The sequence below is a fragment of the Schistocerca americana genome, chromosome 7 (assembly GCF_021461395.2).
Source record: "Schistocerca americana isolate TAMUIC-IGC-003095 chromosome 7, iqSchAmer2.1, whole genome shotgun sequence".
In the NCBI taxonomy this organism is placed as follows: Eukaryota; Metazoa; Arthropoda; class Insecta; order Orthoptera; family Acrididae; genus Schistocerca; species Schistocerca americana.
Window position 1 is genome coordinate 271,329,782 of NC_060125.1, and position 144,179 is coordinate 271,473,960.

General features: G+C 42.5%; 1 protein-coding gene across 1 annotated transcript; it reads left to right on the plus strand.

The window, feature by feature from the left end:
- The first annotated feature begins 28,152 nt into the window (after window positions 1–28,152).
- On the plus strand, window positions 28,153–92,275 carry LOC124622481 (myrosinase 1-like). The gene is made up of 11 exons (XM_047148189.1): window positions 28,153–28,292; window positions 28,512–28,642; window positions 35,132–35,266; window positions 52,163–52,285; window positions 52,369–52,549; window positions 59,391–59,485; window positions 59,649–59,796; window positions 72,126–72,241; window positions 87,599–87,733; window positions 87,822–87,928; window positions 92,016–92,275. The coding sequence occupies exons 1-11, from the start codon at window positions 28,157–28,159 to the stop codon at window positions 92,140–92,142; spliced, it is 1,434 nt and encodes a 477-aa protein (XP_047004145.1). The 5' UTR covers window positions 28,153–28,156; the 3' UTR covers window positions 92,143–92,275.
- Window positions 92,276–144,179: the final 51,904 nt, after the last annotated feature.

Here is a 144,179-nt window from a genome sequence, read left to right on the forward strand (position 1 = left end):
AAGATCTAGGGGACTGATGACCTCAGATGTTAAGTCCCATAGTGCTCAGAGCCATTTGAACCATTTATTCACGTCGGGTACAATCCGAGACGATGTTTGTGTACGGCCAAGCACATGGAAAAAGTTTAAAGGCAACACGATTGTATCAAAGCAAGTACCCTCAAAAACACAACCCACGTCACACAAAATTTTAAGCACAATTTGGGATTTTGTGTGATCATGGGTCTTTTCAGAGATTTGGAGGACCGGGTTATACAGGATATTGAGACGAGCTCTGGTATAAGCTGCAGGAAAGTTACCTACTAACATGGTATAAGCCAAAGCATTGTTATGTGTATGCTGCATGACAACTACTATTATCCCTATCATCTGCAATCCCATGGAGGCCACTTTGAGCATCTGTTGTGTCGTGGATGCGATGCATCTCTGTACTATTTTCTGGGACGATTCGTTAGTGTTGCACGCACACTGTCCAAGTCCGGTCACATGTTCATAGGACCTTTCTTTCTACGTTTCCAGTCGGGAATCCGTCCCTACATTTTGTGGGTTTTATTAATATTCACGCTGTATATCAGTTAAGATACCGAATGTCTTATCTAAAATGACCCATATTTATCTGTTTCAGTGCCAGTCTGAGATGAGGCAACGTGGAAGTCTTGATAAGGTGATGCAACTGATCGGCCATCATTATAGCAGCCCACTTGTAAATTTGTACGATCAGTTTGTGTGTGTGTGTATGTGTGAATTTACCAGGGACCAAATTCCTGAGGTCATCGGTCCCTAGACTTATACACTACTTAAACTAACTTACGCTAAGGACAACACACACATCCATGCCCGAGGGAGGACTCGAACCTCCTGCGGGAGGGGCCGCGCAGTCAGTGACATGGTGCCTCTAACTGCGCGGACACTCCGCGCGGCTGTACGATCAGTCATAGAGCCTCCCTTCATTATCTTTTCATGAATTACGAAGTCCGATTACAGTTCGTTGAACGCATTTTTATGCACGCCAGCACTGGTGATTCAAACACTCAATAAACGGTCTGGCATCACCCTATTAATGACTGACCACGAAAACCAGCTGGCTCATGTTTAAACACAGTTCCTTATTAATTTCTTTTCTTTATCAGAATGTCTCGTCTTCCTTATAATATTGCTGGTTCCATGAATTCCATTAGTCGCTTTTTTATTGATTAACTCACACCTGGAGCGGAATATTATTAAAGGTAAATTCTAAACAGATTTGAGGAAAATACTGGGGAAGACCATTAGGGTTCAGAAGGGATAAAGAAAAAAAACATTTTACAGGTGAAGATGATTGGAGAAACAATGGTGGAAATTAATAAGGAGGTTTGTATTTGTTTTATCGACTGGAAGAAGGCTATGACGGAATCATCTGGAGTAAAAGAGATGCAAATAGATTGCAAAGATACAACGTTATAAAGGAGAGGTACACAAAGCACGTTTAGAGTAGGATATGAGGAGACTGAAATTATCGGTGGAAGAGCTGTAAGGCAAGAATGCTCAACATCACTATTTAATATGTAATGAGAAGAACTTATATGTAAAACGGAGACTCTCCAAGAGGACTTGTAATTACAGGAGAAAAGTCAAGGGGCAAGAAGTGTGCAATGAACATAGATATAGGAAATACAAAAGTAATGACAGTAAGCAAGTAGGAAGATCCTGTTAACATATTCCTAGACGGGAAGAATGTAACAACTCTTTCTGCACCTTGGAAGTTTAATGGCATGTAATGGAAATTGTACAGATCAATAACGAGGAGGATATCCATAAGTAAGAGAACGTTTGAAGAGGTGAACCAGTTACTGACATCTACAAGAATACAATCCGAAGAAACATTTCATATTGTATTTAATCGGCGATACCAGGCAGTGACATTCAATTAAAATTGTTCTCACCTGTACGTGAATTAAATAATGTGTGTACGAGTACATGTTGTGACGCAACAGTGCTTAGGGTACCTGTTTGAAATAAGACTGAAGGAGCGAGGTGAAGAGTCTAAACGAGTTTTTGAGTTTAGCAGGGCGCAGCAGACTCGTAGGAACAATTTTAACGCTGCTTCATTAGAAATGTCATGCAGAAAGAAATGTATCACTACTAGGAAGCAGTCACATTAGAGATGTAAGCCAACTGCTGCAGGAAAAGATATAGTATACAAGGTTCCAAGCATAGTGAAACTTAGCGTCAAGCTTAGCCAGGGGTCTTGGGTAGAGATTTTGATGGCAAGTATTAGTTACTTATTGTACGAGCAGCAGGAAACAGCCTGACTAACAACTTAGAACATAGAATTATTAGCAACAGCACAAACTAGTGTAGGGTTTGTCGAAGTTCTGCAGCGCCATGAGCAGCTCTGGGTTAAAACTGCTGTAAGCCGTGTGAACAAAGAGCTGACCAAGTTACTTTTGACTCCAGCAAAGTCTCATTCTCTACCGTCCCTGTTCCTCCAATAGGGATTTGGGGACACACTAATCATGGCCTGCATCTAGAATAACTGAGGAAAGATTAGATGAGCACCTCTAAGAAAGTGTAGAGGGTCACTAGCACACAAAACAAAGCCTATATGATTACTGGAATGAAAATGACACATTTTTTAGTTTGGAGGCACGTTACAGACAGAAAGTATTGAAAGAAATTAGAGCAGTACAATACCGTAATATGTGTAACAAATTCCAGAAAAATAAAATTAATTTTTTCCATCAGAACATTATATAGTTGAAAGACAAAGTAGATATGCTTATTGTATGTCCAGATGTGGAAAATTCTGAAGGGACAGATGTTTGCTCCCTCTCTGAAGACCATACACCCACAGGGGTGGAGAACTTAAACATCAGAGATTGTAGACTTATATCATTTTCAAGTAGTGTTAACATAGAAAAAGGAAGAACTTCCAACATACGTGAAACTTGGACACAGAGTCAAAATTATTGAAACAAATAACTTTTGTATTGATCAGAACAAAGAAGCATTTGCTTATGAGTTGTTTCTGCAGAATCGACGCTTTACAGATCCCCTCTAGGAAACTTTCAACTGTTTATACAAAATTGAGATGCGTTATTGAGCTACCTATCAGGCAAGAGGAAACAGCAGTTTGTGGAGATTTCAATGCAGATTTCTTAAAAGATACGGACTGGAAAAAATAAATTTATCATGTGGCTGTTCCAATCTAATTTCAGTGGTTAGTTTTTCCACTCATGCACAGCAAAACAGTAGGAGACTGATTGACAGTATTTTTATAGACAGCGCTCAGGCTGAAACAATTAAACTACATCGAATTGCTAATGGACTATCTGATCATTGTGTGACACCTTGCAACAGAGAGGCAGATTCTTATATAGCAATAGGATTTATTAATGAGAACAGGATACAATGTTTTAAGAGTAAACTAAAATAGTTACTATGGCATGAAGTATATACAGAGGAAGATGCTAATGTCAAAATGAATTTATACCGTTGTAAATTTGTATTAGTACTTGGAAGTTGCTTTCCGAAAAATTTATCCAAAAGATCCATTAAAAATTAGTAAGCTGTGGATAATTATGGGAATTAAAATGTCATATAAGAGGGAGAGGGATATTTATTTACAGGCCAGAGTAAGGCAAGACATGACATGACTTTCATAATACGAAAAAATGCTGTAGTTTTTTAAGGAAAATCATTAAAATGTCCAGAGCTATACATATCCTGACAGAAATAAATAATGTAACAACATTAAAACTATATGGGACACTGTCAAATGGGAGACAGGACAACCGGTCAGTGTAAAAGATTCCATAACAATGAATCAAAATGACAGTGTTGTGACTGACAATTCACAAATCCCAAATACCTTCAACATGCACTTTCTAAGCGTACCAGCAAGTAAAGGATTAAATCGTTCAGTTAAAGATGCAAAAGAATATGTTAAACATACCATTTTGCAAAACTTTAAGCAACTAGAAATAGCACCAACATCATTCAGTGAAATTTATACAGTTATAAAAATTTTAGAAAACGAAAGCTGCTGTGGGGTTAATCGCGTTTCAGATAGAATTCTGAAAAGTTGTCCAACTTAATAATTAATCTCCTTAGTGATATATGCAGTGCATCACTGACATAAAGTACTTTCCCAGACAGATTAAAACACACAGCTGTTTAGCTTTCTTAGAACCAAAGTGACAAGACAGACTTCAAAAATTATCGCCGAAATTCCTTACTGACATCTTTTTCCAAAATATTTGAAAAAGTGATGTAGTCAAGAGCAACAAAATAAAGTGGAAGCAATTTACTTAACATATCATAGTTTCGTTTCCAGAAAGGTTGCTCAAATGAGATTGCTATTCATACATTCGCTCATCAAACACAAGACTTAGATAATAATATATCACTTGCTGTTTTTTTTCTAATCTGTCCAAGGCTTATGACTGTGTAGATCATTATACTCTTTTAGAAAAACTCAAGTTCTATGGAATTGATGGCTTTTATACATACTGCTGGTTTGAATCACATTTGCCAAACAGAATGAAAAAGGTTGTACTTCATAATTCAGACAACGTCATAAAGCTAGAAAATTTTAGTTACTGAGGAGAAATATTAATACAAAGGCGGTCCCACAAGGTTCAACTTTCAGTCCACTCCTATTCGTTAGATGTGTGAATGAACTTCCACTTGATGTTCAACAAGCGTAACTCATACTAGAGGTATAATAAATCTCATTAGAGAGAAAGAAACAAAAGAGCTAGATAATACTTTCCAAAGAAATATTAAGTCGTCCTCTGAAAATGAACTCTCCCTAAATTTTGAAACAGAAACACACCGTTCAGTCCTGTACATCAAATAGATTCATACCAACAACCGATGGAGCACATGACCTGGAGTCTCTAAGTAGGTAGAATGCTCCGACATACTGATGAAAACATGCGCTGGAAGAAGCTTATTACTGAGCTTCTCAAACAATGAAGCTTAGCTAATTTTGATAATCTTGGAAACAAACATATCAACCTACTGACATATTTTGCATATTTGGCTCAATAATGTCGTACACAATTCTTGGACGGGAGGACTGTATCGTTACAACAGACACTACTGTCAGCTATAACGCACACATTTTTAAATATGGTAGTGCTACTGGGAGTATTCAAATTTTATACTGATTATACATGGGTCATGAAGACTCACACATCTATTGCATACTTTTGAAAACTGTGAAAGCACAGACGCATAACACCATAAATAATTGCGGTGGTTGCTTGTTATAAAAGAGACGATCAAAAAGATTACGTTCGAAGGCCGTACAGTCCATAATCGGCATGCCAATCTGGTAAAATTGCCTTTGGCATTAAGGCATTCACTCCATCGACGTACCCTGATGTAGATACTTGTTTGGAAAAATACCGTGTTCTGCTGCCTCAAGAAGTCCATAACTGCCTGCTTGCGCCTTGCCCCTCCTCGTCCGACAAGAGCTGTCGGCCATTCAAGCCTTTTTAAAGATACCAAGGGAGCGATACTCGCAGGGGCGGAAGGGGGAGGGGCGAGCAAGTCAGGACTATAGGGCGGAGGCTCGAGTCTCTCCCACTTGATATGGCATAACTCTTGGGCCATCGCATTTGCGATATGGAGACTTGCGTTTTCAGACGTATCTGCACGGGACTTGGTGCACCACTCCACAACGGTGGTTTACACCAGATATGCTGCCCCATACACATTCTTGACCTGTCATTCGGCAGCCGAAGAAAAAATAACAGCACGTTGGTGCTGTATGGACACATTTGGTAATTCCGTCGTACTACGTTGCACATACGCTTCAGCAAGGCTCTCAGAAGGAAACTTCTTGACAGCCCCTTATATTAGGCTATTGATGTCTGTATAAAAGGTTTTAACATTTTGTGGCTGGATTTTCTTCAACATATAGCCATTATGAAAAGCTGCAAGAAGCGTCTTGGGAGAAACTATAAAAGACATTCTTACAGCTATAGGTTTATCGAAAACCCTGTTAAACAAATATAATACTAACATTTTTCACAAAAGTAACCCGTTAAGTGTGCTCAGTTCAGTAGCAACCGAATTATCATTAAATACCGTAATGCTCTTGAAATTCTCTCTTGCAGTAAGAGTAGCCCATCCATATCTATATTCCCATCTCTTTACTAGCTTTACATCAGGCACTTTTCGCACACTTTGATTAGTTATTATTAGTGAGTTTGAAGGTTTTTTTTTTCGAAATCCTTCTTTCCATTCATATGTATATCAGTAATTTCGAACGACAAAGCATAATGTTTCTCCGGAATTTCTCTCGACATTAAGGTCTTGCATTGCTGAAATTTCTGTTTGTCCTTCGGTCATAGGTTCTTGGCTCGGCCAAATTTTGTGTATGCAATTTTATAAATCAATTTTTGGAAATAATTCGATTAATCCATCGTCTGACTGACAGTCTTGAGCGGTAGATTCTCCTTATTCTACATCAATATTCTCAGAAGGATTCATGTTTCATTACTTATTTCCTTTTACAGTAACTTCAAAATTAGAACAATAAAATTATAGTTCTTTATTTCACCAATAAGATAAAAATATAATGTCTTATTACTATTTTATCTAACCGCCAACAATAAAAACTCAGTCGTAATAACTAAACACTAACAATCCAGCAGCACCAGTTCATGTTTTTCATGCTGCTTGTACAGCGTGAAAATAGCAATGTACTGTATGAACAAGGGTCACTAATTACAATTACTGCTTTACTACAAAAGGAATGAAGGAAGATTAGAATTTAACACCCCGTCGACAACTTGTGCATAAGACAAAGAGTAGATGCTCGGGATAATCGTAGACGAGGAAGGAAATCGGCTGCACCGTTTAAATGAAACCATCTCAGAATTTACATTAACACTGTGAGTGTCAATAATATGAAAACAAAGATAATTTTAAAAATTTCTACGAAAATATCCTTTATCGTAGTAAGCAACTAATACAAGAATAAATTGGCAAAAAGTAAACCTTTGATTGTATAAAGAGGTGGTTTTATTTCGGCTTATAAGTTCAACATTTTTCACAAAACTGTACCGTTGTTATAACAATAAACAATGTGTGCAAGAAGAAATAGGGTAAAAGAACATAATCAATTTTTTAAGTAGATGGTGCCACTTGGGAACCAGTACAACATGCAGTTTTCAATGACCAAAGTGATAAATTTGAAAGCAAATTGGCCGTATCGCTAGACACAGTCCCGCCTCACAAAACCTCCATAGCCTCATAATGCGTAAACAAACGTTTATTCTTAAAGAGCAAGCAAAAGTAGGAGTAACATTTAACAAATTTGGAATTCATTTCGAAACCACTCGTAAGTGCAGTACCACATATTCAAATATACGCTACAATAACATTATATATACTTAATTTCACTGACAGTGAATTCCTCAATATGGCCACTGTCAAGAAACAGCATGTCACTATGTCCTAGAACTACGTAGCTCCATGTCTGTACCGACTGTTGCTCAGCGAATGCGTTGCTAAATAGTCACTACAAATCAGTACATTCCAGATGTGATGGGTGTCTTTGTCTTGCAGGCGCAAACCACTAGTACTTAAAGGGTTACTCGATTTAGGGAAACCTCAGTAAACCTTAATCTGGATGGTTGGACGGAGATTTCACCGGTGGTCCACGTGAATTCGACACCAGTTTGCTAATATTTTAGTGCCGAAATTTCCTGAAAATATAAAGCTGAATTTAGAACTAATACAAGAGCAACTAGGTAGCAAGCAACATGGCATACGTAAGATTTTGCCAACTTAAGTTCACGCACCGTTGCTGCAAGTTTATTCTTCTCGGCGTACATATTTTTAACTTGGTTAGTTTTCCTTAGGATTACAATTATTTCCGGGGTAATCGTCGTGAACTCATTTCATCCGAGTGATTTTGCTTGAAACAGAAGAAACGACAGCTGTAATTACTATTACTTTCGTTAAATTCTTATAACTATTATTTCAACTTATTTTCTATAACTTATAATACGTCCTTGCACATACAGTAGTCAACTGTAATGGAAATATTTGTGTGAACTTTCTCAGGAACACTAAAAACGAAATATCAATAATTGCGTCGTGAGTTGAAACTGAAATAAGCTTTGAAAAAACTCACCAGTGTGTAGTTTCTTGAATATAATTTGATCGATAATCAATAAACAGCGTCTCTATTATCTTTATTGTAACACAAACACACAAATGTTACACTACACAAACTAGACCATGAAACATAAAATTAATGCAATTCTCAATACAATATGTCGTACACAGGAGTAAGTCGTATGTATATCTGTTCCCTTTTACGGTAGAAGACGACAGTGTCTCTAATTTATTTCACTTTTATTTCATTTTATTCTATAACGGAATGAGGGAAAAATAATACTGACGAACGGCCAAAAATCACGCGCAGAGCATCTTTGGATTATTACGATCGTTATGGCACGGATTATTACCATTTCATTGTTCCAAGATTCAACTGAAGTGATATTACAACAACGCGATTCATCTCCTACTCTTTAATCCACTGATTCAACCACCTGAGATCTTCCAAGTACTTTTAACGTTCGCCATTCGATCATATCCCGACCGAGTTTCAATACGCAAAACAATGAGAAGCAAAACAGGAATTAAAGTTGTAAGCTGCAGACTTTGGTGACTTAAAAGATACAAATATGTACTACATACGAAGCATCCGATTTAACTTGAGAAGTGCCGTCCTGCTACATTAAGACAAATTGGTAACAATAATATAGCGTAGACGATAGACCAAAGTTCAACATAAAATTATTCTATAAAGCAAACTTTTTTAATTTCAAGAATCGCCATTTTTGTTTTCAAAATTTGTTATAACTATGTTAGCACTGGTTACAGGAAACATCGAAATTTCTGTCAAGCACTGGAATCCGAAACTATCGGCGAGAGAGAAACGTCAGCGGCAGGAGCTCAGCCGTTTTGAAATAGCGCGCACGCCGTTTTTTTTTGACATGTACGACATGACACTCGACAGGCGCTCTTTGGAGATAGACACCATCTGTTTGCAGTTATCTGAGTAGTTCTATCGTGACTTTTAATTCATAAGTTTTAAATACGGTGTATTTAAAGTCTTACTTCTGAGCGGGTCTTGAAGAGAAATTCTTACACAATTACATCATAAATAAGCAACGTGGTCCGAAATACAGTATAAATGTGACGCAAACGACCACTGTCGAGCCCAAGACCTTCAGGTTTCATAGAAATAACTGAGTTTTTATTATTTGTGTGTTATGGAGGAATGAAAGTGTGTCAAGTTTACTGCGGGTAGACCCAACACACAATTAATGCCAAAGAACAGCAACGCATACTGTAGCAGATGTACCTGTTTGACCCTCATATTCTCCAATCTTTGTTGACCACTGTCCGACGTAGGCAAAAAATATTTATTTTCTATTTATGTAAGATATTCTGGAATAAGCTCCTGTGATTTGTGGATTAACCTCCTCCCATAACGGTTGTACTGCACTCGCTTTTGGTAGAACTTCTTTGCTTTGCGTTACTGACAACTTCACCAGCAGAAAACTTTTAAAACTATCAAATAACACAGGATCATTATTTATGGTTGCCTTTTCCCTCAGTCACGAACAAGCTCAAGCGTGTCATCTTTCTAAACTGATCCTTAAATATATTTGTAGATGAACTGAAAAAAAAACACACTGAACTGTCCGCATTGGACAGATTATTAAAAATTTATTGTGCTGCACTTAATCTTCCAGGTTACTTTCGAAGAAAAGCTGTTAGCGCTGAAAGGGATGCACTTCATGCAACGAACAAGAAAAACTGTAACATCATGAAGGAAATGTCATCGAGTGTTTCGATATGTATTACTTTTAAGGCATACATAGATCACGTTTGGAGTGATATTTGGCATGTCAGTTTAATAAACGAGCAGAAAATAATTACGAGGGCTGTCCAGAAATTAAGTTACGATCGGTCGCGAAATGGAATCGACTATGAAAATCCGATAAAGCTTTGCAAAGATGTGTTGGGCAGTGTCTCTAGTATGACTCTAGGTAGAATTAAGTCGCTCTTTTCATTCCTGAGCTCTGAGTGAGCGCGTAAAGATGTTATACGAGTGGAAAATAGTGTCTCCCGCCAAGTACGAAGACCTGGTGAGAATTTTCCCCTGAAGCTATGCAACCAACACTACATAACTGTCGTGCGGTTTCTTCTTCAAGACAATTCTCAGCCTCATTCTGCAGGGGCAATGAAGATGTTCCTGCATCGTTTCAACTGGAAATGTTTGGTTACCCACAATACAGCCCGTAATTATCTACCACTGACTTTCATCTCTGCTCAAACGAACCGCTGGCTATGAAGACAACATTTTGGCACAGACAACGAGCTTTAGGCCAGCGTAGAGAATTGGCGGAAGGCACTGGCGGCTGCCTTCTATGATGAGGGTATTGGAAAGTTGGTACAACGCTACGACGAATGTCTGAGTCAGAACGGCGACTACGTAGAGAAGTAGCTGAAAGGTGTAGCTAGCTGTTACAAATGAAACATTTCTGATTTTCACTGTGATTTTCATTTCGCGATCAACAGTAACTTACTTTCTGGACAGCCCTCGTAAAATTTGATTAAGGAGAATTAAAATGAAAAGGAGACAAATGGAATAAAAGTAAGTGAACTCATTATTTCCTTCATATGTGTGGCCATAGTGTCCGTAGTTGCTTTATAATTATTGAGGGTATTTTTGTTCTGTCGTTGCAACTACAGAAATGCGTGATTTTTCTCACAAGATGCGTTTCGCTTTATTGAGGTAAAGCACCACAAGTGTTCTGTAATTAAGTTATTTACATTCTGATTTGCTTTTAGATCGAAAAACAGTTCGTTAAGAGTAGGTTGATTTGTACTTACGGCGATTTTTCGACTGATTTCTCGTTTATATAGAGAAATGCCCTGTGGTAGCACATCGTTGTATTTCTGTGTTAGTCACTCATAATTTTTGGTCTAATTTTGAGATGTTATGCAGCACTACCCATTTCTTATGTTTTTCACAACACACTTTTATCCACACCATTGCATTCTGTTTGTTTTTGTACTTCAAGTATGTGTTGTTATTTGTGTTTTGTAGTGTCGGTAACATAACCTTTCCACTACTTTGTCTTTGAGCTGCAACACTTTTTTTAATTAAATTAGATTATACTCGTAGTATGTGTGTAATTCTATTTAATTATGTTTCTGTGTATTTATGTACTGTGGTCTAGACCAATCAATTTTGAAAACGATGTGAACATTATAAAAATCAGTAAAGACAGACACTTCCTCCCTTTCAAAGAAAATTTTCACATACAAAAAACATTAACGCAAAATAAACAGTTGCGCAATGACCAGACAAATATTGGGAACCAGTATCTATATAGAATAATTGGTGAAATTACATTCTCCCGCTCTCCCCCCCCCCCCCCCCCCCCCCGCCCTCAATCACAGTTTCATTTCACTTGTCGAGCCTCACCTTCTCCGCTAACTCACACTGCTATATACTTATGTCCACTCATCATTGTTTCCCCCTCCCCTAAAACAAAAAGAAAAACATCCCAACATCGCTATTCCTTCTCTACTCTCACACAGTACATAAGTACACAGGATCATAATTAAATACAATTACGCACATACTATAATCTAATTTAAATTAAAAAGAAGTGTTGCACGTGAAAGACAAAATAGTGGAAAGGTAATGTTGGCAACACTGCAAAACACAAACAACAACACATACTTGAAGTGCAAAAACAAACAGAATGCAGTGGTGTTCATAAGAGTGTGTTCTGAAAAACATAGCAAATGCATAGTGCTCCAGGACATCTAAAAATTAGTCCAAAAGTGTCTAACACAGAAAAACAACGATGTGCTAGCAGACGGTATTTCCCGATGTAAGCGATAAATCAGTCGAAAAATCACCGTAAGTACAAATCAACCTACTCTTAACGAACTGTTTTTCGATCTAAAAGCAAATCAAAACGTACATAACTTAATTACAGAACACTTGTGATGCTTTACCTCAATAAAGCGAAACGCGTCTGGTGAGAAAAATCACACATTTTTGTAGTTGCAACGACAGAACAAAAATACCCTCAAGAAACTCATTATTGTTTTAAAAGTATTCGCCTTAACGCTTACTACATTTATCGAACTGACAAGACGGTCAGTGTGCGGCTGCATACGGAATCATGTATAGCCCCATGTGTGCACCTCTTCGAAGCAAATCGGCGGCCACGAATGTCTTACTTTACATCACTAAGTCCCATTGGGAGACATAGGAACTGTATGGAGGATGTGTAAGGACATCCCAGTGAATCTTCTGCAGCGTAGTCGACACAATCTTGGCAATATGTGGGCGCAGTACAGGAGATTGAAAATGGAGAAACCCGACGGCAGACGCTCTTAGGAGACTTCCGCCAATCTTATACATCATTAACAACTTTCTACGTATTTCCTTAGTGCCAACATACTCTTAGGTTAAGTGAACCATCCAAAATTTTGGTAGTTCTTGGAAAGATACAAAGAAAAACTCTTCGTGATTTTTCCACCTTAAGAACGGACTACGTAACCTGGAACTACGAAAAAGCAATGCTAAAAATCAGACAATAGCTTGGAAATAGAAAAATGTTGGTGTCAGTTCATGAAACTATGGGAAGATGTATTACCAACGTCATTGTGAGAACTTTGTAAATATAAGTTTCAGGCTAAAAGTTGTAACAGTTTTACTTTATTATTGTTTGTGTTGTTGTGTATGTAAACTGGTTTCGTATTCTTAAACTTCTGTTTATCTCTGTTTTGTAATGTGAAGCTGTGAAATTTTGTGTCCTGCAGCAGAGAGAAGAGTGCTAAAATGTGTGACGTCACTGTGCTTCTCTTACTGTTCCAACACACAAAACTAACAATAAAAATTCTACATAAAATTACAAACTTAATTATGAAAGAATAAATCTCATGAACTATTCTGTAAATACGTGCTATAAATTTGTGCTCTCAAACTGACTAAATAAAATTCCAAACACTAAATTACACACACATAGGCAACACTGCATTGTAAGAACAAGACTGCCTCACAAAGTAAATAAGATCTGAACAAAACTTCCTGAATTGAACCTGATGATAATTTTGAACTGAAAGGCCTAACTGTAAATGGTCTTGTGTGTGTGGGGGGGGGGGGGGGGGGGGGGGGGGAGGGGGGCGAGGGGGAGGGGGGGGGGGTAATACTGGTATACTGATTGTAACGTTAAACAGACCATAACAAATCTTCATAACCTACTTTGTAGCGACGGAAATTTGGAAGTGCTCGAAGGTGCTCATAATTAAAATGCAGCGCAGCAGCAAACTAGCTAAACACGATTCTGCCACGAAATTATTTAATGGAATGGTAAAGGAGAGGTGAATTTATACCTCATTCTGCAAGCCATCTGAGCAGATAAGTTTGTTTAATCACGTCTTGACAATCAAACTAACAAATCCGAATCAATAAAGAAAGATCATGTCAATAGTATCACTTTCTTAAACTGAAGATAAATTATGCACGAGCAAGCAACTGCGCGGCAGCATTACCTGAATGTCTTCACTCTTTTCAAACCATTCTTTATAAAATCAAGTTTCGAATAAGCAACATCCTCTGCATTTGCCTCTCTCTTATCTGCTAGTTATTTGCGGACCGCTTAGTAGCATGACCAACACCTGACTCTCTCTCTTACTTCTCACTGAATGTTCTATTCGCAATGACAATGCGTCTGAAAACACACTGGACTCGTATACGGGAGGACTACGGTTCAAATCTGCGTGTGGCCGATTCCGATTTAGGTTTTCCGTGATTTCCCTAAATCGCTTAAGGCAAACGCCAGGATATTTCTTTCGAGAGGGCTCGGCCACTTTCCTTCTGTATCTTTCCCTAATCAGGACTTGTGCTCCGTCTCTAATGACCACTTTGTCGATAGGACGTTAACCGTTAAACACTGGTCCCCTCACCCTCCACCTCCTCCCACTAATAACCAATGATCACACTGATTGTACTGAGGAGCTCTGTTACGTAACATGTCGACTACACAAGACTTCTGTCTGAAAAATACCTAATGCGCAAATATGAAGTATGACGTATCGAACAAAAAGAGAGCTCACATGACTTTCACCAAATCCTCAAATCAGGGAGAAACCTTACAAAGTTTCCAATGAAGTGCGAACATTTAAAGATTGAATTTTTCCATGATTAGTAAATTGTTGGACTGATCTGTGGATGTAATATGGACCTAAGGAGTTTTGCATTACAATGAACTACTGTTCCTAACGAATGCTGTGCCTTATACAGGGTGGTCGATTGATCGTGACGGGGCCAAATATCTCACGAAATAGGCGTCAAACGAAAAAACTACAAAGAATGAAACTTATCTAGCTTGAAGGGGGAAACCAGATGGCGCCTTGGTTGGCCCGCTAGATGGCGCTGACATAGGTCAAACGGATATTAACTGCGATTTTTTAAATAGGAACCCTAATTTTTATTACATATTCATGTAGTACGTAAAGAAATATGTTTTAGTTGGACCAGTTCTTTCGCTTTGTGATAGATGGCGCTGTAATACTCACAAACATATGGTACACAATTTTAGATGAACAGTTGGTAACAGGTGGGTTTTATAAATTAAAATATAGAACGTAGGTACGTTTGAACATTTTACTTCGGTTGTTCCAATGTGATACATGTGCCTTTGTGCACTTATCATTTCTGAGAACGTATGCTGTTACACCGTGATTAACAGTAAATACCACATTAATGCAATAAATGCTCTAAATGATGTCCGTCAACCTCAATGCATTTCGCAATACGTGTAACGACGTTCCTCTCAACAGCGAGTAGTTCGCCTTCCGTAATGTTCGCACATGCATTGACAATGCGCTGACGCATGTTGTCAGGCGTTGTCGGTGGATCACGATAGGAAATATCCTTCAACTATCCCCACAGAAAGAAATCCCGGGACGTCAGATCCAGTGAAAGTGCGGGCCATGGTATGGTGCTTCGACGACCAATCCACCTGTCATGAAATATGCTATTCAATACCGCTTCAACAGCACGCAAGCTATGTGCCTGACATCCATCATGTTGGAAGTACATCGCCATTCTGTCATGCAGTGAAACATCTTGTAGTAACATCGGTAGAACATTACGTAGGTAATCAGCATATATTGCACCATTTAGATTGCCATCGGTAAAATGGGGGCCAATTATTCTTCCTCCCATAATGCCGCACCATACATTAGCCCGCCAAGGTCGCTGTGTTCTACTTGACGCAGCCATCGTTGATTTTTCCGTTGCCCAATACTGCATATTATGCCAGTTTACGTTACCGCTGTTGATGAATGACGCTTCGTCGCCAAATAGAACGCGTGCAAAGAATCTGCCATCGCCCGTAATTTCTCTTGTGCCCACTGGCAGAACTGTACACGACGTTCAAAGTCATCGCCATGCAATTCCTGGTGCATAGAAATATGGTACGGGTGCAATCGATGATGATATAGCACTAGTTTGGCATCATCATTTGTTTCAGGTCGTGGTTGACGTTTCACATGTGGCTGAACACTTCCTGTGTCCTTAAATAACGTAACTATCCGGCAAACGGCCTGGACACTTAGACGATGTCATCCAGGATACCGAGCAGCATACATAGCACACGCCGGTTGGGCAGTTTTATCACAATAGCCATACATCAACACGATATCGACCTTTTCCGCAATTGGTAAACGGTCCATTTTAACACGGGTAATGTATCACGAAGCAATTACCGTCCGCACTGGCGGAATGTTACGTGATAATACCACGTACCTATACGTTTGTGACTATTACAGCGCCATCATTCACGAGTTTCGTTCTTTGTAGTTCTTTCGCTTATTTTGTGAGATATTTGGCCAGGTGACTACCAATGGACCACCCTGTATAATATATCATACAATATGGTAGCCAATGGCAGAACACGAACAAGGTGAAGTGCCTACTCCCCATCGCCTCCAGTAGAGTCACATTATTCATGCGGCATGACCCGTCGTCAACAGGTTACTCGCGACAGCGCCATTGGTCTTGTGAAGGAAGGTAATTTGACGACGTTGGAGAATGGGGCGCGGTTGGTGTTCCTTAGCGCGCTGTGTGGCGATGGACGAAACATTCGGGAGATACTTGTGAATCTAGAGACTCTAGTAGGGACCTGGAAACTGGATATGGCGTTTATAAACATCTGTCCAGGATAATGAACTTACCAACACGTCAGGCAAAATAATTTTTTAAGAGCAGTGCAGTTGAAACGTACTGTTGCATTTCTCAGGTCAGTGGATACTGTTCGGCGTCGGTTTCGGGAGGCTGGACTAAACAGGAGACGGGCGGCCATCAAATACAGGCTCCGTGATTATCGTCAGTCACTCTATCGATTAGCATTTTGCGAAGACAATGACAATCATAAGTAGTGGAACGTGATATTTTGTGTCGAATCGGTATTGTTATTAGGGAATGATGGTCGAGAACGAGTATACAAGCCGCAAGGTGGCCGTTTCGACCACAAATCACAAATATATCCGTAGGTCATCACACAGTAGATGTGTGTCTGCGAGAATTTGGGACTCTAGCGTCCCCGTGTACCTGGAGTGCTTCACAGGGTAGATGGTCGACCTTCTGCTGAGCGGCATTCCAATATTACGACTAATTTAGTGGTCCTATCACTGCGACAGCCATACAGCGAATGTGTAATCCTTTTGCAGTAGGGCCAGTCTCCTACACACAAGTCAGAGACGGTGGAAGAGTGGTTTGCAGCACAGAAAGAGATTTCTCGAGTGGCCTTCTTCTGTAACATCTGCAACAGACTTAAACACTTTTGGAAAGATATGAGCTAAGACGAATCGGATCACGTGAGAAAACCGACTTCACTCCCCTCCAAAAATCAGTTATGGCCCCAGGAACGTCATCCTAGCAGCCTGTGAGGAGGTGGCAGAAAATGAGACATTTATTAGCCAACACACAGGCTCCCTTCCTCGCAGATTGCACACAATATTATTGAAGTTGAATTCCTTTGGATAGAATATTAAGTGGTAAAGAAGCCAAATGCTGTGACATTGAACGGGCCGAAAACATCTTAATAAGAACCGTAAACTGTTCGTCTATTGTAAATCTGGAGACTTCCGTAACCGTTGACACTAAAGGTAAAATCTCCTGGGTTGTTAGGTCACGTTATGTCTCTTCTGTAGAATCTCCTGAATAATCAGCCGTGCACACTGCAAGATCTTGACGAACATCCAAGCAGAGGGATCGAAACATAGATCGTATAGGGAAAATTTGACGCTGCATAACAACCCAGAGGACTGTACCTTCTGTTCATCGATTAATTTTGTGATTTCTACTGCTTAAACGGATTAACGGAGTAAGGGAAAGGTAACTGCATTAAGGGGACCCAGAAGGCTGAATATTTTCCTTGCTATAATTACAAGTTTTAGGTATATTTTCCTGAAAACTACTTAAGATATTAGGATAAAATTTTTGCAGCTTCTTAAATAGGCTTTATTCGATATTTAAAATCTTTTGGGAGCAATTGACTGTAATATGAAAAATTAATATTTTCGTATCTGAATACTAATATTTTAACAGAAAGTGTCGCATAGAATATCTCGTAACATTTTTTCTGTGGCATTAAATTAGCAGAAACATTTTAAAACAGTAAAGATACATATTACAGCAGTCTGTGAAAGTTCGAGCCCCGTAGGTATTATAGTTTTAAAGAAAACGTACTTATAATTTAAGAAAATGTAAATTTGGGAAACGATGCTTAAAATCTGTTACCTGTTTAGAACATTCTAGCTGCATAGGATGGATTGTCAGGGACTTCAATCTCTTCTAACAGTTTTCTTTTTACACTTTTTTTCTGCTAAAGTTTGTTCTCATAAGCATTTTCTACCCTTTCAGCATTTCTTATTCTTTCAGAGTCTACCGCAGCCATAGTTTGTATTGTGAAGCATCCTTGTTATAGTCATAGCCTCTTCAGAACTTCATACTTAATAACATTTCCTTTATTGTAAACAGCTACTGCATCATTGACACCAAAATATAGTCTACTAATTTCAACAAAAATCCTTTTGGGAATGCGAATCCAAATTGCATTATTCACACTTTCATTACAGTTTTGTGTTTTTCCAGTGTAGATCTTTTTCCAATATGTACCATTTGATAATTCTATAAATATTGGCTTAATTTCATCCATCGTTGCTGCAGGTGAATTGACTTTACGGTCACAGATTTCTCCTGTTTTTTCATTTTAGTGTACTTGCACCATGATGATGGAGCAGATGAACATCATTGGTGCTCAGGTTTTGCATCCGTCGACATCGTATGAAAAAATAATGGCCAACTTGCCTTTCTCACGTTACTTAAGGATTTTGCATTCTGTCTTACACAAAGCCCATAATATCTCTGCAATCTATGACGTTGTCTGTCAGCCTGTTCCTACCTCCTACAAGTCACTATCAGGAAGTTGCTTTCTTCCTATATTTATTTTAAGCTGCCTCAGTCTTGACCCCACTCTCTTCTGAATGTGACCAATATATTCCAAATTTTTTAATTGAATGACGTCACCATAAGTTTTCAATTCTTCAATTGTATTGAAACTTTTTCAGTCACCATCAACTAGGAAATTGATGTAGCTAGCGTTTTACCGTGACGTAGACTTTGCAAAACTTTTCTTTACCATTTCAACTTCTATACTACCACTGCTCCCACTGTAATTAGCTTGCCAGCTATCAGAATGTTTATTTTTAATTCTGCCAGGGTATCTGCAATATTTTGATAAAATTGCAACATCAGTCACCTTTGCATTGTCTCCACTAGAGGCTGTTAGCACAGTATCGAGTGACTGATGCTCTCTCTCTTGTCAGGAACCATCTAAGTAACAATGAGTTCCCTTTTGTTGATACTGCCATTGACACTACAAGCTTCTTCAACTGCTTCCTGCACAGTTTTTTCTACATTATTTTCCAATACAGGCCCTAATGTTTATTGTAAATACTAAATTTTGTGGGAGGCTTTGGTAAATTCATGTCTGCACATCATCTGTCCTGCGGTTGCACCTTTTCCAATAGAGCGAAGGGCAAAAACTAGTCTCAAATTAAGTTCAAATAACTTTTCCGACTCACTTTGCGTAGAGCGACAACTAAAAAATGGTACTTTCTAATCACACGTATAACATGATTGCTTCATTTCACATACAACGCAAACATGTCGCTTGACTCGAAGCTCAAGACCTTCCTGATAAAAATTCTTACGTCTGAAATACTTTTTAAAAATATCTGACGGTGAACATAAGTCAAATATTTCATTATCATTGTTTCGAACCTGTTTCTTGAAATATTTGATTGCAGCTGTGTTCACTAGTATTCAGTTTCCTCTTGGATGCATTGCACTGGGAGGAAAAAGCCTCACTATCTGCTTCAGACCTGACCTCTACATTTGCAGAAACGTTCTCCCAGCCATAATTCTTCCCCTTGTCTTTCTATGTTTTAAATGTTCTATTACTCACTCGCTAAAAAGTGGATATTCAATCAAGAATTCCCCCATTCTGTCTACCTACTCAACTCACTTCAAAACAACATACTCAGAACCGCGCTCGAAAACCACGCAGTAACAAACTTCCATGTACAACTGTCTTATTTTCTGCCAGAGCTGCCAACCTCTGCACAGAATCCTCACAAAATCCCTGGCCCCTATCGGTGATGAAAACAGAGGGAAGTACAAAAGATGTAAAAGTTTTTCCTTCGACAAGCAATCAATAGCGACCTGTTAAATGGTTTGGGAACGCCCACAAGAAGCAGCGTAGGCCCTTTTTAATTATTTATAGTTAAATACTTAGAATTAAAGTGTCAATCCTTCTACTGTATTGTGTGTGTGTATTGTGTACTGAACCAGGGACCTAGAATCGATGTGGAGGCTTCGTCCCACCGTAGCCCGCAGTGGTTCACAACCCCACAACAGGCCACAGCAGTCCACCCACCCCCACGTCCGAACTCAAGGTTATTATGCGGTTCGGCTCCCAGTCGATCCCCACCCCCGTAAACGTCTTGTACTACACAAGTGTAACCCCAGATTTTTGCGTGGTAGTGTAAGTATGGTGTACGAGTACATGTAGACAGCGTTTGTGAAGCAATCGCCGACATAGTGTAACTGAGGCGTAATAAGAAGAACCAGCCCGCATTCGCCGAAGGAGATGGAAAACCGCCTTAAAAACCACCCACAGGCTGGCCGGCACACCGGACCTCGACACTAATCCGCCGGGAGGATTCGTGCCGGGGACCAGCACGCCTCCCCGCTCGGGAAGCATCGCGTTACACCGCATGGCTTGCCGTGCGGGCTTTTCACTATATAGTGTTCTTTATTTTTATAAGCCAATCTGTAAATCGCGTAAGGAGTTTGGCTCCCGGGTAACATGGTAAATGTGCTGTTAAGTGTACACCAATAGAAAATAAAACTTTACAAGAGAAGAAAGATCTTATGTGGCCCTAGTTATCGGTCGGTGTCGCATGCGGCCTTGAAGTTATCAAGCAATTCCATTGCGTCACTTGATACCAAACTGGTATCACAGCCAACTGGTATCTCAGCCAACTGATATCTCATCACAGGTTACAGTGGTCAAATTTACATGGGAAACCAAATAAGCCTACATGATGCTGGCTCAACTGAATAAAAACGAAAGAGGTATGGTTGCCATTAAACTCGTTTGAGAACATGAGTGGTTGTATTATTTCCAGAATCTAAGGACAGTTGATGACGAATTTGTGAAAACTGCAATTCGTGACGAGTGTGTTAATCTTGTATCAATGGTAGGACTACAGGTTGTATTAAAAACACTTAAAGACAGAAAATTACTAATCAGTGGAATTATCTAAATATGAATCTGAAACTACTCAACTATTCAAATTTTGTAAACTATTCAATTTTGTAAATACTGGTTGGAAATTCGGTAACATAGCAGAGGAATGGCAAACAGCAGTTGTTATCCCATTGTTTAAAATCGAGGATCGCAGAAAATGTAAGAGTTATCGAGGTATTAGTCTCATGAACTCTCGATGCAAGTTATTCGCAAAACTAATAAGAAACAGCCAAAGGTACATTCGAAAACGTTTATTACTGAAAACAGAATGGGTTTCGGATGGGAAGACATTGGTTAGATAGTGATTTTGCAATCTGCCAAATTATTGAAAAACGAAGACAATACAATCAACTCACATAGTCTACTACTACTTACTATGAGAAAGCTTTTGATGAAGTTAAAAGATCTACGTTATGGGAAATTTTAGAAAAGAATGGTACACCGTATCATCTAACAAGCTTAATACAATGTATGTATATACACAACAAAATTAAAGTACAGAAAGAAAGCCCGTTTGCGAGAAACATCTGTCATCTAGTGAGGCAAGGATGTAGTTTATCACTCACATTAATTAATATACATAAGGACGACGACATAAAGACAAGGCAGAATAAAGTACTGCAGCATTATTAACTTAACAATAAAGTTATAAATACACTCATGTTTGCAGATGATCAATTAATTTTAGCGGACTTAGAAGATAAACCACACAGGGCTATTTGGTCCTAGCACAAGGCAGAGAATGTTTATAATAATTATGACATTATCTAAAGGTAAAACTAAAATAACGGAATTCCATGGCAAGTAACATTTAAAATCAAAAATAATAATTGATGATAAGACTTCAAGGCAAATGAATACTTTTAAAATCCTTGCATACGTGGTCTCATATACCACACATATTGTTGAAGAACACAAGCTGCAAGAATTCCAGCAGTTGCTAGGTACTATAAAGCACACGTTCCCCAAAAATGTTACGGAAGAGTAGTAAAATTTTATAATGTTTTGGCAGTATCAGCTCTAACGTATGAGTCAGAGACTTGGCCTCTAACCGCCAGTCAGAGGAAGAGAAATGAGGCTGCAAAGATGAGACTCCTAAGAACTCTAGCTGGTTCAAACTCATTGGTCATTTAGAAGATAGTGAAATATTGATTGAACTGGATTTCAAAGGTATACTTCAGAAAATAGAGGAGCACAGAAAAAAATAAACACAGGAGAACGAATACCTAAAGTAATATACAAGTATACACCTAAAAGTTAAAGGAATGTTGGGTGTCTTAAGACGAGATGGGAAGATCAGCTTCAGTCTACGTGAAACTGGAACAGGCAAGGATGCTTAAACCAAAACTGAATATAATGATGTTTATGTCCAGTCGTACATTCAAACTCTACTGTCTCTGTGGAGAACAGTGAACGCACTTTTTACTGGTCTCTCAGCTCCCAAAGCCAAAATTACTACTAGTCAGATGATAACGGTGCTTCAGTCCAGGTTTCGGAGTCAGTGCCTCAATTTCGCATTCAGCTTACATCTTAATGAACACTGGTAAGCCGGAGTATTATGACCACTGCTCAACACGAAAATCACTACCACCCGGTGAGATTACTGGCGCGTGCTGCACTGTAGAAACTGTGCTATATAAACGGACTACAGAAGAATGGGTAAGTAGTCTAGAATCAGTAGGAGCCGAAAATCGGAAATTACTGGCGAGCCGTGCGGGAATAGCCGAGCGGTCTCAGGCGCTGCATTCATGGACTGTGAGGCTGGTCCTGGTGGAGGTTCTAGTCCTCCCTCGGGCATGGGTGTGTGTGTTTGTCCTTAGGATAATTTAGGTGAAGTAGTGTGTAAGCTTACGGACTGATGACCTTAGCAGTTAAGTCCCATAAGATTTCAAACACATTTGAACATTTTCTACTGGCGAAGCGATTTTGACGAATGGGAAATTGTTATGACCTAGCACCTGGGAACGAACAGCTCGGAAACAGCGAATCTGGTCTGCTGTTCGAATGCTGCTGTCGTGAGCATCTATAGAAAGTTGGTGATAGGCGATGAGGCCACGAGTAGGCGACAAGGTGTGGGACATACACCTTCCATCACAGTATGTGGAGGATGGAGGCTTGGCTGCTCTGTTATGCAGAACAGGCGGCGATACAGTTTACAATGCTAGTGCAAGTACAAGGGTTTCGCAGCACACGGTTCAGCGAATGTTGATGAGCACTCGACTCGGCGGCAGACGACACCTGGGCATTCACATGTCTGTCCAAGAACACCGTCACTTATGATTGCACTGAGCATGGGAAGATTCAGATTGAACCGTGAATCAGTAGAAACGTGTCATCTCGTTGAATTAATAACGTTTCGTGGCACACTATGTCGATGATCAATTCCATTCTTTCTTTCTTTCTATTGCTACTGCCTTTATCCCGCAATGTGAGCAGGGTCGGCAGGGTTAAGTACGGATTTGGCAGGGTTAATTTTAAGGGGTGGCCGGATGCCCTTCCTGCCGCCACCCCAACCCCCCCCCCCCCCCCCCCCCCCCCCGGAACGGAATTAGTGTACCCCAGCTGCCTGCTTCTAGTGGAAATGGTAAAATAGTGTGAATGTGTTTCAAATGTCTGTGAGTTGTGTAACTGAGACGGTACGTAGAGATCAGCCCGGTATTCATCTAGTAGTATGTGGAAAATCGATGATAATTTCCATATGCGCCGTCAAACAGACACACAGATGTTTCAGATACGCACAGCGCCACGGGCGTATGTCAATAGGGGCAATACAATGCTACTGGCGACAGGTGAATGCCTGCGTTAGTAATGGAAGGTATAACAACAGCTGTGGACTACGAGTGCAGTATTGCTAACCACCTACACCCCTTATTGCCAGATATCTTCCCCGACGGAGATAGCAGCTTCCGGCAGGACAACTGTCCGTGTAACGAGGACAGAATATCGCTGCAGTGGCCTGAGTGGAATGACGATGAACTCGCGTTAATGTCTGGCCACCAAATTCGAGTGATGCATCACTTACGTTCTGCTGTCGGGCGCCATGTCCGCGTCCGCAAAACACCAGCCCGTAATTTATGTGAACTGCGTGAGGCGTGTGTAGACACCTCGTGCGACACGCACACATCTCCATAAATTTACCAGGAACGCATCGATTCCATGACAAGAGGAATTGTTGACAGGTGATTATAGTTTTTTTATTTGTCAGTGTACGTTGTTTTGTGGTAGACCATTTTAGGCAATATGCAATTGTGTTTCAAACATTTTTGAATACTTTTAAGGAAACTGCGGTCCAGTTTGAAAGAATTTCGAAGAAACCTATAACCGTAATACTTAAAAATGTTGAGGCATTAATGGTAAATGGAAATGTCGTGTGGCTAGGGCCTCCCGTCGGGTAGACCGTTCGCCTGGTGCAGGTCTTTCGATTTGACGCCACTTCGGCGACCTGCGCGTCGATGGGGATGAAATGATGATGATTAGGACAACGCAACACCCAGTCCCTGAGCGGAGAAAATCTCCGACCCAGCCGGTAATCGAACCCGTGCCCTTAGGAGTGACAGTCTGTCACGCTGACCACTCAGCTACCGGGGCGGACAGGCATTAAGGGTGTAACAATACAAATAGTATGCTGGTGATGGCCTGGATCCGCCGGTAATTATTCACGTAACTGAGGCCAGTATAGCGCACTATAGGCAGTGTACATGAGTAACCAGTGTTGCAAATTCAATAACTAAATTGCAGCACGCAAAGGTAACATGAGCGTCTGCCAGAAAATGCTGAACTGACTCACAATATGTGGAATTAAATCCATTCTTGAAGTAGACATAAGCGGTAACAGAAAGCTACAAGTCTGGTGAAGTAGATAACACATAACTGTGTAAAAGTGATAATATAAAGTTTAAACGTAAGAACGCACCTATAAATCTAAACCTTTCAGTATGACAAAATAATTAAACATAACTGCAAGTTAATTAACAAAACAGTGCCTGTTAATTAAAATCTCGATAGTCGATGACACATTCGGAGTGGGATCTCAGTGGCGCCGCCTGGTGGCTTCTCGGTAAGAAGTTTTAGACTTCCTGTGGCGGAGTCTGCGGCAGAAGGCCCAGTCTCTTCTTTAATGCTGGCCGGCGCACATGGCCACACGTTAAACTGCTCAATCAAGTAGGTATCTGAGTACATCAAATGAAGCATCCGCTTTCTGTGCACATAAACTTCCATTTTTTCCAGAAGATTCAATAATCGTCTTTTTGGTACCCTGGGCAACAGTTTCATATTACCTTCTATGTTTCCTGCCACATGTTTTCTTCTATCCAAATGTGTACCGAATGCTCTCTAGTTTTGTCTGTATATATGCTCTCTAAAAGGAGTCGTTTGACGTTAGGTCACGAATTTCGTAAGTCAAACGGGGTAAATATGTGCGAAATAGTGGAAAAGGTGAACACTGTAAAATTACAAAATAATTCAATTATTTCGTAAGTTTACACTGCTCATCTTTTCCACTATTTCGCACATATTTGCCGCGTTTGACTTACGAAATTCATAACCTAACGTCAAACCTTTTCGAGACAGGAATATGCATTTCATCACATTCAAGAGAAAAAAAATAAAGCATGTGTTAATACGAATTACATCTGAAAATGGACCCACAGGGTCCGAAATGCATCGTGTACTGAATAAATCACGAAAAGTTGTGACTGAAGGCGTTTTTTAATTCATACCTCGAGTTTATTGAGTACAGTCACGTTTTAAGCTGCGAAATATGGATAAAATAAAAGAAATACAGCTATTAATCTGTGTTACATTTCTGCATGAACACGTTGATTACTGGTAGAAAGAATAATTGTGGAGATCCAGATTCGTCATACTTGAAAGATCCTAAATTATTTTAAGATAGGGAATTAAGGTCAGTAATGTTTAGTCATTAAGAATTTAACCAACAGGCCTCCTCCAGGAATAACTTAAGTCAAAAGCAACTGTTCATTTTGATTAACACCTGTGTTAACATATACGTTACCGGGATGCACTAAATTTTGACACACTCACTGTATACCACTGTAGTCTTTATTACTATGAGACACGCATCTGGGAACCCTATGAGGCAGTTTATTTGTAGGTCTTACTCGGGGTTTCATTCACCATCTAGTCCATGTAGCCCCTTACAAAAAACATCCTCCGGAGACACATCACTGATGATAGTGTATTGCTTTTCAAAGCAGCACTTGTAATGTAGATGCAGAACCAAGTACTTCATGAGTATTACTCGTTCAAGACCTCAAAACAGCTTGAAATACCGATTTCCTACTATTGATCCGAAGTACTCAACTTCGGATTCTGTACAGCCTGTATAATATTTACCATAAATGTTAGGAACACACATTATAAGACAAATCGCTAATTCGAACTTCACTTAATTGGCATCTGTCTCTGACTCCAATGTTGTCAAATGACTTGTATCAAAGTACAAATAGAGTAGATTAGAGGAACATTTGACACGACTTTGAATTATGCACGAAATTACTTACGGTAAATTAGGTCCAGTTTGACAATTGACACTTGCTTTTTAGTTGGTTGAAGGATTCTCCACTGAAAAATTTTTGGCTCTGAAAAATTGGTGAAACTGTTTAACTACTTTGGGCGTAGATGGTAGAAATATGTCAAGGTCACATAACTGGAGACTACAAGGTCTACATAACCCAACACACGAATATCTTCCAGTACGCTTTAGAACTGTAATTCAAAATAAAACGTTGAACTTTAAATTCTCATTGCACCAATTAGTGTACAAATTTTTTAATATCTTTCAAAATCACATAAAAATTTCCCTTAATATTTTAATTCTATCTTCCATACAAATTCTTTTTTTCACTTTTTTCTTTTACTTTTAAGTTTTGTTGTGTGCTGTGTAACTTTTCTGTATTTCACTCTGTTTCGTACAGTTTTCTTGCATAAGACGATTTCAGTTTCCTCTTTCTGTGCTGCCTCCATCCCTTCCCTCCATTGTTTCACACTTCACACCCCGAATCCATCTAAGTGAGAACAAAGACTGTTTTCTCCACTCACTGTAGCAATCCCCTCTGGCAGTTGGACAATTTACCATCCACAAGCCGTATAGTGGACTGACACACTCACTTCAAGATGTCTGCTGTCATAAAAAGAATATCCCCCTCTACACGTATCTTGCCCAGTGAGACTTGGGCCACACTTTCGACACGTCTCCTCAGAGAGAAGGCTAGCAGTTCTGGGACAGGTGATAAATGTCCTGTTCGTCGTATTTAGTGTGCCCTGCGACATTCTTAGATGAAATTTCCTGACATGTATCCTTAGATTCCTCGGCCAGTGAATACCTCAAGTTTTTTCTACAATCTTTTGAATCAGTCCGAATGACGCCGCATACAGCCGTAACCCGTACAAGTTCTTCCAACAGGAGTTCTAATATGCTTGAGTGCAGCAGCATCTTTCGGTGACTGCCGTACATAATGAATCGAAACCGGGTGCAATGAAGGACAGAAGATAATACACAAAATGCTGGTACGATGTAAAATGTCTCGAACTGCCTTCGAATTATCTAAATTCGCACGTGAATGGGTGGAGCAAACGAATGAATCCTACAGTTTTGTTACCCTGAGTGCATACATTGAAACACTCAAGATTCCTTAGGAGAAAAAATTTCAGTTACAATATTACTACACAAAAGTGTCCAATTTATAAAAAATAATGGTTCATTATTAAGTTATAATTTGGTTTTCATGAGATTTTATTTATTTTTAGGATCGTCCCAAAACATGTAAATAATTAAGGTTTTTTGTAATATGGAGTTAGTGTTTAGTTAAGCGATAAGTCACTTTATTGTAATGGACGACGATTATCCTTTCCTCCAGGACTAACTTGGCTAAACATCGGACTCATGCGATTACAGAACCGTCAAGGTGTAACACACCTGAGTATCCAAACGCAACTGATAAGAAAGCCTGTACTGATATCACTGCATATCACAGAGATACGAGTTTTTCTCAAAAAATCTCCGATAACTTCAGTGAGAAGCACTTGTATGTTACGTCATGGTCTATTCCTAAAACGATCTTTTAATTAAATGATGAGAACAGAAATCAAACAGATTTAATCTATTTCGTAGTTTGCGACGTCTTACGAAACTGCAGCTTAATCACATTACATATATATATATGTATGGCTCACGGTAGCTCATGATCAGGCACTGAAAATTTCCAGTAATGAGTTTGCTGATCGCCTTTACGGCTGTATTGGCCGTAGCTTCGGCACAGACAGCCACTAATAGATTCCCTGATGACTTTCTATTTGGGGCTGTAACATCCGCATATCAGGTGGAAGGAGCGTGGAATGAAGATGGTAAGTTTAGAAACATTAATTGCACTGCGTCGCAAAGTAACAAAGGACAAAAGAAAACTGTGCATTCGAAGACGTTCCATTATATTTATTTTTTACAATAATGTATGTGCTCAGTAAATTCCATGTTGTCGTTCTTCCGATACATAATCAATAAAAAATTTCTATGACAATAGTTATAGGTTTCTTCATATACTATGATGTTCTTGCATGTCTGTACAGGCAAAGGAGAGAGCATTCAGGACTACTTTTTCCACAATCATCCGGAATATACCACAGGAGACACCGGGGACGTCGCCTGCGATTCTTACCACAAGTACCAGGAGGACGTGCAGATGTTGAAGGCACTCAACGTAAGTACACTTTCCAAAGCGGACACTTCAAATCAGCATATGCCTTATTTTCTCTTCAAGTCATTCGACATAAAATGCTCACATTTTAGTTACCCAATTTTCTTGCCGTACAAAGTGCTCTAAAACTACAGAACCAGTATCTTTCCTCGAAAACAAACCAGTCCGTTAATTTCAAGCATAATTTGCTTTGGGTAAATATATAAGAGCAAATCAAAGGGTGAACCACAGTTAAGCGGAAATTGATTAAATCTAGGACTTGAAAGATCTAATATCGGGGAGACTAAAGTTCTCTCAAGCTATAGAAGAAAGAATATGTCCGTCTTAGCCAGCAATTAGGTTAATCAAATAAAATATAAGGAACATTCCAGCAGTAGTTCAGTTGCAATAGACGATGAAGAACAAAGTATAAGAATTTCGGGAATATAAAAAAGAAAGGAAGGGAGAGTATTGTATAAAGTCCCGTCAAAGAGAAGTTCATTATACATGGGAATAAGACCCGAAACAGATAAGAAGAAGTAGTATAACTTCGGTGTCACTTACAAAGAAATCTCTCTATGATTCGAGTTAACAGATTTAGGAAAACCATGGAAAACACTATTGTGATCTAAAGGCATCTGAACCCCGCTCCTCGAGTATGCCTGTTTAAGCAGTGGTCCACATGTCCTTTCTTACGATACTTGTCACTTATTTTCATAGGTATTCATGTTATGTACAGAAACACGGATATACAGTGTATCTCCATTCCTCTGTGGATCACGTGTGTCTTTGTGGCGAGACAGTCACAATACTGAGAGCTTGTAGAGATTCTTGGTGTGATCGTGTTACTACGAACGACTGTGGAAATGAAGAAAAGAGAGTCGAAGAAATCCAACACAGCCGCTTAGCCTACTTTTATTTCATACAGCAGAAAAAGCCTACGATAGTAGCTTTTCCGTGTGAATGTTATAGGCCACAGGGGCTCTACTGGTAAAAACTCACCAAATTAAAAAGAAAATGCTTCCATAAGAAACAAATTCCAGACAGCCGTTCATATGAGGAAGTCATTCGAACACAGAATTTCTTTAGAGGCGTAGGGATTGAGAGAAATACTCCTTAAAACAGCAAGGTAACTTGTTTTCGCGAAGAGAGAAATTTATTGTGATTGTATTCCATAATACACGAGAAGAGGTAGTTCAGTAGTCAACAAATTTCAGCAGTGTGTCTGAAACGGATCGAAAAATTGACGAATGTAGATTTTTCAGGAATAACGTAAATGCCAAGAGCCAGCGTTGAAGTAACAAGCGCGAAAACAATGACTGCAGACGATTTTCTGTGATTCAGTTTATTCTGATATCAACAAATAAAATATAGATTTAAAGCTACTATCAGAATTTCTGTCCGCTAATGCTTACCTTAAGAGGATGAAAAGACCTAATAGAGTGATAATTAGTATTATGTACCGAAACACCCATTTACGCTGATCAGCCAGAACATTATGACCACCGACCTATCGTCGATATAAACTCGTCCAGGCGATTCCAGCGCCATCTGGCAAGGAATAACAGCTAATCACCCACACGAATGGCACATGTACACTACAGGCCATTAAAATTGCTGCACAAGAAGAAATGCAGATGATAAACGGGTATTCATTGAACAAATATATTATACTAGAACTGATATGTGATTACATTTTCACGCAATTTGGGTGCATAGATCCTGAGAAATCAGTACCCAGAACAACCAGCTCTGTCATAAATAACAGCCTTGATACGCCTGGGCATTGAGTCAAACAGAGCTTGGATGGCGTGTGTAGGTACAGCTGCCCATGCAGCTTCAACACGATAGCACAGTTCATCAAGAGTAGTGACTGGCGTATAGTGACGAGCCAGTTGTTCGGCCACCATTGACCAGACGTATTCAATTGGTGAGAGATCTGGACAATGTGCTGGCCAAGGCAGCAGTCGAACATTTTCTGTATCCAGAAAGGCCCATACAGGACCTGCAACATGCGGTCGTGCATTATCCTGCTGAAATGTAGGGTTTCGCAGGGATCGAATGAAGGGTAGAGCCACGGGTCGTAACACAACTGAAATGTAACGTCCACTGATCAAAGTGCCGTCAGTGCGAACAAGAGGTGACCGAGACGTGCAACCAATGGCATCCCATACCATTACGACGGGTGATACGCCAGTATGGCGATGACCAATACAAGCTTCCAATGTGCGTTCACCGCGATGTCGCCAAACACGGATGCGACCATTATGATGCTGGAAGCAGAACCTGAATTCATCCGAAAATAATGCCATGGTCTCAGAGCTGATAGTCCGTGTTGCTGCAGACGTCGTCGAACTGTTCGTGCAGATGGTTATTGTCTTGCAAACGTCCCCATCTGTTGACTCAGGGATCGAGACGTGGCTGTACGATCCGTTACAGCCATGTGGATAAGATGCCTGTCATCTCGACTGCTAGTGGTACGAGGCCGTTGGGATCCAGCACAGCGTTCCGTATTACCCTCCACAACCCACCGATTTCGTATTCTGCTACCAGTCATTGGATCTCGACCAACGCGAGCAGCAATGTCGTGATACGATATCCGCAATCGCGATAGCCTACAATCCGACCTTTATCAAAGTCGGAAACGTGACGGTACGCATTTCTCCTCCTGACACAACGTTTCACCAGGCAAGGCCGATCAGCTGCTGTTTGTGTGTGAGAAGTCGGTTGGAAACTTTCCTCATCTCAGCACGTTGTAGGTATCACCACCGGCGGCATACCTTGTGTGAGTGCTCTGAAAAGCTAATCATTTGCATATCACAGCATCTTCTTCGTGTCGAATAAATTTCGCCTCTGTAGCACGTCATCTTCGTGGTGTAGCAATTTTAATGGCCAGTAGGTTAGTATTAGTAAGAGTGTTGTCTGTGCGTAGAATGGGAAAGGCGCTTGATCTGTATGAGTTTGATCGACGGCAGATTGTCATGGCCCGGAGGCTCGGCGATAGAATTTTGAAAACGGCACGGCTTGTCGTGTGTTCGAGGTGCGCTGTGGTGAGTGTCTTCCACACGTGGTGAAACCGAAGTGAAACCACATCCATACGTCGTGGGGTTGGGCGGCTACCCCTCATTACAGACGCGGGCCGTCGTAGGCCGGGCAGACTGGAAAAACAGGACAGGCGGCGAAATGTGGCACGACTAACATCAGACTTTAATGCTGGGCAGAGTACAAGTGTGTCTAAAGACACAGGGCACCGAACACTACTAACAGTTGGTCTCCGCAGCTATGCATATGCCGATGTAACACACGACTTCGGTCTCTACGACTGAAATGGGCACTGACCGTCGGCACTGGACGTTGGCGCAGTGGTAGAGCGTTGCATGGTCTTATGAATCCGGACACCTTCTTCATTATGCCGAAGGGACATCGCGAATTCGTCGTCTTCCAGGAGAACAGCTCGTTGGCACCTGTTTTGCGGGACGAAGACAAGCTTGAGGCGGCTCATTATGCTCTTGGGAACGTTCACGTGAGCATCAATGGTTCCAGTGGATCTCGGGAAGGGAACAATGACGGCCATGTAATATTGTACACCGGTTGCATATTTCAACAAGGTAATGGGTCATGTTACAAGGTCAGGATTGTGACGGAGTAGTTCGAGGAACGCAGTGGCGTATTCCAATTGATGTACTGGTCACCCAACTTTCCAGATCTGAGCCCGATCGAACACATCTAGGATGTGTTTGAATGTGGCGACAGAGATCATCATGTCCGAATTTACTGGAATTTCATGACTTCTGTGTGCAGATGTGGTGCCAACTCCCTCCAGCGACCTACCAACACCCCATTGCTTCAGTGCCACGACGCGTAACCGCTGTTATCCGTGATAAAGGTGGACGTACTTGCTATTGGGCAAGTGATCGTAATGGTCTGCCTGATCAGTGTATATTCATCAGGTCTCCAAACTGAAACAACTACTTACACACTGTAACTGTCAAATATGCAAATTAATTCTTCATCTTCTTTTCGACATAATCATCATAATAAGCTGAGAAGCTACACAAAATTTCACGTTCTTATTACCCTGTAGATCCTTTCAAATTAGTCTTGGTCGTCAGTACGATACTTGCAGTTCTTTTGGAGATCACGAGGGAGATGCATTCTACATAATAAAAATTATTCATTTTCTTCTGTAGCTGTGTATGTGTTCTAGCAGTATTAATATTTTTGTGTGTATTTTCAGAGATAACTGTAACCAGTCGCCTTTTGAGATGGTTCAGATTTTAGAAATTGATCTATCACAGAAGGAGACTGGTTGCAGTTGTCTCTGGAAACCTCTACTCATCACATTCATAGTGTTTCACATTAATGATGGATAAAGTTATATTACGTTTGTACCTGCAGTCCTGCCCTTTCCCCGTTTCTTCCGACTATCACACATTCCTCTGTTTCCCCCTGGAATCAAAATCTCACTTTTTTACAGTATGATATGACTAGTCATTACTTTGCCCAGTTTCATAATAGCCTTACTTCTCACTTAACTTTACAAATGTGTGCAAAGTGTTTCATTATCCAACTAGATCACATTATTTTATTTCCAAAGTGCGTTTTTTCCCAGAAAAGTAAACTTTACGCTAAAAAATTCAATGAATTTACCTATTTCGCTTATTTCCACTTACTACGTTTCGCCAAATTATTTCTGGTTCTCCACCTACAATGTTTGGGTTACGTTTGTCGAAACAGCAACAGATACACTGAAAAATACTCTTCTTCTATTGGAACCGGTTGACGAGTTATAGTGCCGGTAGTACTACGTAATTTGTGTGTGCGGAACAGAAGATGTACTTCAGTTGGTCATTGAAAAAATAAAGTACAAAGTTATTCACTTATGGATGAAGTAAATGTGAAGTGCAGGGAAGTCTAAGACGAAGTGGTTCCGTAAGAAATGTGGAGAAATCACTAATGAAATGATTGTCGGAAGGACTGGCTCAGAATGTTGAATAGTCAAAACAACATTCGATGAAATTAAAAGCAAGGCTGGTAACAACAGCCCGATGAGATTTCCGCAGCTAAATGCAGAAGTGAGAGCGGATAGGTGGAAAGAGTACACTGAGGGCCCATTTGAAGGGGACAACTTGTCTGATCACGTGATAGAAGAAGAAACAGGAATTAGTATAGAAGACATAGGGCACCCAGTATCAGAATCAGTATTCAAATGAGATTCGGAAGCCTTAAAATCGAATAACAGAGAAGGAATAGATAACCTAAAATCATTGGGAGAAGTGGCAACAAAACAACTACTTAGGTTGGTGTATAGAATCTATTAATCTGGCGATATACCATCGAACTTTCAGGATAACATCATCTGCACAATTCCGAACATTGCACGAGCCGACAGATGAGAGAATTATTGCACAGTTACTTTAACAGCTCACGAATCCAAGTTGATGACAAGAATAATAAACAGAAAAACGGAAAAGAAAATTGAAGATCTGTTAGCTGACATCCAGCTTCGCTTTAGGAAAGGTAAAGGCACCATGCAGGCGGTTCTGACGTTGCGTTTAATAATGGAAGCCAGACTAAAGAAAGATCAAGACACGTTCATAGGATTTGTCGACCTGACAAAAGCGCTCGACAGTGTAGAACGGGGCAAGGTGTTCGAAGTTTTGAGAAAAATAGGGATAAGCTATATGGAGTGACTAGGAATATACAACATGTACAAGAGCCAAGACAGAATAATAAGAGGGGAAGAACAAGAATAAAGTGCTAGCATTAAAAAGGGTGTAAAACGGGAGGTACTAGAGGGAGCTGTGGAGGGTAGAAACCATAGAGGAAAACAGAGATTGAAATACATCCAGCAAATAATTGAGGACGTAGGTTGGAAATGCTACTCTGGGAGGAAGAGAATGGCGCAAGAGAGGAATTCGTGGCGGGTGGCATCAAACAAGTCAGGACATTGGTGAATAAAAAAATAAAAAAAGGAAAACAGTTCTCAATTTTCAGGAGATTGGTGACTCAAAAAATAAAAAAAGGAAAACAGTTCTTAATTTGTAATGTCCGCTGCCGTATCCAGTCATCTGCTTAAGAAAATGCGAGGTCACCTTGTTGCTCATTACAGAAATTTCCCTCTCGCATACTTCGTACCTGTCATTGTCTATTTCTAAATATCTGTTGATTGTATTTTTAACTTTTCAGAAGTCAAATAAATAATTTCAGGATCGTTTCAGAATATTTTCTTGTATTTTCCAAAGACAATGTGGTTCAGTTTTAAATATTCTCAATTATTTTGATTTGTTAGTCAGAACGTAAAACTATTTATCTAATAATAGCCATCATCCGTGATATATTGTTTGATTTTCTACCAAGTATCTTGTAAGATATTGGCCAATCAGGAGATTGTAGCTTTAAATGTATATATCACTCTCTGACTTCAGCATTACTACATAAATTAAAAACCAAATATCAGGTATCAGTCCCCAATCCTTTTGTTGCAACTAATAATGCGATGTGATTGAACAGGCGGACGTGTATCGATTTTCGATTTCCTGGTCACGTATATTGCCTACCGGGGACCTCGATGTTATCAACCAGGCTGGTATCGATTATTATAACAACCTCATCAATGACCTACTCGCCAACGGAATTCAGCCTCTGGTAAGTAAGAAGTATTCACAGGCTTTTTCCTCTCGTACATTAAACGTCTCTCATGTTTACAACCACCTATAAACAAAGTATGGGTTCCTTGAGAATTACGTCAATATGAAGAAATACACAACACTGCTTTTACGGAGCAATAATTAAATTAATTGTCAGTTCCTGAGATAGAAGAATAGAGGGAATTTTTCCTTACTATTGTATGGGCATTGTTGACTGAAACTCTTATCGAATCGGATTATCTAGTTCACTACCAATCTGAGCATTGCCCATATGCAGTTCATCTGTTTCAAATGAAGACCGACGAAAGATAATTTTCATTGTGATATTTCGGGCAGTCCGAAGCATACATTATGAGCGGAACACCCCACACATGTGAACTGGGTCACGGTAGAAATTACGGGCGATTGTTGCCAAAATTAATTTTAGAAGCTAATATTCCCGTGCGTGTTTGGCAGTACGGTGGGCATAGTGTCCAAGGAGACAAGGAAAGGCATAACAAATGCTTTAGCTATACGATTGTGAGTTACTTTTCCTGTACATCTACATCTACATGATGTGCCTGTCAGAGGGTTCAATGAACCACTTTCAAGCTGTCTCTACAGTTCCACTCTCGAACGGCGCGCGGAAAAAACGAGCACATATGTTTTCTGCGCGAGCACTGATTTCTCTTATTTTATCGTGATGATCATTTCTCCCTATGTAGGTGGGTACCAACATAGTGTTTTCGCAATCGGAGGAGAAAACTGGTGATTGAAATTTCATGAGAAGATCCCGTCGCAACGAAAAACGCCTTTGTTTAAGTGACTGCCACTCCAATTCACGTATCATGTCTATGGCACTATCTTCCCTATTTTGCGAAAATACAACATGAGCTGCCCTTCTCTGTACTCAATGTTCCGTGAAGATGGATAAAATGGAACTGAAGTGAATGCATACGTGGTTGGCTCACAGCGGAGAAAACCATAACTAAGTAGAGGATTGTGTTAGAGTGGTATCAAAAAAGTAATTAATGTGAAGGTGCAGACGTTCGTATGCTACAGCGAAACGTCTCTGGGTAGCAGTACTGTATTCAAGGACATTGCTGCTGACTGGTTTAATCTCAGGACTATTCCATAGGAAAAAAACTACCGTGAAAAATCTATACACATTAGACCCAGAAGGTAATGGAGCGCAGAGTTAGTTAACTAATGAGACGAAGCAAAATTGATGGTACATTGTACTTTAGGTATCGTCGACCTCGAGATGCATACAGATAGAACACGAGATTTAAGTAAGCTAGGATTTCGAAAGAAATCCTCTCTATCCTTTTCAATCGAATAAATCAGTATTGACGATTTAGAGAAACGGAGCAAATTTAAATCTGGATAACCTGAAGGAGAGTTGTATCTCTGTCTTGCATCCTGAATCCGGTATCTTAAGCAGTGTGCCACTTCCCAAGGCAAGAGACAAAGCAGTGTTAACAGTAAGACAAATATTACTATTTGGATAATGGGGGTGAGAGGTCAGTAGCTGTTCTGCAATAGTAGGAAGTATATTTCTGTAATATGAGTCGTAATATCAAACAACATAATTAAGATACACAAAAATATGGTAGTACTAGCTTATCATCTGCTGCTTCGCTCGATTGTATTGTCTGCACAGATTTTTTTCTTTCTTTAATCTTTTTTTTATATTTTTCACTAATTTGCAACACCTAAGCTTTTCACCCTAATTAACACAAGAGGCATGGTCTCCTCTGAATGTATATCTGTCCAAAAATCGTTTCTGATAGCTGGAGTGCAAGGATTTTGTTAATCATACCATTTGCGTTTTTCTGGTGATATTTCCACAGAAACATTCATCCCCTAATATATATTTCGTTACATCTAACAAAGAAGTGAAAAGCCAGTTTTCATACATTTCACTTCAAAAATCTATTGATATTAGGAAATATTTTCTTAAAAATTTTCATCCCCTATTTCACTCCTTAGGGGTTGAATTTCCAAAAACAGTGGAAGATGTGTCTTTCTACAAAATACGAATTTCATTTATTGGCTTTAAAAATGCTTTCATAATGAAATAATTTCTCTACAAGTTTTCATCTTATTTTTCATTTTGAATTTCCAAAGACACTGAAACACGTATTTCTTTATTTCTAAGCGAGAAGTCAAATATCAGTTTTCATAGATATAGCATTAAAAATGCTTTAGTGGTACTTTAATAATGCTTTATTTTCAAAAACTCTTTCACTCCTTACCTTCTCCTATTAGTAGTCGAATCTCCAAAAATTCTCAAATGCAAAGTTTTTTTATTTCTGACTTAGAAGCCAGACATCTCTTTTCGTAGTTCTGACTTCAAAATTGTCTTAATAGCAACATATTTTCAAAAAGCTTTAATCCCCTGTTTCACCCCTTGGGAGTGGAACTCCGAAAAGTCCCTTCTGAAACTATGCCAGCAGTATAAGGTCAACAGCATCTACAAATTTCAAGTTTGGTTTGGACTCAGTAATGACGTGTAAGTGAATCAGTCTTGGCCTATTTCACCCCCTTATCGCCTGAATTTTCTACAGAAGTGCAGCGTGTATTTTATATTGAAATATTTCAATAAAAACTTTTATCCATTATTTCCCTCATCTAGGGGCTGAGTTTCCACTTTCCAGTAAATACTTCTAACCGCGAAGCCTAATTCCAAGTTTTATAGATTTACATTTAAAAATGCTGTCATAATAGAAATAATAGAGATGTACACATACTCTACACCCATCCTCCACGGTGGAAGTGAAACTTAACTTGAAATAGTTATAGGTAGTCTGGTGAAAACTATACACCAACACTTCTCCCATTCTGGCCAATCGTGAATTTTACAAATTTCTTCAACAGTTAAATTCCAACCGAAACCCCTGTTCAAGTACAGAACATGACCTCCATCCAGTCTGTGGAGACCACAGGCTATAATGGAACCAAGAGTTCTTGGTACCTATTACCTGGTCTTCACATTGTTAGAAATCATCCGGAAAGAACAGTGAAAAATGTTAGAAATAGAGCAAATGTTACATATTCAGGATGTGATCTATAAGTCGACCAGCGAATACGTTGACTCTGAAACATGTATACTGTAGCGACTCGGGAAAATTTGACTTTTGACCATGGGTTGCCTACATTCAGGTGAAGGCTAAATGATCTTTGACCTTCATCTTGACTCATCCTTATTATTGACATTATCAAGCAATAAAATCAAGCTATCAAGAAAATAAATAAAATATTATTAAAAATCCAACTACCTCAGTTGTGTCTCATATTTCTCAGCACCATCTGTCAGCAACAGATAAGTAGAAAATATTGAAATGATGTGCAGAAGTGGGAAAAGATATGCAGTAAAAATTACTTAACCTTCATTTGAAATCGAAAATATTCGTTATTTCCGTAAAACCGAAAGGTATTTATTATTTCCTAGAGATATTTAGTTACTTCCGCTGTTATATTAAACTGATGCATAAAAATTAAATTAATTTGGAAACAATGCACAATGTAGCCCTTCATTCCGTCTCCTCTAATGAAAGCCTGTGTTTTAGTCGCCATTGGAAAGAAACAACCAATTACAGTGTAGCACCACATTTACTTCATTCAGAAGTATTCGAACGACCTGAATTATTTATCAAAAATTACGTGTCTCACTTAAAACATTATCAGAACTGCACAAAGAACGGAAAGGTTGACAGCTATGTTTTCATTAATGATTTCAAAAATCAATTGTGGACTGGCTCACCAGTCACAGTGGTGAATTTCATCAGAAGCTGTGTTGTATCATTCGCTATAGAACTTTGGAGTAATTATGTAACATACACTTCATAAATAGTTAAGAATCAAAATTTGATTATGAAATGTAATTAAACAATTAAAAAAATATATATGTTGAACATTAGTTTTATTTTAAATACTATTATGCAAATCCTGAAAAATGAGACATCACTGAACTGCTGATTTATGTGCCAGTTGTATAGTGTCAGCAGAACAAGTCTGAACTGCTAAAAACATTAGAAGTTTGATCTGTGAAACACCCTTGGTGTATAATACAATAGAACTGCAAGTAAGCTATTTTACACATTTATGGTTCTTGTCAAATATCACAATATTCTTTCCCAGTCTGAAAAAATGCATCAACAATCCAAAAAAAGTGCCTCTCAAATTGGTGTCAAAAGCATGGACCCTAAAGTAAGTGGTGGTGGTGGTGGTGGTTAGTGTTTAACGTCCCGTCGACAACGAGGTCATTAGAGACGGAGCGCAAGCTCGGGTTAGGGAAGGATTGGGAAGGAAATCGGCCGTGCCCTTTCAAAGGAACCATCCCGGCATTTGCCTGAAACGATTTAGGGAAATCACGGAAAACCTAAATCAGGATGACCGGAGACGGGATTGAACCGTCGTCCTCCCGAATACGAGTCCAGTGTGCTAAAGTAAGTACCCCAACACTATTTTCATGTTGAATCATATTTGACCTGCTAAACAGGCAGGTGAACTTCTTAATGAAATATGAGGAAGAGTATAAACCATACTCTCTGTTAAAAAGCAGTGCTTGCTTATGCATGTAATTAACGAATTGGTCAGTATGAACTGGTAGGACGCTAGGATCTGGCAGTAAGGTAATGTGATCCAGACTTTTGCGTCAACAAATATCAACCACATAAATAAGATAATTAGTATTAAAACCTTCACTTCGCGTACACGACCGTGAAGCAGCCGAAAGGAGTTACTATTTCACTAAGTTGCTAAAATGCGTAATCATAGAAAACGGAAAATTCGCAATACTGTACACATCTACGAAGTAGACCGAGGACGTTATCAACCACTTTTATGAGCAACAGAAATTCAGGTAACTTAAGGACCTAGTGCATATGAATTAAGAAATTACAGTAACAGCTCAGTTACGGTCAGCCTCCCAGACAGTTTCTCGACAGATTCAGGCATATGCACACACACACACCTACATGTATTTATGCCATTATCAGTATGGGACGGCGATCTGCAGTGTATGGCAACGTAAGAAAACAACATAAGCCAAGATCGCTAAAATTGCGTTTTACTGGATGACAGGATTCGACAGAGCTATGTTGTCATCGGATCCTTTGCGTGCGTGAGTGTGTGTGTGTGTGCGTGTGTTGGGGCTTATGGGTGCTCAACGTCGAGGTCATCAGTGCCCTGTCACACATTAAAAGAAACGGATGTGGACAAATTTAGTAAAATGGAATCGTACACGCAAAGAAAGTGGGAAAAGATGAAAAATGCTGTATAAGAAAATGAAACGTAAGAAAAACGAGAAAGGAGCGTCAAGGATGCCACAGTAAATTGTCACTGGCTCTCCACTTACGTAAAATTTAGGCAAGCCCGTCACTCTGTGAACAAATTAAGACCCTATGCCTAATATCTTGGTAAAAACATTGGAGAAGTGACAGAAATTTAAAACATTAACCACATTCGTTTGAGTATTTCCTAAAAGAGATGGCAGGTCCGCCGGCAAGTCAGCCGCGGCTCGCTGGTCAGAAAACAAAACGCAGTTCAATAAAACGTGGTACGCAGTGACCTGGACGCCACAAGAACCAAACATTGAAGAGTCCTCTCGCCGGAGCAGGAAGTCATGCGTCACAGGACTGAGGCCTATCTGAAGCCGAGTGAGAAGAACCTCGTCGCGTCTACGTGGCTAGAATGAAGTACACCACACACGATTTGTGGGCTTGACTAAACGGAGCTTATTGTCAGTCATTTCCAGCCACTCATCCTCCCACCGACGCATGACTCGTGAGCTCAACAGCGGGGTGAGTGCGTGCAGGAGGATGCCACACTAAAGTGCTTGCGGATCGAGACACGCTTACTTGGCTGCGAGATCTGCCCTTTCATTCCCAGCAATGCCGACGTCCCCTGGAACCCAGCAGAAAGCCATCTCATTCCCGTGTCGTTGTAGTTGGAGGAGGGCATCCTGAATGGTCTGGACTATTTTATCTGCTGGATACAAACGTTCCAATGAGTGAAGGGCACTTAGTGAATATGAACAGGGAATAAATTTAGGACGGGAAGAGCATCTCATGTGCTCCGTTGCCCGCAAGATCGCAGACAATTCTGCATCAAAGACAGCAAACGCTTGAGGCAGTCGGACCTTCAGGACACGATTCGGGAAAACAACTGAGCCACCGATGGTATCCCCTGTTTCGACCCATTCGTAAAAAGAACAACATAGTAGTGGTGCTCAGATAAAAAGGCAGAAAATGCTGCATCAAAAACGGAAGCAGGAGTGCAATCTCTCTTGCACCACACCAAATCTAAAATCACTCTTGGCCTATCCAGTAACCAGGGTGGCAGGCGGTTAAAACCCTGGAATTGGGGCCGTATGGCTTCCACCCGAGGGACTCCAGCACGTTGCACACTTATCCAAAACGGCATCGTGGCTCGGAGACGGTGGGAAAAAAAGACCGTCCAGATGCGGATGAGCAACTATATGGTGAGCGCGTGAGATTGGAGCTGCAAGAAACTTACACACCTGGCGCACCAGGAGGAGCTGCCGCCGGATGGTAAGTGGCGGTTCCCCAGCGTCAGCACAGAGGCTGGGTATGGGACTGGTCCGGTAAGCATCCGTGGCCAGTCGAATTCCCGCACGGTGGACAGCGTCAAGGATCGGCAAATAAGAGGGCCTCGCTGACTCATACACCGTGAAACCGTAGTCCAGCCGCGAACGCACAGAAGCCCGATAAAACTGGAGGAGACGCGCCCTGTCCGCTCCCCAAGACTTGTGGTTGAGGCACTTGAGGATGTTCAGTGCCTTCAGGGTTCTGTCTTTCAAGTCTCACAGGTGTGGCAACCACGACAATCTGGAGTCAAAAATGAGGCCCATAAACCGCACTGTGTGCCTAAAATGTATGGTAGTGTCCCCTATATGCAAGGCAGGCAAATTAAAAGGACGACGAGAACGATTAAAATGAACACACACACACTTATCGGCAGAAAACTGAAAACCCGTCTTTGCAGGCCACTCCTCAAACTGCCGCACTGTAAGCTGCAACTCATGGCTCACCGTTGCGACACTGGGGGAGGAACATAAAACAGCAAAGTCGTCCACAAATAAGGAGCACTGCAATGGACTCCGTACCGTAGAGCTTGTACTGTTGATGGCTATGGTAAAGAGGGTAACGCTTAAAACACTGCCCTGAGGGACACCATTCTCCTGCTCGAATCGATCAGTCAGTGTGTCATCAACTCGGGTCCAAAAAAACAGCTGAGACCGGAAAGGCCGAACGAAAAATGGGAGGTGGCCACGAAAGCCTCATTGATGCAGTTGTGTGGGAATACAATGTCTTACTGGTATCAAAGACTATGCCGATACACTAATGCTGACGGAGGAAAGTCTGCTGAATAGCCGCTTCTAGGAGGGTCGGGTTGTCGACCGTGGACAGAAATTTTCGGAATCCGCACTGACAAGGGGAGGCCGCCAATTGTGAAATTCAGATTCGATTCATACTGCGCATAATAAAAGCTCATGGCCAGAGGTGTAATGTGGCAAAGCATCAAGATGCACTTCTCAGCCGTTGCCGAGAAAATCGTCAGTTAAAAGAAACCGTTGCGGTGAAATACTCTCTATGCTTAATAATTTTCTACAGCGTCGTAGCGCATCGGTAAGCACTCGGATTCGTAATCCGAATGGTCGCGGGATCGAATCTCACACCATGCAAGATATTTTTTTATTAGTATTTATTTTTTGTAATTCAAATGTATATATATATAATTCCCGGCAATCAGTTGCAACAATTATGCATATAATAAGTTGTTGAAAGTCGGTTGTCGTGGAAAAACTGGCGACTTCGAACATCATTATGTTTTCCGCAAACAAAGTTGTATTTCACAAATGTTATTAATTGTCTTCATAATGTTAACCACGTATAGTTAACGGAAGACGTAGAAACGATATTCCGAAACGAATACGTATAGCGTAAGTCAAACGTTCGAATTAGAATAGAGACCCCACGAACACAAATTTGCTGTGGCAGGTATGAAATATAAACTCCGTTACTCGCTCGTTACACTTGAATGACAGATGTTGAAGGGGCCGAAACGAGCCACCGCATAACAGCGTAGTTGCCTGCTAACTTCGAAACTTATAACGTCGTCGAAAATCAGTGCGGACGGGAGAGCTTTGGTACACCCTGTTAAAAAAAACGGAAAAATGGAGGCGGTACAATTGGAGAGCGATCCGCCTTCACCAACATGCATAAGCAATTCATTAATAGTTTGTATATATATATATATATATATATATATATATATATATATATATATATATGAATTACAAAAACTAATAATAAAAAAAATTGCATGGCGCGAGATTCTATCCGGCGACCTTCGGATTACGAACCCGAGCGCTTACCGCTGCGCCACGATGCTGTAGAAAATTATTAAGCGTAGAGAGTATTTCAACGCAACGGTTTCTTTTAACTGTCGATTTTCTCGACAACGGCTGAGAAGTGCATCTTGGTGCTTTGCCACATTACACCTCTGGCCATGAGCTTTTATTATGCGCAATATGAATCGAATCTGAATTTCACAATTGGCGGCCTCCCCTTGTGAGAGCGGCTAAGGAGTTGCCTTGTCTCTAAAAGCCAAACCAGACGACGGTTAACCATCCGTTCCAGGGTCTTTCCTACACAGCTCGTCAAGACGATACTCGGATAACTACTGGGACATGTGCAGCCCTTTCCTGGTTTGAGGAGAGGAATTAGAATTGCCCCCCTTCAGGAGTTGGGGAAGGCACCTGTCTGCCATATTAGATTAAAACATTCGAGGAGGATTTCCTTTGACGCCGCTGGCAGATGTTGAAGCATGCAGTACCGGATGTGGTCGTGGCCGGTTGCACTGCCAGAAGTCTCACCCAGTGCCGATTCGAGCTCCCACATGGAGAAAGCGGAGTTGTAGGCCTCAGAACTGTTCGACCTAAAGTCCAAGTTTTCCCTCTCGGTAGTCGCAGGGTAGCGACGAAACGCTCTAACCTGGCTTGAATTGGCAGTAGTTTGTGCAAAATGCTAGGCCAGCCTACACTATGTTGTCCACCAGTGCTGCAAGTCGTTTCACATTGTATATACACTTCCATTATCACGAAGATGAGAGTGTCTTAGCGTCATGCCTCGGAAATCACGACCAGCACTTATCGCCCAAAAGAAATGGAGCTCACCGCCGTTCCTATATCAGCACAATGCGAGTCATGGACAGCGTACGCGGCCATGTCCACTATTAACGGCAGTAGTAACATGAAAATCCAGCTCCCCGGTATGGCCTATCATAGCGCAGGCAGGGCAAGGCTGCAACTCCCCAGTAGGTGAAGGCTTGGCCTGCGACATAAACGTCTATCGTACACACATAATGAGCAAGTGTACAAGCCGCTATATCACTCGAGGATCCACGAAAACAACCAGACGCCACCAGGTTCGTGTGAGCTGCGTGCACGCTTAAATCCCTTGCCGAGTCGAAAAGGCACCGCCATTCGAGGAAGCGAAGGAAACGATAGCAACATTAGGCAAAGTGTTTCCGTAAGCACATTACTTTGACATAATCCTGCAGATGGAGTACGATATTTGGCTGTCAACAGTGAGTTTTACTTTAAAAACTGTAGCTCAAAACTTGAAAACCGCGCAATAAATCAAGTACTGGTTTAACACTGCGGCAGGCACGCTGAAGGTAATTACGCCAGCGGGTGCATGCTGCAGTCAGTGCCGCCTAATATCGAATACAATTTAACTGAATTTTTTTTATTTTTCTGGTAGAATTTATAGAAGAGGTTTTGAGCTACAAGTAAGATCGTTGTAACAACAGATTTCAGTGCTATTATACGTGTTTTTTGAAGCAAGTCTTACAAAAGTGTCTTGTGAAGAGAAACGGAAATACCGTATAGCCATAATAAAGAACAAGACATCCAATTAAGAAAAAAAGTATCGGCAACACGTATCAAGAATCACACACGTTGTACCTCTGGAGAAGTTCTGCAGTTATTAAAAGTCACAGTTTTGTGGTTGTGTTGCTTGCAAACAGATCCTTTGTAACTGTTGCAAGTCACAGCAGTTTTTTTTTTTTTTTTAGCACTACAAGGAGCACCTTCTACACCTTCTAACAACCTCTTCGTTACTTACGAGGATTGATCTATAGATTGACAGAAATCCTTGGAGGTCCCTTAGTAAAGTAAGGAGTTGAGCCCTTTCTTTCAACTTGCTCTCCATTAGAGCCAAGGCCAGGTTTGTGAGGTACGTATTTCTTCTGAACCTTTTATCTGGGCTATTTGCGAAGAGCAGCACTTGGGAATTAATTTTAGCACTATCAAGAGGCAGGAAAAATAAGGCCAATAGACATCTTTTTATTGTCCTCTGAGTGGGGTGGAATGAACACATGTAATCAACAGTATCTACGTCAGCTGTGGATGCATTGTAGTCCAGATTTACAACAGACCTTCCTGTACAAGTGTGTATTTCATCATTTTCATGCATTCACGACAGAAAAAGCACAGCCTTGTTTCTTTTCGTTGGGCTCGAAACAAGACAGAGGTCATCTTGAATTACGAAAAACCAGTTTTCAGTCTGGCCAAAATTCTGGAGGAATTCCCTTCTAGTTCTTTTTCAGTGTCCCTATGAAGGTTACCCCTTTTTTTTAAAGACACTGTCCTAAAGGGTTAATACTATAATAGTTGACGATAATTACACTCCTGTAAGTGCCCTCGATTGTTTCAACTAATCTCTTGACAATATCCACAGGTTGGTTAGATGCAAGATATGGTCCAGTATTATGTCTGCCAGAGTATACTTCGAAGTTACAAGTGTAAAATGCCTTGCTATAGCACAATGCGTACAATTTCAAACCATACTTGGGACGTTTTTTGGGCATGTACTGCACAAAACCACAACGTCAACGAAAACGAACAAGCATTTCGTCTATGGTTGTGAACTCCTCTGGGCTGCAATTATTTCTGCAGTTGTTAAAAATGCAGAATGGAGATCGCGAATGGCAGCAGTTTTGCCAACTGCAAGTCGCTCTTTTCTCGTTGAAGTATCATCAAATCTCGCCCTCTCGGTTGGCTGTGCGGTCTGACGCACGGCTTTCCGGGCGGGAAGGAGCACCTGGTCCCCGGCAGGAATCCGCTCGGCGGATTTGTGTCGAGTTCCGGTGAACCGGCCAATCTGTGGATGGTTTTTAGGTGGTTTTCCATCTGCCTCGGCGAATGCTTGCTGGTTCCCCTTATTCCGCCTCTGTTACACTATGTCGGCGATTGCTTCGCAAACAAGTTCTCCACGTATGCGTACACCATCATTACTCTACCACGCAAACATAGGGGCTACATTCGTCTGGTGTGAGACGTTCCCTGGCGGGGGGGGGGGGGGGGGGGGGGGAGGGGGGGTGTCCACCGGGGGCCGAACCGCACAATAACCCAGGGTTCGGTGTCGGGTGGCGGGGTGGCGGAGGGGTGAAGTGGGCTGCGGTAGTCGTGAGGTTGTGGACCACTGCGGCTGCGGCGGGGACGGAGCCCCTCTGTCGTTTCTAGGTTCCCTGGTTAACATACAATGCAATACATACAATCATCAAATCTCAGTGACCGGAGCTAGAACAGAAAGCGCTTATAGCTAAATATTGCCCTGTGAATGATCATTCCTGTGCCATTTGATGCCGACAACTCTATTACGTGGAGTCCTCCTTTTTGTACAGCAATGAGAAACAGTGCTCCTAAGAGTGTCATAATTTGAGAAGCAGAATTCTTTCAGCCGTCTCTGTCCCTCACGTAATTCAAAGATGATCTCTTGTTGTTTATATAACTACTGGTATTCGCAACAAGACAATAAATTATCTCAGGATCAAAAAATTTGGCAAAACTTACAATTTCTGTTTTAGTTCCTGTAACATTGCGTTATGTGTCAGGTAATGCATTGATTATATTCTTACGTTTTGTGCCACAACACATGGACACAGTCATTGTCTCTCTGAAATTCTCTGAGATTTCGTGCAATAATGCAAATATTGTTTGGTCTGGTTTGATAGGACTAATTTTCTGTATCATGAAATGTAATGCAGCCTGTCTTCCTTGCATGGAGATAATGTGAGGGCACACATGCTTTATATCATATTTCTTGGAAAAGAGGGGGATAAAGACAAGGCTGCACACCGACAAACTGGTGGAAATAAGATATTCTGGGGGGCGGGGCGTGAATCCCTTTATGGTGATTCATAAGAGATAAGAAATTGAATTTCTAGGGAATCCTCTCCCCACCACTTGCCGCCTGAGCTGGCGAATACTATCACAATATTTACACATTTGCTTAACCATAATCATCTCTCTGATTTATGTAGTACAGCACGTTTCCAGGCAACAACATATTACATTTGGAATACAGTTCTACTCTCTGATAGCTGACACTCACTACACTGTGGGAATAAGTACTCATAGGTCACTACTTGCTTTTACTTATAGCAGCTTATCAGAACAAATCTCAGCTTGTTAAGTCGGCGTCTAGTTAGACTGTCAGACGTTTGCGCATGCACATTGGATCTCCAAGAATGTGGGAAATATGTATCTGGAAATGAATATAAAATTCTTTGTTCATTCCTCCCCTCCCCCTCTTTCCCGTGCAGTTCAACACATGACGTGAGAGACATCCTCACGTAGAATGAAAATTTTCCAGCAATCATCTCTTGAACCTATGCTGATGCGTTGTTCAATGCATAATGTGCAAAACATCCACCCCTACTTCAAGTTAGATCATCCTAAAAACAATACATATGAGAAGAGACTAGCGTATTTCAGTAATTCGTTATTAGATATCAAGAAAACTTAGTAAAGCTAGGTTCTTTTATAATAAAGAGCACACTGTGTCTTTCAATTGCGTAGGAGGTTTGAAACCTCGAGAAGAAACGAATGATCCATGAGTTCAATATGCTCTGTGGTTTCCCAAGTGTGTGTTTGTGATTCTTTGAAGGGTTAAAATTTGGTAGAACAACATGTCAGAGGAAATGTTAACCACCGCAAAGGATGCAGCTAATATTGAACTTGCTCCAAATCCTCAGGAAGATGAATGTCTGTTTTTCTGACAGTAGCAAGCAGTTTGTCACCTGAACAACAATTCGACAATTCTCACCTATGTAAAATTTGTTTGAAAGACGGGATGGGAGTGCTTTTCTTTCCGTGCAAACACGCTGATGTCTGCAGAAAATACGCACCTTTCTGTTCTTCACAGATTTGACAGATAAGATGAATAGTTAATATACATATTTGTACATCGTTAACTGCGAAAAATAAACCGCTATTGTTAAAAGAATTATCTTATTTGTTCTATGAGATTTTGGTATAAAACAGTTGTGCAACTCTTCCTCCTATTTTAGCAAACAAACTTCATTTTACTCTGAGTGTATGCTTTCTGCAAAGCATCCACTGAAGATGCTTCGTAGAAAAAATGGCATTGTGGTTCGTCTTTCAGACATTATTTCAATTTCACTCGGCTTTTTACTACTGTCAGATACCAGCTCCTGTCCAGTTCGTACTGAGGAATTAGTTAATTACAGCCCATAACCATCGATGGAAAATATGCTTGATACTTATTCTCATATTAAATTACCTAAAGAAACGTTGATTTTTAACTTTATGGAGAGTATTTTTTATACTTGTTCTTATATGTCATTAAAAATTTTACCTGCCTATTTAGCAGGTCACGTATTTTTAGGCATGAATATAGTATTGGTGCAGTTACTTTAGAGCTCATGTTTTGGACAGAAATTTCACGTAAAAAAGCAACTTTTTGGCATTGTTGATGTATTTTTATCGACATGGAAAGAATATTTTGATACCTGACAAGTATCATAATGACTAAAATAATTAATTTAAGGCTCTGTTCTGTCATTCACCATTCGTGGTCCATAGAACGATCTAACGCATTTACCAGTGCAGACATCTATTGGTGAGAGTAAGCTACTGTTGCATATATATATATATATATATATATATATATATATATATATATATATATATATCATCAGGTAATTGTATTTCACGTTTCACAGTGGAAACTACAGTGGAAACTAGAGGAGATACATAAGTCACAACAGCACAGGCTAAAACGAACAATATTTCATCTACAGACTGTCATTTTCCCACATAGTCACCACCATTCATTATGCATTTTTTCCAACAATGAACCAGAGTCTGTGGGCTACGCTTGCAAAAATCTGAATTAGCAGACTACCCACTTCCTTACATCTTTGACAACAGCGTCCGAGTCTTAAAGATGTTCGCCACGTAGTCCGTCTTTCAGAGGCCCAGAGAGATGAATGTCTAAAGCCGCTGAATCGGGAGTGTGCGGTGGGTGGGTAAGACAGTCCAGCCGAATTTTGCAGTAAGCTGCGTCGCCGCAAAACTGGTGTGGGTCCTGGCGTTATCATGTGTCGTGTGAAAGTTAGTCTTCTTCTCTGGCCTTACCTTGGAAATTCGGGCTGTCATCATAGTCAGTGCCGTGTTTTATCGTAATGAATTGACAGTTTCTACGGGCTGCAGGATATCCAAAAGAACCTCACCCTGGCTATCCCAGAACACTGTGCACATCACTTTGCCTGCAGACAGCTGTATTGAATTCCTTCTTTGACGGAGAATTCGCATGTCACCATTCCATGGACTGTCTTTTGAATTCCGACTCGTAACATCTCCGGTGACGATGCTATTCAGAAAATTGCCACCTTCAGCTTCATTTTGGTCCAGTAGGTCCAGGAAAATTTCTATTCGATAATTGTTTTGTTCTTCTCTAAGCATCCGTCTGACCCATCACGCACAGACTTTGCGATAACCAAGATCTTTCCAAAGCATTACAGCCGACATTCAGCTTTGCACACAATTATCTGGTCGTTATCCGCGGACAGGCGCTGACGAGTTGATCAGGACGCTCTTCATTGCTGTTCAGAGACGACCGGGCAGTGGATTGTCATGTACACTGTTTTCACCACCTTGAAAATGCCGTACCCATCGCCTCACATTGTTCACGTCTACTTAACGTCTCCATACACCATTAGCAAGAGTCAATGGATTTCAATCGGTGTAATTTCTTCAGCAGTGAGAAACTCAGTCACACATCGCTGTTATATATGCGCGTCCATATCATATTACATTTGGAATACTCCTGTGCTGGCATCAACTACCACTGAACAATGGAACCACCTGAAAGTGAAAGAGGAAGGTTCAAGCACTAGTACTACACCAAAGACATCTGACGCGGACATTCTATGTCACAACATAGAAAGAGGAGGCTTTACTTTCGGAACAAAGGCTTTACTTTCGGAACGACCCTCGTATTCAAAGTAAAACTCATCTTAAGTAACTGTTCAATTCTAATTTATTTGTTACGTACTGCGATCAGATATTGATTTTTAACTATTTGTGGAAGTTTGTTACATATTCCAGTATTTCAGATTCACTGATACATAGCTTCCGATGAAATTTGCTGTTGCAACCAGTGAGTCAGTCCACAAACAATTTTTGAAGTCAGTAATGAAATCTATATTTTTTATATAATTGAGGAATTTTCAAACGTAATATTTTTGATAAATGCTTCTGACTCTTTAGAGCACAGCCAGTATTGTACTTCATTGTCATTGGCTCTTTCATTTTAATGACAGCTAAAATACTAGCCTCTCACTGAGTGTTTATGCGAGTTTGTGTAAATATCTCAGAAATAATGAAATTTTGTCCAATTTTGCCAATCATTAATATTACGCTCTGATTGGTTGTAAAAGCAGTGGGAAAGGCATGGGTGTAAGATCCAATTAAGATATCTTGGATATTTTTTAATTTACTTATGGAAGCTACATTCTGATTTGATTTTCACACATCATTTCGAAAATATGCTCTGACCGGTTTGAGAGAAGAGAAGGGTGTTTGAGTGTGGGGAGGGGGGAGTATAAAGCATAATTCAGCTAGCTGGATATTTAAAATCTATTTTATTTACTTTATTGCTTGATTTATGGCTTTTATTCACTGATAATGTCACTAATAAGGACGTGTCAATTTCAAGGTCAAAGGCAAACATCATTGACCCTCGCCCCTGAAACAGGCAACGCAAAGGTCAAAGGCTGAATTTCTCCTAGGGTCGCCATTGTATTCCAACTCACATTGTACGATGTAATTACATCTTTGGTAAAATCAAGGCTAATGTCCAACTCTATCCTCGTTGCAAGTAATCAACCGCTCCTCTCTCACACTGTTGTTTTCTCTGTGGGCCCCACAACCTAGATTTCCAACGGTTTACTGGTTGAAATCCCCTTTCTCTTTGATCCACATCCTTAATGGATGATGAAAAATCGACAAAGAGTGCAACGTCATCATAGGGTTAAGGTTGTTGCCGTAAGAACAGCTGTAATTAACACATCAAGCAATATGCGAAGCGCTGAAGCGCAGAATTATCGTCCCAGCCAGTTATGAATACCTCGCAGAAACTTGATGACCACGCAAAGCTTCATTCCGCATGTCAAAGCAGGGTCTGTCCGCCTACCATTGCATTGATATCCTCGATTGACCATTTTTCCCACCTGTCCACCTCTGCTTTCAATTCCATATTCTGCAACAATTCCAGCATTGGACTCCGAGAAATTCCAGCTAAGAAACTAATTTTAAATGCTTTAAATGATCACATATCTTATCAAAGTCAGTTCTCTCGTTGTGATTATAATATCAGGTAAGAATCATCTTAAATCTCTGAAACACCAGTTACAAAAGCAAAATTACAGAATTTCTCTAAGAATTACCAGCCTGTGTCACTTAGTAGACTGCCACAACACCTCTAGGCATAATTAGACGTTCCTAACTGCTTCACCAAAAATATTTTCTCCATCTCGAATGACAAAGTGTGACTCTGTAGTATGCCGCTTGCAGGTAACAATATACCACTGGGATCTCCCTCAAGCACTGCAGTACATCGGGGGCTGGTCCAACGAGTTGCTGGTCGACTACTTCGTTGAATACGCCAGGATACTGTTCCAAAACTTCGGTGACAGGGTAAGTAAATGTTTGAAAGTAGTTATAAGCTTGTCTTACGTTCACGTTACCTAGGAGCATAATTATGGGTTATGGTTCCACAGGTGAAATGGTGGATCACAATCAATGCTCCTGCTGGCTTGGTAAACGGCTATGCGATGAACGAAGTCGCCCCCTCTCAGCCAGCATCGGGAATTGGCGACTACCTGGCGACTCACACTGTCATCAAAGCCCACTCGCGGGTCTGGCATCTGTACGATGAACAGTTCAGAGCCTCGCAGAATGGTCAGTAATTCGTGGCAGCTTGGTGAGAATTCCTTGTGCTAAAAAGAGTTCAGTCAGATAAATAGACATATTAACCAAAGCATTACGAGCTCTGCTCAGTCAATAATGGCTGGCGTCGTGACAAGTGATGTGACAAGGGACAGATGAAAGTGGATCAGAGATGACTGGGCAATCATTCGAGCGACGATATGGACTAAAAATGAAGAAATCCACCGACATAAGTGACTTGTGCAAAGGACACACTGTTTTTGCCCTGTGGTTGGAAACAAACAGTTTCTAAATGGCGAATATGGTGGGATGTGTACATGCTACTGTCTTGAGTAGCTATGGAAAGTGGTTGACTTGTTGCGTAACAGAGGGGCGTGATCTGCAGCATCATGAAGTTCACTCACGATTGAATAGTAATATTCGTAGGTTCTCCGAAAGTCTCCCGCTTTGGCAGCACAGAAAAGTATCAAAGTTTGCCTGAGCCTCGTTCTTGCTAGCTGTGTCCACTAAACAAGTATGGAAGAGTACTTCCCGTTGGACCGTAGACTACACTCCCTCACGGCTCGCATCACGTCGTCTAGAAATGGGTTAGCTAGGTGAGCGGCGTTTAACATAGGAGTGCGAAACAATTTGACTGGTTGCCGTTCAAGATAGAGTTGCAGTCACAGCACAGTGACCCGTAAAGGAAACTGGGATGACTTCAATATTAAGAATACAATGGAGCAGGCAGTCTGATAAGTAAAACATATCTAACGTGCTACTAGAAGTCACAGCTAAGTGGGTCAGTTTAACTAACGTCGGGTCTTCACATATAAAGACGTCTTTCAGGTGTACGGAGCGGACGAATTCATGCCATTCACGACGGAAAATAAAATTTAGAGATTTATCTGCAGTTCGCAACACACAATTAAAATCACCATCCAACAGAGTACCAGGAGGATTCTTAAGTAACAGATACACAATTTCCTCTTTAAAGAAACGCGAATGATTCACTGCGTGACCAGTGCCAGAAGGGCATATAAAACAACCAAAGTAATATTAAAAAGTTGACAATCTATGCCCCCGCCAGAATCCAACATCTCAACTTCATCAGTAGAAATGCCTTCGCGGAAGAATAAGGTGGTCCCCGTAGAATTCGGGTGCCACATTAAATATCACTCGAAAGCCAGGAAAGGGAAATTGCCAAAATAACATCTTCTGCAAGAAGACTATGTTCGCACATGAACTGACGCAGTGATGCCAATCGAAATAATGATTCTACACGATTAACATTAGGAAAGGAACGTGTAGACTTGTGTCATTGATCACACCTAAACAGCGATGTACGGAACGTACCGAGCAGAAATAGGTAGACAGCTGAGAGTCAAGGTCCACTGCAGAGTCCACAGATGAATCAGGCATCGGGGGTCCAGAACCCCCGTCATCGCAACCTTTTTTCTTATGTTTCTTACGTGCCACTGCACGGTCAGGTTGAACATGTTGTTTCTGTCGGCTACGTCACATGGTGGCCTCTGCCGAGAGAGGTGTAGGAGGGTTCATAGGCATAACTTGGTGCCCCTCAGAACAGGGGTCATATAACGCAGGTCCAGTCATTAAGGCGGAAGCATTCTGTCGAGCTACCAATGCAACAGGTGATACTTGGTGGCACATTTTTATTCCCCTGGATTTGCAGTAGGCGGCAACTTCAGGAAACCGACAGCGGCTTAAGACAAAGGAACAAGAGGACATAGCGTCGTATCATACTGTAACGGAGGACACAAAGACGAAGGGGGTTGGTAGGGGGGAGGGGGGTGGACTCTGCTTCTTCTCTAAACACAGGCAACTCAGAAGGAGCCACTACGCGAGCAGGAGGGATGCAGGATCGTAGCACGGAGAGGAGCAGGGGACACAATCGATGCGGAGGAGTTTTGGACAGAAGGCACAGCCAAATCCTCACAATCTCCATCTTGAGTGCTACGTCGCTTGTTTGTCCCTGTTACAGGTTCCATCCCGAGGGGGGGGGGGGGGGAGCATAGGATTCTGAACCTATCACGGAGGTAAAGGCGGATATTCATTTACAGATTATCAGAACTGACTTTGTCCAGTATGATCTGAATCAGAAGTAGATCCGACGTCCGGAGTGGAAGGAACAAGATCAGCAACCGTCGATTTGCGACTCTGTGCTAATGACAGCGTTAACACAAAAACCCTCCACGGGCAATTAGACCGAACGTCGTTCAAATGGCTCGAAGCACTATGGGACTTAACATCTGAGGCCATCAGTCCCCTAGACTTATAACTACTTAAACCTAAATAACCTAAGGATATCACACACATCCATGGCCGAGGCAGCATGGGAACCTGCGACCGTAGCAGCAGCATGGTTCCGGTCTGAAGCGCCTAGAAGCGCTCGACCACAGCGGCCGGCAGACCGAACGTGTCCACTTTCATTACAGAGGTAGCAGGTTCCCACTTGACCAGAATGCATGACACTAGCGCGGTAATCATACACCTGTAAATGTGATGGAATATTGCGTTTGACATGCATTTCCACGGAACGAACTCCACTGTTACACTGTAATCTGTGTTGAGTAGATCAACGTTCACGACGGACGTTTTTCACGTTACGGTAAGGAGTCAATATGTCCTTTAGAAAGTTGTCATCAACCTCCGACGGGAGGTTGAACACTCTGACATTGGTATAGTTAATTTCACCATTTACGAGTGACACCATACTAGCGGAATTATCGCGATGCTTGAACGGAACTTGAGGACCATGTCGCAACAGTAATTTTTCAACGTGAAGGGGATCCATATATTTTACGTAAAACACATACTCGTCTGCGTCAAAATAAGTTGTGTGGACCTGATCAGAGTTCACATGAATTCTATCGACAAGCCTGTCGTGGATTTCTAGAAAGTAAGTTTCTAAGGGGCCAAACTGCTGAGGTCATCGGTCAGATATCTAGAGACCCAGGCTGCACGTGTTACTTTGATTCACCGAAAGTAAAGCTCACAGTATCTTTTCGTTGAATACGCGTGGAACCATGGTAGCCATAGCGGAGCAGCCGACGCCGCTGCAAGTAGACGAACACAAAAAAATAGTAAGGCGGAGCAGAGGCGCTACGACTCACTCGGCGTACAGAACAACACTAACGAGGAAATCTCCACACAAGCGGGGCTGCGGCAAGTGAAATAAACAAGAACCTTCCCGCTCGGTGCTCGAAGTGGAACTGCTACTCTGTCAAGTCCGATAAAATCACAAAAGAAGTTTCCGTCCCACGGGATGCATATGTATTGTTAGCTCACAGATACGCTTTTCCTGTGCTCTGGTAGTTCCGGTGTTACTTTTAATTAACGTTCACGATCGTTCTGCTGGGCGACAGCTCACAGTACTAACTAACTCGGAATGTTGGTTGATACTCTGTCGATATAGGTCGTTTGGAACAGATCTTAGTGTCTGACATCTGAAGGTTTGGGTTTTATCTAATATGTTGCAGTTTTCCTTCTACCAGTATCAGAATTTAACTGGAAATTTCAGCCTACGTAACTGTCGTTAGACTGCAATTTGTAGTCAGGGAGAATCAGCATCAGAAAACCCATCTTTTCCTTTCCTCTGAAAGTCAGAGTTAATCGATACGCAGTCGATAGGTATCTTTCTTGATTTAACAACGCCCATCTTACACTTTGTGTATACTGGGTAATTAAAAAAAAGGCAAAAGTTCCCTAGTGAATCATTATACATCTAGCAACCTAGAAGCAGAAGGCTGTCCTTGGCATTTGTGAAACAAGTCTGCTTGGAACTTTGTGAATTCGCAGATGCCATAGACTCACTTCCTACGCCCTCTACTTTCTTTAATGCATACCAGTGATTTAGCCCCGAATATGAGAGACGGCTACATTTGTGTTTTCTTTTCGCACTTGACACAAGTTTCATTCTCAAAGATGTGAAAGGTAACAGGTAGTGTCAATAATTTATCACGTGCTGTAACAATTTGGAGTGACTAAATTTTTCCTTACATGCAACAGCACTCACTGAAGACAGTTTCAGTCACGATAGTCTAGAAAAAGCGAAACGTTGTTATACAGGGTGGTCCATTGATAGTGACCGGGCCAAATATCTCACGAAGCGAAAAAATTGGTCCACCTAAAACATTCATATTTCTTTACGTACTACAAAAAATGGTTCAAATGGCTCTGAGCACTATGGGACTTAACTTCTGAGGTCATCAGTCCCCTAGAACTTAGAACTACTTAAACCTAACTAACCTAAGGACATCACACACATCCATGCCCGAGGCAGGATTCGAACCTGCGACCGTAGCGGTCGCGTGGTTCCAGACTGTAGCACCTAGAACCGCTCGGCCACGTCGGCAGGCCGAATATGTAATAAAAAATGGGTGTTCATATTTAAAAAAAAAAAAAAACGAGTTGATATCCGTTTGATCTATGGCAGCGCCATCTAGCGGGCCAACCATAGCGCCATCTGGTTTCCACCTTCAAGCTAGACGAGTTTTGTTCTTTGTAGTTTTTTCGTTTGATGCTTATTTCGTGAGATATTCGGCCCGCTCACGATCAAGGGAGCACCCTGTATACTAGAGGATGTAAATGAAACTGAAAATTTTAATTTCCTTTAGTTTCTAAATTTAAATTTATATTAAGAACTTTTGAATTATCCTTGATCAGCCGAAACATTATGGCCCCGGGTCGCTGCGAGGCTGGATGTCGCTTGGTGGAACGTGACGCGGTGAGGAAAGTATATAAGTGAGTCGAAGACGGATGGTAAAATCATTCTAGTGACAACACTGGCCGCAGATGGAGAAGTCTACTGTCATAAGCGACTTCGACAAAGGTGATATTATTATTCCCCAGAGCGTGAGAACGAGTATCTCTAAAACGTAACTTGTCGAATGTTCACATTCTGCTGTAGTGAGCATCTACGGAGGTAGTAGAACGACCACTGGGTGATACGTGGTTGGACGTCCACAACGCTTCACAGAACGGGGGATTGGGAGGCTTACCTGCTCTGTGAAGCAGAATAGGTGGCGATTTGCCACGTCTCTGCATAAAGAGAATATGCAGGTGCACGCGTAAGTGTTTTGGAGCATACCATTCATCTTCCATGGTTGAATATGTTGCTCAGTAGCAGACGACCCCCACGTATCCATATGTTGGCCCAACGACGTGATCAAGCAACATTGCAGTGGCCACGAGATCGTCGAGATTGGACCGTGGATCAGGGGAAACGCGTCGCCTCGTCGCGTGAATCACATTGGTGCTACTTCAGGTCAAAGGTCGTCTCCACAAACGCCATCATGTAGGCGAACGACAGTTCGATATGAGCACCTCGCCAAGGATGGGAGCAGTATTATGGCGTGGGAAACGTCCTGCTACGGCCGCGTGGGAGTATGGTAGTGATCGAAGAGTCGCTCACAGCTGTGGACCACCTGCACCCCGTTCATGCTCGACGTTTCCTCCGCCGACGATATCACCTAACAGCAGGTTAACTGTCCATATCTCAAAGCCAGAACCGTGCTACAGTGGTTTGAGGAGCGACTAGTGTACTCACGTTGATGTTTTTGCAACGAAATTAGCTTGATGTGAATGCAGTGGACCCTTTTAGGTCGCTATCAAGCACCATCACAGCATAAAGAAATCAGCGGCCTGCTGTTTAATTAAATTACATGACTTGAGCGTAGACATCTGGTGAGACATACCTCCACAAACCTACTAACAAACTGTCGAGTCCATTATCCTCAGTATCGGTGACGTATAGCGTTCCAAAGAGGGACCAATAAATTATTAAGCTGGTGGTCATAATGTCTTGGCTCGTCGGCGAACGTATTGTGACACCTCTGATGCTCTCTTCTAAGGCATGAATCGAAAATACACTACTGGCTATTGAAATTGCTACACTGGAAGCGTGTATTGGTCATCGCCATACTGGCGTATCATCGGGGGTGATGGTATGGGGTGCCACTGGTTACACGTCTCGGTCACCTCTTGTTTGCATTGGCGGCACTTTGAACAGTGGACGTTACATTTCAGATGTGTTGCGACCCGTGACTCTACCCTTCATTCAATCCCTGTGAAACCCCACATTTCAGCAGGATAATGCACGACCGCATGTTGCAGGTCCTGTACGGGCCTTTCTGGATACAGAAAATGTTCGATTGCTGCCACGGCCAGCACATTCTCCAGATCTCTCACCAATTGAAAACGTCTGGTCAATGGTGGCCGAGCAACTGGCTCGTCACAATACGCCAGTCACTACTCTTTATGAACTGTGGTATCCTGTTGAAACTACATGGGCAGCTGTACCTACACACACCATCCAAGCTCCGTTTGACTCAATGCCCAAGTGTATCAATGCCGTTATTACGGCCAGAGGTGGTTGCTCGGGGTACTGATTTCTCAGGATCTATGCACCCAAATTGCGTGAAAATATAATCACATGTCAGTTCTAGTATAATATATCTGTCCAATGAATACCGGTTTATCATCTGCATTTCTTCTTCGTATAGCAATTTTAATAGCCAGTAGTCTAGGTAAGAAGTGTATTCCTTACTTTTTTTTTATCTACGATATAAAACTTTTATGCAACGATATTAAAAGTTTTGGTAATCATGCAAATAAATGCATAAAATTACAATATTTCCATGTAATAAATAATGTCAAATATGCTTCCTGATATCAGAGCACTTCGATGTCTCTAGTCAACCGATATTATTTTGAGTACCATTTCAATTGCTGTACACTGTGATCTAATTAACTTACCCTTTTTACAATATTACTGTGGAGTGTATAATGCAAGTTAGTTTTTGATCTATGTTCCCTAACTTATCTGTAAGTGTTGTTTCGATATATTGTACAGGTAGCGTGGGAATTACTTTTGAAATGGATGGACTTGAACCGCTGACTAATTCGACAGAGGATGCAGAGGCTGCTGAAAGGGCACGACAGTTTCAGGTGGGTGCTGCAGCTCTGCTGTCACCCAGTTGGAGCTCCTATAACATTTCAGTGTGTTGCTCGTTGCTTGGAAAGTGCAACTGATCTTAATCTCGTGACATGTAAGGCCTATATATGGGACACGAATGACTCACGAAAACTAATCTGTCACTGTGTTCCGCAGGTGGGTATCTTCGCACATCCTATCTACAGTCAGGATGGAGATTATCCTGCTGTGGTGCGACAGCAAGTGGATGCCAATAGTGAGGCTGAGGGACGGCCCCGATCAAGGTTACCAACTTTCACACAGGAAGAGGTTGAGTACATTAGGGGTGAGTATAGAAATATAGTGACAGACCATTACGATTCAGCTACCGAGGACATCACTTAATCCAGTACTGTCCAGACGTGATTGTATCATGAACTGTTCTTCTCACACATTCATCCATCTGCGATCTTTGTTCTTACGATATTTTGTCAGTGAATCATGTCAGCAGCCGGAAATTAACGGCGATGGATGTTGAACTTTGTTTCACTAGAGCGCCCCGGCATTCAGCGATAAGTTTGGTTGCTGATGCATTGAGCAGAACCAGAGATCTAGCGAAGTCGCACACCCGGAAAGAATGGAAACAGATCAGTTACATTATTTTGTTTCACAGTGTGATTGTTTACTTTAAGAAAGCGTTTCTCATTAAACACGAAGCGTCAAGTAAGTTCCAAAAGACAATCCTTTAAAATATCCGACTGTTGTGACATGCAATATGTCTACCACAAGGGTGACATAGTTTTTGGAGGCCCTTCTGGTTGTAATGGCCATATGACTTTCCCAACATTATCATTCTTCCCGAGATATTAAGCAGATTCAAAACAAAAATCTTTTCTAAATTCTTTCACTGCGCTAAATAACATTATTTGCTGTGAACTTCGTTATGGACAGTCATTTTTTGCATATATAATCAGTTTTTTTTTCGGGGACTTGACATTTGCAACCTATTTTTCTCTGAAGAAAGTGTAACTCTTGATAATAGGCATAGCTGACAAAAAATTTTACGTGATTATGATTTTCGGAGAAACTGACGCTCTGTAATCATACAGAAGTCCTTCCAGTTTGGTCTCTGACGGACACCCGATTACTAATAAGTATATATTTCAGTGACAACGGCCTTGCCGCAGTCGTAACATCGGTTCCCGTCAGATCATCGACGTTAAGCGCTGGTCGGGCTGGCCTAGCAATTGCATGGGTGACCATCCCGTCTGCCGAGCACTGATGGCAGGCTGGTGCACTCAGCTCTTGTGAGGCAAACTGAAGAGTTACTTTATGGAGAAGTACTGGCTCCGGTGTCGTAAACTGACATACTGCCGGAAAAGCGGTGTGCTGACCACATGCCCCTCCATATCCGCGTCCAGTGACACCTGTGGGCTGAGGATGACACGGCGGCCGGTCGGTCCCGTTGCGGCTTCCATTGCTTGTTCGGAGGGAGTTTAGATTTCTTATTAAATATTTTTCGGTACGTCTCTGATAGTTCGGAACGTGTAGTAAAAGGATCGTAGTAAAAGTAAACACTTGATATTTTCTGCTATAAATGCAAGTTACAGCCTAAAGTTTCCACCTACACCCCCTATATTACATATATTATAAACCCTCAAGCCAGGTTTGTAAGGCCTCTTCGCTACTGCTCTGGAGACCGAGCTGCCACAGTTACGAGTTTGTGAGCTCGTGAAACGGTTTCTGATCCAGTACACCGCTAAGACAATTTCTCCCTGACACTATTACGCAGTTATGCCCCAGGTTTAGGTAATAAAAAACGGAGGTTCTACAGCTCTCCAATAAATTAGTAACAGAGTTACACATATGAGTTAAAAAGGTTTACTTGTCTTTGTGGATAGTTGAATAAGAATGTCTGCAACACTGCTTGTAATATAACACAAAAAAGGCCTTCCATGGTCAAGCGCAAATAATCGAAGGCAAACTTCATAGTACACAGCAAATGCAGTTACAGCAATTGTCTTTTCAATTCTAGAAGTTCACTAAACAACGTTCCCTGTCTGAGTTCTGGACGGTGATCTATAACCAAGTGAGCGAGAGCTGCTCTTCTGTATTCCGAGTAGGCTTTATAACAGTATGTTTACTTTTGTGCTTAACATACAGTTATAATCAGCGGTGGAAATATATTTGCAGAGAAAAGCACATAATGATATGTATTGTGTTTTAGGCCAATAGACATAACTAGTTATTGTAGTGGTTTTGAATACCTTTACTGGTCAGGAATTTTACGCCGATTGTGTGCAGCTGTTTCTTGTTGAATCATCTGGTCAGTCAGAAGTCGCTTTGCAGAGGAAGGTAAATGACTATTGAAAATATAATTGTTTTTGGATAGCTCAACATGAATTTTCTAAAGGACCGAAGTTTATCATGCATTTACCAGTAGAATAAGGCGCGGAGAAAAAATTTCGCAGTATAGAACTTCCGTCCGATTTAAACGAAACAGTCGGTGACTGTGAACCATCAAACTTTGCAGAAACATAGAAGAAAATCAGATACGTGTGGTTATGAAGCAGTGAGACATAGGTTCTATACTAAATAAATGGTCCATGTACAAGTTCCATCTAACTTTGAATTTATGGCAATCAATAGATAACGAACTTCTAATGCATTGAAGGATTTAACATGAATGCCGGTTTGACTGGCACTTCTCTTCTCATAATGAAAATAAATCCTTTGACATTTCCAGATAAACGTCGCTCAATATAGCTTCTCACATAAATCTACTGCTATGCAGTATGACACTTTCACATTACACTAAAATAATATTTTCAAACAATAATAATATGGTGGTAAGATATGCGTATCCGACGCAAATTACAAGAGACAGAACGGTGAGTAACTGTTCATCGAGAATATTTCGTACATCAAAAAAGTGTAAAAGTGTTCTTTGTCCGCCTTTGGAGCAGCGGCTTTCGAAGTCAATAGCTCAGTGCATCTCTGACAGCGCTTCCACAATAAACACGTCACGTCACATGACGTTCGTTTTACACATTCTCGCAGCGTTATTTGTTAACTGTTGCCGAGCGTTTGCTGGGTTGGTAAATGATTTAAAATGGTAGGGAAATCACATAATGTTACAGCTTCTGTCCGTTGTCGGCCGGTATCTGGCGGATTGTACTCAGCCGGCAATTGCCCGAGGCGAAGTCGATATCTTCATACTCAGCGCCGCCCGTGGCGCCGGTGGAACTTTTACAAGTGAAGAGTCAATGTCACTGGCATCTTCTCGCATCTTTGCACCTGTGGTGTTTTTAGCACTGACTGTGTCTTATTCGGACGACACATCACATCTCTCATTGGTACTGCTTCATACGATGGTGGAGAATGGCCGTTCAATTCACTCTGCGTGGACTGGTCCCTAGTTGTTGCTCATCAAATGCAGAAAACGTGCCACCGCACGATGCTCCACTTTAACACTGGGCTGCGATGTATCTTTTTGACTCCTGCAGCGTCGTGCTATTATAGAGCATCTCGCTGATTTCAGTGTGTGTCGGTAGTGCAGGCATAAACCAGTAAACAGACACTAAATACACTCCTGGAAATTGAAATAAGAACACCGTGAATTCATTGTCCCAGGAAGGGGAAACTTTATTGACACATTCCTGGGGTCAGATACATCACATGATCACACTGACAGAACCACAGGCACATAGACACAGGCAACAGAGCATGCACAATGTCGGCACTAGTACAGTGTATATCCACCTTTCGCAACAATGCAGGCTGCTATTCTCCCATGGAGACGATGCTGGATGTAGTACTGTGGAACGGCTTGCCATGCCATTTCCACCTGGCGCCTCAGTTGGACCAGCGTTCGTGCTGGACGTGCAGACCGCGTGAGACCACGCTTCATCCAGTCCCAAACATGCTCAATGGGGGACAGATCAGGAGATCTTGCTGGCCAGGGTAGTTGACTTACACCTTCTAGAGCACGTTGGGTGGCACGGGATACATGCGGCTGTTGGAACAGCAAGTTCCCTTGCCGGTCTAGGAATGGTACAACGATGGGTTCGATGACGGTTTGGATGTACCGTGCACTATTCAGTGTCCCCTCGACGATCACCAGTGGTGTACGGCCAGTGTAGGAGATCGCTCCCCACACCATGATGCCGGGTGTTGGCCCTGTGTGCCTCGGGCGTATGCAGTCCTGATTGTGGCGCTCACCTGCACGGCGCCAAACACGCATACGACTATCATTGGCACCAAGGCAGAAGCGACTCTCATCGCTGAAGACGACACGTCTCCATTCGTCCCTCCATTCACGCCTGTGGCGACACCACTGGAGGCGGGCTGCACGATGTTGGGGCGTGAGCGGAAGACAGCCTAACGGTGTGCGGGACCGTAGCCCAGCTTCATGGAGACGGTTGCGAATGGTCCTCGCCGATACCCCAGGAGCAACAGTGTCCCTAATTTGCTGGGAAGTGGCGGTGCGGTCCCCTACGGCACTGCGTAGGATCCTACGGTCTTGGCGTGCATCCGTGCGTCGCTGCGGTCCGGTCCCAGGTCGACGGGCACGTGCACCTTCCGCCGACCACTGGCGACAACATCGATGTACTGTGGAGACCTCACGCCCCACGTGTTGAGCAATTCGGCGGTACGTCCACCCGGCCTCCCGCATGCCCACTATACGCCCTCGCTCAAAGTCCGTCAACTGCACATACGGTTCACGTCCACGCTGTCGCGGCATGCTACCAGTGTTAAAGACTGCGATGGAGCTCCGTATGCCACGGCAAACTGGCCGACACTGACGGCGGCGGTGCACAAATGCTGCGCAGCTAGTGCCATTCGACGGCCAACACCGCGGTTCCTGGTGTGTCCGCTGTGCCGTGCGTGTGATCATTGCTTGTACAGCCCTCTCGCAGTGTCCGGAGCAAGTATGGTGGGTCTGACACACCGGTGTCAATGTGTTCTTTTTTCCATTTCCAGGAGTGTATAACAACCTGATCTTTTTTCGACAAGAAAATTAAAGTTGTATGACTACCCCAAGTGTCATAAACACCTGATGTCAAACTATTTGGTCTGTTCCCTAATACCTCTGACTCTGTTACCAAAAATGTAAGCTATGTATCCAAAGGACGTATAGGGATTGACTACGAATTGACTCTGGTTTTAAGCGATGGGGAAAGTCGACACATTGTACAAGACAGGGGTTGGAACCCCAGTGTCTTGTTTACGAGGGCATTCGTACACTGTGGTCACAGGAATGCACGAATTGCCCTGGTACGACTTCCGTCAGACCCAGATTTTCAACTTATCGACACAATAGTAATGTAGCAGCGCCTCTTGCTCATTATCCTCATTACTCGCGGCATTTCGCCCAGTCCCGTCAGAGCTCGAGCCTGCTCCGCATCTGCATAGAGGAGATCACTGGTCATCTCGTCTGATATATATATATATATATACAGGGTGTGACAAAAAGGCACCGCCAAACTTTCAGGAAACATTCCTCACACACAAAGAAAGAAAATATGTTATGTGGACATGTGTCCGGAAACGCTTACTTTCCATGATAGAGCTCATTTTATTACTTCTCTTCAAATCACATTAATCATGGAATGGAAACACACAGCAACTGAACGTACCAGCGTTACTTCAAACACTTTGTTACAGGAAATGTTCAAAATGTCCTCCGTTAACGACGATACATGCATCCACCCTCCGACGCATGGAATCCCTGATGCGCTGATGCAGCCCTGGAGAATGGTGTATTGTACCACAGCCGCCCACAATACGAGCACGAAGAGTCTCTACATTTGGTACCGGGGTTGCGTAGATAAGAGCTTTCAAATGTCCCCATAAATGAAAGTCAAGAGGGTTGAGGTCAGGAGAGCGTGGAGGCCACGGAATTGGTCCGCCTCTACCAATCCATCGGTCACCGAATCTGTTGTTGAGAAGCGTACGAACACTTCGACTGAAATGTGCAGGAGCTCCATCGTGCATGAACCACATTTTGTGTGTTGTGTCGTACTTGTAAAGGCACATGTTCTAGCAGCACAGGTAGAATATCCCAAATGAAATCATGATAACGCGCTCCATTGAGCGTAGGTGGAAGAACATGGGGCCCAATCAAGACATCACCAACAATGCCTGCCCAAACGTTCACAGAAAATCTGTGTTGATGACGTGATTGCACAATTGCGTGCGGATTCTCGTCAGCCCACACATGTTGACTGTGAAAATTTACAATTTGATCACGTTGGAATGAAGCCTCATCCGTAAAGAGAACATTTACACTGAAATGAGGATTGATACATTGTTGGATGAACCATTCGCAGAAGTGTACCCGTGGAGGCCAATCAGCTGCTGATAGTGCCTGCACACGCTGTACATGGTACGGAAACAACTGGTTCTCCCGTAGCACTTTCCATACAGTGACGTGGTCAACCACCTTGTACAGCAGCAACTTCTCTGACGCTGACATTAGGGTTATCGTCAACTGCTCGAAGAATTGCCACGTCCATTGCACGTCTTCCCCAGTCGCGAGTCATAGGCTGGAATGTTCCGTGCTCCCTAAGACGCTGATCAATTGCTTCGAACGTCTTCCTGTCGGGACACCTTCGTTCTGGAAATCTGTCTCGATACAAACGTACCGCGCCACGGCTATTGCCGCGTGCTAATCCATACATCAAATGGGCATCTGCCAACTCCGCATTTGTAAACACTGCACTGACTGCAAAACCACGTTCGTGATGAACACTAACCTGTTGATTCTACGTACTGATTTGCTTGATGCTAGTACTGTAGAGCAATGAGTCGCATGTCAACACAAGCACCGAAGTCAACATTACCTTCTTTCAATTGGGCTAACTGGCGGTGAATCGAGGAAGTACAGTACATACTGACGAAACTATATATATATATATATATATATATATATATATATATATGCATGCGTCGTGCCGTCCGTTCATTCAGACATGTCCGTCATGATGTTACACTTTCTTACTTTTTACTTTACTTTACATTTTAATGTCCGGAAACTAGGTCACAACCTTTCATTTCACTATAGGGCCACGTCCAAGGCTTCTTCAAAGATTTCCGGTGGTGTAAGGATTGGCCGTTATCGTTATTGATAACATTTCCAGGGGACGCCGGCATGCTATAGTCTGATGATGTTGCTATGGAGTGTACTCGTGGAGGTTCCTTCCTTGACCCTCCATTGATGATGTTACAAACTTTCTAGGATGGTGGAGCAGGATAAATGTATCAATTTGAGGTAAGGGTCCCTACACTGGAAATGAACTTGCCGAAATTTATAATTGGAAAGCTTTCTTACACCTCTGACAGCGGAATACATATAGTTGCTAAGCCTGTACTGTTGGCAGCTTCCAGAGGTGGCCTATGGGCCGAAACAAGAATAAATGTCTAATAAAAAGGAGATCTAAAATGCGAATCTTAAGAACTATGAAAACTCGTTCAATACAGTAGCGAAAATTAATAACTACTCATGACTCCTCAGGTACCTATTTTTGAGCACATATTTACTCTACATTTTTTCCTTGTCTTGGTCCACACTACCATCACTGACAGTCGCCTACCCTACAATCTTAGGAACAACGGTACCAGTACATGCATTCCACTGTCAGAGGTATCAGAACGGTTTTCGCATATGACGTACGACTCGTTCCTTTCCAATAAAGAGGCTCTTTATCCCCATCTTCCTAGAAACACCCTGTTTGAAGGCGACGGAGTTCATAACTTTGACGCTCTGTAGCGTCGCCGGACGACGTTTCCGGACTAGGGTTCTTACGTAGAACTTGATCTACTAAGTCCCCTCTACAACCTCTAGAAGTTCTGAAACACACTATATATAAATAAATTCTAGCTTAAAAAAAACACACAAAGATAGTTCATGTGGATGAGGAAACCGCAATCAACACTAACGTTAATTGTGAATTTCATAGAGATTTGCAGTACAAATAATTGCAGGAACAGCAACTTCTACCCTATTATTTACAGAGAGTGTCCCGTTATCCTTCTCGTGACTTCGGACCTTTCGTCCTGTAGAGCCAGGGGATTCTGCAATGTTATACTACGTTACATTCTCGCTTTCCTGCGTTTGTACTCTTCTCGTAGGAAACCTAGTTCACTAGAAACGATATACTAAATAGTCTCAGTATTCAGTTAGGTGCCGCTGAGAATCCTCATACTACAAATGTGAAGAACCAGATTTTCAGTGAACTCGTGGGCGTTAAGAGTCCTTTCCGATTAACTGCACCAGCGTATTTGTGCGAGACATACTCCCTCGGTTCGTGTAAGATATCAGATTGGAGCCTCGTGTGGCATGTCGTTATGCACAATTACTGAAAGTATGCAATATCATTAAGGGGGCACGCTGTATGGATCATTTTTATACCTCCGTCTAGCGGAAATGCAAAGCTATTTTGTGGCGGCGTTAAATCTCGGCACACGATTTAGCATTTACGAGGGTGGTTTGAAAACTTCTCGAAATGGAACAGAAAAAAAGTACTTACACCATTGAAATGTTTTTTATTTTTCAATTTAGTCTCCTTGTAAATTAATTCAATTGTCCAACGACGTTCCAGTGCCTTGATCCCATCTCGAAAATGATTTTCCTCCAGGCCTGCAAAATAGTTGTCAACTCCGTTTATCAATTCTTCGTTTGAAGAGAATCTTCGTCAATCAGGAAAAACTTTCAGTTTTCGGAAGAGATGGAAGTCTGATAGAGCCATATCAGGTGAATAAGGCGATTGTGGCAACAATTCATATCTTATTTCGTGTAATTTTGACATGGCGACGGCGCACGTGTGCGGGCGCGCGTCAGGAGTAGCGGCACCCATCTAGCAGATATTTTTTTTCATTTTTGATTCTTCAGTTAAAATCTGATATACCGTTTCAGATGACGTCTGGCAAGCGTGAGCAGTTTAATGCACTTTAAATCGGCGATCCTCCATGCTCATTTTGTGCACTTTTCCAATGATTTCTGTGCTGTGACACATCTTGGCCGCCCACTGCGCGGATCATCAAAAATGGCTCTGAGCACTATGGGACTTAACATCTGAGGTCATCAGTCCCCTAGAACTTAGAACTACTTAAACCTAACTAACCTAAGGACATCACACACATCCATGCCCGAGCCAGGATTCGAACCTGCGACTGTAGCGGTCGCGTGGTTCCTGACTGACGCGGCTAGAACCGCACGGCCACACCGGCCGGCTCGCGGATCATCATCTAAGCTCTACCGACCAAATTTAAATTCATTTGTCCATTTGCCAAAGTTGAGTATGAAGGAGCAGAGTCCCCCAGTAAATGGCATGAATGTCCTTTGCTTTCATACCTTTCTTTACGAAGTACTTAATCACTGCTCGAATCTCGATTTTTTTCCATTTTCGCAAATAATTACGCGGGAACGACAGCTCTCTTCCAAGAACACTGACTGACGTGGCACGTGTTTACAGGCAACAGTCCAATGAATATTACATGAACAACTCATTTCGCTAGCGCTGACCTCTCGTGGTGATTCCGAGAACTTTTCAAACCACCCTCGTATATTAAGCATGTGAGTGGCAACTATGAAATTCACTGTACGTCCGGATATGAGTAGCTTGTCTCTTATTTCCTCCTACTACGAGTTCTGGTAAATGAGAGAAATCACCAATAGCGTCAATGAAATCATTTTAAAAAGTGCTTCTTCTCCACGAGTGGTAACACTCTGAAGTCGAACAGATTTAATACTAGCCGCACGGTAGACTGCCCACAAAGAAAGACTCATTTCATCGTGTTTCCGAAAAAATCAGCTGAATTAGATAGAGTGATTTTTTTGAAGCCTCGTCAAACTACTCTTTTCAATAATCTGTTGCATTGGTTGCGCAGAACATTTGTTCACTAAGAACAACACGGTAGCTTCCCACCTTACATCACGAAGAACGAAACAAGCTCCGCAATCAGTATTCTAGAACTCTACGGAGGCTGAATCGTGAATTTACTTACAAAACTTTTTCTTAAGAATTTACTTTATTTACTAGTGATTCATCAAGAACATTAACACATTTAATCACACTATGTGAGCGTGGAAGTAGTTGCCAGGGAGTAACTGATGAAATCAAAATGAAATTGCTTTTAACAAATGGGAAATTTATTCCTAAAAGCTTTTCTTTTAAGAAACAGATTTAAAATTATAACCAGAAACCACCCTCTAAATATCAAGTTACGATTTATTCAGAGGCAGAAAGAAACAAATTTTCGAGTGTACGAGCTTTCGGGCGGAGAACCTTGCCGCTCCCTTTTGACACGGCTGTAGCCACGACCGCCCACAACAACCTCTGAAAGACTACACAGGTTCAAATCTGCAACACACCAGATTACCTTAAAGTAAAAGTTTTAACAATTCACACAAGCACACAAACTATGCACCCCGGAGGAGGGATGGTAATGGTACAAAACACTAAAATTAAAAGATTAACTTGCAACTTGATTTTAACTTCTAAGAAAAGTCTTACGGCGGAAGGGGGACAACTTTATATACTAAAATGATCATTTAAATAAAAACCCATAAAACGCAATCTTATGTAAAATTCTACAAGGTTGGCCAAACCAATTAAGATGCTCTACAGTACACAGATACCGCCTCTCAAGATGATAGGCAAGATCAAAACATATTTCAGGAATTAGGTCTTTACACTCCGAGCAATAAATTCGTTAACACATGAAATCCGAGAAGCATGACAGAGGCAGCTCCGAACGACAAACTGCCTAACAAATGCGGATGAGACACAGACGAGCAAGCTGAGGACGAGAGTGACCAAGAAAACAAGAAAATTTAGCAAGAGTAAATCATACAACATATCACCAATCACTTAACTTCCAATAACTGCAATTTCTCTAGAAGACCTGGCGCAGCACTACCAAATCGCTCTCCCGAACCGTCCGCTGCCAGCCGCTTCAACGGACGCAGGAAGGCTCGCCGATCTCACGTCTTTCCTGGACGGCACCAAAGGACCGACTTCCCGCTGCTCCGTCCGTGACTGCTGTTCCGCCGCGACTGCACTGCTGGTGCGTCTCCCACACACTTCCAGACACACGACAGTGGAAATTCTGGCTTGGACCCAACCATGCAGAGGAAACACGCCCACTGGCAAAACTACATCCCTGCACCGGAAGAGGACCGAGCCAAGCTCCACAAGATGGTAACTGAAGGGGCCCAGAAGCGCTCGGAGAACCAGCTCTCACCGGCCAGACTGATGTCGTGGATTGACTCCTGTTGCTCTCGTGTCGACCGCGAAGCCACTATCCCTCGCTATACGGCGCGGCCCACTGGACTCACGTGGCGACCTTACATGCGCCGACGCTCAAGACAGAGAAGTCATCTTGTGTCTCAGTGCGCGACCGACCAACCGATCGATCCAACCGCCAATGACCATCGCCTGAGCAACTCGAGCAGACTGGCGGCCTAACGCGCAGGCTCAGATCCAGGAACTAAGTCCCGACCGGGCAACCACTCGCTGAGTTCTCTTACTGGCGGAGTGGAAAGACTCATTTATCCGGCTTTAAAGATTGATCCGAACGAAAGACATACTAGCACTCCGGACGACCTACAGACACTAACTGCCTCACAAATGCCGAAGAGAGACAGACCCAGACTGACTCAGACTGACTCCAGACTCACCCAGCCTGACCCACTGGTGAGCTTATAGCGCCCCTTAAATGCACGTGAACAGGCTACCTTTCCCCTTTCCCACCAGAGGGAGACACCACAGCTATGACTGACAAAGCTGCGCCACCGCCAGAAACGGAGGGCGACTGCTTCACACAACGCGCTGCGGCGCGCTCTTCAAAACAGCAATTTTTACCACGGCCCAGAGGCCTTCCCGATGATTAAACAATGTAGTAGTAGCAATTTTACTTCTGTATTTAGAACTAATAGTAATGGTTGTCCAGAAACTGAAGTGATGTCTTTCGAAAAAGTTCCTGGCAAAACTGAACCATTAGAAACTATATTCAGCCTTTTTGTAACAAATAGCTACTGACGGTTGTAACAGAAGTTTTCTTTACCAGTTTGTGCATATAATTTACCAAGCGTTATTTCTAATGTAGCAAACGGTTGCTAGAAGCTGCAATGCGTAGTGACACCTTTTATTTTGGGCCCTTTGAATTAGGTAAGCTATTTTTTTAAATTCTGTGTTTGCAATAGACTCTTTTTAAAAAATACGAAGTTCAAATGTTGTACGCAAGCATTAGCAGTCTTTGTCTTATGATTAATTGCTTATGGAGAGAAGAAGGTGCTGTTCTAATAATTATTGAGGACACAAAACTACTATTGCACATTTCCTGTAGTTAAATATGCTATAATTTCTGTGTGACAACGTAAAACTGTGATTCGGACCAAATCTCGGGCTATGATCACAATCTTTAGCATTACGCCTTCAGAACCCATCTCAGACACCGTATAGAAGCTTTAAATCGGCACTGATTACTTCTTGATGTGTTTTGACACACATTCTCGTGGATCACTACTAGTGCTGAGTTTCCACAATATCGCCATTACACAGTGGAAGAATTCCTTACTTGGGGGGAAGTCAAATAAAATTTGTTTTAATGTTGAAGGTGTCGTTTCCATTTATTATTTAACTAAAACCGAAGGAACAAATTTTGTTACAGGATCGGCCGACTTTCTCGGAGTAATTCACTTCGAAACGACTTTCGTGACCCCTGGTGTGACAGGCGAATCACCTTCAAAAACGCGGGACTCTGCTGTAATTACGTCGTCTGCTGAGGTAAGCTGAAACTGCTACTTGCACAGCCGTGTAAGTGTGCTAATGGACTGATCTTAAACAGCGACTGTGTACACAAACTTTCGATCACAAAGAAATTAAAATTGTAACACCACATTTTTATTGCCGCGTTCGCCAAGTCAGTGATTGTGCGGCCTCTCCCGCCGGAGGTTCGAGTCCTCCCTTGGGCATGGGTGTGTGTGTTGTTCTCAGCATAAGTTAGTTTAAATAGTGCGGAAGTCTAGGGACCGATGACATCAGCAGTTTAGTCCCTAAGGAACTGAGACCATTTGAGCATTTTTATTCATTGCTTATAAACAGAAACAGGTGTTATTGTAATAATTATTGGAGACACAAAACTACTATTAAACATTTTTTGGGGTAAATATGCTGTAATTTATATGTAACAGCTGCCCAGCGAGTTTCAAACGTACCACACAATTTCTAACTAGTACACATTACTATTGATAGATTTTCAATAGGGCAGATGACTGCTGCGTTGAAACATTGTAGGACGTCTTGGGAAACATGGGGTACAAACAGGAACAGAACAGGTGTCAATCCCTGTTGCTGATAATCATGACGTATTGCAGTGCGGATGGTGGGGTAATTTAGAGTTGAATATTATTCGCTAATTTTTTGATATCTTTTGTAAAGAGAATTGTGTGGGCCTTAATTGTTACTAGTTCACAAATGGAATCACACTAAAATAGATGGTTGTGAATGTATCTAATGTGCACGATGTAATTAGAGTGGCACACAGAAAATTCTGTATAGAGTGTGATTCAGTGAGCCATCAAATTTAGAGATTTTCGGTAATAGTAATATTTCGTGTACATTGAGCCATCCGTATGACCACCCGCAGCTTTTCCTTTTTTTCTCGCCTGTGCCGACTCGTATCTGAAACAATAGGACCAATCATGAATCTCAGTACACTATATTTTAAAACATGGCCTTCAGCATACATTCACGAGAGCAACACTACTGTGTCTCTCTCATTAAATCCCAATAACCGCAGAATAATCAAAAATGATACGAACTATTTCTCATTAAAAAGAATGTGTCGCTTCCAACTGATTGCATCAAGGAGTGCATCTTTTCCAGTTCGAGGCGCACATCATGAATTAACTTATCTATGAGATCATACGAAATTAAAAATATTGGATGCTGTGAATTTTAAAATTTTCCAGGCGAATTGACTGTTCAAACAAATTTCGGGCCTGCAGCCGGTCATCGTTCAATACTTCGCACGATATTACAACTGGGCACCTGCCAGTCATCTTCAGGTGAGCTGTCGCAGACTGGCGAAAACGTCTTTTTTTTTTTCTTTATTGTGATTTCATTCCCCTGCCCCATATGGGCAGGGGAGGGCTGTCAGCGGCACAATCCGCCGCTCTTCAGCCGAGTGACACGACAACTAAAACAAAAATAAAATGATACATACATAAGGAGATAAAAAAGGGGAACATAAAACAGAGTAAGGGGAGAAAATGGAGGTAAAAATACATGGACATGGAGACGTTCATGGGGCACAGTTGAAAAAGTCACCAGAAAGTTAAAAAACACAGTTGGCGATTCTTGAAACACAGAGAAGACACTGAATGCGCATGCACAGGTTAAAGGTCGGCCACAGTATTAAAAACATTTTGGAACAACACCCTTAAAACCCACTTGGAGCACACACAACGAAGAATAAAACTGCCAGGTGGGACCTGTTGAGGGAAGGTCAGAGGGGATGGAAAAGGAGGGGAGAGCATGGGGCAGCTGGGGAAGCGGCAGGATGAAGAGAGGAGGGCATCAGTGGGTTCACGAAGAGGCAGGAGACATTTGGGGTGGGAGAAGAAGAGGGAAGACAGGGCAGGAGAGACCGCAGAGACACTGAAAGGAGGCACAAGAGATGGAGGGGAAGAAGGAGAGGGAAGCCGCTCAGGAGGAGGGAGGGGGAGGAGAGGGAGCCCTGAGGAGGAGGCAGGAAGATGGGGTTAGAGTTGGTAGGAAGGGTAGATGTCAGGGCGAAACTCATCATCCGGGAGGGGTAGATGGTGGAAGTTGTGTTGGGAAAGGAGATGGAGGGTGTGGAGATGGAGAGAGGGTGGGACACAATGGTAAAGGCAACTGGTTGGGGGTGGAGAGGAAGGGAGACACCAGGAGGTGAGGGGGATCAAGGCGGCGGACAATATATAGTGTGCGGATGTGTTCAAGGAAAAGGAGAAGGTGGGGGAAGGGGATGAGGTCGTAGAGGATGCACGTGGGGGACGGAAGGCAGATGTGGAAGGCGAGGCGGAGCGCATGGCGTTCGAGGATTTGGAGGGCTTTATAGAACCAGGGAGGGGCGGAAATCCAAGCGACGCTGGCATAACAAACGATGGGGCAGATCAAGGATTTGTAGGTGTGAAGGATGGTGGAAGGATGCAGACCCCACGTCTGGCCAGACAGGAGTTTCAGGAGGCGGAGGCAGTTGTGAGCTTTGTTTTGTATGGTAAGGAGATGGGGAGTCCAGGTGAGGTGGCGGTCGAGTGTGAGGCCAAGGTATTTGAGGGTAGGAGTGAGGTGGATAGGACGGCCATAAATGGTGAGGTAGAAATCATGGAGGCGGAAGGAGTGGGTGGTGCAGCCTATGATGATCGCCTGGGTCTTGGAGGGATTAACACGGAGGAACCACTGGTTGCACCAAGTGGTGTATTGGTCAAGGTGGGTTTGGAGGGTACGTTGGGACCGTTGAAGGGTAGGATAAAGGGCTAGGAAGGCCGGTGTCATCAGCGGAGAAGATGAACAGGAGGGGGAGGTTTGGGCGTATCAGAAGTGTACAGGAGATAAAGGAGAGGGGAAAGGACAGAACCTTGGGGCACGCCGGCAGAGGGGTAGAAAGTGCAGGAGTTGGAATTGTGGATAGTCACATAGGAGGGAAGATGGGAGAGGAAGGAAGCAACGAGACGGACCAAGTTGATGGGGAGAGCATAGGTCTGGAGTTTGAAGAGGAGCCCAGGATGCCAGACACGGTCATAGGCGTTTTGGAGATCAAGGGAAACAAAGATAGCGGAGCGACGGGAGTTAAGTTGGAGGGAAAGAAGATCGGCAAGGTTAAGGAGCTGGTCGTCGGTGGAGAAGGAAGGCCGGAAGCCTCATTGGGTAAGAGGAAGGAGGCGGTGCTGGTTAAGGTGGCGGTGAATACGGCAAGAGAGGATGGCCTCGAAGATCTTACTGAACACGGAGGTGAGGCAGATTGGACGATAGGAAGAGGTATCAGAGGGTGGTTTGCTAGGTGCGAAAACGTCCTCCGTTTCGCTATATATAGCGTACTGTAACTATTCTGCGCATGCGCATGAACCACACTGCCCGCCGGCAGCGCCCTCGCTGGTGGAATAGCGGAACTCAGTCGCCCTCTGCGTTGCTGTTTGCCGCGGCCGTCGGAGCACTCTGTCGTCTTCGATTAGAGCAAATCGTGGAGAAGATGGGATTCCATGCACTGTCCAGCTGGTAGTCACTGTCACGGTTTAACACATTTTCTCCAGTCGTATTTCTACGGATTCTTTAATGATGGAGTCTAGAAAGACGTTGCTGTGGACAAAATCATTGTTTTCTCATACTCCATTGCATGTCCAGTAGAAATACAATGTTCAGCAATAGCGGACTTGCTTGGCTGCAAAAGGCGGGTGTAACGATGTTCAGTGCAGCGATCTTTCACGGTGCGTATGGCTTACATAGGTCAAACCACCTACAACATGCTGTCATGAGGACAGTTTCCAACCGATTTCTCATACACAAACAGCAGTTGACCGGCGTTATCTGGTGAAACGTCGTTCTCATGCCTCGTGTAAGGAGTACAAATGCGTACCATCACGTTTCCGACTTTAAAAAAGGTCGGATTGTAGCCTATCGCGATTGCGGTTAATCTTATCGCGACATTACTGCTCGCGTTGGTCGAGATCCAATGACTGTTAGCAGAATATGGAATCGGTGGGTTCAGGAGTGTAATACGGAACGCCGTGCTGGATCCCAACGGCCTCGTATCCCTAGCAGTCAAGATGACAGGCGTCTATCCGCATGGCTGTAACGGATCGTACAGCCACGTCTCGATCCCTGAGTCAACAGATGGGGACGTTTGCAAGACAACAACCAACTGCACGAACAGTTCGACGTTTTCAGTAGCATGGACTATCAGCTCGGAGACCGTGGCTGCAGTTACCCTTGACGCTGCGTCACAGACAGGAGCGTCAGCAATGGTGTACTCAATGACGAACCTGAGTGCACGAATGGCAAAACATCATTTTTTCGGATGAATCCAGGTTCTGTTTACAGCATCATGATGGTCGCATCCGTGTTTGGCGACATCGCGGTGAACACACATTGGAAGCGTGTATTCGTCATCGCCATACTGGCGTATCACCCGGCGTGTTGGTATGGGGTGCCATTGGTTACACGTCTCGGTCACCTCTTGTTCGCATTGACGGCACTTTGAACAGTGGACGTTACACTCCAGATGTGTTACGACCTGTGGCTCTACCCTTCATTCGATCCAAGCGAAACCCTACATTTCAGCAGGATAATGCACGACAGAATGTTGCAGGTCCTGTACGGGCCTTTCTGTATCCAGAAAATGTTCGACTGCTGCCCTGGCCAGCACATTCTCCAGATCTCTCACCAATTGAAAACGTCTGGTCAATGGTGGCCGAGCAACTGCCGCGTCACAATACGCCGTTCACTACTCTTGATGAACTGTGGTATCGTGTTGAAGCTGCATTGGCAGCTGTACCTGTACACGCCATCCAAGGTCTGTTTGACTCAATGCCCAGGCGTATCAAGGCCGTTATTTCGGCCAGAGGTGGTTGTTCTGGATACTGACTTCTCAGGATTTATGCACCCAAATTGCGTGAAAATGTAATCACATGTCAGTTCTAGTGTAATATATTTGTCTAATGAATACCCGTTTATCATCTGCATTTCTTCTTGATGTAGCACTTTTAATGGCCAGTAGTGTAGTTTCGTAAACTCCAGCGTTCACACATCTATAGGATGACAATTATTGAACTATGTGAAATAAAATCCTCATAATTGCTTGACAAACTACACGGTTAACCGAGGGCATGATAGGAATTAGTAAGCCCATGTATGGTTTGGTTTAGCGACGAAGCGCTGCTTCATTTGGATGAGTTCGTCAATAAGCAAAATTGGCGCATTTGGGGGAATGAGAACCCGCATTTCGCGATCGAGAAGTCTCTTCACTCTCAACGGGGGACTGTGTGGTGTTTAGTTTCCAGTCACCGAATAATCGGTGCAATATCCCATGAAGGCACGGTGACTACCGGAAGACATGTGAAGGTTTTCGAAGATGATTTCATCCCCATTATCCAAAGTAACTTGATTTCGACAAGATGTGGTTCAGGCAATATGGAGCTCGATCATATCGAAGCAGGGGAGTGTGTTATGTCCTGGAGGAGCATTATGACTCTGGGATGCGCAGAGGCCACTGGCATGGGCCTCCATTGGCGGCCATATTTTCTAGATCGGAACACATGGGGTTATAATAAAAACAAGGTGTACAGAAATAACCTCCAAAACCACTGCTGAGCTGATAACAGCCATTGAGGAGGTCATCGACAGCATAGATATACCGACACGTCAATGGGTTGTGCAGAATTTGGCTATTCGTCTGCGCTACATCATCGCCAATGATGGCAGGCATATCGAACATGTCATAACCTAAATCCGAATATCTGTAGTGACGTTTACATTTTAGATAAAGTGTGTGTCACGCAGTAGTCAGTAACTAATTTAAGTTTCTTTCATATAGTCCAATAATTGTCACCTTGTACATAGTGTTTCATATACTCTTTATAAAGTCACATTTTCAACGTACCTAGGCCATACAATATTCCACATGTCCGGTCTCATTGCTACATAACGTCTGTTCGTTACATTTTTTAAGCATAGTTGTTTGTATTTGGTAATAAATACACTCCTGGAAATGGAAAAAAGAACACATTGACACCGGTGTGTCAGACCCACCATACTTGCTCCGGACACTGCGAGAGGGCTGTACAAGCAATGATCACACGCACAGCACAGCGGACACACCAGGAACCGCTTTGTTGGCCGTCGAATGGCGCTAGCTGCGCAGCATTTGTGCACCGCCGCCGTCAGTGTCGGCCAGTTTGCCGTGGCATACGGAGCTCCATCGCAGTCTTTAACACTGGTAGCATGCCGCGACAGCGTGGACGTGAACCGTATGTGCAGTTGACGCACTTTGAGCGAGGGCGTATAGTGGGCATGCGGGAGGCCGGGCGGACGTACCGCCGAATTGCTCAACACGTGGGGCGTGAGGTCTCCACAGTACATCGATGTTGTCGCCAGTGGTCGGCGGAAGGTGCACGCGCCCGTCGACCTGGGACCGGACCGCAGCGACGCACGGATGCTCGCCAAGACCGTAGGATCCTACGCAGTGCCGTAGGGGACCGCACCGCCACTTCCCAGCAAATTAGGGACACTGTTGCTCCTGGGGTATCGGCGAGGACCATTCGCAACCGTCTCCATGAAGCTGGGCTACGGTCCCGCACACCGTTAGGCCGTCTTCCGCTCACGCCCCAACATCGTGCAGCCCGCCTCCAGTGGTGTCGCGACAGTCGTGAATGGAGGGACGAATGGAGACGTGTCGACTTCAGCGATGAGAGTCGCTTCTGCCTTGGTGCCAATGATGGTCGTATGCGTGTTTGGCGCCGTGCAGGTGAGCGCCACAATCAGGACTGCATACGACCGAGGCACACAGGGCCAACACCCGGCATCATCGTGTGGGGAGCGATCTCCTACACTGGCCGTACACCACTGGTGATCGTCGAGGGGACACTGAATAGTGCACGGTACATCCAAACCGTCATCGAACCCATCGTTGTACCATTCCTAGACCGGCAAGGGAACTTGCTGTTCCAACAGCCGCATGTATCCCGTGCCACCCAACGTGCTCTAGAAGGTGTAAGTCAACTACCCTGGCCAGCAAGATCTCCGGATCTGTCCCCCATTGAGCATGTTTGGGACTGGATGAAGCGTCGTCTCACGCGGTCTGCACGTCCAGCACGAACGCTGGTCCAACTGAGGCGCCAGGTGGAAATGGCATGGCAAGCCGTTCCACAGTACTACATCCAGCATCTCTACGATCGTCTCCATGGGAGAATAGCAGTCTGGATTGCTGCGAAAGGTGGATATACACTGTACTAGTGCCGACATTGTGCATGCTCTGTTGCCTGTGTCTATGTGCCTGTGGTTCTGTCAGTGTGATCATGTGATGTATCTGACCCCAGGAATGTGTCAATAAAGTTTCCCCCTCCTGGGACAATGAATTCACGGTGTTCTTATTTCAATTTCCAGGAGTGTATTTTTCACTCAGACGTGACATATATATATAGTCACCGATAAACACGTGCTTTCTTTAATAGATTTATTGATTCCAGCTGAGTAAATGTATTTATTAGGCAAAGATATCCAAGCAATTTCTTTCTCGTTTAAAGGTAGGGTTCAAAGTTCATAGCCCGATTTGTGAGGGTGAACCGACAAGCTCAAGTATTTTACGCAATTCAACCAATCCATCAAGCAATTTGCAGCTCCCAAGAAAGATCTTTCAAGCGTATACATTTTTTAGGCTAAATTCTACTTGTGATGGAACAAACAAGAAAAGAATAGGCATATCAGCTGTCTACGAAGAATATCATTCCTACTTACATATCAGTGAAGAAATACGAGTATTAGCCCATTCACATGCTCATCACCATTCATTGCTACTATGATATATGACAATTTAAAATGTACTTTTATCATCCTGTAAATGTATGTTAGCATTCAATCAACATAACCCGCTGCTAATTTCGGATTTTTTTTAAGTAGAATGCAATTTATGCTGTCAAACATTTATGTAGTAGAGACGTTCACATTTAAAAGTGTGTTCATTTCTACGTTTCACTATCTTTAGTTCTTTCTTCTAGTTACACTTGAAACTAAGTAATAACCCAAGATCTCAACTCTGAGCTGACAACTGTTTTGAGATGCGAGGACACGCTATTTAGTTCGCACTCACTGTTTATACGGAACTATGATATTTTCACTTGTTCACTTCTGTGACATTTGCTACGAGTGGATGTCGTATTTCCGTGCAGCTTATTACAAATAAATCTTCTCATACACACACTCACACAACATGACTGCGTGGCCCTTTACTCAGTACTAACCACCGTATTCCTTAAATAAACCTCAACTAGCTTTCATGACATGCTCTCTCATCATTCCCCACATGTGTTCCAAATTATTAAAAACTAACTAGGGGACCCTCCGTACTGTAAATCACGGATTTTGATGCACTTCAAATATGTTGTAGAGGCACTTACCGTGAGTACCTTGCTATCCGGTTTTTTAGCGACGGGTCTTTGTTTTTGAGAAAATCGATTTTGAAGTGCATTGTGCCCTTTGTATACCCGTAACATAACGCATATTTCGAGCAAGTCAGCGTAGCGCAGCGGTAAAACTTCACGAATACCGCACTCGAGGTACTGTGTTTGAATCCTGTTAGTGTATTTTTTTCGAAATCTATTGAATTTTTCAATTTTATTTCAAATAATATCAACAAACAGTGTAAGGTGTGCGAAATTATAAAGATGTATTCAATTACTGATTTTTTCAAATATTCATTCCATTCGTGGTTCGCAGTTGGAGTTCCAAATGTTCGTACAACTGTCGTTTCTTGTATTACCTGAAATCGATCTCCGCCCATTATCGTCCCCTCTCCCGTGAATACCGTCAGCCTTAACGGGAACCCCAGCTCCTAGTTGCGGCCAATGAGTATGCCAGTCGTATTCCTTTACGTTCGCATCTAACTACAGCGTCAGTTGCTCGCAAAGCGTCTCTAGTGTCGTGTGTTAGAAAAATTCTGCGAAATGAAAGAACCAAGTGTTTCTGCAGTAGTGCAGCCAGAACAAGATCCACGAGTAGAGGAGTTGAACGAAGAATTACAAGGCGAAATCACATATGCCATTAAATACGTCGAAAATCTACTCCGCAATTTGAATCTCGTAACGAATACACCGCCTAGCGTGATCTCTGGCAATTTCGTTGCAAATTAGCGATGAGATATGTACCGCAATACAGAATCTCTTGGCCGAAAGACAGATCATTATTGATGATGAATTGATAGATTTCGACGAAGAAGATGAATTGGGAGAATATGTTGCGAACCACGAACGGAATGAATATTTGAAAAAATTAATAAGTGAGTATATCTTTATAGTTTGGCACATCTTACACTGTTTGTTGATATTATTTGAAATAAAATTGAAAAATTCGGTCGATTTTGAAAAAAAAATTACAGGAGCAGGAATCGAACACAGTACCTCCACCACGGTAGCTGTGAACCTATACCGCTGCACTGACTGACTTCCTCGAAATATATTTTATGTTACGGGTATACAAAACCCACAATGAACTTCAAAATTGATTTTTTTCAAAAACCGAAGTCGTCGCTAGAAAACCGAATAGCCAGATACTCAGGGTAAGTACCTCTACAACATATTTGAAGCTCATCAAAATCCGTGATTTACAGTATGGAGGGTCCCCTTGTAAGATTTCCTATGGGACAGTCATGCCACAACCACAACGTTGCATAGCATTTTTGAAACGTCATGTTGTATCATATATCACACATTGTGAAATATGTTCCTCACTGATAACTATTTTCTTTTGCTAACGCTACATTTAGCCACACCTTTTAGATATTTGCTTTCATGGCTCAAAGTAGTACTCTGTTCAGCGTTTTCTCATGAACACCATTTTTCCTAAAACAGGTCACGTTGGCCAATCTTTATTTCTTACTTGAAGCTCTCTATTCTGTACACTCATCAAATGGCTCTGAGCACTATGGGACTTAACTTCTGAGGTCATCAGTCGCCTAGAATTTAGAACTACTTAAACCTAACTAATGTAAGGACATAACACACATCCATGCCCGAGGCAGGATTCGAACCTACGACCGTAGCGGTCGCGCGGTTCCAGACTGTAGCGCCTAGAACCGCTCGGCCACTTCGGCCGTCTGTACACTCATCTATTTATGTTTCGTAGATTTAGATTTCTACATACTTTCTCCATGTGTCTTTGTGTTCAGATTCCCTTTTTTGTACATATTTGTGTATATCCTTGTAGCTTAGTATCCGTACTTGAAAATACTCATTTTGTTGTAAATATTCGCAGTTTGCAAATAGTTTGTAATCAATAAATGTAGTTAAATTTTTAGAGTTAATGGTAGCACTTAGCTGTTTTGCATTCGTAGTTTAGTTTCTTCGTGTTCGTTTTATTCTTAAATGTAGGTAGCTATTTCATTTTACATAGGGATTGGATGTCGCCCTCCTGACTAGCCCGTGGACTTAGCACGTTCAATTTGAGTTTTCTGCCGGCTGGGGGTGGGGAGGGGGAGGAGTGGGGGGGGGGGGGGAGAGCTCTGTTGCTGTCTGCAACTACAATTACACGAGGTACTGCGTGCCCCCTACTACGCCAGATGGCGTCCCCCTGTTGGGGCGAGCTTTGCTGAGCGCGATTCGCCTCCAAATCGTGCGTTGGTGGAGCGTTTCTCAGTCCTCCATTATCATTCATGTTATTGTCACCACATTTTCCCAACTATTTCCATGGACATTACTGTTGTTGTTATGGCGTGCCGTAATCTGATATCTGGGCTTGTACCTACGTTCTCCCTTACCCCTATAATTATTATTAATTGCGTGGTAACTCGCGCTTCCACGCTTATTACTGTTGTTCTCTATCTGGTAAGTAGCATGGTGCCAGCCGCCGAAATTGTGATTACCGTTATTACCGTTCCTACGGTTCCCGTTACCTCTTGGTGTTCCTTGCTAATTCGAGTTGTTAGTTTGTACGTTTGTACCTTCACGGATATGACCAGTGGAATCTGAGACAGACAAAAAATACTCCAAATCCGACTCGGGCACTGTGGATAGTTTTTCACGGACAATTGACGGTAATTTTGCCTTTAGCGTTTTTGAAATGCCTGCTTATTCTTTTCAGAATACTTTCTTCAACCCCCTCGTTTACGATTATAGGATTCCAGATAGAACACTTGACGTCTCAATCTTTCCTGCACCGAATTTGACCAAAATATGTCAAGAAAAGCTTGCTCGAAGTGAGCAAGCATTTGACACTTTTCTGCTACATTCTTTGCCCTCAGAAACGTATCACCTTGAAAGAAATCTACCGTGTAGTGTATCTTTTGACTCTCTGTCCAGTTACATTGTAGCACATTTTGAAAATCTTTTATAAGCACTGTAGTTTGCACTTTCTTTAATTTCACCCGAAATACTTGGAAATGATGATGTTTTAACAAGCTTTTATCCAGCAGTACACATGAAAGTGACGGTCTTGCGGCTGTGGCAGACGGTTCTGTCATGGATGTAGTTACTCCGTAACACATATGATCATTAGTGAAAACTGGTAGTTGAGTGACCTTACTACAGAAGGGGCAAATAAACGGGCCCCTGACGAGTGGAAGCGACTGGACATGAATTAGTGGCAGCAGCAACTCCGTCTTCAGGCCACGAGTGGCCTACCGGGACCATCCGACCGCCGTGTCATCCTCCGTTGAGGATGGGGATAGGAGGGGCGTGGGGTCAGCACACCGCTCTCCCGGTTGTTATGATGGTATTCTTGACGGAAGCCGCTACTATTCAGCCTCAATTGGCATCACGAGGCTGAGTGCACCCAAATAATGTGGAACAAGTCTCTTCTCAGTACTTCACTCGGAGAGCACCTCTAACGAGAGCGAATCGGAGTATGACTCTATATTGAGTCCTTGCGATTAAGCGTTGTTCACTGTGTTGGCTGCCATACCTATTGTGTGGTATGAATGGACAGAGTTATAGTTAAATGCCTGCGAGCGGAGTTTGGAGTGGCATCACAGTGGACTAGAGACAAATAGGAGGTGTAGGGAGAGTTTGATCGGTGAGGGTCAATCCAGATAGAGCGAGGGTTATCTTATTTTTCAGCACCGAGTGGCGCAGACAGCAGTCATCACAGCTTACGGTATTGTGCACTAAAGCTGTTGCGAGCCCCATATTTCCTCCACAACAGTACACTTCACTGCATTTCACATGCGACAGCCTCGACCGTACCTAGTAACATTCTAATGGATAATTATTCAAGTTGAGTAGGCGCGGCTCTCAGCCATTCTTCCAAGTCAATAACAATCTTAAACTATGTATAGAAATCTCTTTAGCGAATCCTATTCTTAAGAGGTACCTTCACATTCCGAAAAGAACACGGAAATAACTTGTTCAGTTCATAACTAAAAGTGTCAGTGTGATTTCTCAGAATTTTTGCAAATAAATAACAATTCTGGTTAGTTTCATGTTTTTCTTACACTAACTAGCACTACCTCAGTACCCAAGTATCCCACTAGTAACATAAAAAATTTTGTGAATTTTTGTGTCATTTACTTACAGTGGACGACTCCAGAAGATATTTATTGCTGAAAATTTTTCAGGAATTTCTCTTTAGAACGTTAGGAGCGTCTGTCTGACTTCTGTAGTACTGTGGGGGTGGAAATTGCTTCTTGCAGGAGCCACAGGGTAAAGGGTACATCTCAGATTAATCCGTTGCGCAGAATGACAGAATAGCACCCACACGCTCACACACTTACAGGAACATCCAATCCTATAGCCACTTCACTTTCCAAATGATTCTGCATAATTGAGATGCCATCATATGGCTGGATCACTACGTCATCTGCTGAACCCATAGAAAAAGCACTCCACCTTCAGGCCACGAGTGGCCTACCGGGACCATCTGACCATCGTGTCATTCTCCGAGGAGGATGTGGATAGGAGGGGCGTGGGTCAGCACACCCCTCTCCTGGTCGTTATGATGGTATTCTTGACCGAAGCCGCTACTTTTCGGTCAAGTAGCTGCTCAATTGGTATCACGAGGCTGAGAGCACCCCGAAAAATGGCAACTGCACATGTTGGCTGGATGGTTACCCATCCAAGTGCCAGCCACACCCAACAGCGCTTAACTTCGGTGATCTCACGAGAACCGGTGTATCCACTGCGGCAAGGCGGTTGCCGCTGAACCAATAGAGCTTTCCATTAATCGATGTTGTGTAGTAGTTTCTTGCGCTGCATTGGGCCCTTATTTACGTACGAGGTGTTATCGCACTGAAGCGTTTTCATTTGCATTTTAAATCATTATATTGTTTTCTCCCACGGTGGGGTATTCTGGACTTTGCTACACACTTTCATCTACAACGCTGTTTACTTCTCTATTGGGTTCCACAATTTTGCTTGATGATTTTTGTTTTGTTAATTGGACAACAAAATTAAATTCCGTTTTATAACTTCACTCACAACTATTATTACGAAGCTACTTTTCTTTGGAGTTGTTAGAAAAAAATTTTTACCTACCTGAATGCTACGAGCAAAGCAATCTCATCAACAGTGATAAAGCTGGTTTTAACGAACGTTCTGGCAATGAACTTTCGGTTTCTAGTGAAATGGTAATGGTATGCAAGAAAGATTATTAAAAAGTTTTAAAACTGCTGCAAAATCATCTGGCAGATCAATCGTTTGATCCCTCATTAAGCCCAGATAACAGCAAAACGATAAAAAATTAGATGAACTCTTTCTCATAAAAAAGTGAAGGTGTCACTTTCAGTTGATTGCACCTAGGACTGACTGTTTTTGTTTCGAAGCGTACAATATGAATAAACTTATCTATGAGATCATACGAAATCAAAAGTATTATGACCTGTTTACTATAAAGAATAATGATTGATAAAATACTGCCATAAGCGGAACAATTGTCTTCCCATATTGACTGCTTCCTTGTTACACCACAGTATCGTAATTATGTTCTCGTTAATGAACAAAGCTATATTTTCGAGTCAGTTTTCTCAGTTTGGTAATAGACGTTCATAATCAGATACCGTAGGCAGTTTATTTCCAGATCTTCTCTATATTCAAAAGGCAATATCGTTACTGACTGACTCATCATGTGTCCAGTGTCCAGCCTAAAACGCTAAGGACAGAAACTTGGATTTTGCAGAAGGTGTGGATCTTATGCTGTAGGCGTTGTTTAAGAAAGAAACAGGGGGGCGAAACAGGGGAGAACGGCTCTTACGACAATTTAGAAGCTAGACTTACGAAAATTGGTCTTCGTTTATACGTCAGAAATAAAGAAATACGTGTTCTAGCATTTTTGGAAATTTAACCTTATGGAGGTGAAATAGGGGGTGAAAGTTTTTTTAAAAATACATAATTATTAAAGGACTACTAAGGTGTTTTAAAAGCTACATCTATGAACACAGGTTTTTTACTTCTCGGTTACCAATAAAAATTACTTGTTTACTATTTTTTTTAATTGAACCACTAAGGGAATGAAATAGGGGACGAAGTTTTATGTGAAAATATATTGTTATGAAATCAGCCGATAAAAATAGACCTATATGAATTTTTTGGATTTCACACTGCCTTATGTTCTGAGGAACCGCTCCAGATTCTGAGGTTGCTAATGCCCACTTGGTGGTGGCGCTGAATGGCGGTGCCTGTTAGAAGCCTAGGGGTAGAAGAAATTTTCACAGCCAGTTTAAGGCTTCCAAGGGAAGAGAGTAGGTGGCGTTAAGTTCCTGATAAGCAGACATACACCAATGTGATGAGTTAAATTCCAACTCAGTTTCCGGTGAGGGAATGTGACATTGCTGTGGGTGATCCGTAGCTCAGATGGGAAAGTTAAGTTGACAGCCACTTGGTGGTTTTCGAGAGAGCAGCAGCCTATGTGTAGCATTGGGTTCCTCGCCCTGCCCTCATTTTATCTAGAACGACACGCAGATCGCCACACTTCACAAACACTCCTTACTTTCAGCACAGGATACTTGATACTTCACAATAGTTCAGAAGAAGGCAATGGCAAATAACCACTAGCAAAATGCTCTGGTTGGTAATAACGGGATTCTCGGATCGGAGCCTGTGTCTCATTTCCTTGTTATGGAACCGATTTTGACATTTTCTTCGGGGAAATGCGCCGCGTACGTATCCAGCCTAGTTATTCTATGGAAGTGCAACAGACCGAGAAAAGGAAGGTGTTTCAACTATGACACAGTATTAATTCCTTTAAGAATATGCAAAGAAACTATTGAATTTTACACAAAGGACAGATTCCTGTCATTTTCCTTTCATATAAAGATTGGAATAATTGGACATTAGTAACTGGGTAATGCCTGGTAATAACTAGTGAAGAGATGAATTTTTCAACAAACTAAATATTATACTTGCACATACATCTTTAAGGGACAGATGGAGATAGAAATAACATCTGTGATATCTTAATTTCCAGACTATTCCTTGGGGATTGCGGAGTCAACTGAACTGGATAGCCAACGAGTACCCAGGTTTCCCAGTCTTTATAACAGAGAACGGCGTATCCAATTCTGGAGGGCGAAACGACAGCGACCGCATTGAATTCTATACTGTAAGTAGGATTTTACACAGAGATACAGTAACCATTTTCATCTTCCTACAGTCATTTCATTACCTGCAATGTGCTGTATTATTTCTAGGGATATCTCGGAGCTGTTCTAGAGTCGATACACGAAGACGGTGTTCCGGTTATCGGATACTTGACATGGAGTCTCATGGACACTCTAGAATGGAACTCAGGATTTACGTAAGTAACTGTCCACAATGTGAGTAATTCATCTGTTGAATTAAACAATACAGAAAACCATAAACACATCCATACATGTTATAAAAGTAGATGTACGTATATATGTGTATAAGTATGTTCTACAGTTCCTCCTAAACCATTCTACCAATTTCAACCAAACTAGGAATACGTATCACTGTCAGGAATGAATCGCTGTTGGAGAAAAACCGCCTTCCTATCAAAGTGAAGCGAGTGGTATGAAAAAGCAGTGTACACCAAAATGTGCGAATAACCGTACTTATTCATCGAGTATTTGACAATGACAGTATTTAGTGACTTGTAGCAAACCTTATATACAATTTAAAATCCTAACAAAACTTTAACCGCTGAAAACACCCACAAAATAATGAAAGGAAAAAACCATTTACTACTTTTTCTTGTTCATGCAGTAAAACTGCGGCACGAAACATGACATTTTCCTTTATTTCCACTTTACCTGCTGGCTCTCCTTACAACATATTTTGATTACAGTATTCGCATATAGCACCGAATGAACCTACAAAATTATACCATAGTACGACACACAGTTTAGGGGTTATGGCATCATTACACTGAGATTCGTGAAAAACTGCCACATCATGGAAGGCCTTTTTAATTTATTACTTCTTCACTAATAACTATTCACAACACATCGCGCAGACGGAAGCCATATGTATCACTGGAGGTACGTGCTAAATTATATATTTGCTGTAGGGCCTTGTGTTTAGTAATATGCAGAGAAAGATGTGCTTAGAAACGCTTTTGCTTCGACCGGCACTGTTATCTGGCGACAGATCTATCACATAATCTAGCATATAAAGCTTTACACAGCGGGAAGTAATCCGACTTCCGAGTTCTTGGATGCGACAAGGACGTCATTTTTTAAGAATTTCTTTACCATACAAGCATATTAAGTAAAGATATGAAAACCAATTTACAACAGATTACCTGCGAAGAGAAAACAGTGTACTTGCGAAACGAGAAGATTAATTCTAATTATACGAGGGCACGCTGAAAACTAATGTTTACGATATATTTAATGTGGAAAGTTAATGTTTTTTTAAGTAAAACAAACGTTACTACCAGTCTACATCTTTACTCTTCACATCTACATTGTGGAACGTTTGACTTTCTTGACGGAGCCAAAAGCAGGCCATTTCTCTCACCGCTTCATCGCTATCCAAGTGAAGTCTTCGAAGGCGTTCTTTAAATTTTGTAAACAGATGAAAATCGCATAGGGACAAGTCGGGACAGAATGTATGGTGATCCATTACAGCGAACCCAAGGCGTGGGATTATTGCTGATGTCGCAGTGCTTATGTGCGGTCTAGGCATTTTAATGCTCAAGGAGAGGGTGCAGCAGTACATAACAGCACGCAGTTTCCCACGCAACGACACAGTGACTCTTCACACCGTCATGTTACACGCTGGTAATTAATTCTATTCACAAAACATTTCGCAGACAGTATATGCATATGTCGTTGAACATACCCTTTACCTACAAAACACGTTGCGCAGAGGGTAGCCACATATACTACTGGATGTAACTGCTACATTGTACCATTGCGCCACACATAGTTCAGCCGGTGCTTCGTAAGGATTCAGCTGCGACAAAATTAAACAGCAAGGCAGATGAAATATGTGTACAAATATGTGTGAAATACGTTATATGTATGTTAAATGTATTTGACATGTGCATCATTCTAAACCCCTGCGACGATTTAACAAATTTGGTACACATATTAGTAACGACCTGGACAGAAATACTGCGGGGGTAAGAGCCACCAGCCTCCTATTGGGATGGAGGTGATAACGTGGAGCGTGAAAGCAAAGACAACAGATAGATAGGCAGAAAGGAGGAAGGAGGAGATGTGTAGGGAGAGGGGGATGGGCAGATGGAATAAAAGATAAGGAGAATTTTACGGGCAGGAGGAGATAGACAAAGGAGAATGGACACAAGTGGGTGGTGCAGATGGATAAAGAGGGGGAGGGAGGGAATGGACAGAGAGTGGGGTAGTAGCAGATGGACAGAGAGGGGGCAGGAAGAGATTGACAAAGAGTGGAGGGTGGAGAAGGGATGGAGAAAGGGGTTGGAGGAGATGGACGGAGAGGAGGAAATCAATTTGTTGGAAATGTCAACCAGGAGATCCACGATCTGTTTTAAATTTTTTATTTATTTTAGGGATTGAAAAACCAAAAGTCAAGATCGCACATAAAATCTTATTCATTCGGATTGATTAAAAATTTCGGCTAACAATCCAGCTGTCTTCAGATCATTAGTGTTGATGCCACTGCGGCTTCACACATCATTAAAATCTTCCCTAAAATGACATCCATACGTGACATAATTAAAAACAGCTCTTCATCGTTCGAGGCCCATGATTATAAAACCAAGGCATTAAGCTGTTACAGCTTAATAACAGACAAAGTCAGTGTTTTCACTAGTTTGTAACTGCTGTTATGCTGTTACGAAGTTATGTAAATACAGATTGCGTCAGTTACTAAGGTGTAACAGTTCAACGCCTTTCTTTTATCACAATCGTTCAATTATACGGGCCGCAAAAGATAAATAGCTGTTTTTAATTATGTCATGTATGGATGTCGTCTTTTTAGGGAAGATTTTAATGAATTCTGAAGCCGAAATGTCAGTAATAATAATCAAAAGTGTTTCATGATCTGAAGACGGCTAGATTCTTATCCGAAACTAGTAATCAATCCAAATAAAGAAGATTTCATGTGCGATACTCACTTCGTGGGTTTTCAGTTGCCAATATAATATTTACACGAGAAGAGATGTACCAACAAAAAGTCGGAAAAAAACACTTACCTTGACACTGCCGGGTGTGACACGCATTTCCATGCTCAAGGGGATGGTGCTCTATGTGTGGACGAACTCTTCGAAGTCGAAACTGGATTATAGCACATTGTTTCTCACGCACCGACATATTTACTCTACACACCGCGTTGTTACACGCTGGTAACAAGTAGTTCCGTTTGTACCTCCAGCAAACACTTTCCACTACATGAAATGTTTTTCCTGATTGTATTTATGTTCTTGTGTTAGAGCTGAGTCGATCATACAAGATTCAGTACCACAAAATTCGCTCTTGTAGCTTATCAGTTTCTTCCACTATCCTTTGAATTAACAAGGAAATCTCGAAATATGAGGGAATTACTCTAGAATACAAAGGCATCATGATTTACAGCAATCTAAAAATGAATTTATTACTTTCATCAGATGAGCAAGTATTGCATTTCAGATTTTTTCCTACATGTACTGTAGTTCTCACCTTGCTGAGTAGTACCGGTACAAAATCGGCAACATGTTTAGCCTTGGGCTAAGGCGTAGTGGATTGCAAGCAACCGACGAATTTCGAGATTACATTCCGATTTCGGCATTTCGCAGTTGTAAGTCTAGCCGAGTACATGCCCCGTTCTTGTGCAGTGTCAACTTGTGATCCGCGTTTAGTTATCTGAACTCAAAGTGACGCGAAACTTTACCATTTCTTCCTTGCTAGTGTATTCCTCGCACTTTCACTACTTGTTGTCTTACGTTTCAGTCTACTAGCATATCGTATTGTACCTACCGATTTCTATCGATCGATGAAAATGATACGAACTCTTCAAGGACTTAAGCATGCTTATACCAACTCACTGCGATGCAGCTAGTAACAAATCTGTCCGCTTATCCTCTTATCCACGCAACCAAGACACAAAATTCCGAAAAATATCAATTAATGCTTTGCATGACATATCAGGATTCAGTGTGAAACTGTATGCGCTTGTACAAACCTCTTTAAGTAAGCTACCCACTGTGGAACGATAAGCATTTTGAAAGGCAACATGTTATTACACTGAACAGAAATCTTTCTTTATTAGTCACTCTTGTCTAGTGTCTGAATATGTTTGTTGGTACTATATCCAGTAATATTCGTAGTTACTGTCTTATTCAGTATAACATAGCCAATTGTAATAGATTCTCTGCTCTGTCACATCCCATATTATTTATAGTACCATTCTATCGTCGAGCATGACAATTGATTATATGAACACTCATGTTTTCTCTGCAGGGCTAAGTATGGGCTGTACGAGGTGGATTTCAGCAGTCCAAACAGGACAAGGACTCCCAAGGATTCGGCTGGCTTCATGGCAGAAATCTTCAGCAGTAAGCAGCTGCCCAACCAGTACAACCACTAGGATGTTCTTAGCTCACCAAACAAGACTTGTTCATCTGCTTGTCAACGCAGTTTTTAATATGATCTTTTGCCAAACACAGCACAGTTAAATGAAGTACTACAAGTGCTGTATGCAAGCGTTAAATGTAGATATTTCCATGCACTGGATGTATAAATAAATTTCTGAAAATAGACGTTAGTACTTTTATCTCTTTGTCCTTTCCACTTCAGTAGGTATGACAGGACGTCGCAAGAAAAGCTCCACCGTATTTCTGTCGTAGCCTCGCTTGAAGCAAAAAATACTAAAAACGGAAGACAATATTACAACAGGCGCAGGACTGGTTACGCAATGGAAATCTACACACACACACACACACACCAATCTTCACATATTTCCGTCAAGTTTCTATGAAAACATAACTTTCACCCAGTTTTTTTTCTTTTAAACACTGAAGTAAGTGGACTGTAAGAGTAGAGATATTTTTTGATAATTTTATGAACTGAAACTAGCGCTATAAACGTACAAGGCTTATGTTGGAAAAGCCATAGTTCATCTGGTTATATCCAAGGTGGCCTGTATATGCAACTGCTGACAAGCAACGAAATGAAATTGGTTGACAGTATAACAAGTAAATTAAAATTCATATTATGAGCGCGTCTCACGCCAATAAAACATGAGGTTTTATACATTGAAGTTTATTCCATCCACGTTATCAATGATTTTACAGGAGCGTACGGTTACAAATATTAGCACGTCTAATACAATTCAACTTTTAACACATCATTCAAAGTAATACTTTGAAATAGTTTGTAAAAATGATCATCCTTATTGAAATTTGAAGGATTCTTTACTGAAAATCTTTTGAGACTGAAAAATTGTTGCAACTTTTTGCATTTTCGGGAATAAATGATAGAAATATATCAAGGCCACAAAATAGCAGAGGGCATGGTCTACATACTCTAACACACAAAGATCCTCTAGTGTTCCTCAAAAGACGGAGTTAGACATTGAACTTTAAACTCTGAATCCTCACCTCATTTGCTGTACAGGACTTCGAGCATCATTCAAGGACGCTTCAAATGTGCGTCTTGTCACTGTTCGCGCGGCTCCCCACTTCGGAGGTTCGAGTCCTCCCTCGGGCATGGATGTGTGAATTGTCCTTAGCGTAAGTTAGTTTAACTTAAATTAAGTAGTGCGTAAGCCTAGAGACCGATGACCTCAGCAGTTTGGTTCCATAGTCCTTACTACAAATTTCCAATTTCTGTGCTTTGAATGTCCTGAATTTAATATCTCATTCCAAGGAAGCCATTTTTGACAAATATCACGTCAATTCAACTTTTGTTTCGCGGTAGATATAAGCCTTGAAGAGACGACTGTTTGATATTTCGTCTACGTTGCAAGCTGCAGCTGCATGTGTAATATTTGAGTTTTCCCTCAAATCCCTAATTAAGTTTTTCGTAGTTAACTCAATTACTTTCAAGCAATTAAATATGTTTTTCCAAAGCTATACCTCACGCTTGTCAATTTGATGCCCCATTTGACCATTTCGCTATCTCTTTGAGAATGAAAATTTGGACAAAAAGTCATTGTGCTCGACGACCTCCAGTCGCTCATTGATAAATGAGTATTGGGCAGCGGTGTTTTACTGGCCACAAAGACTTCTGTTTCACCTTTATTAACTTTCATATTACAGGTAGAGGTGAGGGTGGTTTCAGTCTGGGCCCGCATCCCTTCTTATCATCTCGCTCTTTACTTAAAACTGCGATATCATCAGCAAATGCCAACGTGTCTATTTTCTTACCATGAAATTTAATTCCATGCATAGCTCCTAGTTTCTCCCTAACCACATTTATTGCCCTCTGTATGTACCCATTGAAGAAGACAGGAGAGAGTGAGCAGCCCTGTCGTATATCCTGCTTAACAGCAGCTTATTATTGATGTTCTACCCATTTTCTCGACGCCAGCTCTTCTCTATGGGCCCACGTCTGCCAGTTTCTCTATCAGCATCTCAAATAGCTGCCTCCAGTATATCTTGTCAAACGATTTATCTAAGCCGACGAAATCTATATATGTGTCAAGAGCCTTCCATAGTCCTTTAACAAGAATTCTCCAGTATTCCTTTTCTTCTTGGTCGTCCTTGATCATTGCCTCTATCCTACCTTCGAAGAGGCTTCCAGTGATACAGGTTAAGATCTTGGTGGCGCGTGTTACCAAACTGAGATTCCTGCATTGTTATCATATTTTCTTTGGCATTGACACTGTAAAACGCTTCTTAAATATATCCAGACTAAAAGACGAATGAAAATATGTATCAAGGCCGGGGTTCCAGCGCAGGTCTCGTATTCACTAGCAGATTCGCTAACGACTGCACCGCCCTGGCACAGTGGCTATGTGCTTCTACACGGAGTACCATAGTACGCCTCCCTACTCAGTCCAAATTCCCATTGACGCCTCAGACCCACTTGGTATTCCCCCTAATCTGGAACAGCATTGCAAAGGCTCTCCATCGGTACCTTAGTTTCGAACATAAAGGGAGCCCTGCATGATGGCTTAGATGCTTTAATCAAATGGAACTACATGGTTACAGAGAACTTTCCAAATGCCAAACATCTATGACGATGAATACATTCAGGCTGAAGCGACGAATAAAATTTTGTGCCAAAAACAGGCTTTGGCATAAATTTTCAATCGTCGCTGCAGCCTGCATCTATACATCATAAATGTTTGGCACTTAGAAAAGGTCTCTGGAACCATAAGCCTTCATTCGACATTTCTTAAATTTGGAGCTCCTCCGCTTCGTATACAACTTGTATGAGAGGGAGCTGATATTCTTGTAGCTGGTTTTAGCAGCCTTGAAGATTTCTGCTGGTGTATCATCATATATAGTGGCTTTCCCAAGTTTTAGCTGCCTAACTGCAAAGTCGGACTCACTGTGCAAGGTAGTCACCTTCTTTTAAATCGACTTCCTCAGCGATCTTCTGCTTCAGATCTTCACTATTTACTGCATACTGCTTTTCGAGGCATTTTTTGTACTACTTTTTTCCGCTCGCATGATGCTGTTCCATCTTCATTTTGGACTCCAATGCATTTTATTCGTCTATTTCGAAATAACTGTTTAACTGATTTATAGGCACATTCCAACGTTCCTACGTTGATCATTTCATTCTCCTCTTTACACTGGTCCTCCAAGAATTGCTGTTTAGTCCTTTTCGACTCTCTGTTGATTTCATTCCCCAACGCCCCGTATTATTATGGCACAAACATTTACCTATATGTACAATGACGATAGCAGAAACCGACGTATTTACCACTGTTTACAGATGAAGTTTTGGTACGGCCCAATTTTGACTTGGAATTCCTATGTTTTGGTGTTACTAATGTTACTGTCCCTTACAATGCGCCCAGTAGTTTGTAATTTGTTTGTGTGTCTTAATATTCACGCCCATGAACGTCCTAGTAGTGGCGGTAAATAGATTCCCACGTCACATGTTCGTAAATTTTAAGTAAAGATAGTACAGTTTACTGAAGATAAGCCCTTCGTGGATGTTCAACAGCTAGCCGGCATGTGTATTACGTCATAATATTACTTTTGCTGCGTAAGTTTGTAGCGTTTTTCGATACTTTCAATAAACACAACAGTTGCACATAACAGAGATTAGTCATCAGTAGGATATTCTCCTTCACTGTTTACAACAGTCTGCAAACGCTGGGGTAACTTTTCAATTCCAGGACTGTATAAATCACTTGGTTTTAAGGGGAAGAACTCGTCATGTTCGGATCTCATTTTTACACGAGAATTAAGTTCCTTGAAGGTTGTGCGATAGAGAGCACAAAATCGAAAATTCTGAGACTGCAAGATCAAGTAACTTAGGTGGGTCGGGAATGATCTGCCAACTCAACCCCTGTGTAGTGTTTGTCAGTCTAGCAGAATGCACGTGGACGTTATCGTAGAATAACACCACTTCATGCAGCCTGTCTGGTCGTTGTTCTTGGATTGAGTCTGAAAGGTGTCTCAATTGTTGACGACAAATGTCGCCAGCGATGGTTACACATCGGAGAAGCAATTCTTAGTGCACCACACCGTCGCTGTTCCACCAGATGTACAACACTATCTCATGAGGATCCGCGCACGTCTTTATACGGGGAGTTTCTGCTTTGTTTGGGCTGAAACAGTCCTTTTCTTTCCCTTACGTTACTCATAACTAGCAACGATACAGGAGAGGAGTGGTGGTGTTGTTCACAAGCGAAATGATGACGATCAGAGATACACATACGGCCACGGGCTAATTTTTGTGATTTTGGCTTAGAGCATGCGTTAGACCTACATCTGATTTTTGAACCTCCCCCGATGCATGCAATGATAGAATGACACCAGTTCATCACATCTGCCAGTTCTCGAGTAAAATGAGGTGTATCATTGTGGATTAATGCTTGTAAACTATTTTAATCAAACTCCGAATGTCTTTCTGAATAACAAGAGTCACTACCGTCAAAACGATCCCCCTTAAAATGAGAAAAGTATTTTCTTTACGTGCTCTGTCCAATGGTATTGAACCCTACGCAAGGTGCAAATATTTCTGGCTGTCTCCGCTACTGTACTGAACTCAAAACAGGAGAATATGTGGCAGATGTTCCGTTTTCTTCACGTGGTACTCTATTTTCTAGCGCCCAGACCTCCACTCACTAGCAGAAAATTATTTTCAAAATCATAATCTGTAAAAAATAGCAACAGCTAACTACAAATAGAAAATGACAATCGATAAATAAAACCATAGCAACCGGAATACACATGCAAAACATAAACACTACGAACTTATGCATCAGCCTAATATTAAATGAACAGGCACCTGCGTGAAATAGTGTATATAAATATGTATATCACCCAATGTAGGTATAACTAGATAGTATACTGCTGCTTTGATTCTACCTGATAATACATTATCTTCCACTCAGAATTATCTGTGGACTTTACTTTTTATGGAGAAGATATATGCAGTATTGTTTCAACGAATTATCTCATCGAAAGAAGCTTCAAGCCTATTTACACAGATGCCTCACTTAACAGTGAGCCCTTTTTACAAAAATTAAAAAAATCTACTCCACTGTCTGACATACTGTTTCACGGGTCTCAATACGCTTTCAAACAAATGCATAAGCCGATCATCCTGCTGACGGGTTCTAGCTCACCGTTTACTCTCTTCAGGCAATTATGGGGTGGTGCTCCAGGCATAGCGTCTTCTACTATAACTCCAAATGTCCTGAGGCCTGGTTTCGATCACAGTTACTACTGCTGCGACGGTCGAATGTTTCCGTTATAAGGAGAAGCCGTTATTATGAAATCTGAGTTGTCAAAAGAGGGTGAAACAGTAGATGAGTTTCAGGGCAACTTCCCGCTCGTGGTAATGGAAACTGCACGTTAAGGCGGAAGAATCAGCAGGAACGAACTATGAGGAAACTAATGAGTCAAGGAGATGCTATTTTGTAGAATGCTGACATGGTGAGTCCATGGCTGTGTGAAAGTACGGGTAGATTTTTACAATAAAATGAAAGCAGAAAATAGTCACTCTTAATTATCTACTTACGAAGAACAATCTTCTGCAAATAATGTCAGGTGACTATTTCCTTTGAAGAGAATATCGGAGATACACTTGTTCTCTTTTCTAAACTCTGGATATCGCCTTCCCAGGTGGTTTTTCTTTCGGTAAGATGATTAATAAATTTGGAATTCTACTATTCAGAGCGTAGGAATTTATAAATCCGAATCTTGTACGGTTGCTAGATAACCCGAAAAATAGATGAGCAGACTGAAGTTGGTTGGAAACAGAATTACTTTTCAGACTGTGAAGAATCTATATTTGTTAGGATTCTTATGTAGGAAAGTGACAGAGAAAATCGTGACGTTGCCTATGATTTACCACTAAAAGTTTTCAATATTGCACCGGTACAACTTAAGACACTTGCAACTGTAGCGAGCTTTAAAAAATGTGTTTAACATCGACAGCGCAATGTAATGCCTAGAAAGGATGCGATGAATTTTCTGATGCTTCCTTTGTGGTTCAAATGGCTCTGAGCAGTATGGGACTTAACTTCTGAGGCCAGCAGTACCCTAGAACTTAGAACTACTTAAACCTAACTAACCTAAGGACATCACACACACCGATGCCCGAGGCAGGATTCGAACCTGCGACCGTGGCGGTCTCGCGGTTCCAGACTGTAGCGCCTAGAACCGCTCGGCCACCTCGGCCGGTCTTCCTTCATGCAAAGGTATAAATTGCATGATTATTTTGCATAATAGTGAGGGAACAGAAAGGCATTATGGAAAATAGAGCACAGATGAATAGCAGTTAGATGTAACGATATCTCCAACAGGAGACGTTCTGGGAAAAAAATTGAAATGCTCACTGGGATACAAAAATTTTGGTCACAGAAAAAGTGGTTTCCACTTGAAAACGAGTTAGAAGAGCATATTCTTACATTTAACACGCTGAGAACCACAAGGTCACAAAGTATAGATACAAACTTTTGAGAGAAATGGATGTTTGTGAAAGTCGAGATTATAGGCAAATTACCAATCTCGTAGGTTCGATCTGATTTTTCAGCCAAGGCTCAACTTCCTATATTTCGTATGAAAATATAATGTTCCACTTTATGTCATGAAATTTTAGTAAGTTTATGATTACTGTTATTACGATTTTGATATATAGGCTAGTGGCAGTAGTGCCTTTTGACTGATCTATGTTTTGTAATTGATGTGAAATTAGAATCAGAACATAAAGAAGAGATACAAAATGAACCGCACACACAATTATGCCGCACCCCAACGCTTAAGGATCCTCGTTGTCACCGTTTTAACATTATTTCTCGAGCAGTCATCGGCCACTCACAACAAGCGTATAATTTTTCATGAAATATGAAGGAACAACAGTCGTAATTACAGTTACTTTCCTTAGATTCTTAGAACTATTATTTCAAATTACTTTCTATAGATTATAACAAGTTCTTGCACAGACGGTAAAATAATGTAGATATTCATATGGACTACCTGACGTCTATCTAAAGATGAAATACAAATATTTATGAAGTACTCAGTCTGTTTTTGGATAAAGATATATATAAATGTTCCACAATAAAATTTATTTAAAAGTTCATCATGAAACGGCTTTCAGCTTCTTAGGCCAACGTCAGATAAATTAATAATAAACAGAAAGTCTGCACAACTTAAGCGAGAGCTCATAACTTGCGAGATAGTTGTGCATAGAACGACATTTTATGACTATCTATAGACCATAGATAACAGACTGCGCATGAAGTCATTTTACTGAAACCAGTATTTAAGTCGTGACTCGGGCTTGTAGCATGTCATTGTGCATTTATAGTGCACAATTTTTTGACATTTTTGTTACAGATCAAATGTCGTGTTTTTTACTAGATGCAAAAGAAAGACATTCACATAGACTCATTAGATTGTTTTGTATGATACAGATCAGGTAAAGTGACGAAAATCTCAGCTGTGTACGTGAATTACTTCACGATACTTGCACAAGTATTTCCATAAGTTTAAAGTTAGTATGGATGTTGGTCCTTGGATGTAAAACTTCGTCAATGACTAAGATTTTGAGACGACATATTGTTAATATCTAGATCACTACACCAGTAGAATCAACTTTTGCAATATATTACGATTCTTATCTTGATATCGTTTCTGTATCTGTGCTGGGTTAAGCAAAAGTCAGAAAATATACGTGCTTATTTTGTGTAAATACCTCACACTACGCAAATAAACGAATTTCCTTTCTTACAAAAGCTTACTAAAACAACTCACCCATTCTTGTGGAATAGTTAGAAAACTAATGCTACGATCGAAATTATTATACTGTCTTCCACTTCTATGGAAGCGGCTAACTACAAGAATTCGCAGTGAAAAAAAAATTACTGAAGAACATTCATTCTGTCGCTTGTCACAAGAACTGTCAATACGTTTCAACGTGACCACATGTAAGAACGATAACCACTAATTCATTATCCGGAATTTCGGAGAAACTAGGTTAACTGCACTGCAACATAGGTAAGAATAGTACTACATTTCGTTGAATTGTCAAATTCAATGCCTTATTCCAGCTGTAAATGAGAGAAACTGCAACTGTCAGCTCCACTTCACGCAGCGCGTAATGACAGGAACTCGGCTTTCTGCCCCGAGTCACGAGACAGATGTCGGTTTCAAGCGTTAACACGGCAGACATAGGGACATGCGCTGTCTATTTTATATATGGTCTGTGACTATATCGATGCAAAACAAGCATAACGTAATACCTAGACAGACTCTGAAAAGCGGTATACAGCAATGAACTCTCTAAAGTTGTGTGTACCATCTGTTTAGTACTAAGTTTTCTGACGATGGTCCAAGAAGCCGAAAGCCAGTTCATGAAAAGCTATAAAGTAAATATAATTGTGGAAGGTTAATACTGTGTATTCAAGTTTTTAATATGAAATATGAATAATTGCGTGGTTATATAGCACTGAAATAATCTTTGGAAAAACCCACCATGATGTAGACTCGCAAATTTAAGTAGATGAATAACCAAGGAATGAGCATTCAACGTCTCTTTTAGCTTTATCGTCTCTCTCTCTCTCTCTCACTCTCTCTCTCACTCTCTCTCTCTCACACCCACACACACCCACACACACACACACACCCACACACACATACACACACACACACAAACACAAATAATACACCACGAGTACTCTGTAAGTCAACCATGAAACATAATACTGGTGCAATGCACAATACAATATAGAGTATACAGGTAGCAATCGTGAATAAATCTATCAGTTCTATCATGGATTCATGATTATAGTTTCTTTCTCAATCATTTTACATTTATAATTTCATAATAGTGTGAGGAAAAGTAGGCTGACAGGCATTCTAAGCTCACGTGCGGAGGTCTTTCAATTATTACGATCTTAATGGTAAGGATTATTATCAGAGTAAGAGTACAAAATTTAACTCAAGTGATCTTACCACCAATCTGATTCATCACCTCATTATTTAACTCATCTGTCCAACTTAAATCTTCCAAATTCCTACAAACTCCACATTCCCAGGCACAACTCGACAAAGCTTCATCATGAGCATTGAAGGAAACAAATCACAGTTGTAAGCTGAGGACTTGTGGCTTACGAAGGTGCAACGGCTGACAAGGCACCTGAGTTACTTTTGAAGAGCTGTCCTACTACTTCAGGAAATTAGAAACAATAATATGACATAAGCAATGGGCTACAATCCAACCCCGCAAAACTTTTTCACTTTCAAGCACCGTCATTTCTATCTTCAAAACTTGTCATAACTACAATATTGGCCATTAAAATTGCTACACCACGAAGATGACGTGCTACAGGGGCGAAATTAAACCGACAGGAAGAAGATGCCGTGATATGCAAATGATTAGCTTTTCAGAGCGTTCACACAAAGTTGGCGCCGGTGGCGACACCTACAACGTGCTGACATGAGGAAAGTTTCCAACCGATTTCTCACACACAAACAGCAGTTGACAGGCGTTGCCTGGTGAAACGTTGTTGTGATGCCTCGTGTAAGGAGGAGAAATGCATACCATCACGTTTCCGACTTTGATAAAGGTCGGATTGTAGCCTATCGCGATTGCGATTTATCGTATCGCGACATTGCTACTCGCTTTGGTCGAGATCCAATGACTGTTAGCAGAATATGGAATCGGTGGGTTCAGGAGGGCAATACGGAACGCCGTGCTGGATCTCAACGGCCTCGTATCACTAGCCGTCGAGATGACAGGCATCTTAACCGCATGGCTGTAACGGATCGTGCAGCCACGTCTCGTTCCGTGAGTCAACAGATGGGAACGTTTGCAAGACAACAACCATCTGCACGAACAGTTCTACGTTTGCAGCAGCATGGACTATCAACTCGGAGACCATGGCTGCGGTTACCCTTGACGCTGCATCACAGACAGGAGCGCCTGCGATGGTGTACTCAACGACGAACCTGGATGCACGAATGGCAAAACGTCATTTTTTTGGATGAATGCAGGTTCTGTTTACAGCATCATGATGGTGGCATCCGTGTTTGGCGACACCGCGGTGAACGCTTATTGCAAGCCTGTATTTGTCATCGCAATACTGGCGTATCACCAGGCGTGATGGTATGGGGTGCCATTGGTTACACGTCTCGGTCACCTCTTGTTCGCATTGACGGCACTTGGAACAGTGGACGTTACATTTCAGTTGTGTTACGACCAGTGGCTCTACCCTTCATTCGATCCTTGCGAAACCCTACATTTCAGCAGGATAATGCACGACCGGATGTTGCAGGTTCTCTATGGGCTTTTATGGATACAGAAAATTGTCGACTGCTGCCTTGGCCAGCACATTCTCCAGGTCTCTCACGAATTGAAAACGTCTGGTCAGTGGTGGCCGAGCAACTGGCTCGTCACAATACGCCAGTCACTACTCTTGATGAACTGTGGTATCGTGTTGAAGCTGCATAAGCAGCTGTACCTGTATACGCCATCCAAGCTCTATGTGACTCTTTGCCCAGGGGTATCAAGGCAGAGGTGGTTGTTCTGGGTACTGATTTCTCAGGATCTATGCACCCAAATTGCGTGAAAATGTAATCACATGTCAGTTCTAGCATAATATATTTGTCCAATGAATACCCGTTTATCATCTGCATTTCTTCTTGGTGTAGCAATTTTAATGGCCAGTAGTTTATGTTAATACTAGTTATAGGAAACATCGAAATTAGTCTCAGGCACTGAAGTCCGATGTTATCGGCGAGACAGAGACGTCAGCGGCAGGAGCACGGCTTCTTTGAGATAGCGCGCACGCTGTTCCTTGAAGCGTATGACGTGACACTCGACAGGCGCTCTTTGAAGATAGACAACTTCTGTTTGCAGTTTTACCAGTTGTCTGTGTGCGTAGTGGGTTTCAATTCATGTGGTTTAAGTGTATTGTTTTTAAATTACTACGTCTGAGTGGGGCTTGGAGATAAACAGAGTAAACAGTTCTATCAAATTAACAATGTGGTGCAAAATACAGTTTAAACGTGATGCAAATGACTGCTTTCGAACCTAAGAGCTTTCTGTATCATATAAATGTAATTTTTATTAACTGTGAGTTATGAAGGAATGGAAGTGCGTCATAGCTAGCGACAATAGACCCAACACAAAATTAAAATCAAACTATAGCAATGGATACTGTAGTGGGTGTGCCTCAATCACCTTCACATTCTCCAACATTTGTTGACCACTTGCAGAAGTTCGCATAAAATAATTTTTTTATTATATATGTTCTTGAATGCGCTCATGTGGATGTACTTCGTGAAAGGATACGCTGTATGCGCCTCTGGTAAAACGTCTTTGCGTCACTGACCAGTTCACTCGCAGAAACATGTTTAAAACTATCAAATAATATAGTATTCTGTGTTTGTGGTTGGCTTTTCTCTCAGTCACCATGTAAATTAATCGTGTCATCGTTCGACCATGTCCTTAAATCTATTTGTAACTGAACTGGAAAAATATGCGGGCTGAATCCACCGTATTAGACATGGTATTAAAATTATACTTTGCAGAACTAACTTTCCAGGCTACTTTAAGAATAGAGCTGTTGCAACTGAAAGAGAGGCACTTCTTGCAATTAATTTCGATTAAAACTCTATGGTTAAGAAGCAAACGTCAGAAAGTGTTTATGTAGTTGTTAGTTTTCAGTTAGCTGTAGAAGATTTTCGAAGTAACATTGGACATGTCAGTTTAATAGACGAACAGAAAATAAAATTGGACCAAGTAATATACATGGTGACTTTTTGGCATGTAACATATACTTAAATGAAAACGATACACATGGAAAAGTGTAAGTAAATTCCTTACAATTTTAAAAGACATCAATGTTAGTGAATACAGGTCGAAGCATTGAATTAAAATTTTTACCAAACCTGGGATTCGACCCAGATCTCTGGGACTCGAACGCAGATCTTCTGCCACTTAGGCAGATTTGCTAACCACTGCGTCACAGTGGCACTGCAACTAACATAGATGCAGGGATCACACAAGTACGTCTCCCTCCCTCACGCAAACACCAATTCACGCCCCAGTCCATCAGCCCATCTTGTATCAGTACTGCATAGAATAGCACCTTAGCAATTAACAAAAAGGGGATACCTGTTCCTCAAGCATAGGAGATATATTAATCATGTGAAACTGTATGTTCTAGTCTTAACTTTATAGATGATACTGAATACAGGCCGATGCAATGAATTAAAATTTGTACCAAGACCAGAATTCGAGCCTAGGAACAAGTAGTTCCATGTGATAAAATATATCACATGCGCCTGAGGCAGAAGCAGAATTGTCCCCATTTTGTTAAATGCTAATGTGCTGTTGCAATGGCCGGCCGGAGTGGCCGTGCGGTTCTAGGCGCTACAGTCTGGAACCGAGCGACCGCTACGGTCGCAGGTTCGAATCCTGCCTCGGGCATGGATGTGTGTGATGTCCTTAGGTTAGTTAGGTTTAATTAGTTCTAAGTTCTAGGCGACTGATCACCTGAGAAGTTCAGTCGCATAGTGCTCAGAGCCATTTGAATCATTTATTTATTTATTTATATTTTTTTTTTTTTTTTTTTTTTTTTTTTTTTTTTTTTTTTTTTTTTTTTTTTTGCTGTTGCAATGTTGGTAAGCCATTGCAATAATGATAGTAGTTAAGTAGAACATAGAATGGGCTGAGCCATGAACTGGAGTTCACGGGAGGCAGACTTACTAGGGTAATTCCTGCAGATGTGTTAACTGCAGTGCTAGGATTGTGCAGTGGTTAACGCATGTGCCTAATAAGCAGGAAATCTGGGTTCGGGTTGGAGCTTCGGTACTAATTTTAATGCATTGCTTCACCTTATGTTTATTGCCACAGATAAAGCTAAGGGTTAACATTTCCCTGGAACATAAGCGGATACACGAGCGCGTCATAGAACGCCCATAACGGACTAAGTGGAATGATATTGCGGAAGGGAGACCTTCAACTTTTGTTGCCTACAACGTTTAATTCGTGTAAGAAATTACTTAAAATAGCAATTATAATGAGAAATTTTGCCAAATAATCGGTTACCAGATACCTAAAGGGGCCCAGGTTTGCCCTTGAGACCATAATTCTGATACAGATACAATCAGTAAAAGCAACAAACTACGATAAAATATCAATTCTCTAAACAGCTTGTCGTTACAGTGACTGCTAGTTACACCTCAGACGGCAACAGCCTATTTACGCTAATGCAACTTTCATGTGATTATTATGCCATTATTAATAGTAGAATATTAGGGATCAATTGTTACAGATCAGACGGCAGAGGCCAATTTACGTTAATGCAAATTTCTTGGAATTATAGCATCCCGATTACAATAAAATGTAATAATTCAATTCAATACAATGTTAAGTACCTCGGAGACTAAACTGAATGCAAACTGTAAAGTGACAAAATTCACTTGCAGACAGTAAATGACACGCTTGGTAAATGCATTCGTAACTGAATGCATAGAATAAGCAACGTTAAACATTCAAGTCTTTAATCTGAAACACGATTTACGCAACGCCTGAAGAGAACATGCAATAATTAAATATACAGAAATTCCTTTTGTGCACCTTGCCCCAGTAAACGACACTTATCTTATGAATATATCTGAGCTTCAGGCGCCAAGCAGATGCAGACACGAGCGCCATAGACAACAGGAGCGTGGACGACGCCCAGTTGTGCCGCTCGACCAACAATTGTAGGCCCGACCAGTAATGCGAGGTATACAGGGTGGTCCATTGATAGTGACCGGGCCAAATATCTCACGAAATAAGCATCAAACAAAACTACAAAGAACGAAACTCTAGCTTGAAGAGGGAAACCACATGGCGCTATGGTTGGCCCGCTAGATGGCGCTGCCATAGGTCAAACGGATATCAACAGCGTTTTTTTTTTAAATAGGAACCCCCATTTTAGTACATATTCATGTAGTACGTAAGGAAATATGAATGCTTTAGTTGGACCACTTTTTTCGCTTTGTGATAGATGGCGCTGTAATAGTCACAAACATATAAGTACGTGGTATCACCTAACATTCCGCAGTGCGGACGGTATTTGCTTCGTAATACACTCCTGGAAATTGAAATAAGAACACCGTGAATTCATTGTCCAAGGAAGGGGAAACTTTATTGACACATTCCTGGGGTCAGATACATCACACGATCACACTGACAGAACCACAGGCACATAGACACAGGCAACAGAGCATGCACAATGTCGGCACTAGTACAGTGTATATCCACCTTTCGCAGCAATGCAGGCTGCTATTCTCCCATGGAGACGATCGTAGAGATGCTGGATGTAGTCCTGTGGAACGGCTTGCCATGCCATTTCCACCTGGCGCCTCAGTTGGACCAGCGTTCGTGCTGGACGTGCAGACCGCGTGAGACGACGCTTCATCCAGTCCCAAACATGCTCAATGGGGGACAGATCCGGAGATCTTGCTGGCCAGGGTAGTTGACTTACACCTTCTAGAGCACGTTGGGTGGCACGGGATACATGTGGACGTGCAGTGTCCTGTTGGAACAGCAAGTTCCCTTGCCGGTCTAGGAATGGTAGAACGATGGGTTCGATGACGGTTTGGATGTACCGTGCACTATTCAGTGTCCCCTCGACGATCACCAGTGGTGTACGGCCAGTGTAGGAGATCGCTCCCCACACCATGATGCCGGGTGTTGGCCCTGTGTGCCTCGGTCGTATGCAGTCCTGATTGTGGCGCTCACCTGCACGGCGCCAAACACGCATACGACCATCATTGGCACCAAGGCAGAAGCGACTCTCATCGCTGAAGACGACACGTCTCCATTCGTCCCTCCATTCACGCCTGTCGCGACACCACTGGAGGCGGGCTGCACGATGTTGGGGCGTGAGCGGAAGACGGCCTAACGGTGTGCGGGACCGTAGCCCAGCTTCATGGAGACGGTTGCGAATGGTCCTCGCCGATACCCCAGGAGCAACAGTGTCCCTAATTTGCTGGGAAGTGGCGGTGCGTTCCCCTACGGCACTGCGTAGGATCCTACGGTCTTGGCGTGCATCCGTGCGTCACTGCGGTCCGGTCCCAGGTCGACGGGCACGTGCACCTTCCGCCGACCACTGGCGACAACATCGATGTACTGTGGAGACCTCACGCCCCACGTGTTGAGCAATTCGGCGATACGTCCACCCGGCCTCCCGCATGCCCACTATACGCCCTCGCTCAAAGTCCGTCAACTGCACATACGGTTCACGTCCACGCTGTCGCGGCATGCTACCAGTGTTAAAGACTGCGATGGAGCTCCGTATGCCAAGGCAAACTGGCTGACACTGACGGCGGCGGTGCACAAATGCTGCGCAGCTAGCGCCATTCGACGGCCAACACCGCGGTTCCTGGTGTGTCCGCTGTGCCGTGCGTGTGATCATTGCTTGTACAGCCCTCTCGCAGTGTCCGGAGCAAGTATGGTGGGTCTGACACACCGGTGTCAATGTGTTCTTTTTTCCATTTCCAGGAGTGTACATTACCCGTGTTAAAATGGACCGTTTACCAATTGCGGAAAAGGTCGATATCGTGTTGATGTATGGCTATTGTGAACAAAATGCCCAACGGGCGTGTGCTATGTATGCTGCTCGGTATCCTGGACGACACCATCCAAGTGTCCGGACTGTTCGCCGGATAGTTACGTTATTTAAGGAAACAGGAAGTGTTCAGTCACATGTGAAACGTCAACCACGACCTGCAACAAATGTCCAAGTAGGTGTTTTTGCTACTTTTGCGGCTAATCCGCACATCAGTAGTAGACAAATTGCGCGAGAATCGGGAATCTCACAAATATCAGCGTTGAGAACGCTACATCAACATCGATTGCACCCGTACCATATTTCTATGCCCCAGGAATTGCATGTCGACGACTTTGAACGTTGTGTACAGTTCTGCCACTGGGCACAAGAGAAATTACGGGACGATGACAAATTTTTTTGCACGCGTTCTATTTAGCGACGAAGCGTCATTTACCAACAGCGTTAACGTAAACCGGCATAATATGCACTATTGGGCAACGGAAAATCCACGATGGCTGCGACAGGTGGAACATCAGCGACCTTGGTGGGTTAATGAATGGTGCGGCATTATGGGAAGAAGGATAATTGGCCCCCATTTTATCGATGGCAATCTAAATGGTGCAATGTGTGCTGATTTCCTACGTAATGTTCTACCGATGTTACTACAAGATGTTTTACTGCATGACAGAATGGCGATGTACTCCAACATGGTGGATGTCCAGCACATAGCTGGCGTGAGGCTGAAGCGGTACTGAATAGCATATTTCATGGCAGGTGGATTGGTCGTCGAAGCATGGCGCCACGTTCACAGGATCAGACGTCCCCGGATTTCTATCTGTGGGGAAAGTTGAAGGATATTTGCTATCGTGATCCACCGCCAACGCCTGACAACATGCGTCAGCGCATTGTCAACGCATGTGCGAACATTACGGAAGGCGAACTACTCGCTGTTTAGAGGAACGTCGTTACACGTATTGCGAAATGCATTGAGGTTGACGGACATCATTTTGAGCATTTGTTGCATTAATGTTGTATTTACAGGTAATCACGCTGTAACAGCACGTGTTCTCAGAAATGATAAGTTCACAAAGGTACATGTATCACATTGGAACAACCGAAATAACATGTTCAAACGTATCTACGCTCTGTATTTTAATTTAGAAAACCTACCTGTTACCAACTGTTCGTCTAAAACTGTGAGCCATCTGTTTCTGACTATTACAGCGCCATCTATCACAAAGCGAAAAACGTGGTTCAACTAAAACATTCATATTTCTTTACATACTACACAAATATGTAATAAAATGGTGGTTCCTATTTAAAAAAACACAGCTGATATCCGTTTGACCTATGGCAGCGCCATCTAGCGGGCCAACCATAGCGCCATCTGGTTTCCCCCTTCAAGGTAGACAAGTTTCGTTCTTTGTCGTTTTTTCGTTTGTCGCTTATTTCGTGAGATAATCACGATCAATGGACCACCCTGTATAAGGCTCAGACTTTGTTTCACATACACACCGTCAAACAGTATCAAGTTCAAAAAAGGCAACTGCACGTGAAGCAGAAGCGGAACCCTGGATTCTACTAAATTAGATAGACACGCAAGGGGCCGAAGGCGTAGGTCAAACCCGCAACTCAGGCTCAGAGATACAACAAATCGTAAGAAATTATGATGCAATAAATCGCGCCTCCCAATACGATACTGAGTGCGCTACAACTTAAACGCCTTAAATAAATAATCCTATCCTAACAAGCCCGGGGCAGTGCATTTACAACAATATTAGATAAAACAAGATCAAATTAGTACCAAGACGCATTCAACAAATTGTCCAGACAGTACCCAAATCACACTCAAACCACAGGTATCTTGCCGGCCGCGGTGGTCTAGCGGTTCTAGGCGCGCAGTCCGGAACCGCGCGACTGCCACGGTCGCAGGTTCGAATCCTGCCTCGGGCATGGATGTGTGTGATGTCCTTAGGTTCGTTAGGTTTAAGTAGTTCTAAGTTCTAGGGGACTGATGACCTAAGATGTTAAGTCCCATAGTGCTCAGAGCCATTTGAACCATTTGAACCACAGGTATCTTAATCAAGCATTCCAAATCACACTAACATAAAATTACCTCAAGGAAAGACATAAAATGATAAATTAGCCGTACAATAATTACACGTCCTTGATGGGCCCAAACATTCAATACTTCCCAGAAAGATCTGGTGGAACGACCATACATTGGTGCATCGGCCTATTCAGTGATACATATTGTTTTCTGAAAAGATTAAACACTAAGGTTAAGAAATAATACTCATTTCGCCCCAAATTATAAATGGTTAACCAGAATATCGACATTATCGGGTGCCAACACGAATTGCTATAGTCAGAAAGGCACAAAAAGTTTCGTAAGGCCGAACCACGAGATAAGTTGTGCAAAGAGTTTTGTGAGTGAGAATCAACCAGTAATCCCACTTGCAGTAATCTGTCTTATGTTCATCCCACTTGCAGTAATCTGTCTCAGGTTCATCGCAGTTGCAACGCGGAGACCGCAAAGTGTTTTTCCAACGAACGTCGCAAATACAACGATATCACCTTATTCCGTCAGTTGAGGTCCGTGTCCAACAGCACCGGAAAGATAGGTCACGAGTCAGGACCCGCAACAACATTTAATCGGCTAACGACCGCCACACTTCTTCCCTACGCAATCCATCCAAAAATGCACGCAATACAGCCGGTGGCGCACAGAATGGACGTTATAATAGCGGCAGTATTGGCAGCCAAGGTTGCCACTCGTGTGTCCACTTTCAACCACCCGCCGTTACTAACCGCTTCTCACTCCGAACGTTCACTCGGCCAATCCTCTCTCGTGCACTCCGCCTATGCGACCACATCTCGAGCGCCGAAAGAGTACGATCTTTGGAGGAGAATCGATAGGACGGAAGCCCGCACGGCTCAGAACACGTAACTTCATCTGGTTAATATATCAAAAGTAATAGGCATAACTATTATACATTTGTCATACTGTGAGGCAAGCGAGTCAGTGTGTTCACAGAAAATTTTTACAGTTACTAAGGAACCGTAATTCTCCCCAGGCATAAACATCTTCGTTCAAAGCAAACAGACAGTTACGAATGTCTTTATTTGGGGCACTAAATATATGGAAATCACTTAGGGAGAGATCAGGACTCAATTGAGGACGTCTAAGGGCTTCCTGTAAAACTTCCGTATCGTAGTCGGAACAAAATCTTGGCAATATGTGGGCGGGATACAACGGATTAAACATGGAAAACCCTACAGCAGACACTCTCAGGAGAATCTCGTCAGTCTTACATACCATACTGCCTTCCTTTGTACTGATATAAACTGAACCACCCAACATTTCGCTAATTTTGAGAAAAATACACAGCAAATCGCTTCCTGATTGTCAACCTAAGCGACAAAATAAATAAATGAATAAATAAAAATAAAAGACGGTGCCAGAAGTTTGACAATGGATAGTAAATAAAAAAAATATCATCCTTACTCCAAGAAACTACTCACTCTACGTAAGATTATATGGCGAATACCGTTTTAGTAACTTTGGAGATCTATGGTTCAGGGTAAAAGTTTCTAATAAACCTGAACATTTTTTTAAAGAAGTGAATTTTTCCTCCATTAGTAAATTGATTGACTGTTGCTACGCCTCATATGATGAAAGCTGCCGACCCACGCAAAGCATTAACAGCTAAACAGTACAATCGTGCATGTCACTTACTTTGCGCACGTCTCACAAGGAGCTAAAGGGAATATTCGTGCTTGATTCAGTATGTTGAGAAATTTATTGGGTGTATAAAAAGGCATATTTGAAAGCCTCTTCACGTGTTTCAGCACGCAACTTGTTAGCTCCAGATATTTCCTTACCGCTTGCTCTCATTTTGGCAAGATGGGATTGAAGCCTACAATTATTACTTCCAGAACTTCAACTTTCTGATAAGCACCTTTGACTGACTAGATAGTAATGAAGTCGCTTCAATTGGACTATCCCAACTACTAATATCTAATAGTGAAATTTTAGGCAAACTTTCGTACCTAAAATAAAGTTTCGGATTTATTCCTGCTCCCATAACGGCTTTGAAACATCAAAAAGTATAATGTCGGACGAAGGAGGAGCAGGATATTAGTGTTTAACGTCCCGTCGACAACGAGGTCATTAGAGACGGAGCGCAAGCTCGGGTGAGTGAAGGATGGGGAAGGAAATCGGCCGTGCCCTTTCAAAGGAACCATCCCGGCATTTGCCTGAAGCGTTTTAGGGAAATCACGGAAAACCTAAATCAGGATGGCCGGAGACGGTATTGAACCGTCGTCCTCCCGAATGCGAGTCCAAGTCGGACGAAGACCCACCGGCTCTGTAGTGGGTCATAGCAAGCGTATGTTTACTTCTGTAGGAGGTCTAGCAGGTACCACAACACATGCAACTAAAACTTGAACAATCTGAAATACTTAACTTGGAAACTATCCGTGTCCACAGGAATGTCTATGTATTTGTTAATGTCGTTGTACTCGTTGTACTCAATAACTTATCTCTTAATACAATACAGAATGATAGTCGTTTCTCAGTGTACAACTGACTAACTTTGATTTGCAGTTCTGGCTTTTAATACAACTCGCGCTGTCTTAATCGACGACTGCAAGCTGGGGCTGAGTGGCACGGCGCTCCGAAGTATCTTCCGGCAGCGGTGATGTATGCAACAACTTGAGAGCGTGTCTACGCCCACGTGTCAAAATTCTTTGCTGTGGCGGACAGCGACTGTCCCTAATTATGGATTCGAATTGAGTTCCCAGGCTTCAGAAGGGACCTCGTCCTTCGGACGGCATCACCAAAAGTGCCAATAGTGAAGGAGATAGAATAAGTGAGAAACCTGTGATCATTGCTTCTTCCAGACAATGAAGTTATTGCCTTTTGACTTCGGTTGCCTGAAATTGTGGACATGCTATTCGTAGTCTACTGCACGTCAGAGGTCACAAAATGAATCAAAAATAAGAATGTGCAAAAAAGAGACCTCCTAAGTTATTAACCTTATTCTGCTGATGTTAAAAAAAAGGCAACTTCACATCAAAGTCCCTATTATAGCTTCCTTCTCATGACCACTTTATTCTTAAATAAGTAGTTCATTAGCCTAGCTAATTTATTTCACAATAGGTATTTTGCCTCATATTAATATTGTTCGCTCCTTTTTATCTTATTGAGAATACTTTTGTAAATTTTTGCGGATGATGCTGTGGTATGTCGAGAGGTCGTAACAATGGAAAATTGTACTGAAATGCAGGAGGATCTGCAATGAACTGACGCATGACCCAGGCAATGGCAATTGAATCTCAATGTAGGCAAGTGTAATGTGCTGCGAATATATAGAAAGAAAGATCCTTTATCATTTAGCTACAACATAGCAGGTCAGCAACTTGAAGTAGTTAATTCCATAAATTATCTGGGAGTGGGCATTAGGAGTGGTTTAAAATGGAATGATCATATAAAGTTGATCATCGGTAAAGCAGCTGCCAGACTGAGATTCATTGGAAGAATCCTAACTAAATGCAATCCGAAAACAAAGGAAGTAGGTTACAGTGCACTTGTTCGCCCACTGCTTGAGTACTGCTCACCAGTGTGGGATCCGTACCAGATAAGGTTGATAGAAGGGATAGAGAAGATCCAACGGAGAGAAGCGCGCTTTGTTACAGGATCATTTAGTAATCGTGAAAGTGTTACGGAGATGATAGATAAACGCCAGTGTAAGACTTTGCAGGAGAGACGCTGAGTAGCTCGGTATGGGCTTTTGTTGCAGTTTCGAGAACATAGCTTCACCGAGGAGTCAAGCAGTATATTGCTCCCTCCTACGTATATCTCTCGAAGGGACCATGAGGATAAAATCAGAGAGATTAGAGCCCACACAGGGGCATACCGACAATCTTTCTTACCACGAACAATACGAGACTGGAATAGAAGGGAGAACCGATAGAGGTACTCAAAGTACCCTCCGCCACACACCGTCAGGTGGCTTGCGGAGTATGGATGTAGATGTAGATGAATGATATATTTTCCTGCATGTTATAATAGCATTTAGATCATAAAAATCCTGGCCCTGGTAATACATAAGAGCAAACTTATAATCTGTAAATCTATCTGCTGTATACGTAATTTTGTGACGCTACAGAAACAACTTCGTGGAAAATATACAGTCTTACAAGCAAGGCATTAAGATAACGTTACTTATTCTGCACTATACCCACGTTCTGCAGTGCCTTAAGAATGCGCACACCGATACAAAAATCAAAGTGATTCAGAGAAATTTAAGGATTAAATTCACTCATACCAAATCTGTTTTTTGTCTGACATGCTCTTCTCTTGCCGAGGAGTATAGTATTGTAGCTCGAATATTACTGGAACACACATGCGATTATTGTATCGCTATATTATGTTTATCCTCATAGCATTCAAAACCTGGCCGGCCGCTGTGGCCGAGCGGATCTAGGCGCTTCAGTCTGGAACCGCGCCACCGCTACGGTCGCAGTTTCGAATCTTGCCTCGGGCATGGATGTGTGTGATGTCCTTAGGTTAGCTAGGTTTAGGTAGTTCTAAGTTCTAGGGGACTGATGACCTCAGATGTTAAGTCCCATAGTGCTCCGAGGCATTTCAGTCATTTTCAAAATCTGGGCACGTTTCTTGAATAGATGTAATTTCGTAGTTGAATAAACAACGTGTAGGCTTTGTGTGTAAAGTCTCATGCTCGAATCTGTGTGATCTTTTCCGCCTTAAGGGACGTGTTCTTCTGATTCATCAATTTGTTGTCTATGATGCCTTCCATTGTAGTATACGAATCACTATTAGATGAGGTACAGCTAACCTCGCAGAGATGACGCGTAGGATTTTTTTGGCTGCAAATCAGTGAGAAACACTTGTGGTGGAGAATGACGTCCCTGGAATAAAAAAATTAAATTTAGTACCTATTTTTGAAATATTTTAAGTCATTAGTCTTCTGACTGATCTGAATCGTCCCGCCACTAATTCCTCTCCCGTGCCAACCTCTTGATCCCAGAGTAACACATTTACGCTACGTCAATTATTTGGTGGATATATTCTACTCTCTGCCTCCCCCTACAGCTTTTATCCTCTACAGCCCCCTGTAGTACCATGGAAGTTATTCCTTGACGCCTTAACTGGTGTTCTATCACCCTGCCCCTTCCTCTTGACAATGCTTTCGATATATTCCTTTCCTCGCAGATTCTGTTGAGAACCTCATCATTCCGTACCGTATGAATCAATCTAATTTTATACATTCTTCTGTAGCGCCACATCTCAAATGTCTCGATTTTCTTCTCTTCTGGTTTTCCTACAGTCCATGTCTCACTACAATACAATTCTTTGCTTCAAATGTAAATCCTCATAAATTTCATCCTCAAATTGAGGCCTAAGTTCGATAATACTAGACTTCACTTGACCCTCTTTGCCAGTGGTAGTCTGCTTTTTATGCCCTGCTTACTGCGTCCATCATGGGTTATTTTGCTGCCTAGGTAGCAGAATTCCTTGACTCCGTCTGCTTCGTGATCGCCTATTCTGGTGCTACGTTTCTCGCTGTTTTCATTTCTGCTACTTCTCATTACTTTCGTGTTTCCCTATCCATATTCTGTACTCACTAGACTGTTCATTCCACTGAACAGATCGAGTAATTATTCTTTAGTTTCACTGAGGATGATAATATCATCAGTGAATCTTATCACTTATATCCTTTCACCCTGAATTTTAGCTGCACTTGACGTAATTCAGAAGAATTATTCGCATAATTCTCACTGATATTACACTTTAACTGACTGACGGTCTGTCGCAGCGAGTTAGGAGTGCAAGAGCATCATTAGTTCTGCAACAGCCACTGAAGTAGCACGACTTTGCCCCAAACCGGAATTCCACTGCCTTCAGTCCGGTCACATTATTTATGAGCCATCATTCATTGCCAGCAGATTATTAGCGACTACGTCATTGTTCCTGTGGTGGACGGAACTTTGACGTCGTCGGAGGCAATGCGGTCATTGTCGATACTTTGAGAATACAGATGTAAATATCACCTAAAAAGTTCTGTGTAAGTACCAAAAAGGCTATAGGTAAGAGGAGCGTCTGCTCAGGCAAAGGTTATATTGATGCTGACACTGAACTTTGTTATACCATGAATGAGCACGGTATTGTGTTCCTGAGCGCACTGCACTATGATGGACAAATATTTTCAAGATACTGAAGAATCTAGAGAATCCAATAGGCGTTTGAGCACCGAATTTGGAGTCTAAAATTATCTGTACATAGTAATGAACTTGTCAATACGTCGCCGGCCGGAGTGGCCGAGCGGTTCTAGACGCTGCAGTCTGGAACCGCGCGACCGCTACGGTCGCAAGTTCGAATCCTGCCTCGGGCATGTATGTGTGTGATGTCCTTAGCTTGGTTAGGTTTAAGTAGTTCTAAGTTCCAGGAGACTGATGACCTCAGAAGTTAAGTCCCATAGTGCTTAGAGCCATTTGAACCATTTTTTTGTCAATACGTCACGGTAAAATACTTTTCCAAGTGCAGCGCCATTCATACATACTGCAGCGTTTCCCGGGGCGATAGATAGCGTTCGACGTCCGTTTCGGGAATACTCAATAAACCTGCGGTCATCAAGGACAGGATCAGAGATAATCATCACTGGCTCTATACATTAGCATCTACCGGGAACAATATCAGTCGTGTCTGGCAGAACGTGGTACTTCCCGATGAATCGGTATAGTGTTCAGTGAAAGGTGTTCCAGAATGAATATACAAGCCACAAGGTGACCGTTTCAACCCCAGGTATATCTGTGAGTCACCTCGCAGTGGCTGCTTGGAGCTGGATGTGCTGCACTGCACTTGGAATGCTTCACAAGGTACCTGGTCGACTTCATGCTATTTAGTATATTCATATTGTGAGTAACATGCCGGTACCACCAGACTTATAAACACGTGTCAGCGATGGTCCAGAAGTGATTTGCAGAACAGAATGAGGTTTCCTTGTCAACTAGCCTTTTTCCGCAGCAGACCTAATAGTGCTACTGAAAATGTATCGGCTGAGACGAAACGGATTATGCGACGAAACTGACCTGTCCCCGAGCCAAGAATCCGTTACGACCTCTCGGAAGGCACCCTAGCTGGTTGGAAGGAAGTGTCAGAAAATGAGAGATTTATTTTCCTATAAATATGATCCCTCCCTTGCAGACTGTAGATAGTCATTAAAATTGAATTTCTTTGAACGAGATACTAATTTTTTTTAATGGGCCTCCTTCCTCCCCTATAGTCCAACCTTTTCCTCTCCAAAAATGCCGCCATCCTCTAGTGTCGACGCAGCACATTAAGCAGGGTGCTGTTAGTAGCAAGACTTATTGCCATAAACCTAAAATAAAAGCGGAGGCATACTCTGCTATGCCTCAGGGGGCGACGACACACTACTCAGAAACACACCTCCCTTTGCAGGTGTGAAGCAAGTGATGATTATAGAAACTAAAAAGAAAGAAATAAATAAAGACAGAAATGAAGGCAATATACACTCCTGGAAATGGAAAAAAGAACACATTGACACCGGTGTGTCAGACCCACCATACTTGCTCCGGACGCTGCGAGAGGGCTGTACAAGCAATGATCACACGCACGGCACAGCGGACACACCAGGAACCGCGGTGTTGGCCGTCGAATGGCGCTAGCTGCGCAGCATTTGTGCACCGCTGCCGTCAGTGTCAGCCAGTTTGCCGTGGCATACGGAGCTCCATCGCAGTCTTTAACACTGGTAGCATGCCGCGACAGCGTGGACGTGAACCGTATGTGCAGTTGACGGACTTTGAGCGAGGGCGTATAGTGGGCATGCGGGAGGCCGGGTGGACGTACCGCCGAAATGCTCAACACGTGGGGCGTGAGGTCTCCACAGTACATCGATGTTGTCGCCAGTGGTCGGCGGAAGGTGCACGTCCCCGTCGACCTGGGACCGGACCGCAGCGACGCACGGATGCACGCCAAGACCGTAGGATCCTACGCAGTGCCGTAGGGGACCGCACCGCCACTTCCCAGCAATTTAGGGACACTGTTGCTCCTGGGGTATCGGCGAGGACCATTCGCAACCGTCTCCATGAAGCTGGGCTACGGTCCCGCACACCGTTAGGCCGTCTTCCGCTCACGCCCCAACATCGTGCAGCCCGCCTCCAGTGGTGTCGCGACAGGCGTGAATGGAGGGACGAATGGAGACGTGTCGTCTTCAGCGATGAGAGTCGCTTCTGCCTTGGTGCCAATGATGGTCGTATGCGTGTTTGGCGCCGTGCAGGTGAGCGCCACAATCAGGACTGCATACGACCGAGGCACACAGGGCCAACACCCGGCATCATGGTGTGGGGAGCGATCTCCTACACTGGCCGTACACCACTGGTGATCGTCGAGGGGACACTGAATAGTGCACGGTACATCCAAACCGTCATCGAACCCATCGTTCTACCATTCCTAGACCGGCAAGGGAATTTGCTGTTCCAACAGGACAATGCACGTCCGCATGTATCCCGTGCCACCCAACGTGCTCTAGAAGGTGTAAGTCAACTACCCTGGCCAGCAAGATCTCCGGATCTGTCCCCCATTGAGCATGTTTGGGACTGGATGAAGCGTCGTCTCACGCGGTCTGCACGTCCAGCACGAACGCTGGTCCAACTGAGGCGCCAGGTGGAAATGGCATGGCAAGCCGTTCCACAGGACTACATCCAGCATCTCTACGATCGTCTCCATGGGAGAATAGCAGCCTGCATTGCTGCGAAAGGTGGATATACACTGTACTAGTGCCGACATTGTGCATGCTCTGTTGCCTGTGTCTATGTGCCTGTGGTTCTGTCAGTGTGATCATGTGATGTATCTGACCCCAGGAATGTGTCAATAAAGTTTCCCCTTCCTGGGACAATGAATTCACGGTGTTCTTATTTCAATTTCCAGGAGTGTAAAACAGGGACGGCAGCACACTCAAATGAAAACGAAACTGGTGTGATAGTCCCATCGCCCATAGAATTAACGAAGTAATAATCCTCTAAGATAGATTACGTGTTTTCCAATTTTCCAATAATTTTTCATTTCAAGGTTCACACAATTGCCATGTTATCAATTTCCATATTATCAGTATCAGAGAACAGTCTACTTTAGTGATGCCCAGAAGGCCAATGTCAAATCTGGGGTATAGGCAAGTCAAGGGTAGTTTGAAAGTCCGAGTGACAAAGATCCAGGGGTACACTCAGGCAATTCTTGTACGAGGTGCCTTAGTCAGCCCGGAACACCTTTTGATAACCATGAACCATTGCAACTTTACGAAATCTTGCAAAAGTAATGGTATATTTCCGGTCAGATTCCGCCAGGCGATGCTGACTCAAAAGGTAGTCCATGAAAGAGACAGCATCGGTGAGGCAAAGGTCATAGATCGTGAAAATGGCGTGGCCCAAGAGCCACACCATTGCGTTACGTCGTGGTCGGGCGTTGGTCTGAATATCAGCGGTAAAGAACCAGTGGATTGACTCATTGTCTGGTGTAGTCCCAGCGATCAGCGCTAATAGCACACGTGCAAGGTCCCACACATCAGTGACGTAAGGGCATAAGAGACGATGCTCTCTGGTGTCTACGTCACCACATCGGCCGCATGTAGCCGAGGGCCGTAGGCGGATGGCCGCCAGACGATGATTAGTGGGTATTAAACTGTTTACGACGCGATACCATAGCGCCGAAACTTCTGTGGGAAGGGCTGGGTAATTGATATTAGCCCAAGCTTGGTGCCAGATGACCGAAGGTCGTCTGTCCTCCAATTTATGTGGTGTGAGCTGGCCTCGAAGTGCCTGGTAAAGGCGCTTCGACGTGCGTGCCTTGTCAGTGGCCACTGTTAGGACGTAACTTTGACTGAGGTAATAATCCTTGACTGTCGTCATCCGGAACGGAATATGTGTCAAACATACTGCCGCACGCGCCGATTGTGGGCGATAACGCTGGAAAAGCACCGCTGTTGTCCCACCTGGGTCAATCTCACGCAAAGTGGCGATACGGTGAATCAGGAGTGCCGCACATTTGCGGGGAAAGTCAATGAGTCCAAGGCCACCATCGACCTTTGGCAGTGTACAAGTCTGCGCATCAACTTTGAATAGTGCATGCCGCCACAATAGCCAATATACTGTTTGTGAGATGGTTCTGCCGGTTTGTTTCGGTAGCGTAAGGAGTTGTGCTACATACCATGCCCGTGATAGGATGTAAGTATTAATCAGTTGGATTCGCTGATGGAGGTCGAGTCGTCGATCAGCGTGACTCACGCAAAGTCCTCTGATGCGCGTGAGAAGCTGCCTCCACGTGAGTGCTAACATGCGCTGCGGACAGGTAGTCACCTCAAGGCCCAAGATACGTTGTTCCCCCACAATCCGGTACCATGGGCTTTCGATGGTCAATGATCGTGATCCTAGCGGGATTAGCACCGTTTTGTTGGAATTTAACATGGCACCGGATGCTCGTTCATAAACGTTGAGGACTCGGCGAACTGAATCGATGTCTCTGGCGTTTGCGACAAACACACCGACATCATCCGCGTATGCCGCACTGCCGAAGGTGACGCCTGGGAAAGCGACACCATCGACCAGCCGTCCGATGTCACGCAGCATGGGGTCCAGCGCCGAAGCGAACAAATACATTGACAAGGGACACCCTTGTCGAACTGATCGTCTGATGGGAATTGGTTGTGATCTGCAACCGTTTACAACGATTGTGGAATTTGCTCCATCCAAGAAGTGCCGGATGACTCGTATGAAACGCTCCCCGAAACCCATCCGCGACATAACGGCCAGCAGGTAAGGATGGGAGACCCTATCAAAGGCACCGGCGAAATCTAGGGAAATAGTTGCAGCCGGGGTTCGAGCGTCGGTGGTGAGTAAGACAGCATCACGGTATATAGAAAAGGCGGTGAAGATGGTTCGATTCGAAACGCTACATGATTGAGTGGGACAAAGTACCTTATTCATTCCTGTTTAAGACGTGAAGCCACGCTTCTCGCCACCAACTTATAATCAGTGTTAAGAACGGTGATGGGACGCAGGTCTTTAGCCCGACAGTGACCTGTGACCTTTGGAATAAGGGCAATACGTCCAGCTAGAAATTCGGCAGGTAGTTGGCAACCAGCAAAAATCTCCTCGCACATTTTGCAGAAGCGGTCTCCTAACAGGTCCCAAAATTGTTAGTAGAATTCATAAGGGAGACCGTCGGGGCCAGATGATTTTTGTCCTGGACGGGCACGGAGGACAGATGTGAGGTCAGCGAGTGTGAGTGGCTCGGTCAAACAGTCGCGGTCTCGACTAACCAATGAAGTCGGGAACCCACCGATAAGTGCTCGTTGGGCGGCGACGTCTACCTCAACATCCTGGAAGAGGTGCGTATAATGGTCTGTTAGGTGTTTGAGGACTTCACGTTGGTCTGTGAGGCACGTACCATCGTCTGTTTTAAGGCGTAGAATGGTGTTCTTCTTTGCATGGTTCCTTTCAGAGGCTAGGTGATAGATGGATGGCCTCTCGCCCTCAATCAGGGATGCGGAACGGCACCTCACCACCATCCCTTCGGCCTTCTCCCTAGAGAAGCGAAGGATTGTAGCTTTAATTTTGTTGAGGCGCATGCGTAGCTGGTCATACCTGTCGGCAGGAAGGGTTAGTGCATCATTTACACATTGTTGATACAAGTCTAATGTGCTACGCTTCCAGTGTGCGACTTCGCGACTATGTTGCTGGATAACACGTCGCAGCCGCGGCTTCGCCCAGCGGAGCCACCAAACGACAGTGGTAGGGTACTTCGATGCAGTAGTGATGCAATCCCGCCGTGTTTTCGTGACAAGAGTGCGAAGTTCGGGCGTTGGGAGATGAAGTGTATTCATCTTCCAATAGGTGCCCCGAGGAACCGGGGTTGGACCCGTGATATGCAAGGAGCAAGAGTATGCACAGTGGTGACTAAAGGCCACGGGAATGACTTGGACGGCACAAAGGGCAGGAATCAAATGGCTCTGAGCACTATGCGACTTAACTTCTGAGGTCATCAGTCGCCTAGAACTTAGAACTAATTAAACCTAACTAACCTAAGGACATCACACACATCCATGCCCGAGGCAGGATTCGAACCTGCGACCGTAGCGGTCACGCGGTTCCAGACTGAAGCGCCGTTAACCGCACGGCCACACCGGCCGGCAAAGGGCAGGAATCAATTCAGCAGAGACATAAACACGGTCAATAAGGCTTACCCCACTGGGGTATATGTGAGTAAATTGTATGTAGGCGGGATGAAAGTGGCGCCACGTATCATTAAGGTCAGCCTCCTGAAGGAGCGAAGCGAGTGCTTCACACCGCATAGGCGTTGGGACCTGATCAGCATCGGCTACCACACAGTTGAAATCTCCGCCAAACACGATAAGACGACGAGCTGTCAAGAAAGGGGTGATATCTGACGTAAAAAGTGTTGTTCTGTCATGCCTGTGATTAGCTCCTGAAGGAGCATAGACGTTAATAAAAAGCACATCCCGAATGATACATGCAAGAACGCGACCGTTGGGTAGTTTTGTGACATTGGATGGAGTTAACTCTGATCTTTATAGCAAAGCAGTGCCCCGCCTGGCGTCAGGGTCGATGTTATATAGTGCCTCAAAACCAACCAAATAAGAGAGAAAGGGGGCACAAACCTCCTGGAGAAAAACCACATCAAATGCACCAAGGCGCAGAAAGTCCTTCAGAGAGCGTAATTTTACTGGGTTGGAAATGGAGTTGATATTTACTGTTAGAAGGAAGAGGGCTCCCGGCTGACGGTCAATTGCAGGCATAAGAAAGCAACACAAAGTAACGTCAGATGAGGTCATGGTCGTATGTAAGCAGGTGTGTAAATATCGAAACTGTAACCGTGCTACATCACCCCGGATGTTAAAGACAAATACCAGACAGTTCATGTGGGAGCGAGCCCACTCAATCACGCATTTCGTCGTCTTCGTCGTCAGCCCAGTTCAGTCCTCCCCCATTGGCGGGATAGTCCGAACCAGGCGGCGCGGACGGCTCAGTCGCAGCGGTATGTGAGAGGGTGCGAGTGCGCTGCAGCGGCTGTTCGCTACCCCGTTCATTTTTACGCTTTGCGGGGACTGCTCCCTGATCTCGTGATGAACTAATGAGCGCCTCTAATTGGCGAGCAGTTTTCCGCATACCGTCCGAGCGGTCAGCGGAAACAGAGCGTGTAACAGATGAGGCCTGAGATTCAGCCTCACTGCTGCTCTCAGGAAGGGGACGTATGACGCCCTCCTCCTCCGCCTGCTGTTCTTGGCTCGCCTTCTTGTGCCTGTGGCGACGCCGGGGGGACTTAGCGTCCACATGGTCATCCGCCGGTGGGGGTGGGGCAAGAAGAACTACCTACATCTGTTCGACAGTGACAACATCACTGACCACAGCAGGCGCTCTAGGCGCCGCCGGCGGTACTGCCACTACGGGCGTCTGGTCCGAGACAATCTCAATAGGGCTGTCAACAGATGCACTAGGTACCGTTTTCACCTCTCCTGACGGACCCGGGGTCGATTCGTCAGTTCTCTCAGCGGTTCGCTGGGCAGCACCCGCCACTATCTCGCTGAGAAGAGGCACAAGGTTGTCACCTTCAGTGCGTTGCCGCGGCAGTTGCACAGGGCGCCTGCGCGGGCATTCCACGCGTAGATGCTCCGTAGATTGACAGAGGGAGCATGTCTGTGGTTGCCCTATATAGGTAACCTGTGCCCTTGTACTGGCAATATTTAAGTATGACGGTATGTGCTGGCGGAGGTCCATACGAACACTACGGACTCCGCTGTTGCCCAGGAAACGGTAGGCACTGCCCCATTTTTCATTCGTGATGCTAAGCACCTTGCCATACCGCGACAGGACACGGCCGATTACTTCATTGGGACACTCAGGGGGTACGTTAAATACCCGCACAGTCCGTATCCCGAAGCCAGAAGGCACTATATCCACTGTTCCGACTGTTCCATCGAAGTAGCGGAACGGATGTTCGCCCGCGAGTGCCAGGCGATACTTTTCGTATTTCTCTTGGTCGAGAAATTTCACGAATAACGAGAATAGTACAAAATCCAGTTGAAAGGTGTCGACGTCATTTTCCGGTACTTTCAGATCACCAAATATCCATTCCTGTATTTCAAAGGCAGTTGGCCGTCTCGCTGCTCTGTCGAATACGCATTGAATACTGTTCGACCGGTTCGACATATTCACCGCAAAAATATCAACTCTGGAGAACCCAAGAACAAACGAAAACGACCACGACCACGAAACGCGACTCGCGACCCGCTACAGAGCACAACGGACCGCTCCGACCGCGGGGTGCTTCTTAGCCAAAAGGTCGCATTCTCTGCCCTTTTAAAGGCCCAAAATATCTTGATAATAGCCGTAACCTGTTCGTCTATTGTAAATCTACAGGCTTTCATGGTCATTGCCACTGAAGGTAATGTTGCGCAGCATTATACATCTTCAAACCGATGAGCCAAAACATTATGACCGCCTCCATACAAGCGTATTGGTCCAGCTCCGGAACGCAATTCGGTAGTGATTCTTCTAGCCGTGGATTCGACACGTACTTCATAGATTTCCAGGGATTTGTGGCACCAGATTCCTACGCGCAGGTCACACTCTTCCCGAAATTTGCGGGCGGTTGGTTTGTGAACGCCTAGCTGGCATCCGATAGTGCACCAGCTGGGTTTCATCGCATTCAGATAAGCCGAATTTGATGGCCAAGTCATCAACATGAGTTCACTATCAAGCCCCTCAAACCACTGCAGCACGATTCTGCCCTTGTGACACGAACAGTTATCCTACTGGAGGGTACAAACGCGTTTGGGGAAGCTTAATGTGTTGCAGGTGGTCCCTAATAACATTCACCTAGTTCACAGCAGGTGACTTCGGTTACTACCATAGATCCCCTGGAATCCCACGTCGCCGCGCGGGATTAGACGAGCGGTCTAAAGGCGCTGCAGTCATGGACTGTGCGACTGGTCCCGGCGGAGGTTCGAGTCCTCCCTCGGGCATAGATGTGTGTGTTTGTCCTTGGGATAATTTAGGTTAAGTAGTGTGTAAGCTTAGAGACTGATGACCTTAGCAGTTAAGTCCCATAAGATTTCACACACATTTGAACATTTTGAAGCCCATGTCAATATCTCCCATGACATAATGCTGCCTCACTGGCCTGCGTCTGTAGCGTTCTGCGTGTTTCGAGCAGTCGTTCGCCTCGATGACGGCATATCCTGGCACGACGATCGACCTGGTTTAACAATAAATCCGACCTGACAACACGATTCCATCTACTTGCGGTACAATTACGATGATCCGTGCCTACTGTAATCATAACTGACGATGATGTTCGGTCAACATGGGAACACTTAGGGGTCCTCTGCTGCAAAACACTATGTTCAACACTTTGCCCTCGAAATCACTTCTGCGTGCGCCAGCGCTGTACTCCATCGTTGGCTCCGTCACAGATAGCCGCCTGTCCTGCTTTAAAGAGAGGCCAAACCTCGGATCCCTCTGTTCAGCGATGGGGTATGACGTCCAACGTCTTGTTGCATATTTGGTTTCGGCATTCTTCAAACACTTTCCATAAATACTCATACAGTAGTAAGCGATCAATCGACCAGCTTCGTCGTTTCCAAGATGCTTGCTTCCAGACACTGGGCCACAACAAGCTGGTTTTTGTGAAAGTCGCTTAAGTCGGCGGTTTTCTGCATTTACGGCGAATCGTCTCTGCTCCGCTCTTATACTTCTTATACAGCGCCACGTGCCCTCAGAGCAACGGGCAGCATACGACCTCGCGGTATGCAAAGGTCATTTTGTTTATGCTGTTCAGTGTATACGATCGTCGTTTCGACCACCTTTGCTGGGATTTTCTGCAGATTCCTGAACAATGAACCGTGGACAGCACAACATCCTGAAGATGATCCGAGCAGAGGGATCGAAACGTCGATCAAATAGAATAAATTTGGTGTGGCGTAATAATCCAGAGGATATTACCTTCTGTTCGTCTATTAATTTCGTAATTTCTACAGATGAAATACATTAATGGGGTAATGCATACGAAACAAATCTTGCGGGCGGTATTTATCTACTAGACTGCTGACCATGACTGAGATATGAATACATTGCACTATAACTGCTGACATTTTTTGTTGCTGCTCTCGACTCCACATCATGAAGTGGAGGTCTGTCTTCAGTGCTACAGATGACACAGTGCAGTATTCTTCAGTGTATTTAGAGGATGCGTCCTTATGCTAAGGGCCAAAAAGTTGTATAGTCCGATTACTTCATTCACAATTTCAAGTGCTCTAATTTTAATGGGCCGATCTTTACACCCTGTGGAGATACTGACTCGAGCGTAACATGACGCGTAATTCAAATTTCGCCCACGACCATTTCTTTTGTGTTGTTAAGTGTTCTAGCGTTAAAAGGTTTTGGCTTTTCACATTTAACCAAATATAACATTGATGGTGATAATTTATGGCAATGTTTGCCGACAAGCTAAAGAATGCAACCTTTAACACTAGATTGCGTACTCACGGCAGTTCTCCTTGGCCGTTTTTTGGTACGACTTGGAAAGAGAGAAAAATTAATGAATGATCGCCGATGCGTCGGTTCTCGATTGTGTTCAGGAGACGTACAGATTGATTGCGCGAAAATAGTTTCTCAAATGACCTCTTAACCCGGATTGCTTTCACGCAATCAGACTCTTCAATGAAATTACCTAAGGGACCTATTTGAATAATAAAAAAAATTGGAAATGACTCCAAAACAGTGAAATTTTATAAAAAAAAGTTGTCAGATCGGAAATTGACCACATTAATGGTCTCCCAAACACAAACGAGACACCGTGATAAAGAGCAAACCTGTAACAAAGTTCATTTAAACATAAACATTATTTGTGGTTAATTTAAAGAAAAGAATAAGCATGGATTTTCTGTACAGTGAAGCATCAATATATTCTCAAAGATCAAAGGCGTTAAACTATAAACATCAACAAATTTACAATGAATACAAAACTTACATTTTTATGTTTTTCCCATACATGGAGCAGCCCAACAATCGCTGCTTTTGTATGTGTGATATTTTGTAAAAATTAAATGTCCTGGCGTGCGCGTAAGTATTTTTTATCGTCACAAGGTTTACAAAAGCGTTTTTTTTTTTCTTAGTGATAACGTGGTTTTTCACATTAAATGAAATATAACTTGTAGCGTTGCTACCCAACACGTCTTAACAAGTCGGCCACCAAACATCAAAGGTAATGAAGTACATGTTAACACATCGGCGACCAGAAGTACAACTAACTATAAAGAATCTAGAATTTTCCTAACACATGATAAATTGTTCTTTCTTCCGTTTCGCAGATTCTTGCTATCAAGCACTGCGGCAATGATTTTAAATATCTGCGCCCACCAAGTCATAGTGTTTAAAAGTACCTTTTAAACCCTGGCCGCGCGTCTTGGTATAGGCGCACGTTATAGACAGATTTCGTTTCTTTATTCTCGCGTTGTCATGCTTAGTATCATTACAGCTCGACGACTGTCCATTTCTCATAAGCAAAATGTCTGAAATCCAATAATATCACAGTGCCCACCCATAGAAAAGAGAGTTATAGATAATTGGAAAATTTTATAAATTTGTGGTAGGGTCTTACGGGAACAAACTGCTAAGGTCATCGGTCCCTAAGCTTACACACTATTTAATCTAACTTAAAATAACATACGCTAAGGACGACACACACAACCATGCCCGAGGGAGGACTCGAACCTCCGACGGGGGAAGCCGCGCGGACTGTAACAAGGCGCCTCAGATAAGATAGATAATTGAGAAGATATTCAGAAGAATACAGATAAAATTGAGAAGAATATTCTGCTGTGACCCTGATTATCGCTCTCAGCCGCATGCGCCCTTTACGTTACCAAATTATGCCATTGCGCCACCTGAGCGTCACCTATAAAATTTGCCAGACGCGTATCTAAGCACGTTTTATAGAGGTCAGATTATCTGTGCGATGAGAACATTCTCAAGTCTTGTGTGATGTCATACTACCTAATCGACTTACTGCGCTATCTCTCTGTGTGTAATACCGACGTATCGAGTGTCAACGGACATGGAAAATGATAAGACCGGCCGTACCTTCAAACTCTACCACGTGGAGCACAGTGAACGCACTTTTCCTTGGTCCCTCGGAACCCAAACCACAAGGTCTACTACTCAGATGACAACTGAACGTTGGTGCTCTTTTTGCAGTCAGTGTCTTAATTTCGTGTGCAAAAAGTAGAACTACAGTACCAATGTGAATCGGTATGTTTTAAAAAGACGCACACGGCTATTCTGTCACACAGGGAGTCATATCTCTTGTTCTATTGACCACAGCGACAAGGTGTCATGTGTTTTGAATAGCCCATGGCATAGCGACCATTCTCATAGCCATTGAAAGAAAGGGATTACGTACTATCCTATAGTACAGGGTCAAATTTTAAATATTAGAAACTTTGTCCATCCGAGGCAGTTTCGGCAAATTTATTTTTTCTTTTGCATAAGGTGTGGTCTAGGGTGGATCTTAAATGGCTCTTATAAGCACCTTTTGGTCATTGGCATTTCCTGATAAAATCCCAGAAAACAATGATTTTTGGGTACGAGAAGGACCAGTTGTGGGGGATGTCTTCTACACTTTCTATTCATGGGATGTCATCAAAATTTTCACCATGTTTTTTTAAGATGAAAATCGTTGCATACTTTGAAACTTTTCTCGGTATCATTATCCCCTACCGAGATTTAGAGGTTCAAAATTACTGTACTTCCGCAGAAAACTGCAAAAACTGGTTCTTAGCCTCTAACATTCTTCGTGGTGTCTGTTTGTTCTATATCGTGTCTCCCTACCACTTTCGCGCATTGACGCTCTGAGCGTGTTTTTTAGGGAATTGATTAGTTTGAACCTGGGACCTGTTGCTGGTAAGGAGACGCCAGACCACACATGACATGTAGAGTTCTGAAGAGTTCAGTGAGACTAGCGATGATATAACCAAATACTTAATGATTTCAGCGTCAGCTCCACTGCACTCCCTGTAAAAGAATCTTAATGCTAACTAAATTTAGTGGAAGGGGTTCAAGGCTTTCCTATTTTTAGTTAGCTGGTAAAATAACGTCGAAAACCAGTTAAGTTTACCATTGGAAATTTTATTCTACTCGCAAAACATTATTTATAAATTGCACTATTGATAAAAGGAAATGTTTTAATACAGGATGATAAAAACCAACTGCGTTCAACAAAAATGTGAACGAATATTCCCTGAGTGGGTTTCCAAGTTCTACAATGGATCGAAGGATGACCTATGCTACATCATATCTATAATTTAGGTTTAAATTAAGTTTCACAAAAGAGAAAACTATCAAAATGGTCTACAGTGACCCTCAATTATCTTTAATTACTTATCTAACTTGTCGTAAATTACAGTGGCTGATGTGGCTTCTCAGTAACTATATAACAGAAAAATTATCGCGTTTCAGATTTTTACTTCAAGTGGCAAATGTGAACACCATGAGCTTTAATTGACGATCAACACTAGTATTACGCAAAAAGGGGGTGTGACAGATGAGACTTCTGCAGTTCTGAGTGAAGCTTTATGCGCTCTTATGCGGCATCGCGTGCGTTCTTTACCTTGTCGGTGTTCGTCAGGGGGTGGCGTGCAGCACAGCTCCGCTCACCTCGCCGCCTCGGAAGCAGCTCTCTCCTAACTTCTCCTTACTACAATTTACCGAAGCTGGTTTAAAAAAACTATCTGGCTGTGTTTTCATTTGACCAATCAGGGTCTCAATGTTAATCTTAAGCTCTACCTACAAAAATTCTGTCTATCCAATGTGAAACGTTATACTTTTTGTGGTGGGGCAATGTTTTTAAAGTCTGCAACGTAACAGAGACGCGAAAAAGTCTCACGCTAAAACTTGCAGCTGGTGTGGTCGTTTTAGCGTTAGATCTATACTGTTCTTCTGAAGGGCTCTAGCTTTTAACATGGGCTGGGGGGTGGTCCTGATGTAACAGAGACGTGAAAAAGTTTCACGCTAAAACTTGCAGCTGGGGTGGTCCTAGCGGTTAGCTGGCGACGTGGGTGTCCGTTCCTTATCGTAGGGCCTTCCAGCTTAGCACGGTTCTGCTCTCGGTTTCTGTCCTCGTTTCTCCCCGCGGAACTGCGTCTGTCTCACGGTGGGAAGGTATGACATGCATTTAGGCATTCTTGTGTTAGTCTGTGGTATTCCATTTGTTCACTCGTTGCTCGTATTACTTTGGTTAATTTAATGTCACTATTTATTCGGAACTATGTGACATACTACTGGATTTGCTTGTCATGTCAAGGTTTTCATGGAAGGTGTTGGATTTGCCTGATACCTTACAAGCCGTTTATGCACAGCACGACCCAATTATCTTAATAATCAACCATAGCTAATGACTCTAATTTTAGCTCTACATTCCTTAGACAGTCTTTTAGTAAGGCAATTTTCCTTTCTTGTCAAATCTGTATACACCCGAAAAACCATGATTTTTAGGTACCAAAAGTATCAGTTATGGGGATGGTCAATTCAGAAATTTCTGTTGGTGACAAATCGTCAAAATTTTTACCATCTGTCCTTAAAATGGTTTTTTCGGGAACGTTAAAACTTTTTTCCGTAACATTATTCATTACTGAGATTCAGAGGTTCAAAGCTATCGTACTTAAGCACCTAAATACGTACATAACATCCGGTATGAGGAGTAAATATAAATTATACTGACATTGTTTTCTGGTCCACGCAGGGGTTCCGATGTTACTGGATTATGTTTCTTGCCAAATTTTTCCATCAATAAAACTTTATGATCCACTGTCTGTGTAATGGTCATTTCAAGCCTCTGCAGACATTAACAAAACGGTACTAAAGTGACGAAAATGGGCTAAAACGCTCTTAATTTTCTTGAAAAGAATCATGTGAAATCGGAAAGACTGAGATTACTGTCAGATATTTCACGTATCACTTTTACTCTTTTAAGATACAAATCGTAAGCTGCGCGCTTCTGATGAATTACGATCAATGAGCGAAGTATCCAGAAAAATAAAAACGCAAAAGATTTTGTGTTAACCTTACATTATGCGTACTTATGTCTGTTTATATGTATCAAAGAATATAAATGTATAGAAGTATGTAAATAATATTTCAAAACTTTTATAATTCGTTTTATGTAAGCAGCATACTCTTCTGTAGCCACGAAAAGAAGAGAAACAGCGGAATAATGCTTCTAAGCTTCCTGGCAGATTAAAACTGTGTGCCGGACCGAGACTCGAACTCGGGACCCTTGCCTTTCGAGGGCAAGTGCTCTACCATCTGAGCTACCCAAGCCCGACTCAGGCCCTCTCCTCACATCTTTACTTCCGCCAATACCTCGTCTCCTACCTGCCAGGAAGTTTCGTATCAGGCACACTCCGCTGCAGAGTGAAAATCTCATTCTGGAATAAGGCTTCTGTCGGAGCACAAAAAGGAGAATATATACCTCTTTAAAATACGCTGACAGAATCGTCTGGAACCAAGTCTCTCAATCCTTAATCCGCGTTCCTGATGAAAAATTTTGGCCTTCGAACGTAGCAGAGAGTCAGTGACGGTGGAAGAGAGAGGAGATAGTGCCGGAGGGCGAGAAAGAGAGAGGAAACAATTAGGGTGGGAAATAGAAAGTTGCAGTGAAAGAGAAAGAGAGATGGATAAGACAGTGACAATGAGAGACAAAGACATGCGAGATACAGATGGTCAGTGAGAGTGAGTCACAGTAAAAGATAAAGACCGACGGACGGACATAGAATTGGAGCAAAAGAGACAAGACAGTGGGAATGAAAACTACATGCGAAGGGGGCCATACATAGGCTTGGGTGGTCAGTATCTTCGCTGACCAGCAATATTTAATACTTATGTATAGTGACGATGTATTTTGGACCGAATCTTTAGGCAAATGGATATAGGGAAAAAACGTTCTGTAAAGGAGCACAAGTGTTCCGGAGTTCACCGTCCAGCGCACATTGCTGAACACTGGGCTCCGCAGTGGATGACACCTATGCATTCCCGTGTTGAGCCAATGACCCACTTATGGTTGCAATGAGATGAGATAATTCAGATTGAAGCATGGATCAACAGAATCATGTCTCCTCGTCGACTTAATCGCGCTTCTTGTTACACTTGGTGGATAGTCGTGTCCTGATAAGCCGTCATCCAGGCAGACGATGGACTTAACATACACGGACGTGGGTCAGTAATGTCAATATTATGCTATGGGCGACAGTCTTGTATGAGACTTGAGTTAATAATCGATGACACAATGACATCTGTGTCTTCACCGACGGCGATGACATTTTCCTGCAGGTTACCACTGTCACAAGGCCAGAATCACGCTGCAGTGGTTGGAGCAGCACCTGAATGGACTCAAACTAATTTCTTGCCCCCGAATGCAGGAGATGGTACACTCATGCTATGCTAGCGGGGGCTACCGGCCCGTAATTTACATGAACTGCGTGTCCTGTGCGTGGACGTCTGGTGCCACACATTTTCACAAATTTACCAAGGACATTTCGGTGCCAGGCCAAGCAGAGATGGTACCAGGTGATCATAATGTTTTGACTAATAAGCGTACGTCGTACTGTGATCGACTTTTTGAAGCAATATACAATTATGACAGACACAGTTCGATACATTAAAGCTATTGTAGATCCAGCTAAAACATTTAAAACCGACGCACTCCCCTCAGGTGGCAAGCCAAGCTTGTATTCTTACATCCAAAGGATCATAAAGGTATCGAATGGCGCCTCGCAATAGACTCTCCCAAACATGTTGCAAATTTTTTTCGGATTTCGGCAACGCTTCTTACAAGCACTGGAGGATAAGTAAGTTCTCGCTTCATAATATCCAATAAATATTCATTTGGTTAGGGTCCTGGTGATCTGTCTGACTAGGGTACTTGTACACCACGAACAGCACGTCGCGTCGCAGCAGTCGTATGTGGACGAGTGTTGTTTTGCTGAAAAATCACCTTCCCTGTGAATAAATGGAAGCAGCATGGTGATAACAGCCATTGCAATGTTGCGGACACTGTCTACTTTACCCTGCAGGAACACCAAATGTGACCGAGAGTTGTTACTGATGACCCTCCCCCTCACACACACACCTTGAAGCCAATTATAGGACCGTGTGTGTTTGGGGGCGAATGCACCCTGGAATAGGCAACAAAACAGTTCCACGTCATACACGTGTACATTAATAATTTGCATGAAGACAGAAACTACTCTCATCACTGAAGACAACAGAGTGCCACTTCATTCTCCAGTCAACTAGAGTAACCGTGGTTGGCAGTATCGTGATGGCCACATACACCCGTGTTCTTATTGCTCCTGCAAGCGGATGTTTTCCAAATGGTCCCTAAAGACACATCAGACACAAGATGTGACCATATTTCGTCCATGAATGATGTTTGGACGGCCACCGCCGCTTATACAATGTGTGGATCTTGAGGTGCGCCGGCCGCGGTGGCCAAGACGTTCTAGGCGCGACTGCCACGGCGCGTGTTCGAATCCTGCCTCGAACATGGATGTATGTGATAGGTTAGTTAGGTTTAAGCAGTTCTAAGTTCTAGGGGACTGATGACCTAGTCCCATAGTGCTCAGAGCCATTTGAACCGTTTTTCTTGAGGTGCGTCTGTACTACGTGGACTACAACTCGGACGTCTACAATCTGGTCTACAGGTGTGGGTGTGTTCCACAGAGCGCTGTTGAAAGCAGCGACACATCTTAGAAACATTGAGCACAACGTATACTGCAATTCCTCCATATTTCCATCCAGCTGCCCGCAGACCAACCATGTTACTGCACTCAAACAGCTGAGGTTGTTCCACAGAAGTATCTACGTGTCAGTGGGGCATAGTTGTACCTTAGAATGACTGTAGCAACTACTTTTTACCTCTGAACTCGACACAGTTGCTCCCAGCAGAGTCAAAAAAAGAAGGTGTACAGAAAGGCCTCTTCAGCGTCGTCAAATCTCCGGTGATCGTGACAAATAAATTACTAACACTTCAGCACCTTAGTATGCCACTCGAACACGTACCTTCAGGGTGATGCACATATTTTACGGCACTATGCTTTAATAAGGCTCAGAAACTCGTAAGACAGATGTTTAATGCGATACGAAATATTTTGAGGTTAGTATGATGTTTTGGCGTGATGAACGTCTACTGGAAGTGAACATTATTTGACCCAATAGTGCTGAAACATCAAGTAATAATAACTGACTCCAATATGTAATTGTAATCTGAGATTATTATTGTCATTATAATGGACCCAGAAGTGAAATTTGTTGTGATTGACTAGACTGTCGCACAAAACCAGAAACTACGATCTGCAGAAACTACATATGCTTTGCGAAGACCTGTGACACCTGAAGCGCATATAATGCAAGGATGAGATAGATAGCTTATAGGTTGGTCCAAAATGATTCCAAAGAACTTGGAGTTGTGAAAAATGGCTCCTGAAGGTACGAATCTGGATACAAATACATTTCTGAATACGTCGTCCAAAAGCATAACATTTCATCGAAATACAGGACACTGAAAACTTTCGGAGAAAACTTCCTCAAATGCTGTGCGAAGATTACATTATATATATAGTGTGGAAACGATAACTATTTACAAATTTGGACATTTTTGTAGGCGAAGTCGAGTGAACAACTTAGGTCTGTAACGCCGGGAAGGAACCTCAGACTATTCCATGAAATTTCGGGATTGAAACCGGGTAACGTCGACTTCCTGTCGCGATATTAAGCTGACCACCATTCAGCCATTTTCAGGTGAGTGTCTTGCACTGGAGACTGCCAGTTCGCATCGCTATCTTTATCTCAAAATTAGGCGCGAATACGAATGCGTAAAGGCAGCCGCTAAATTAGCGACCTCTGTCCTCCTACGCGCCCTCTTAGAATATTGCTCTCTCTATGGAGCGCAAGCGCTTATGTAATGTGGCACTACATGCGCTCTCTCTCTCGTAATGCGAACTCGCGGAGTCAAAACTTAGATGTCAAAACTAATAAAATTAAATGTCGGAAGATGTGTCATTGGTCAAAAACTGTTTTCTGAAGAAATTAATGAAATCACCGGGTCCCACGCCTTATCCAGTTGAAATCTTGGTCTAAACGTAGTTGTTTAGTGAACTGAATCCCAGAAGGATCTCGCAGAGGTCAAGATATCTGTGGCAGAGTAGTCCATGGAATGTCCTGTGGAGATACAATACTCGGCTATGCATGACGTGTTGGGCTGTGAAGGACGAATGTGGCGATCATGTCCAACGCTTTGCGCGTCGTCTGACCACTTTAGACTTTGCCACACTTACAAAATGTTCTGTAGATTCCAGCTTTTCGCAATCCCAGATCGTCCTTTGCCGAACAGGGAACAGCACAACTCTTCGTAGGTGGGCAGAAGATTACTTTGACATGGTGTATTCTTAAGATTCTGTCCAATTTCTATGAGAAGTTTTCGAAGTACGAGAAGAAAGCCATGGCCTTGATCTTGATCTTGTATGTGGTCACGTTCATTCTTCATTAAAGCTGCAGGCCCAGCGGAGGTTCGAGTCCTCCCTCGGGCATGGGTGTGTGTGCTTGTCCTTATGATAATTTAGGTTACGTAGTGTGTAAGCCAGGACTGGCAGACAACCGCACAGCTCCACTTCCACCGTAAGTTTGATTTTCTCGTGGATAGAATTCAGATCCTACAAAAATCGTGACAGTTCCTCTTCACCATGGGGCCAAACTACAAAAGTATCATCCACATATCGCCAGATGACTTTTGCTTAAGTTCTGCCGAGTCAAGTGCCCTCTCCTCAAAACCTTCCCTAGAAAAGTTTGCTACCTGAGCAACACCGTAAATTTACTGAAAACAGTATTGCTGAATAAAAAGTTGATTGAGGAAAGGACATGATGAAATAGCGCTGTCATATCGGCTTTGAACTTATTGCTGATGAGTGAGAAAGAATCCATGAGAGGGACCCTGGTGAAGAGTGAGACGACATCGAAGCAAAAATGTCGAACACGTTGAGTCGAAGTCCCTTCAGCCCATTAATAAAGTCACCGGAGTCGCGAATATGATGCGAACACTCAAACAAAAAAGGTCTCAGTCAAGACGCAAGATGTTTAACTAAGTAATACGTTGGAGCGCTTATATTACTCCCAAGAATACGTAATGGAAGACCTTCTTTTTTGTATTTTTGGATGACCATAGAACCATGATGGAACTGATCTATGAGCGTTTCTGGATTCTTCCCCTCTTCCGGAAAGAGTTGCGAAAAGATTAAGACGTCACAGCTCTGTTCCAGCACGGTTATATGCTCGTCCAAAAATGCGCAAAGAAGGTCTTCCATTACGTCTTATTGTGAGCAATATCGGTGCTGTTCTGGATTTTCGAGTGCTTGCCTTAGGTATTATACAAAATAGGTCACTTTGAAAAACCTGTTCTCGAGTTTGATTTAGAAAACAGCCATAATCGACGACCGGTTTCGGTTATCAGAACCGGTCATCAACTGAAAGAAAGGAACTGAATTTTGCAACTGTGGCTGTTTTCTACATCAAACTGACACGAGTTGCTATCCTGTTATTGACGCAGTAGGCTGCAAATTCAAAACTGTTCTTGGCCACGACTTGCAATAACACGCCACGCGGTTTTAAGTTATTCATTATGACACAGTTTACACCAAAAATCCATAAGTCCCACATTCTCCTTTATTGTACAATTACTAGTACTTTTCTATAATACAGTAAATTTTAACACATATTCATTATATGATCCAAAGTACCCAGACATCCCTAAAACATACGTTTTTCATATTAGGCTGCCACCTACTGCCAGGTAGTCTATATCAGTGACCTCAGTAGTCATTAGACAGTATGAGAGAGCAGAATGGGGCGCTCTGCGGATCTCACGGACTTCGAACGTGGTCAGGTGTTTGGGTGTCACTTGTGTCATACATCTGTACGTGGAGTTTCCACACTCTTAAACATCACTAGGTCCACTGTTTCCGATGTTTAGTGGAAACGTGAAGGGACGCGTATAGTACAAAAGCGTACAGGTCAACCTCGTCTGTTGACTGACAGAGACCACCGACAGTTGAAGAGGGTTGTAATGTGCAATAGGCAGTTATCTATTCACACCATCACATAGGAATTACAAACTGCATCAGGATCCACTGCAAGCACTATGACAGTTAGGCGAGAGGTGCGACAACTTGGATTTCATGGTTGAAGGCTGCTCATAAGACACACATCACGTCAGTAAATGCCAAATAACGCCTCGCTTGGTGTAAAGAACGTAAACGTTGGACGATTGAATAGTGGAAGAATCTTGTGTGGAGTGACGAATCACCGTACACAATGTGTTCATCCGATGCCAGGGTGTGTGGGTGTGGTGAATGCCCGGTGAACGTCATCTGCCAGCGTGTGTAGTGCCAACAGCAAAACCGGAGGGGGTGGTGTTATGGTGTGGTCGTGTTTTTTATGGAGGGGACACTATCACAGCACAGGCCTACATTGATGTTTTAGAAAACCTTCTTTCTTCCCACTGTTGAAGAGCTATTCGGGGATGGCGATTGCATCTTTCAACAAGATCAAGCACCCGTTCATAACGCACGGCCTATGGCGGAGTGGTTACACGACAATAACATCCCTGTAATGAACTGGCCTGTGCAGTGTCCTGGCCTGAGTCCTATAGAACACATTTGGGATGTTTTGGAACGCCGACTTCGTGCCAGGCCTCACCGACCGACATCGATAATTCTCCTAAGTGCAGCTCTCGTGAAAAATGGGTTTCCATTCTCCAAGAAACCTTCCAGCACCTAACTGAACGTATGCCTGCAAGAATTGAAGCTGTCATCAAGGCTAAGGTTGGATCAACATCACACTGAATTCTACGATTACTGATGGTAGTCATTTTCAGCCAGGTGTCCGGTTACTTTTGATCACATAGTGTAATTCCTTTCGAGCGCTCCTAATAATCACTTTCGTTACTTTAGTTTAGATGTGACAAGAGCCTTATGGACCTTACGCTTCCTTTACCAGCGTCTTCCATTTCTGTTTGTCCATTAGGTGCTGGTGTTAATCCTACCTGTGTCCTCCTGGTTGTTATCTCGCCACCTACTTTTGGTTCTCCCTCTCGTTCCATGTACTGTCCTACGAGTGCTATTTTAGGTAGCCTACCCTCAGTCATTACTGCTCTATGGAGTGGTCAGTCCAACCTTCTCTTACTTATCACCGACGATGTGAAGGTGATTGTACAGTTCTCTTATTCATTCATACATGTGTATGGGATATAGAGAAGACAGAGACAGGTGGGGCCAAAAAGGAAGAGGAACAGATAGCTCTAAAAATAAATGATACTTTTGTAGTAAGTGGATGTAGTGTTGCAAAACTCTTAAACAAGTACTTCATTTCTCTTACTGACAGCTTGGGGTTATCAGGTTCAGTGAATGGTGCAGTGGAATATCTGAGACCAGTCTTTAAAAATAACTTCAGTAGAATGGAAATGACCCTCACGTCTCTCAAAGAAGTAGCATCGATCATAAAATCCTTAATATCTAAGTATTCCAGTGGGCATGGTAACATAACAGCGAAGTTAATCAAAGAGTGCTCAAGCGAGTTGAGTTCTATCTTAACTTATTTATGTAATCAATCTATTAGCAGCAGAATATTTCCATACTAGCTACAATATGCTGAAGTTAAGCCTCTATACAATAATGGTGATAAAGAGATACCATCAAACTGTCGACCAGCTTAACTTTTACCACCTTTCTTGAAAATATTTGGAAAGGTTGTGTTCAAGCATCTCCTTAAGCATCTGATGACAAATAATATATTGTCCCAGTCACAGTTTGGATTTGTTAAGGGTTCTGATAAAAATAAAGCTATTTACACTTACAGTGTGAATGTATTAAATTCATTAGAGGCTACTGGCATTTGCTGTGAAAAGTCAAAAGCCTTTGACTGTGTGAACCACAGCATTCTCTTAAATAAATTAGAATATTATGGTGTCACCAGCAATGCTGCAAAATGGTTTAAATCTTATCTGTCTGACAGGAAACAAAGAGTGTTGTTGCGAAATAGCTGTGCACTGACCAGTCAGTCTTCATCTGACTGGGAATTAATTACATGTGGTGTTCCTCAAGGTTCCATCTTGGGTCCATTGCATTTTCTTGTGTACATTAGTGATCTCTCATCTCTTACATTGCCAGAGCCAAAGTTTTTCGTTTGCAGATGATACAAACATTGCAATAAGTAACAAGTCAAGCACAGATACAGAAATAGCTGCTGATCAAATTTTTGCTGACATTAATAAGTGGTTTAAAGCTAATTCACTGTCATTAAACTTTGAGAAGACCCACTACATGCTGTTCAGAACCTGTAAGACATTTCCTTTCAGCAAATGTGTAACAGAGGAAGACATGCAGATCGAAGAGGTTAACAGTGTTAAATTTCTGGGATTACAACTCGATAATAAATTCAGTTGTGAAGGGAATATGTCAGAACTGCTTAAGCGCTCAAACAAGTCTGTATTTGCAATGAGAATGATGTCAGATGTAGGAGATATAAGTATCATAAACTTGCATTCTTAGCTTACTTTCATTCTATTATCTCAAATGAGATCATATTCTGGACCAGCTCATCAAACTGAGCAAAAGTTTTTGGGGGGCAAAAGCCTGTGATAAGAGTCATTTGTGGTGTAAATTCAAGAACATCATGTAGAAACCTGTTCAAGGAAATTTGTGATATAACCACTGCTTCTCAGTTTTCGCGTCAGTTTCACTTTTCGTAAAAACTCTTTTCTCTTATCTTGCTTTGTTTTATTATTATTTGCGTAATAACGCATATACGAAAAGAGCCGCGAAATACCTTTTAATAATGCTGTGCCTTGAATTTCTTTATAATCATTAATTTTCAACAGAACAGAATATATTGGGTGCTTATTGTTCTGTAACTGGCTTTCTATTAAAGGAACATTTTTCGTTACTGTAACTCACTATAAAAGTCAACATATCTTCCCTACTTTATAGTTATTGAAAATGAAAAATTATTTTGTTATGAAATATCTATGTTACAGTTCGCAAAGATTGTTCATCATCAAAATAATTTTGCAGTGGATTTTTGTTAAGAGTAAAACACCAATAATTACCACGACTATCACAAGAACATGAGACTATTGTCGGAGAAAAGTACGTTTTCACTATAAGGTTTGCCAGACAAGAACTAAGCACAGCGAAATTCCTATTATGTTACGAAAGTAAATTATCTTTTTTGTACTGTTAGTAATATATTATCAGCAGCCCGCGTCAACCTGCAAAACACATCATAAAATCTGCTGCTCTGCTCTGCAAGTCCGAAAGCTGAAAGAGATGATTTTATTTCACTATTACCTTCCCGCTTCTTTGCGGTATGATCGATTTCTTTTTATGCAGTTTGAATGCGCCGCGGCAGCGGCTCGTTCGTTCGTAGCGCAGCTCTGCACCACGGATAATATTTAAATAACTGAAAATATCTCAAAAGGATGGGATAATATTCCAAGTAAACTACTACAAATAATAATGCAAGGCTTCATTAAATAACTCTATTCAAAACATTCAAATATTTTAACTAATACACACCTTTTACAATGAGTACATAATGGTGTACATCTATCGACCTTGACAAAAGAAGACTACGTTAGCATATACTACAGCGTCACAGGCTATCTTACTCGTACAACTCCAAGAAGAAGACAGAGAAATTAATGTTCGTTCTGTATTATTTATACTAGTGGTATATTCTTATCTTTGTATGATATTTATCGTCTGTGCGGTTTCAGTACTCGCCGACACAGATATTATCTTAAATAAATAATAATAATAAAAAAATACATAATTCCATACAATAACAGAATATGATGCACAATGTTCTCTCTTTACTACAAAATATGTCCTTTGCTAATAGACGTTACAATGCCCCCTGGCAGCAATTGACTAACGTTAAGAATGTTCGGCAATATGCTGCCACTAACGTCCGTTTTGTCATTGTCTATCACCTTGTTTGGAATATTCACTGTTCACTTCTTTGCTCTTTTACATTATAGTTTTAATTACACTCTTTATAGTTTTTTCACACTTTGCGTGGTGACCGTAAACCTAGTCCCAGGGTCATTACAGTTTTCTGGCTCCCCCATTTGGGCTACGTGCGGTCAGAAAACCTGGGAAAACTGCGCCGGAGCCATGGTCATCTCACCTGGTTTGTCTTAACACATGGTTTGATTGTTCATCAAAAAAGGTTGGACTTTATCCAATGTTCACAGATATCAAAGGTTATTTATTACCCAATGTTAAACTTTTAGTCTCTCTGTTAAAAATGTACCTTCTACACTCTTTCACATTTGTGTTCTGTGTCACTATGAAAGTCAATCATTCAACAGTTTTACAGTAAGGTAATGGATTGTCTCTACACTTACTCACGACAAATGTTCTACCATGGTATGGCATTCGTGTCAGTTTGCTTCACTAATATGACTAACACATATCACATATATCATTGAACAAGTGAATGTTTTGAGTTTATACACAGTAACCTAAAGAAGAGAAAAAAATGTTTGTCACGTAATTTCGTGTCCAATAAATCATTTTCATATTAGTACATTAACAACGTAGTTGGTAATGTTCGGTTGAACGTCAACAATGTCGTACGGAGCGGGCGGCGCGAAGCAATTGTTGCGTAGCGTCGTCTGGAACGCGGCGTGCCAACGTCCGCTGAGGTCGACGACCTGCTCGCAGTGACAGCGACGGCGTGCTGAGGTGGCGCCCGAGCAGTCGCGAACCGCGCCGAATCATTCCCCAATGTCGGCGTGTTGCAGTGGTTTCCGCGACCGGCTGGCTGGCGGCACGGCACCCGTCTCTGCTTCTCCGCATGGCTCCCCGTCGTAACGCATGAAACCAATATTCCACAACGGTGTACTGTCTTTAAGGATACAAATTATTAGCTGTGGAATAAAATGCACTTTGGTTAAAAGCGTTTATTGTTCATTACGCCGTCGCTTCGCTGGTATGCACAGGCTGTTTTGGCGTGATAACGGGTCTCTTGTGACACTGGTATTTAGGGTTCGTCACACACACATTGTACTACACATTTTCATTTGTTTTCACGGTCGATTCGCTGCCAAAGCGTCTCTCAACACGCGAAAATGTTTCGGTTCACACACACACTAAATGTTTCCGTTGAGCGATGTTTGTTTGTATCGACTCCGAACGGATCATTAACTACCGTTTTTACTCAGTGTATTGTTCGTTGAGCACTGCACTATGACAGTTAGTCACTCAACACTTAACTTATACCGACGTATATATTGGTGCAGGTACAACAGTCATTTTCTGTCCCTACTACACACAATATTCCGTCCTTTCCTAGATTGTTTATGTACACAGTTTATTTTTAATGCATAACAACTGTTCTTAGCATAATCACTCTCATTTACATTGAGTCCATTGTGTTACCCTGTCATTACACACTTTTAATACTATTACTAGACATATATGGCTTTTTTTATAATTATTTAAAGGTGTGTGATTTTTGGTACATAGCTTTCTTTTCCTTTTTTTAGTGTAGCTTGCCAGGTTATCACCCATCTATCAAACAGATTTTACCATGTGCATGACAGCTTGACTTGGGCATATTGCTCAATAAATATTTCATTTTTGACTTGGGCATATTGCTCAATAAATATTTCATTTAGTACTAGTATTATTTTTAATGATCTGTCCTACCGGACTACAGTGTAGTTTCCGCGTAACTTGATTCGCGTACCGCGTAATTAATATTCAAGAACGTGTACCGAGTACACAGGCTTCAATTGAAGCATCGATACATACAAAGCGTAGGTTACACGGAACGGGTTTGTTTTTGATTGAATTCTGCTCCAGTGTCGTTCTCAGATCACTATTGGCAGTAAACATTACATCACATAATTATTTCGTACTACAAAGTCCATTTTTGGCTAGTAGAGACTCTCTCTCAGGGTTCCTTAATTCTAACACAATTACATCTGTTACATAATTATATGAGTTTGCATTATTAATTGTACTTACTACAAATGAAAAATGATTCAAGAAATTAATCATTATTTTGTCAACAAAAAGATTATTCATTGCTTGAAGAGCATATCGTATTTTAATGACACTAACTGTCTGTAAACAAAGTCTTCAACTTGCCTGTTATTGCTCAGTTTACTGATTCTACTTCCTCAAAGTTTTAACTATACACACATTCTTTCTTAAAACTAACATACTTATACTCTAAAACGCAATTGAAATCTTCTTACTACTACTATTTACTTCAGACATGTCACTGAATAAATAATTTTACGTCTTTTCGTGGATACAGTCCTTTTATTTTCCCCGTCTGGGGATGTGCTAACAAATAGCTACATTCATGTGGCACCTTTATTACTTCAAAGGGCCCCGAATATACCATCTGCCACTTACTATTTCGCTTTAGGGTGGCTGAGCATTTGGGGCGGTTACGAATAAGCACCATGTCCCCTACATTGTACTTCTGTTTGTTAGTTACACCTCGGTCGTACTTCTTTTTTCTCTTTGCAGCACAGCCGGTTAGGTTGTCCCATATCTTTTTTGTCTTTTCCTCTCTTGTTTCTGCCCTGGCTGGTAGTCTCGGTAAAGGCGTGAGCCATTCATTCTGTATCTCGTTAACCCCTTTCAATGTCTCTACTGGTGGGTATCCTGTACTTGAGTGGGGTGTTAAATTGTGTATTTCTGCAAATTTAGGTACCAACTCAGGCCATCTTGTGTGTCGGTTCCCTATGTAAATTCTAAGGAACTTATTCAATTCTCTGAACGTTCTTTCGACTAAACTTGCTTCTGGATGGAACCGGGATACCAGAATATGCTGTATACCTTGTTCCATTAGGTAATTTTTGCAAGTTCGACCCGTGAAATACGTGGCATTGTCAGTCGTTATGGCTTCAGGTTTCCCCACTTGAGGCAAGTATTCTTGATTGATCCGTCTGACTATGGTTTTGGCAGTAGCTGATTTTATACAATAAACTGCCAAGTATTTGGAAAAAATATCGTACATAGCCATTATATATTTCATACCTCCTCTGGCCATGGGATAGGGACCTGCTACATCCACAGATACTAATTGAAGCGGCCGGAGTGGAACTATGGGACGAAGTTCAAATTTGGTGGACCTATTATAGTGTTTTGCTTTCTGACACATAGCGCAAGTCCTAACTGTTACCTGAATTTGGTGTTTCCTTCGGGGAAAGTAGCAGTATCTCGACATGATTTCTGCGCACTTCCCGATCCCTGCAT

Bases quoted from the DNA above. Each gene is read 5' to 3' on its own strand.
- LOC124622481 (XM_047148189.1), top strand. From the start codon at position 28,157: ATGAGTTTGCTGATCGCCTTTACGGCTGTATTGGCCGTAGCTTCGGCA. The intron at 28,293-28,511 runs GTAAGTTTAGAA...ATGTCTGTACAG, and splicing joins AGGAGCGTGGAATGAAGATG to GCAAAGGAGAGAGCATTCAG. The intron at 52,286-52,368 runs GTAAGTAAATGT...ATGGTTCCACAG, and splicing joins TCCAAAACTTCGGTGACAGG to GTGAAATGGTGGATCACAAT.